The 144,179-nt window shown below is 36.5% G+C and overlaps 1 long non-coding RNA gene across 2 annotated transcripts; it reads right to left on the bottom strand.

Moving 5' to 3' along the window:
• Window positions 1-40,314: 40,314 nt before the first annotated feature.
• On the bottom strand, window positions 40,315-110,808 carry LOC127492951 (uncharacterized). 2 transcript variants are annotated; one of them, XR_011388950.1, is made up of 3 exons: window positions 110,700-110,808; window positions 66,126-66,168; window positions 40,315-45,055 (listed from the first exon to the last, which is right to left on the bottom strand). It is a non-coding gene; the product is annotated as an uncharacterized lncRNA (long non-coding RNA). The 2 variants fall into 2 exon arrangements; XR_007922795.2 differs by lacking the exon at window positions 110,700-110,808 and adding an exon at window positions 75,601-75,667.
• Between the last annotated feature and the right edge of the window lie 33,371 nt (window positions 110,809-144,179).

Below are 144,179 nucleotides of genomic sequence, written 5' to 3'. Positions count from 1 at the left end.
AGAGATTTCATCATTCGTCCACCCAGTCTTCACCATCAATTTGATATTTATATTTATACTTGCTTTAATTTTGGTAAATTTCATGTTGCTTTGTTGGAGGCTCTTTTCAAACTGATGTCTTACTTTGTCCAACCAGATCCTGTTCAGACATATAACTAGTATATTTATTTTGATCCAAAATATTTCAAAGATAACTATTATGATAGATATTTTTATACATTCATTGTTGAAATCTCTGGTTTAATTTCCTAAGATGATCTTAAAGTTGCACAATAGCTTGGTGGAAGGGAATATATATTCAATAATTTTAATAGACTCTAATGTGATTTAAACATGTAAACTCCCAATACACCCTCACCTGCCAGTGAGCAATAGACATGATTGTTCTTGTTTCTAAATCTTTGTCACTTTAATAGCTATCTATCTAAGGGATGTTCCTGTTTTTTCTTATAAATTGGTGTTTATATTAGAGATAGAAATTTTGAGTCATCAGCTGTATCATGAATACTCTTTTTCAAATTTAAATTTTAAGTTAAATTTTGTTATAAAAATTTAAAAATTATTACTGACATTAAATTATTTGTCTCTAAGACACAAAATTATAATTTAAAAAAAACCAGTTTCTAAGACAATATTCTGAATCGCTCATCTTAGTTAAAATATAATAGCTAGGACCGGCGCGATGGCACAGTAGGTTAATCCTCCACCTGTGGTGCTGGCATCCCATATGGGCGCCAGTTCTATTCCCTGCTGCTGTTCTTCCAATCAAGCTCTTTGCTATGGCCTGGGAAAGCAGTAGAAGATGGCTCAAGTCCTTGGGCCCCTGAACCCGCATGGGAGACTCGGAGGAAGCTCCTGGCTCCTGGCTTTGGATCGGCTCATCTCTGGCACTTGCGGCCATTTGGGAAGTGAACCAACGGAAGGAAGGCCTTTCTCTCTGTCTCTCTCCCTTTCTCACTGTCTGTAAATCTCTCTCTCAAATAAATACATAAAATCTTAAAAAAAATATATAAACCTTTATGTAGCTTGTCCTTTTTTCTCATAAAATAGCTTTTTTTTAAAGATTAATTTATTTATTTGAAAGGCAGAGTTACTGAGAGGCAGACGGAAAGAGGAAGAGAGAGCCAGTTCTTCCATCCAATGGCTCGAAGAGATGGCTGCAATGGCTGGGGCTGTGCCGATCCAAAGCTAAGAGCTAGGAGCTTCCTCTGGGTCTCTTACACTGGTACGGGGACCCAAGGACTTGAGCCATTCTCCACCGCTTTCGCAGGCCATAACATAGAGCTGGTTTGGAAGTGGGCAGCCAGGACTCGAACTGGTGCCCTTAGGAGATACTGGCACTGCAAGTGGTGTCTTCACCAGCTAGGCCAAAGCACTAGTCCCCCAAATAGCTTTTTTTTTTTTTTGGTAAAATAATTGGTTTTTAAGGTTGTTTCCTAAATTTTCCTTATTAAAATAGGATATAAATATGAATTTAGGCTCATATTCATAATTGTTAATGATAAATAGCTCATTGTCATTTTAAAAATCAACTTATAAATATTATATCTAAATACATGTTAGACTGTAAATTTTGCTGTATAAATGCCATTTTAAATATAGCAATAAGAAAATGAAGAATCGTTTTAATAACAAATCTTCAAAAAGTTTAAAAATTTTTTCACTTTAAAATCATGAAATTATTGTATAATATCAGAGAACATTTTTATTTCCTGATAAATCTTCTGATCAATATGGATACTTCTGCCTAAGGACTTACGTTTGGCTTGAGTTGTTATGAAGTTGTATCTTTAAAACCTAGTTCATTTTGCATGAATGTATGATCTCATTTAAAAATATGCAAGGCCGCTTCAATGTTCTCCAGTAGTGGTGAATTTCATGCGCTAATGATACACTGGCTGAAGAAGAATTTCCTGTTTTCTGCTTTGGGTGCTGTGCTGTTTTCCCAATATGTCTCTAATTTTCTGTGCAAGTTGCTTGGGAAAAAATGTGGCAGTGTGAGGCTATGCACCAAAATACCTTTAGAATAAACTGTCTTGTAAATAATTAAAACAGATTTTCTCCTGGAAGCAAATATTTAAGAAGAGAGGCCAGCAAAGGTTTGTTTGAATTAATAAATAAAGATCAATGCCTTTAGTCACAAAACCAGAAATACCCCATTACTGCTCAGAGTTCACTTCTTTGATGTTTTCTTCCCAACTGATCAAAATCAGAAAAAGAAATCTGTAAAATCGGCCTTATTGTGAAAATTAGCCTAATCTGATCTTTCTTGGAAGGATAGCTACAATTTGGTCTCAATCTACTCAATCTTATGCTACAGCACTTTCTCCTGCCTGCTGTTTCCAGAGAACAAATGACGTGGCGGACTCTAAGAGCCCTAACACTCATACAGGCCATCTCATTGGCCTGGTATTCCCTTTCCTGTCCATCTTTGCTTGAAGATGCCTAAGACTGTATCCTGCAGATCCTTTAGGCAGTGTCAGCTTCAGATGTCTTCAACAGTTTCCTGCTGTTCACCATGATCCGTTCCTCTCTCCTCTCTGCTGCTTTGCCTATGTTATAGCCTTTAGCTATATCTGGTGAAAAATGAATTTTTAGTTTTAAGAAGTAAAGTCTGCGCAGGCTATATTTCTTTTCCATGAGTGAGCTTTGTACAGAAGAACAGACACATATGGTACTAGATAATAACAGGTAAATCTGAATTTTCTTTCTTTTCTTGTTTTTCTTAATGCAAACCAGTAGGATTAAATTAGGAAACTTTCAAGATAAGGACAAAGATTAAGAATTCAACTCCCAACTAATTTATGCACAGGAGGGAGGCAGTGACAGGTGACCAAGGGGAAAATGCACTGTCCTTTTGGTACAGGAGAAATAATCTTTTCTTTAAAACAGACAAGCATGGGAACAGTAGGTCTCAGAGTGCACACATAGTAGTAACATTGGCCAACAGTGAGACCTTTTGCTGGAGACCATGCAAGAAAATGAATTCACTAACTTTCCCTCTTCTCTCCTCGTAGAGTCTGAATTTCTGAGACTGTTCATGCAGACAAAGGCCTGGCCATCTGCTGGTTAAGGGTAGCCAAATAGGTAGCCAGATGTGTACATGTTGAGACTGTGCGAGTGAATACAATTCTTTTAACAATCACAGTTAAGATTGAACATGTGAGAGATTTTTTTAAAAAGTTCATGGCAAATATGTACCATGAAAAAAAAATCTGCATGAATTCCAAATTGTTTTCCCTCCAAAATAAACTTATTTTCTCCATTTTCTTTAAATATTTTGATGTACTCTCATTTTTACATTTCAAACCATCAGCAAAGAGATCTCCCTCCAAATTAAAGTAATTCAAGTGAGTGCCATGATGAGCTGCTGAGATTTTACCAATTTTAGAAGACATTCTGGTCACTAAAAATAATAGAAATAATTTTTGAGTGATATTTTCTTGGAATTATGAGGGTCTCAGAGGAAGATGATCCTCCAAGGGACATTACAGTGAGACACCTTCTTGAGCTGTATTTTAAAAACATTTATTTGGTTGCACATTTCCTCCTCTAAACGAGGAGCTCCTTGAGGTCAGTGGAATGGAATGAAAAACACATGGACTTTGGTCTGACTTGGCCATGTGTTTAACTACTGGCTATGTGACCTTGGGCAAGTTACTGAACTTTACGAGCTTTGTTTTGTTTAATCTGCAAAAACCTCCTGGAAATTATTCAGCATGGGCCTGTGCCAGATGAGACATATGGTTCATATTTCTGAAGCCGATTAACGGAATAATTAATTTATTAATGGTTCTTTGTGTGAAAGGATTTACAATGTCATTTATTGATATTGGTATTGACGATGAGTAAAAAATGGATTACATTAACATGGTAAATGTGCTTTATAGACTTATATGATAAAGGAGCTGTAAGTATAGAAATAACTCCAGCCCAGTTAATCTCAATGGTGAAGGAAGGAAGCCACTTAAGAAACATCTGGTTCTATGTACAAGCTGGGTTGTCTCACAAGGACCTCCTGTGGGATTTTGGTCTTTCATTATAGCCACATTATTATATCTGTTTCTCTCATTATATTGTGTTGCAAAACTGCTAATTGTTTCTCTCTAGTCTCTATATCCAAATTAAGAGCCTATTTGTCAGCCAAATAACTCCAGTTACAAAGGATGAAGCTGTCACTGGAGGCAGAATGACTTTTAGGGCCATAAGAGTATAACACCAGGCCTTTGAGACACAGTGCTTTTCCACTAAACTTTGCAGCTTGGAAAATGCCACGGTCAGAAAGATGAGGCAAGGTCACCGAAGAAATTAAAGTGGAATTGAGAAACACAATGAAAGTATTTCATCACCTTTGGAAGTAAATTTTGTCTCATTTGAAATTAATGTCTGTGATTATGCAGTGTTTGTGAGTTAATGAGTCACAGGATCAAGGAGTCCAGATTCCTAGGGCAACTCTGAGTATTTTATAGTTAGGTAGTGTCTGTAGGGTGGTTAATTTAAAAAAAAAAAAAAGAAGTAGACCTAACTTCAAGCCTTGAAGATATGTTTGCCTACAGAAGCTTGGGGAAAGAGACTGACTTAAAAGAAGCTACTTGTTTGAAGCTAGGAAAAGAAGCTATGAAGACAAATATTGTCAAGAGTGTGAAGCCTGTGGTTAAGTTCAGATGAATGAACACATCACTTCTGCAATCATGGAAGAGAGAAAACTAAGCAGTTTTGTTTAAGAAGTAACGAAAAAATCATTTGTAGGTTTATGAAATAGAGTGAGAAATTTTTACTACGAAGATGGGTTTAACTTTCCATTCTAAAAATACAGAAAGTGTCCCTTTCTGGCAGTTCCATTTTGTCGCATCTGTGGACCTGGAGAAGCATGCATCGTAGCTACAGAGAATACTCGAGACTTCCTGTGAATCGCATTATTTGCATGAATAGTATTATATTTTATTTCCGATGTAACACTGCCATAAATTTTTCTATGTTTAGCTTGTGGTCTGTACTGTCTCAGGCCAGAGAAAAGCACACAAGAACACAGGTAGTGCACACACAGACTCATGCAACCAAAAAACTGTGTATTCTCAAAAATGCCAACTCTGAACCCTTCTTTCTATTTTAAATCGAAGCCATACTCATTTTGATATATGAAAATTTGCCAGGGTAATTAACTGAAACCATTTTGATTTTTAAATTTTCATATCTGACATTACGCAAGAAGAGCTGCCTTATTATTAAACATAAAACTTCATTATTTCTTTACAACTGATGATAAATGATATACCACTGAAGGAAAGTGTCATAATTTTCTTTTACATTATAAAATTGGATGAAATTTGAACTTTTATTCCTAAAAATAAAATGATTACATTACAATAATTGTCTCATAAATTTTAAGTAGCATACTCAAATGGCAAATCTGTCATAGTCTCAAGCACATCGCCCCAGTCCTCCTATGGAACAATTAGGAAGTTAGAACTCTATTTTTTTCCGTTATGTCATCTTGCATGGCATGAAAATTGTTGGAAAGAGTGCTGAATATAGTACTCTACGTTGGAAACAGTGCTGAAGTGGAAATTAGGAGAGTCATGTTCTATTCCTTTCTGAATCAGACAAACAGCACAAATTCTTTTATTTTTATCACTTGTAAAATAAAGTGTGGAGCAAATGACCGACTCTCCACATAAAATCAAGTCCTTTTCTATTGCCTTGGCCATATGCTTAGACATTTAGCTGAGGAAACTGGGGGTCATCATGCCCAAGATAAGGAGGTTTCAAAAATTTCATGGAAAAATAGAATTAAAAGACAATTCACATTTCCTCTGAACTTTTTGAAGCTCCATTCATAGACTATATTGCTATTATCTGATGCTTCTCCTGTTAGTGATTTCCTATGCATAATCATCTCTCAGTTTCTACAATTAATAGAAATGGACTTGTATCACTCACTTGCTCTACTGCGTTGGTCCCTTATCTACATTTTTTTCTGATTTCTTAGGATTGCTAATCTCCATTACCCGTGTTGCAGTATATCTGAAAAATTCTGTAAAACAGAAAGCTAATGATGACAAGCACTCTGGAAGAATGGTATGTTTCTGCCTGAATATTTAGCATGTTGTTCCAGACCCTTCTGTATTAATTTTACTGCAGCTCCTATCACCATAATCAATTCTCACCACCATGTTAGCACACTGATCATCTTGACCTCCTTTCTCCAGAATGCACAACTTCACACTTTCATAAAGGCATAGGAGGCTAAATCTTAACATCTGTGTTCAAGTTGCTTTCTTCTCTAGGATACTCTGCTTCCTTTGCAAATCTTAGTGGACAATCTTCCTTCAATTATCACAAGCATCATTCTATTCAACAAAAATTTTGTAACGATGCTCTTTTTCCGTATTACTTCTTCAGTGTGGAATCCATTATTTTATCGTTCCACTGTTTTGCTCTTATACCACAGTAGCTATTTGATTTTAATGCCATAAAATAGTTGAGTGTATCTGAATATTATTTTATTAAAGTTTTATATTTATTCTCAACTCCTTGGGTATTACAACTGACTGGTGTTTTGCATTTGTATTAAAACTCACAGAAATTGCCTTTGACTATGACCTTGTCTAAACAAGATAAGAGTCGGAGAACTCAAGGGGCTTCCATAGCCTTGGAAACTCATGACTGGTGCATAGGGAGATTACTGATGCCATAAACAGGAGTGTCAATTTGTAAAGTCAACAACAGGAGTCACTGTGCACTTACTCCTCATGTAGGATCTCTGTCCTTAATGTGCTGTACACTGAGGCTTAATGCTATAACGAGTACTCAAACAGTATATTTCACTTTGTGTTTCTATGGGGGTGCAAACTGTTGAAATCTTTACTTAATGTACACTAAACTGATCTTCTGTTAAAAAAAAAAAAAAAAAAAAAAGAAACTATCAATTCCCAACTTGACTCTCACTGGGATTAAACATGACAATAGGTCTGATCTGATTTCATCATCATTTAAAAAAAAATCATCTATTATTTTTCACTTTATGTTTCTGTGTGGGAACAAACTGTTGAAATCCTTACTTAAGGTATACTAAGCTGATCTTCTGTATACTAAGATAATCGAAAATGAATCTTGATGTGAATGGAAGGGGAGAGGGAGTGGGAAAGGGGAGGGTGGTGGGTGGGAGGGACGGTATGGGGGGGAAAGCCATTGTAACCCATGAGACGTACTTTGGAAATTTATATTCATTAAATAAAAGATAAAAAAAAATAAAAAAAAAATAAAAAAAAAAAAAAGAAATTGCCTTTGTAAAATATAAAACACTCTTTCATCTATAAGCAGCCATTGAAGGTGCCATAAATTTGTTAATATTTTATCAACTGCATTTTTCCTATATGGGAGTATTTTAAAAGATTCATAGAAAAGTGTAATTAAGAGATAATGTATATTCTTCAGTTTGTTAATATGATATATCACATTTCTTGATTTGGGAATGTTGAACTATCCTTGCATACCAGGAATAAAATTCAGTTGGTCCAGGTGAATGATCTTTATGATTTGTTATTGAATTCAATTTGTTGGTATTTTGTTGAGGATTTTTGCATTATGTTCATCAGAGATATTGGTCTATAGTGCTCTTTTTCTGTTGTATCTCTTTCTGGCTTAGGAATCAAGCTGATGCAAGCTTTATAGAAGAAGTTTGGCAGGATTCCCTCCCTTTCAACTGTTTGAATAACTTGAGAAGAATTGGAATTAGTTATTTAAACATCTGCTAGAATTCAGCAGTGAGGTTGTCAAGTCCTGGGCTTATCTTTGTTGGTAGGTTCTTTATTACTTATTCAGTTCCCATCTTGGTTGTTAGTCTACTTAATTTTTCTATGTCCTCATGACTCAATATTAGTAGACTGTATGTGTCCAGGAATCTATTCATTTCTTCTAGGATTCCCAATTTATTGGCATACAGCTCTTTGTAGTAATTCCTGATGATTCTTTTTATTTCTGTAGTACCTGTTGTCACAATCCCTATTTCATCTCTGATTTTATAGATTTGGATCTTCTACCTCTTTTTTTTTTTTCTTGATTCATTGGGCTGTTTGTATGTCAATTTTGTTTATTTTTTTTTAAAGCAGCATTCTTCATGTCACTGACCTTTTGTATTTTTTTGGTTTCATTTTTGTTTATTTCTTCTCTAATTTCTTTCCACCTACTAATTTTGAGCTTGGTTTGTTGTTTTTCTAGGGCATTGAGATGTATTTGATAGCTCATTTAGTTGGTGTATTTCCAATTTCTTCATGTAGGCACAGATTGCTGTACACTTCATTCTTAACATTGCTTTTGCTGTATCCCTTAAGTTTCAATATGATGTGTTGTCTTCATTTGTTTTCAGATTTTTTTAAATTTCTATTTGACTTTTTCTATGACCCACTGTTCATTCATGAGCATGTTGTTCAGTCTCCATGTGTTTGCAAATGATCTAGAGATTCTTGAGTTTTTGATTTCCAGCTTCAGTCCATTGTCATCAGAGAAGATGCATGGTATGATTTCAATATTTTTTTTTTATTTGCTGAGACTTGCTTTATGACTTATCATATGGTCTATCCTGGAGAAAGTTCCATGTATGTTCATCTCAATAAATGCAGAGAAAGCATTTGATAAAATACAACATCCTTTCATGATGAAAACTTTAAACAAATTCATTATAGAAGGGATATTCCTCAATACAATATGGTAATTTATGACCAATCCATGGCCAGCGTTTTATTGAATGGGAAAACCTGGAAGCATCCCCTCTAAGATCTGGAACCAGACATGGATGCCTATCACCATTATTATTTAATTTAGCCCTGAAAATTTTAGCTGGAGACATTAGGCAAGAAAAAAAAATCAAAGTAATACAAATTGGAAAAGAGGAAGTCAAAATATCCCTATTTGCAGATGACATGATTCTATGTATAAGGGATCCAAAAGGCTCCACCGAGAGACTATTGGAACTCATAAAAGAGTTTGGTAACATTGTAGGATATAAGATCAACACAGAAATTTCAATAGCCTTTGTATATGTAGAAAATTCATGACTGAGAATGAATTGTTAAGATCAGTCCCATTACCAATAGCTCCTAAAAGAAATAAATATCTTTGAATAAATTTAACCAATGATGTCAAAGATCTCTACAATGAAAATTACAAAACACTAAAGAAAGAAATGGAAGAAGACATTAAAAAAAAACATAAATATCTTCCATGTTCATGGATTGGAAGCATCAACATCATCAAAATGTTCATATTACAAAAAGCAATTTACAGATTCAATACAATTCCAATACAAATGCCAATAACATTCTTAGCAGATCTAGAAAAAATTATGCTAAAATTCATATGGAAGCACAAAAGAAACTGCCATATGATACACCCAGTTCCACTCCTGGGAATTTACCCAAACCAAAAGAAATCAGCATATGAAAGAGTTATCTGACCCCTTTGTTCATTGCAGCATAATTCACAATAGTTAAGGTATGGAATCATCCCAGATGTCCATCAACAGTTGACTGGATAAATAAAGTATGGTATATATACATTATGGAGTATTACTCAATTGTAAAAAAAAAAAAAATAAATAAAATCCTGTCCTTTGCAACAAAATGGACACACTGAAAACTATTATACTTCATGAAATAAGGCAGTTCCCAAAAGACAGGTATCGTTTGTTTTCCCTGATCTGAGGTAACTAATAGAGTAACCTAAAATGTAATGTGTTGGAATGAAATGAACGTTTTGAAAGTTGATGATTGTTTATAGCCCTTGTCTCTTCCATTGAGAAACAATGTTTTTTTTTTCTTCATACTCTTTGTTAAACTTTTTTAACAAAGTATGAGGTTAACTTTACTACCATTAAATAAACTGAAAATAGATATTTATTAAAATTCAGAGTGGGATTTGGAAAGAGACAAGGAAGAAGGGTTGGAGTGTAGATTAGGGGGGAAGTGTCACTATGTTCCTAAATTTGTACATACGAAATACAAGAAATTTGAATAAAATTAAAAAAAGAAAATGAAAAAAAAAAACAGATAATGTATGAACTATGTGAAAGCTCGTCACATACACTGAAGAAACAGCATGTGATTTTTAACATCAGAATCTGAAAAACACTTGTTAAAATGTGCCTGAGTTTTGTTTCAAATAATTTGAAGAACTAGCAATTCTACTTTGTTGATCTCAATTGTCTTAGTCCATTTTCTGTCATTATGACAACATATTTTGGGCCTGGTAATATATAAAAAATACCTATTTATTTATCAGAGTTTTAGAGGCTGACACTCTAAGATGAGGTGTCCCCATCTGGTCTCTGGTGAGGGCCTTGTGGTAGATTGTAGCACAGTGACAGGAACACATGTAGAAGAGATCACATATTGAGACAGGAAGCCAGAGACTTGCAGGGACTAGGATTGCTCTTTTTATAACAACTCACACTCAAGAGAACTCACAGGGGTCCTTTAAGAACCATATTAATGGCTTCCTTAAGGAAATACCACCAAAGATCTAATCACCTTCTACAAGTCTCCCCATACTAAAAGTTTCACCATGTCTCAACATTGCAACACTGGGGACCAAAATTCTAGCACATAATCTTTGAATGACATGATCAAACCATATCCCTTCAATAGCACTAATGATGGTCTTGTAATATTTGAGATAAATTTTGTGTTGTCCTAGAGCAAAAGGCCTGATTTTCCATGTGAAACCTTTTTCACATATTCCTGCATTAGATGTTAAGAAAGAAAGAGATCTAATATTTTCCTGATTGCTACAATGTACATAAAAATATTGCATATGTGAGGAGTTTACAATAAAACCGATTTATCCAAGCATTTGCTGGGGATCCTAGACTCAAACTGTCTTTATTTTCTGCAACATTTTATTTTTCTCTTAAGCACATTTGCATTGTATTAGCAGAACTATATATTTTTGTAACTATTGAAAATTTTTTTAAGTTGAAAAGTATTATGCATTATGACTTCACACACTGAATTCCAAGATCAATACATCAATAAATGAAAAATGCAAATGAATAAATTTTAATTACATGATATCTTAAAGTAATACAATCTTGAACATATGCTTTTCTGTAAATACTTGTTGGGTAACAACTCTGCCACACACAGCATTAGGAATATAATAATCAAGCATAATACAAACACACATGTCCTAAAGTTCCAGGGATTTCTATTACAAAAAGAAGAAAAGATATATTACAATGCAGTTAACTATTAGAATAACAAAGGAAATGCAGAAATTTTCTCTTTATGGTGATATTTTTGTAGGTACTTTCCTTTTAAGTTTTATTAATATAATTTTATTTATTTGTCAGGGAGAGTGGGGGGGGGGAGAGAGAGAGAGAATCTCTTCCATCCACTGGTTTACTCCTGAAATGCTCACAATAGGTGCAGTTGGGCCAGATTGAAGAGAGGAGTCAGAAACTTAACTACTTAAGCCATAAATTGCTGGTATGCGAAGGGCAATTAGCAAGAAGTAGAATTTGGAGTAGAACCAGAGCTTGAACCCAGGCACACAGATAGGGGATGCAGGTGCCTAAGTGGTATATTAACCATTAGGACAAACATCCACCCATGTGAGATTTTTAAGTCCTTCATAATTCACCAAGCAGACAAAGGGGAAACAGGTAGTTCTAGCACAGGCGAGAGTAGATACAAAAACTCTATTGTAAGGGAAAACTACCCTCAAATTTTCCAACTTGTGGAATTTGTTTTGGTAGAACATTAAAGCTGAACTGGTCATAGGTGAATTTAAAAGACCCTTGGTGCTATGCTAAAAAGATTTAGAACTTGAGCAGATTATAGAAAATGGCATTATTGAAAACATTAATAGAGAAGAAATATGGTGAAAGTACCATTTAACACGGTTATAAGTTAAAGTGGTCACAGTCATAGCACTGAATGGAAGCTGAAGAAATGAAGGGCTGTTAAGGGGTTCCTGCAGTTATTCATGTGAGTGTGATAGAGGTTAAGACTGTGCTGACAGAAAAGAAAGATCATGAAGACCTAAAGGGATAAGAGGTAAAAATCAGATCTAGTGACTCATGATGGGCAGGAAACTGAAGAGTAGAAGACAATATTCTAGCTTCAGGCTAAGCAAATTCTGTGTATGTATGTGTCTATAAGGAAGCAATGAGAGAGAGAGAGAGAGAGAGGGAGAGAAATAGGGAGAGAGAGAGAGGGAGAGAGAGGGAGAGGAGATATTTTAAGAGGAGAAGAATTTGGAAGAAATTTTGGATAACTTTACAGAGTGTAAGTCATTTTCCAACAATATTAGGAGCATGAGACTGTATGCATTAATGCCTTGCTTGTGTTAGCTTAACAGAAAACCCACAATTGATGGCTTAACCACATGGTGGTTTATTTTGTTATTTCTAACTGTAACCCAGAGATGGGCACTGCTAATAGTGCTTCCTTGTCTCTTTCATTATATTGGTCTTGGTCTCATTCTGACTGTGCAATGGTCCCAAAACAGCTGCTGCCATCTCTATCCTACACTCACATTTGAAGTAAGATGAAGAAATATGAAAATAAAGTGACAAAATAGGAAACAATATATAATATAATATAATAATATAATATGATATGTAAATGCATATTTCTAACTGTCCAATTCATCATGATGGAAGCTCCACTCTGGGTGGAGACCAAAAGATAAGGCTGCCTATTCTCCCAGCTCCAATCGAGGGTTGCAGGAAGCTCAGACCATCCTTTCCAGAGATATGTTACAGAAATTAATTTCAGGCAACTGCATGAGGTCCTTCACCCACTCAATCTCATTGTGCAGAGGAGGCGCTGCCTCAGGGGTGGCGGACCAAGAACAATGGGGTTTCGTTCATCGTTGCTCCAATTCATGTGCAAGGTTCTATGCTTGGAAATACAATCTCAGGATCCCAGAGACTGCTGTGCCAGCCCAGAAGCCTAGCCTTGCAACAGTTATCTCTTGAATGCCCACTTTCAATGAAATCACTCGGATTTTTCTCAGGGAGAGAAATAAGCCACATGAACAGGGAGGTACAAAGCTCTCTACATGGTAACTGATTTTATTTGGAGCAGAGAGTCGAGCAGTTCAAGTCTTCGTTTGCTCTTGAAAACAAGGAGTATTTTGATGGTAAACAAGTAAGAAGAGGTCAGTAGCTCTGTGAAAATAGGTTAAAGTAAAAGACAAATTTTAAACAGACAGAACAGGGGGTATTATCCTGCAGTTATAACAAACCTCAAAAATTGGCATCAAAAATACCATGTAAAGGGGCTTAGATTTAATTATATCTGACCATCAAGCAGTGTATGCTTTAAGGTACAGGACAATAGCTGGCATTTGGTAGATGCTAACAGTTATGTGTCACGGCTAAAAGAAGAAGAAACAGATATATTACACAGATAGAATGGAATGAGATAACTGAAGTGGGCTCTGCTAAAACTGTTGTTTACCCAGCTTGGCGCATGTGTGCCCTAGGATATACACTCTGAAGAAAGGTATTAGAGAGTTCCCATTTTGGAAAAATGGGCTTTACAAAAGCTCTCTATCTTCATCACTGAATAAATACACAGATGACAAGACGCTCCAGAGAAAGCATGACCTACAGCACAAAGTGCCCCCTGGAAGTAGGCCTGGATGATACAGGTACCAGATGAAGGCTTCAAATAAATGTCATAAACATATTCAAAGGAAAACATGCTTAAATAAAGGAAGGTATGATGATAATGTATCATCCAACCAAGAATGTAAATAAAGATGTAGAAATTATAGAAAATAATCCAATGTAGGTCGGCGCCGCGGCTCACTAGGCTAATCCTCCGCCTAGCGGCGCCGGCACACCTGGTTCTAGTCCCAGTCGGGGCGCCGGATTCTGTCCTGGTTGCCCCTATTCCAGGCCAGCTCTCTGCTGTGGCCAGGGAGTGCAGTGGAGGATGGCCCAAGTGCTTGGGCCCTGCACCCCATGGGAGACCAGGAGAAGTACCTGGCTCCTGCCATCGGATCAGCGCGGTGTGCCGGCCTCAGCGGGCTGGCCGCGGTGGCCGTTGGAGGGTGAACCAATGTCAAAAGGAAGACCTTTCTCTCTGTCTCTCTCTCTCACTGTCAACTGTGCCTGTCAAAAAAAAAAAAAAAAAAAAAAAAAAAGAAAAGAAAATAATCCAATGTAAATTCAGTCCATAATGCACTCAGGAGAAAATATAGAAGTGAATCATGACCTAAAGTTCGGAAAAGACTTCTCAGATAAAACACCAAAAGCGTAAGTGAGAAAATTTTAAACATGGACGGCATCAAAAATATCTTTTTCTATAAAAAAGCATCATCAAACAAGTGAAAAGACAACTTACATAATAGAAGAAAGTATTTGCAACATATATATCTGCTAAGGGACTTGTATCTAAAATAAGCAAAATATCTCTTACAATTCTTTAACATTAAGACACATGATTCAAATGTGAACAGAGGATATTTTTAGGGGTCCTGAAGACCACCACCATACTCCATGGTTCACCAGAAGAACCCTCAGATCCAGAAAAACTCTTATATTCACAGTTATAATTTATGACAAGAAAGAAATTCAGGTAAAAATAGTGAAAAAAATTAAAAGGAGGATATAGAAAGCAATGTCCATAAATTAAGGGACATATGCTTCCAATTGTCCTCTACAATTGTCACCATATGGACAATGCTCAATTATCCCGGCAATGATGTGTGACAACAGAAAAAGTATTGCCATCTAGGGAAGCGCAGCTAAGCTTAGATATCCAGAGTTTTGTTGAGGGTCAGCCACAAAGGCATCAAATGCACATTTGATTGATCATATTTAGTCAGAATCCAGACTCTGCAAAGGTCAAACTGATAATACGTGGGCCCAGTTACTCATTAAAAACTACATCATTTGTACAAACCACATGGAACACACAGAAACTTGGGTGTAAATATTCATAGTAGCACTTATGATAACCAAAAGCACATGATTTGCATGCCTATTAAGTGATGAGTGGATAAATAAAAATAGTTTATTTATAGACTGCTATATTTTCAGCAGTAAGACACAATAATGCAATAATATCAATGCCTTGGAAACATCACATAAATGAAAAAAACCATGTCAGATATATTTCCATGTACATTAAAAGTTCAAAATACAAACTAGTCATTTTCATAGAGGAAGAAACTAATGCTTGTCTAGGGTATAGAACATTTAAGAGACAAAGAGAATAGTTTCTTTCTAGGTTGATGAAAGTAACCCACAGTTAATTGTGTGGATAGTTGTGCAACCTTATAAATACATTGGATGAGATTTAATTTCACAGGTTAAAAATGTGAAATATGGGATGTGTAGAATATGTCTCAATAAAGTTTATATTAAAAAATCTTTCCAGAAGACATTGAATTATGTCTTATTGGTTGAAATTGATGTCACATGGCCATTTGCTTTATATAAGGAAGTCATCCTTCTTCAGTGGTGTGTGAAGAGTAAGACACTTTTAGTTTCTCTTTTTATTTCTTAGTTTACCAAAAAATGTTATTAATTTTGTTTTCTTCCCTAAAATCTACCTCCTGTTGATCTCTTTTATTGTTTTCCTAGAATCATTTTCATTATTTCTGCCCTGATATTTATCATTTATTTCCTCTACTGACTTTGGGCTTAGTTTGTTCTTTTTTATTCTTTGAGGTAAAACCTTGGGTTAATTGTGCTCTTTTTTCTTTTTTGATGTGTTTATTGCTATAACTTCTCTCTTACAACTGCTTTTGAAGAATGTATATCCTATTGGTATTGGATGGAATGTTCTATATATGTCTTCTAGGTCCATTTAGTCTAAAGTATAATTCAAGTTTATTTTAAGGTCTTATTGATTTTCTGTCTTGATTATCTGTTGATTGTTGAAAATAGGATATTTAAGTCCCCTACTATCATTTTATCACAGTCTATCCCTCTCTTCACATCTTTAATTCTTGCTTTATATATTTAAGTGTTTCATTATTGGATGCATATATATTTAAAATTACTATATCCTCTTGATGAATTGATCCTTGGAACACATGATAGTAAGTAAAGGAGAGAGAGGATGTTGTGTGGGTAAGTGGTATTATCTCCAGCAATGTCTAAACTTTGGAGTTAGCATGAGGTCTGAAAATCATCAGGGGGAATGATAGAATTGCTCCCTACCACAAAACGTTAAAATATATTACTTTCTCGGTATGAGCAATAAAGATCATTTTTAGAAGACTGACTCTGTCTTCACATGATATTTATCAATGGAGGTAATTATCTCCTTATTGAAATAATATTGATATCTAGTACACAATCCACATATATGTATTAATACATTTATTAGCTCTCATTCTCTATTATCTATCTATCTATCTATCTATCTATCTATCTATCTATACAATAGCTTTCACTTTCATTCTCATAGATATGTAGTGAGGAAAATATGTCTCCTGAAAAAGCAAAAAGCCCAGAAATCTGCTAATAAGTATCAGTTGTTATTGTAGTTAGTATATAATTAATGTTACTTGCTCAGCACTGTCATGTAACTAGTTAGTGATATAGTCTCATACTGGTGACTCTTCATGGTTCTTTAAGTTAGGATGGTTTTAAGAACTAGGCTCTCAAGGAAAATAAAGAGGAGTTTTATATCTCATATCTATTCCTGTTAATCTTTTATTTTAAATTATATCACTGTATATGTTAATCTTGTATGTCAAATTGCATGACCTAACCGTATTCCATATGTTATCATATTAGACCTTCCATATATTTATTTATTTATTTATTTGAGAGAGAGTGAGAGAGTTAGAGAGTGCTTCCATGTACTGATTCAGTCCCCAAAGGCCCACAATGGCTGGGTTGAGCCCTGACAAAGCCAGGACCTAGGAACTCAATCTATGTCTCCTATAGGTGTTGCATGCTGCAGAAACCCTATTATCAGAGCCATGATTTCTATCCCCCAGAATCTACATTAGTAGGAAGCTGGAGTCAGGAGTCGGAGTCAAGTATTGAACCCAGGTACTGAGATGTACTCAGATGTAGGACAACAGTATCTTAATCGATATCATAGCCATCAGGATAAATGCCCACCAAAGCGCTTTCCTTATAAATTTTCATTTAAACTTAAGTGATTTCTGGTTATTCTGAATAATAATTAATTCTATAGCCAGCAATTTTTCTGTTGTGGCATTGTTCTGAATTCCATCTCAAGCCTGCTTTCTGCTACCTGCTATATCTCAAAATTATATTACTTTTACTGCCTTAAATAGAACTCTGCTGAAATCCTGTGCCTTTTGTTCATGTTCTCTCTACCTGGAATAACCTCTCTGACCTTCAACTTTTACAGTCAAAATCAGCTCATTCTTTGTGGTGCATGATTGATTATATATCTGCCATACTGTGCTTTCTTAACCCCTCAACATTCTGCTTTATTCCCATATTCAAACATTGCTTTATTTGTATTTTTAGCATTTATGTTCATTTGCCTCAAGGTCTGAATATTTTAATAACTGTCTGTAAATAACGGAAGGCTGCCAACCCTTTGATAGAGGCCACTACTCTTGTTTATATTTCCAATATTTAAGCATGCAAAAGGAGAGGTCTAAGTTTTTAAATCGTGTGTCTTAGTGACCTATGAATAGGAGATATTACATATATATGTATTTTTTAAACATAATTATGCACTAACACCTTGTGCTAAAGCAATACTCAGTTACAAAATGTGTTTTAACACAACGGAAAACAGAGCATGTAGGAGACGACTGTGGCAACATATGAGTACCAGGGGGCCAGATGGACACCAAGAAAGTAAACAGAATTCAGTGGCCTGGTAAAACATATAAACACAATCTCTTGAGAAATGAATTTAAAGTCTGATTACCCTATTTGAACTCTTGAGGTTTTTTAGAGCTCTGTTCATTTTCAAAATGAAAGACTTCCAGACATGGGCTGCTGCCACCTTTAGGGAGTAAAATATTCATCCCAGTGAGAGGATAGAGCAGCTTTGAAAAAAGTCAACCACTGTGGTTAGTAGAGAGGATGCTGAGGTCTTCATCTTGTTTGCACTGGGTGCCTTCTTCAGCTTTCAAAAAATAAAAAATAGAAAAATTATCAGTTTTATATATATATAAGAAATTAATTGATGTCTGCCTCCTGAGAACAAATATTACATATAGTTTTTTTCAATTATTCATTTTTTCCAAAGAATTATCAAAAATCTACAATGGACTGAGTACTTATCCTTGCTCAATGCCACATTAGAATGCACAACTAGAGAGTGACAAAGAAATCATTAGAGAACAGAGGGTTTTTTAATGCAGGTATGATACTTAGGGCAATACATTTCTCTTCTGAAACATGAAAAAAGAAAAACTGTTTAAAGCCATATGAAAGGTTATTATTGTAGTTGATGTGAAATGTTAATCTGACAGGCTTATTGAGCCTGATTTGTGCATATAACTCTGAAGCAAATCTACACTTTATCTGATGTCCCTTCCCCCAGCAAACTGACAGCTACGGATGTGCCATCTGAAAAAACAAAGCAAAGCAAAACAAAACAAAACAAAAACACCTGGAGTATTAAAATGATTTAACTAGTATGATTTATGCTAATGGTGCAGAAGAGAATTTTTTTTGGTTCTCAAAAACATAACAGGCAATTGATGTGCCATATTGCAGTATGGTTTTAGCTATCAACATGCCAAGATTTAGTTTTGCTGTTAACATTTTACGATTTAGAAGGCTATAAGAATATGTGCAGTGTAGCTACAATGCAGGTTTCATTCCCTCAGCTATATTTATTGGACTTTCACTTTTCCCTCCTTTAGAGAAGAAATTGGAAAGGGAAAAAGAGTAGGAGAGACAGGCATCTGCTCAATATATTTCATTTTCTTTATTATGTCAAGTAATGAGAAATAAAGAGACAGAAAACTGGATTTTTAATAGCTTATGCTCAGACCAAAGGTTTATTATCTCTGGTAGATAACTTAACCATGTCAGAGAAAGTACCACTTGATCCCAGACCTGCATCAATTACAAGAGTCCCAAGGTTAAGGAGGTATTGTGAATGCTACTGGATTGGGAGTTCCTAGTGATGCTACCACACATAAAAGCAACACAATGAGGGAGAGGCAATGGAAAACACCCAGAAGTTTCCACATTATACTTCACATTTAATCCTACTAGATTATTATATAAAAAGGATTTCACTTCTAACACCCAGGACAAGGTTCACCTTTGATTGGACATCATTTTCTGGCTCTATGCAGATAACTTGCATCCAATATTAGTACTCTTCAGAACACTATTAGTATCAATTTCATGTAACTATGAAATCACAAGCTCAATACCCAGACAGACTCGAAGACTTAAGTTAATAGAATATATGAGTGTATGCACACATATTTATTTCACGACCAGATAAAAAACTTTAGAGTCAGCATACATTTTTAAATGACATTCTACCATGAGCCAGATGGAGCTATTTTTAAAATGATTTTATTTTACAGCTTTTTGAAAGAAAGGATTTTCCTTTTAAAATGGACTCGACTATTCATTGAAAAGAGAGAATATTATGTTCTTGGCTTGGTTTTCTTTAAAAGAACTCAATAAAAACAGAAGAAAGAAATTCTAGAATGTGTGTTTTATTTCCCATGCAGGCAGAATTGTAGTCATATAGACTTAAGAAAGAATATTTTTCCTCCAAAAAATGTGTGTATGTGTATCTGTATAATGGTACTATTAACTGTATTCTCAAAAATGAAAGTAATATCTTTCCTATACGGCAAATAACTATCCTTCTGTTTATTTACATTATTCATTTTAAGTCTTTCCCTCCATTTATATCTATCTATCTATCTATCTATCTATCTATCTAAAATATTATTGACTGGTTCACTTCCCAAATGCCCACAGCTGTCAAGGCTGGTGGATTGGACTGAATTCAGGAGCCAAACTGAGAACTCAACTCAATCCAGGTCTCCCCGATGTGTGGCAGAAACCCAATGACTTGAGCCATTATTCTTACCTCCCAGGGTCTGTATTAGCAAGATACAGTCAAGAGCTGAAGCCACTACACAAATATTTCGCTTCTAAATCTTAATGAGAACAAATTAGCTATCAATCAATTAAAAAAAAAGCACTGATGCCACATTTTGGGCACCAATTAAGATGATGCCAAAATGATGCACAATGTCTGAAGAGTGTCTGAAGAGTACAAGAATATAGACAGCTATAAGGCAAACTGTCTTTCAAGTCAGAGATTAAATAAATAGCTAAACACATCTTATATATTTTGCATTGTCCCCTACAATAGTACATAAAACAGGTACTGTTAAATTATTTACAAATTATAATCCATTAGAAAAACCAATGTGATTTAAGAAAATATTATTCCAATATAAAATAAAATTCTTCAAAATGCTTATAATGAAAGGCCTAGCGATATCCATTTCATAAAATGAATTCTGAAAGCATAGTGGCCCATAAAATGAAATTATGGTCTGTCTGTATATGTCAGCATTGATGATATCTAATCAATAACTCTATTGTCAATCTTATGCTGAATGTGTGTGGAAGAAATGAATGTTCTATAGTTCATCTGTACAATTTCATATAGAAAAATTTGTTTATTTCAACTAAAATACCCTTTCTTAAAGTTGAATTGAGTAATTATATTTTAGGTTATTTGTATTCTTAATGACATAATATTTCTAATATATCTTGATTCAGGTTGAATAGAGAATTGAAATATTTGTATTTCTATCTCAAAAATTTGACATATTTTTGTTTATTTATTGTGTTTACAAAATAAGAAAAGAAGAAATATTTTTATTAAAGATTTAGCCATTATAGTCAATTCAAAATATCAATTCTAGTGGTTTTTTGAAATTTGAGATCACAGTTTTTTAAAAATGTATGATATTTTATTAGAACCAAGTATTTTTAATATGTTAATAACAATAATATAGTTGTTGTTGTTTATTAAGAATTTTACAGACTGTGGTGATATTTATATGGTTATAATTATGACTCATTCAGTGCCTGCTATGCACCATGTATAAGATATGTATTATTATTCTGCAAGTACACTAGATACTGATTCTAAGACTAAAAAAACTCAAATCTTAAAAAATAGAGAGGAAATCATATCATATACCTGTCTATTTCATTTCATATCCCACAATCACACCCCAATGGTATGTTTCATAACTATTATTTTATTAATTGTGATGACAATGATTCTCTGTCAGATAAACACATGTCATAGCTCCTGGTCTTCATGCACTTGTTGACTACTTCCCACTGACCACAACATGTTACCCATCATGTTACCCCTCATTGAAGTCCAAAAAAAGAAATCTTTCTCTTTAAGAGTATAACATGGAATATCAAGATAATAGCCTCTGACTTTTGTATCATAACATTTTAACTTACTTTGAGAATCTCTTCTTCAGAAACTCATTTTTCGCTTAATTTGAAGATATTTTTTCCATATATCACAAGAAGGGAACATAAGAATCATAATATTTTAGACATTCAAGGGTTTCATCATTTGCTAAAAATAATATTTAGCATCGTGCTCATTTGAAGATTTCAACAGATACACTCAAAAAACTCAAGATAAAAAGACACTAATCCTGAATTTCTCTTGAATATTCTCTTTAATCATTCCTTATTGCTGCTTTAATTCTGCAAAATCCATTAACTCTTTTTTTTTTTTTTTTTTGCTGCTGAAACATTGCAAACAGAGACTACTTCTAGTCTAGTCTCATTTCATTTTCCAACATATAGCCCAAATTAATACCAGACTTCCCATTGGAAATGATCACCACCTGGCTACAAATATTCAGCAACTCTGCACCAGGCTTGCAAAATTCCAAGACCTCTAATGATATGTGAAGCTTTCCCTAACCTGGCTCCGGTGTTGCTTATCATCATCTATCCCATTTCTCTCTGTTCCTTTCCTATTCTGCTCACAGGATAGATCAAGTCTATTTGTGGCGGTGGAAAGTGAGTAGTCATTTTCCAGAAGGGCAGAGGGATTAGGCATTGCAATCAGAAGCTTCAAGAATAAAAGGAGTGGTTTGAATTAGCACACTATGAATACATAATTAATAGTTGACATTGGTTTGTAAAATATTAAAATTGCTATTGCACTGAGTCTCTCCTGGATAAAATTAAGTATCACTTCCCTTCTAACATTAAGTGTGTCATATAGGGTTATATTCTTGTGTTTGTCTACCAAAAACATACTGTTAGGGTTAGATTTTATACTTACCATTGCAAAACTAGAGGGAAGCAAAGGGTCTGACTCATAGTAGGCATTTACATGTTTGCTACATTATTTGAACTTTTGATAAATGCTCAAATTTCTGATCATCACAATTTTCAAAAGTCTTAATGAAATGTTAAATATCACAAGGTGGTGTATCCTGGTATTTCAGCAATAGTGATGTGCTGTGAACTTCATTATTCTAGCGGCTACAGAGACAAGTATTTCACTAGACATTAAGCAGATTAAAGAGATATTAAATAGAAGCATCAATTGGCAAGTTACTCTAGAAACTAGACTCATTGACTGGGCAACCACAGAATAAGGTGGCTTAAATCCTGTTCAATATCATATTTGTTTTTCTTATTATATATATTATTATGGGGAGCACATTTTAATACCAAATGGGATGATTTTTTTCTTCTCTAGAACTTCTCTGCTTTTAGCTTATTTTATTTGGATGAAATTTGAACCTGGGTAGTAGTCAAATGGAAAAAATACAGGATGTTAAAAGACAAAACAATATCACTAAAAAAAGTGAAAAAAAAAAAAACATACAGGCAAAGAACAACAAAACTATGAGCACAGTAGTGCCTCCTGGGAAAGTTCAGATAAAGGGTGGTCCAGCATAAGCAGGCAGATAATGAAAACCAAGAAACAGGCAGGAGTGGGAGCTGGGACAGTGCAGGTAGAGGGGACCTTATAATGTTAGTGTAATCAAAAGTCACATTGTGAAAGTTTCTAGTAATCACGTTTTGCCCTTAAAAATGATAACAAAATCAGAAGTCACAGGATTAAAACTGAATGAAGTAGAATAACATGCACTTACAGAAAATATACAGAAACTGTATTATTAAGTAAAAAAATGTCCATTTGTGGAGTAAGATCTATTCAAAATTGATTATGTTAATAATGGCTTAATTTCCTTAGAATCCACACAAATATGTCAAATTATAAACCTTATAGTCTGAAGCACAATTCTCTCCTACCAAGTGTCAAATTATACCTCATAATCATGAAAATAATATTGGATCACCACTCTTCTTCCTAACCACACAGAATGATCCATTCAGATATATCTATTTTTTTCATGTTTTGTATCATGTTTTTAGCACAGTGACTGGGAAACAAACTTTTTGTTCAATATTTGCTAAATAAATGAAACATAAATATGTATAAAATAAGTCAGTACATACCAACTTGCTCAGCAAAATACTACTAAAATTAATGATAACTTTACTGGGGACTCATTTTCTGTTAGGTGTACTTCATTATTGTGAAATTCTAACATTCATACATGTATGTTTTATAGTAACCTATTTTATTAATAAAATAGCTATCATATTATGTATATTGTTCATGGATAACAGAAAAAATGCTGCTTATGACTGGAGTTCCTTTTTCATTGGTAATAAATCCTTATAAAATATTGCAACCATTTGAAATAAAAATATTGCAGGAGAACAACATTGGCTTATTTTAGAATTTTGACAAATTTATAGAATATTTACCTTTGAATAGTTAAGTCATATAAAATCAAACCTAGAGTTGAGCTCTTTCTATATTCATGAATATTACTTATACAAACGAAGATAGAATCCGTCAAGATCAAAAAGTGAACTTATGCATGATCAAGTGGGAATTATCCCTGGGATGCAAGGATGATTTAACATATACAAATCTATAAATGTGATGCAGCACATTTACAGAATGAAGTACAAGATCTATAAAAACACTCAATTGATGCAGAAAAACATTTCATGAAATCCAGCATTTTTTTTTTACGATAAAAAGAACGTTCTGTAGATGAGGCATAGAATTAATGTATCCCAACACAATAAAGGCTATGTGTAACATGGTGAAAAGCTGAAAACTTTTGCTCCAAATCAGGAACGAGACTCATGATTTCTTTCCAACAAGGGTGTGCAAACTCATAACTTCTTTTCAACATGGTACATTGGTATATGGTACATTGTTCTAGCCAGAACAATCAAGTAAGTGAAAAAAAAAAAAAGGTATTCCACTAAGAAAGGAAGAAGTGAAGTTATTTATATTTTTCTGAGGATGCAACCTTACATAGAAAATTCTAAAGACTCCACTTAAGTATTGTTAGAATTTATACAAATTCTAAAAGTTTCAGGATACAAAAATCAATATAAAAACCAATAGTGTTTCTTTACAAATAAAGAACTATACAAAAAAAGTTAATGAAACAATCATTTTTAATGGTAACAACAAAAAATGAAATATTTAGGTTTGAATTTAACCATAAAAATAAGAGATTTGTCACAAAAACTATAAAACATTGATGGAAAAAAAGTTGAAGAAAACGCAAACAATAGAGTGTTATTTTATGTTAATGGTTGAAAAAATAGTGGCCAGCGCCACTTGGCTAATCTTACAACTATTACCCTGTTGACAAATATATCTCAAAAAGGGTTGATGGCCGGCTCCGCGGCTCACTTGATTAATCCTCCACCTGCAGTGCCAGCACCCCAGATTCTAGTCCCATTTGGGGCGCCGGGTTCTGTCCTTGTTGCTCTTCTTCAGTACAGCTCTCTGCTGTGGCCCGGAAGGCAGTGGAGGATGGCCCAAGTGCTTGGGCCCTGCACCCGCATGGGAGACCAGGAGGAAGCACCTGGCTCCTGGCTTTGGATCAGCGCAGCGCACCGGCCATAGGCCATTTTGGGGGTGAACCAACGGAAAAGGAAGACCTTTCTCTCTTTTTTCTCTCTCATTCTCTAACTCTGCCTGTCAAAACAAAAAAAGTTAAAAATCCATAGTAAAGTAATTTGTATATATAATGCAATTTCTATCAAAATCCCAATGCCATTTTTTTCCAAAAATAACAAACACAATTCTGAAATTCATATAAAACTATTATAGACTTCAAATAGCCAAAAGAATCTTCAGCAGAAACAAAACAAAATAGAGCAAAAGAAAACCAAAATTGAAGGCATCATGCTTTCTGACTACAGAGCTAATGTCATCAAAACACCATGGTATTGGCATAAAAACAGATACATCAAACAATGGAACAAGATAGAAAGTCCAGAAAAAATTTCATACAGTTGTTACAACTGATTTTTAATAAAAGATAAGAATAAAAAAGTGGGAAATGGACAATCTCTTCTATTGAAATATTGGGAAAAATTAATATCCACATGTAAAAACTAAAATTGAATTCTTATATCACACCACATACAAAACTTAATCCAAAATGGACTGAAGACCTAAAAATAATAACTAAATCTATAAAACTACTAGAAAAAAACAGGGCAAATACTTCATTATATTGGTCTGGAAATAATTTTTGGAAAATAGTATTGAAAACACAGGAAACAAAAGCAAAAGCAAATAAATAGGATTGTCATAAATATATAATCTTCTGCACAGCAAAGAAAACAAGCCCATAGAGTGGGAAAATATTTGTAAACCATTCATACAATAAAGGGTTAATATCTAAAGTATTTCATAGACTCTATAGTAACAAAACAAACAACTTGATTAAAAATTAACAGATATTTCTAAAAAGAAGATATAAAAACAACCAACAGTTTTTGAAAAAAATGCTCAATTTCAGTAATCATTAAGTAAATGCAAATTGAAACCACAATGAGATATCACCTCAGGTGTTAGATTGGCTGTTATCAAAAAAGCTAATCCTAAGCGCTGGTGAAGATGGAAAGAAATCAAAGTTATGATACTGTTGATAGGAATGCAAATTAGTATAGCCATTAGTGCAGCATGGAGTTTCCTCCAAAAACTAAAAATAGAACTACCATGTGATCCAGCAGTTCCACTCATGTGTGTGTGTGTGTGTGTGTGTGTATGGAAATCGAAATCAAAATGTTGAAGAGATCTATTTTGGATATGCTAATATGAACAACCCCTATTCATTGCAGCATGATTCACAATAGCCAATCAACCTAACGTGTTCATCAATAAATGAAAGAAGAAAATGTAGTATATAATTCAGCCTTTAAAAGGAAGAAAATTCTGTCATTTGTGAAAGCACGGACAGATCTGCAGGATGTTATAAATAAAATAATCCAGGCACGGAATGAAAATATTACATGACTTCAGCTTTATGTAGGCTCTAAAGTAAGTTAAACTCAGAGAATAGTGACTTAACTGTTGGGCTGAATGCCTTTCTCAATTAACTTTGTCATTTTAAATTGAATATATACTTCAAGATGTAATATTACATCCCATGCATATATAAAATGATGACTTGTCACTAAAAGTCATGGCAAGGGTGGGTATTTAGACTAGCACTTCGGATATAAGTTAAGATGTCTGTGGCCTATGCCAAAGTATCTGGATTTGATACCTGGTCTGTCTCCCGACTCCAACTTCCTACTAATGCATACCCTGGATAATATTGATAATGGCCCAGATAAAGGTGTTCCTGTCATCAATACAGCACCCAGACTGCATTTCTGACCCTCAGCTTCATCTTAGCCTTAGCCATTGCTGGTATTTGGGGAGCAGATCAAAGATTTCTCTATTTGTCACTTTCTGTTTTTCCCTGCTTTCTGCCTCTCAAATAAATGAATAACATTTCTAAATAATAAAAATAATCTTATTATTTAATCAATTGTAAGTAAAAATATTTTGTCTAATCCTTTTTTGACGCCATTATTTTATGTATCTAATTCCACAAAGGTAGTAATATTTGTAATTCGGTTTGTACTCTTGAGGAACAGTGGTTTTGTACTTACTACTTGTAGCAATCTTTGTTTAGTGGAGAATCAGACCGTCTATTATCCAAAAAAAACAAAAAAAAAACAAAAAAAAAACAAAAAACTAAACAGAAAGTAAGAAGTGCTGGCTAGGATGTGGAGAAAGGGGAACTCTTATACATTGCTGGTGGTAATGTAAATTAGTACAGCCACTGTGGGAGATAGTATTGATTTCTTTAAAAACTAGATATAGACTTGTCATGAATCCAGAAACCTCACTACTGTGTATATATCCAAAAACACATGGATACATTGTTTCAAAGTGTTACTTGTACCACCGTGTTTATAGTAGCACTGTTCATGGTAGCCAAAATATCGAATAAACAAAGGTGTCCATCATAAGGTGCGTGGATAAAGAGAATGTGATGTGTATATAATGATACATTATTCAGCTTTGAAAGAAATGAAATTTTGTTATTAGCATCAAAATGTTTAAAATCTTAGTGTGCTGTACATTGAGATTTAATGCTATAAGTAGTACTCAAACAGTATTTTTCACTTTATCTTTCTGTGTGGGAGCAAACTGTTGAAATCTTTACTTAATGTATGCTAAACTGATCTTCTGTATATAAAGAAAATAGAAAATGAATCTTGATGTGAATGGAAGGGGAGAGGGAGTTGGAAAGGAGAGGGTTGCGGGTGGGAGGGACGTTATGGGGGGGAAGCCATTGTAATCAATATTCTGTACTTTGGAAATTTATATTCATTAAATAAAAGTTAAAAATGAAAAAATAATAAAATCTTAAAATAAATAACTAAAATGTTTTACTAAAAACATATTGTGAACAGTTCTTGTGTAATTTAAGCAAACCAACTAATTTTTCCTTTATCTCTTTTTGTCATCAATTCTGTCCCTTTGAAGATTTTTAACTGATTAAAATAGTTTTATTTTGCTTACTTATTTCAATTTTGCCAATATAATATGATGTATACATATTTCAGTTTTTACAGTTATCTCTACTTCCTATTTTTTAATGTTTATTTTATTTAGAGAGAGAGAATGGGGGGGGGGAGGAAAGAGAGAGAACACAAAAGACAGAGATTGTCTCATCTGCCGGTTCACACCCCAGTTCCTGCCATAACTGTGGCTGAGACAGCATAAAACCAAGAGTCCGGAACTTGATCTAGGTCTCCCACTTGGGTTGCCAGGACCCTGTACTGGAGCCGTCCCCTGCTAATTCCCAGGGTGCACAGAAGCAGGGAGTTGAAATCAGGAGCAGAGCTGAGCCTTGAACTCAGGCACTCCAGCAGAAAACAGCTATTCAAGCAGTGGCTTAACCCTATGCTGAATATCTGTTGCTATACTTTCTAATTTCATACTTGGGAATACAATGTTCTTCACCCTCAACCCAATTATTAAAAAAAATTTTTCAATCTTTTTCTAGAGAGCTTATCATGAACACTGCTCTTCTAAGTACTGTATACAAATCAGGCACTATTAGCCCGTGCAACCCATTGAGGTACAGGGACATCAATGAACTGCTGAATATCAACAGCCAGAAAATTGTGGGGTTGGGAATGTTTACTGGAGGACTCTCTTCTTACCCTCATCTCTTTCTCATCTATAAGGTTTCTTAAATTCATACTTTGTAAATGAAAATGTTTACCCATACTACAAATATCCACCTCCACATTTAACATTTATCTCACAATGCTCTGAAAGATCACATCCAGAGTCCTTACTATGTTAGATGCTATTCTAGCAAGGGAAGGAAGATAACGTTACTAAGGGACCAAGAGCATTGAGGGGAATGATAGTAGAGACGAACTGAGCAACTACATTTAAAAAGTCTCTCTAAAGACTAACCGTGTACTCAGATCCCTGGAGAGGGACAGGAGAAAAAAATCTCTCAGGCAGAGATGAAGTAGTGCTTGGTCTGGAGAGCAAAAAGCAGCTGACATGTTTACAAAGAGAATAAGTCAGGGTGACAGAGAAAGAAGAGACATGAAAAAAATGAAGTTGAAGAGTCAGTGAGATGTCAGCTTGTGCAGATCTTTGTAAGTGATGTGTAGCACACAACAGCAAATGTTACACTCTCTGCGCTCTCGTGTCTCCTACCCATGCACAATGCCTGACACCTATCATTCCTCTCTGCAGAGAGACTTTTCCCTGGAGAGCTGAGAAGACTAGGAAAACCTGAAGATAAGCTTTGGCTAAAAACTGATAAAAATATATATACACATATGTATAATTCATAGATATGCATATATATGTATATTCCAATTAATGATGAAAAACTATACACATATATAGTCTACAAAAAACTAATGGAAATGGGTATTATGAACAACTATGCATGAATTTCAAATTTTTTGAAAGAGAATAAACTTATCTTTTAATTCCCTTTTCCCCATGAACTTTGAAGTTTCCTCATATTACACACACACACACACACACACACACACACCTCCCTTATTCATGGAAAGAAAATCTGAGGAGTGTTCTAAATCATCTTCCAGAAGTTTTGGGATCTGTTTCTGGGAAAATCCACTCTAAGGAGGGTTATTAAATCCAAATAAACTCGGATTTCATTCTAACTTTGTTAGGAAGCAATGGGAGACTTTTAAGCAAGGAAGTAGCAGGTCTGAGTTAGGTTTTAATTAAAATGTAACTTCGCTACTTTTTAGGGAATTGAATTGAAAGAAGGAAGTAAGTACTGCTAGAAGAATATCCCAGTAGCACAGGCCAAATATGAGTGTATATTGAACTACTTCTATTGATGTGAAGGAAAAAAAAAATAAGTAACTAATATATGTCTTGAGATTTGGATTTAAGGCTTGAAATGAGTAAGTGTGAAGGGTGGGGAAGGGAGAGATTCCCTCTACCTCTGTTAGTTCTTGAATGGGATCTTCGGCTGAGTCAAGAAAGCAAATTAATACCATCACAATTAACATGGGAAGGGTCGATTTCCAAATGCCCACAACAATCACAGCCAGGTCCAGTCAAAGCCAGGAAACAGCAGCTGCATTCATGCCTCCTAAGTGGTTGGCAGCGATCCCGATACATGAGCCATCATCTGCTGCTCCTAATGTGCAGCATTACCAGGAAACTGGATTGGAAGAGGAGGAAGGATTGGAACTCTAGCACTCTGCTTTGGGTCCAGGCAAACCAAGTGATGTTTTAACCTGTTGTGCCACAATGCTTATCAGTATTTTCTTTTTTTTTTTTTTTTTTTTTTGATAGTAGCCATCCTAATGGGTATGAGGTGGTATTTCACTGTAGTTTTATTTGCATTGCCTTAATGGTTAGTGATGTTGAGTGCTGTTTTGTATATATTCTTGAAATAATCAATATACTAACTTGGCGTATGTTCCCTTCATTTCTTCAGAGAGGGAAAAATAGAAATAAAATAGATATCTAAGATAATGTTTATGTTTTAGCCTATTGGATGCTTCTGACATTGAAGCATAATGAGGAAAACTGGGAGAGGAACAGATTTGGGGGTATAATCAATAGCTTTTGTTCTTTTTTATTTTTTGCTATGTTAACATTAGAGATTTCAGGACACATGTGGGGCTCAAACAAGTTGCTACAAGAGAAGCAGATTTGAGTGTTCCTGTGCCACAGCAGGTATTCAAAACCAGGGGTTGATTGAGATCACCTCGGGACGTCACATGGGAGGAGAGAGGGTAACCAGGGTGGAATGCTGCATCTTTAGAGGACAACATGCCTTCAAAGGAGTCTGGGAGGAAGGACTCCCGTGATAAAAGCAAAACCAAGAAGGTGCCAAGGTTGAAAACTACCTTTCAGCAACCAGGGGGTGTTTAAGTCCTTTGAGTAGACACTGGTATGTACTAGCTATATAATTAGTTGTCTTTTCAAGTTCAGTTGCAACTCAGTTTGGGAAGAGAAGCCTTACTGAAGAGATTGAAAAATCAAGGACAACAATACAAGGTGAGAATGGAAGTAGATTTTTAATATCTCTTTTAAAAGCAGTTTGTTGTGAAGCAGAGGTTTGAAAAGGTGGCGAGGGTGATTGCTTTTTCTTCCTTTTCATTTTATAAATATGTAATTGTAAGATGGCTTTTTGCTTACAGAACACATTCAATATTTTAGAAGTCCTCCTAACCTGTCCATTCAGTTCACCTTACTGTTTACATGACTTATTTTCACTTTCACACTGAGTTAACCACATTCACCTTGTTCTAGAACCATTATTAAGTCTTCAATGCTTGATTCTCAGATTAAATTTCTTTTGTTCTCTTTTTCAAGTATTTTATCATGCTAAAATACCGATAACATAAAATTTAACAACATAATTTTAAGTGTACAGTTCAGTGGTGTTAAATACACTCAAAATGTACAATCATCACCGTCAGCCCCAGAACTCTCTTTTTATCTAGCAAAAAATGAAACACTTTACTCATTACACAATAACTCTCTGCCCCCTCTACCTCCTAGCCACTGGGAAACCAACTCCCATACTCTTGTCCATATTTATAGATCTGAGTATAATAAGTACATCATGTAAGTGGAATCACATAGTAATTGTTGTTGTTGTTGGTATATTTTAGCTGATATAACCGATCACCGATGTTGTAGCAAATGTAAAAATTCGCATCATTTTTAATACTGAACAATATTCTGTAGTGTATACACTACATTTCACTTTTTCAATTATATGCCAATGGGCATTTAGGTTATTTCTACATCATGGCCATTGTAAATAGTGTTGCATGAACATGCGAGTGCAGCTATTATGTCTTCCATATCTCGATCTCAATTCTTTTTGATAGATACCTGGAAGCAGAATTTCAGGTCATATAATAATCCTATTTTCCATTTTTTTTAGTAACTGCCATACAGTTTTTCTTAATGGTTGTATCATTTTACATTCCCATCAACAGTACACAACACTCCAACTTCTTCACATCCTCACTAATCAACTTTAATTTTTAACTTCCTCCCTCCCTCCCTTCCTCCCTTCTTCTCTCTCTCTCCCTCTTTCTCTCCCTCCCTACTTCTCTCCTCCCCTCCCTCCCTTCCTTTCTTCCTTCCTTCCTCTTTCCCTTTCATCTTGTCATCAGATTTTGTAAAGGTATAATATCAATTCACTGTATATTCACAGGCTTAATTTGCCACTAATCATAATATTCAACAAGTAAAAAGTAGGAAGACCACAGTTCCACAGAAAGCACATATAAGGGCTAAAAATGATGATCATATTCCAAAATACCCATTTAATTCATATTCATTTTTAGAAAGCTTTTATTTAATAAATATAAATTTCATAGGTACAGCTTTTGGATTATAATGGCTCATCCCCCCTGCCCTCTCACCTGCAAGCCATCTATCTTCTACACCCTCTCCCATCCCATTCTTTATTGAGATTCATTTTTAATTATTTTTATATATAGATCAACTCTATACTAAGTAAAGATTTCAACAGTTTGCACCCACAGGGACATCCAAAGTATAAAGCACTTTATAAAGACTAGTTTTACCATTAATTCTTATAGTACAACTCATTAAGGACAGAGATCCTACATGGAGAGCAAGTGCACAGTGACTCCTGTTGTTGATTTAACAATTGACATTCTTATTAATGATATCAGTGATCACCCGATGCTCTTGACATGAGCTGCCAAGGCTATGGAAGCCTCTTGAGTACACAAAACTTTGACATTATATAGACATGGCCATAATCAAAGTGGAAGTTCTCTCCTCCCTTTGGAGAAAGGTACCTCTTTCTTTGATGGCCCCTTCTTTCCACCAGGATCTCACTCACAGGGATTTTTCATGTACATCATTTTTTGCCACAGTGCCTTGGATTTCCAATGCCTGCGAAACTCTCATGGGCTTTTTAACCAGATCCGAATGCCTTAAGGGCTGATTCTGAGGCCAGAGTGCTGTTTAGGGCATTTGTCATTCTATGAGTCTGCTGTGTATCCTGCTTCCCATATTGGATCATTCTCTCCTTTTTAATTGTATGCCTTATTATTAGAAGACACTTGGTCTTATTTATGTGATCCGTTTGACACTTATTAGTTTCTTTATGATCAGTTATGAACATACATTAATCATTTTTACTAGTAAGATGGCATTGGTACCTGACTACTTAATGGGATTTGGAGTCCCAGTGCAAGTTTTTAGCTTTATCCTAAGGGGTAAGTCCGAGGGAATGTTTGCTGAACTGTACAACTCCTCCCTTTCTTATTCCCACTCTTATTTTTAGCAGGGATAAATTTTCAATTGGATTTAAATACCTAAGAGTAATTCTATGTTAAGTAAAGAGTTCGACCATTAATATTAAGCAGAAAAAGAAAATACTAAAAAGAATAAAATAGTAAGCTGTTCCTCGACAGTCAGGACAAGGGCTGATCAAGTCATTGCTTCTCATAGTGTCAGTTTCACTTCTACAGGTTTCCTTTTCAGTGCTCAGTTTTCACAGAGCAGAGAGAACATATGATATCTGCCCCTTTGGAACTGGCTTATTTCATTTTTGTATTCTATATTAACTGCCACATATCATAGAAAATTTATAATTGCCTTTTTGAGACTGGCATATTTCATTAAGTGTAATGCTTTTCAGTTGCATCTATTTTGTTGCAGAAGACAGGATTTCATTCTTTTTTATGGCTGAGTAGTATTCCATAGTGTCTATGTACATTTTCTTTATGCAGTCATCAGTTGATGGACATCTGGATTGATTCCATATCTTAGCTATTATGAATTGAGATGCAAAAATATGACGGTACAGATAACTCTTTCATATGATGGTTTCATTTCTTTTGAAGAAATTCCCAGGAGTGGGATGGCTGGGTCATACAGTAGATCTACTTTTGTAATTCTGAGGAATCACCATAGTCTTCCATAATGGTTGTAATAGTTTGCATTTCCACACAACAGAAAAGGATACCCCTTTCTCTACATCCTTGCCAGAATTTATTGCATACAAAGTTATTGATATTTGTGTGTTAATTTTATATCCTCCAACTTTACCCATTTTCATGATATTCAATTTATCATTTTTTGTTAGTTGACTTTATTTTCATATCCAAGAATTTATTGACAAAATCAGTGTCATAAGCTTTTGTCCTTTCTTCTAAAAGTTTCACAGCTTTAATTTTTTACATTTAGCTCTATTTGAGTTAATTTGTTGTACATAATGTTAGATAAGAGTTTAATTTCTTTTTTTTTTGCATGTGGATATCCTGTCTCTCAGCATAATTTTGGTAAAGTTTTTTCTTTCTCCGTTGAAAGCTCTTGAACCCTTGTCAGAAATGTTTTGGCCAATATATGAGACTATGGTTCTGGGCCTTTTCATCTATTCCAATGTTCAGTATGTCCTTTGTGCCAATTACTGTAGCTATGTAAAAATTAAGAATAGGAATGTGTAATCCTCCAGATTTTCTCTTTTCTTCCAAAAAATATTGTGTCCAAGATTCCTTAAATTCCATATAAATTATTAAATGGGGATTTCTGCTTATTAAAATAACATTAGATTTTAAAGAGATTGCAATGAATTTGTAAATTGCATTAGATATTGTTGAAAAATTCACAAATAATACATGAACCTGGAATATGTATCCTTTTATATATGTCTTCTTTTTTTTGGTTTTAATATGATTTTATTTTATAGGTTTTAATTTTTTAAGTTTTTTTTAACTTTTATTTAATGAATATAAATTTCCAAAGTACAGAATATTGATTACAATGGCTTCCCCCCCATAATGTCCCTCCCACCCGCAACCCTCCCCTTTCTCACTCCCTCTCCCCTTCCATTCACATCAAGATTCATTTTCAATTCTCTTTATATACAGAAGATCAGTTTAGCATACATTAAGTAAAGATTTCAACAGTTTGCTCCCACACAGAAAGATAAAGTGAAAAATACTGTTTGAGTACTAGTTAGAGCATTAAATCACAATGTACAGCACACTAAGGACAAAGATCCTACATGAGGAGTAAGTGCAAAGTGACTCCTGTTGTTGACTTAACAAATTGACACTCTTATTTATGGCCTCAGTAATCACCCTAGGCTCTTGTCATCAGCTGCCAAGGCTATGGAAGCCCCCTGAGTTCACTGACTCTGATCATATTTAGACAAGGCCATGGTCAAAGTGGAAGTTCTCTCCTCCCTTCAGAGAAAGGTACCTCCTTCTTTGATGACCCATTCTTTCCACTGGGATCTCACTCACAGAGATCTTTCATTTAGGTTTTTTTTTTTTTTTTTCCCCCAGAGTGTCTTGGCTTTCCATGCCTGAAATACTCTCATGGGCATTTCAGCTGGATCCGTATGCCTTAAGGGCTGATTATGAGGCCAGAGTGCTATTAGGACATTTGCCATTCTATGGGTCTGCTGTGTATCTCACTTCCCTTGTTGGACCATTCTCTCCCTTTTTTATTCTATCAGCTAGTATTTGCAGACACTATTCTTGTTTATGTGATCCCTTTGGTTCTTAGTCCTATCATTATGATCAATTGTGAACAGAAATTGATCACTGGGACTAGTGAGATGGCATTGGTACATGCCACCTAGATGGGATTGAATTGGAATCCCCTGGTATGTTTCTAACTCTACCGTTTGAGGTAAGTCAGCTTGAGCATGTCCCGAATTGCACATCTCTTCCCTCTCTTATTCCCACTCTTATATTTGACAGTGATCACTTTTCAGTTAAGTTTCAGCACTTAAAAATAATTGTGTATTGATTACAGTATTCATCCAAAAGTATTAAGTAGAACAAACAAAAAAAAATACTAAGAGGGATAACATATTAAGCTGCTCATCAACAGTCAGGGTGAGGGCTGATCAAGTCACCATTTCTCATAGTGTTCATTTCACTTTAACAGGTTTCCCTTTTGGTGCTCAGTTAGTTGTCACCTATCAAGGAGAACAAGTGGTATTTGTCCCTTTGGGATTGGCTTATTTCACTCAACATGATGTTTTCCAAATTCCTAACAGGTATCACTTCTCAGTTAAAATTTAATCACCTAAGAATAATTGTGTGTTAATTACAGAGTTCAACCAATGGTACTAGAACAAAAAAAAATACTAAAATGGATAAAGTATTACATTGTACATCAACTGTCAGGACAAGAGCTGATCATGTCACTGTTTCTCACAGTGTCCATTTCACTTCAACAAGTTTGCCCGTTGGTGCTCAGTTAGTTGTCGCCAATCAGGGAGAACATATGATATTTGTCCCTTTGGGACTGGCTTAATTCACTCAGCATTATGTTTTCCAAATTCCTCCATCTTGTTGCAAATGACGGGGTTTCGTTGTTTTTGACTGCTGTATAGTATTCTCTAGAGTACATGTCCCATAATTTCTTTATCCAGTCTACTGTTGATGGGCATTTGGGTTGGTTCCAGGTCTTAGCTATTGTGAATTGAGCTGCAATAAACATTAATGTGCAGACAGCTTTTTTGTTTGCCAATTTCATTTCCTTTGGGTAAATTCCAAGGAGTGGGATGGCAGGGTTGAATGGTAGGGTTATCTTCAGGTTTCTGATTGGAAGAATCAATATCATCAAAATGTCCATTCAATGCAATACCAATCAAGATACCGAAGACCTTCTTCTCAGATCTAGAAAAAATGATGCTGAAATTTATATGGAGACACAGGAGACCTCGAATAGCTAAAGCAATCTTGTACAACAAAAACAAAGCTGGAGGCATCACAATACCAGATTTCAGGACATACTACAGGGCAGTTGTAATCAAAACAGCATGGTACTGGTACAGAAACAGATGGATAGACCAATGGAACAGAATTGAAACACCAGAAATCAATCCAAACATCTACAGCCAACTCATATTTGATCAAGGGTCCAAAGCCAATCCCTGGAGTAAGGACAGTCTATTCAATAAATGGTGCTGGGAAAATTGGATTTCCACGTGCAGAATCATGAAGCAAGACCCCTACCTTTTACCTTACACAAAAATCCACTCAACATGGATTAAAGACTTAAATCTACGACCTGACACCATCAAATTATTATATATGTCTTCTTTAACTTCTTTTTTTTAGATTTGAATACATTGTCCTTTTTATTTTTTAAATATTTATTTATTTATTTTAAAGGCAGAGTTTCAGAGAGGCAGAGGCAGAGAGATAGAGAGAGAGGTCTTCCATCTGCTAGTTCACTCCCCAAATGGGTATAACTGCCAGAGCTGCGTAGATCCAAAGCCAGGAGCCAGGAGCTTCTTCCAGGTCTCCTACATGAGTATAGGGGCAAGGACTTGGATTGTCATTGACTGCTTTCCCAAGCCATATCAGAGAGATGGATTGGAAGAGGAGCAGCTGGGACTCGAATTGATATCTATATGGATGCCAGCACTGTGGCAGCTTTACCTGCTATTACTACAGCACTGGCCCCTGCGATCATTTTCATTTCAAAATGAATTTTTGTATATATCCAGGCCTTCATTCTCAGATAAGAGGATCTTGACTCCTTGAAAAATGAAAAATAAGCATGTCCATTATTCATCAAAAAAGAAAAAGCATTCACTTCTTACTGATCCATAAGCTGTTCCTAAATATTCCTTTTATTCTACGATATTTAACAATTGTTCTTCTTGAAATTTCAATTTAATGCCCTAATTCTTCCCAGCAACACTGTTTTAAAAATACCTCTGGACAAGTCATTGCCTGAAATTTGATTGTACACTATGTGTAAAATTGTGCTTCTCATGAACCTGTGGCCTTGGGATAGTGTTCTGGATGATTCAGGAATTAGATGCAACGTGAAAAATATGGCTTAATTAGAGGGAATACAAAAGTAACATTTTTAAACTCAGTATATTCTAAAAGACCATTCAATATTTTTTCTTCTGAATGAAATTTGATATTCATCTGTTTTTCCATTTTCCATACAAGCTTTCCATAGGCTCTTACTGTGTGGAATGTTGCAATAATCATGTACTCCTTTTCGAATTTCTACTATGCACTCCATAGCCAAAGCTGAGGCTCTGAAATACTGTTCTTCCTTTTTGGTAAAAACTTGAAGTTATTTTGTTGAAAGTAAAGAGGTGCAGTAGTTAAATTAGAATAAAAGGCAATAGTACTGGGATTTACACTACCATTTTGGTTACACTATGAAATCTCCATGTTGGTTTCATTGGCTGTGTTAATGTAGGCAGACTGCTGTTGAGGAGAACAGAAGCAGTTAATACATTTACTGTTTCCCAGAGATAAGCAGGAGCATGAGATGCCAAATATTCACCATCACATTTTGTCCAGCCACTTCCAGTCTGTAAGAAAGAGAACTACTAATTTGATTCTCCAAGTTCAATTAGGTACACTTGCTTGTCTCCAAAAGTGCTTATAGAGGTTCAAGTTCAGAATTGGGTTTCCCCATTGGTTGATTATCTAGTAAGGTCAGAGGATGACTATGGTGGAGTATGTGTGGAGGCAGGATCACATGGCAAGCCAGGAACAGAGCAATTTTGACAGATTTGTTGTTTTCATTTTACAAGTTTTTTATCTTCTTGGTTAAGTTAATTCTCAAGTATTTTATTCTTTTGGTTGTTATTGTAAATAAAATAGTTTGCACAATTTCCTGTTCATTGTTCATTGTTGGTATATAAAAAGGCAAATGATTTTGTGTTTTATTTCTCTATTCTTTATAATGTTTTGTACCTCATTTCCTGCATTATTGGCTTCTTTCATCTTTAGTTGATTTTTTTTGTAGTGAGATGTGTGAAATTCCTTTCTCATTTCCTTTTGTGTATGTTCTATAGATGTGTTCTTTGTGGTTATCATGGGAATTACATTTAACACCCTAGAGTTAAAATATTCTGAATTTATACCAGCTTCACTTAAGTGCCTTGCAAAATCTCTGCTATTTTATAGTCCCATCCCCATCTTCTTGGTTGTTTACGTCACATGATTACATCTTTACAATCTGTATGCTCAAAACATAAACTGCATTTAGCCTCTTAAATTTTGCAGAAACCATAATGTGGAGGTACAAAGTAAAATGACAATAATACTGATATCTATAATTGCCATGTATTAACATTTATTGATATCTTTAATGTATATTTTCACAGTATCAGGTTATTTTCTAGCTTCTGTTCATTTCACCGTGTAGGACTTTTCATCATTTCCTTTTGGTAAGATCAAGTGTGAACTAATCTCATGAGTGTTTGTCTAGTGTTGTCTTAATTTTTCCCTCATTTTTGAAGGAGAGTTTTGTTGATTAAAGAATTCTTGGGGACTGATGCTGTGGCATAGCGGGTAAAGCTTCAGCCTGCAGTGTCAGCATCCCATATGGGCACTACTCCCAATCCCGGCTGTTCCACTTCCGATGCAGCTCTCTGCTATGGCCTGGGAAAGCGGTACAAAAAGGCCCAAGTCCTTGGGTCCCTGTACCCATCTGGGAGACCCAGAAAAAGCTCCTGTCTCCTGGTTCCAGATTGGGCAGCTCCAGCCATTGCGGCCAATTGGGGAATGAACCAGTGAATGGAAGACCTCTCTCTCTGTGTAACTCTATCTTTCAAATAAATAAATAAAAATTGAATTCTTGTTTGACAGTGTTTATTTTTTATATGTCTATTTGACAGGTAGGTGGGGAAGAGATAGAGTACAAAAGTGAGAGAGAGAGTCCATCTACTGCTCCTCTCAGTGGCCAGGAATCGACCATGACTGAAGCCAGAATCTAGGAATACTTTCCAGGTCTCTTATATTTCTTTGGAGTTTATTGAACTTCTTGACTGTTTATGTTCATGTCTATTCAAATTCACTGATTCTGGTGCCCACTCAAATTTTCTTTTCAATCTCTAGTTACTTTTGTTATTTTAGCTATTAGGATTTTCAACTCAGAAATTTATTCATATTTCTTTTTATATTTTCTATCTCTTTTTGATATTTCCATGTTTTGATACAATATTTTCTTAACCTTTCTTCACCTTCCTCTTTGCACCTCTCTGGCAGAATCAGCAATGAGCAAACAGTTCCTGATGTTTAAAGGATGGGATCCTTTTTGCTCTTCATTATTCCTACGAGCTGTTCCAGGAAAAAAATATGCAGCTGTCTTCCATGTGATTGAGGGGTGGGGAATGATTGATGTGACTTTGTGAAATACTGTTTTTTTTTTTTTTTGGAAGGTTTTTTATGTAATGAACACAAATTTTCAGGTGTATAGCTTTTAGGGATATAGTGTTTCTTCCCCCCCCCCCCGATACCCACCCTCCCACCTGCACTCCCATCCCACCTCCCACTCCCTCTCTCATTCCATTTTCCATTAAGTTTCATTTTCAATTGACTTTATATACGGAAGACCAACTTTTTACTAAGGAGATATTTCAACTACTTGCACCCACACAGACACACAAAGTATAAAGTACAGTTTGAAGACAATTTTTACTATTAATTCTCATAGTACAACTCATTAAGGACAGAGGTCCAGCACGGGGAGCAAGTACACAATGATTCCTGTTGTTGATTTAACAGTTGACAATCTTATTTATGACATCAGTGATAACCAGAGGCTCCATGAGTCGCCAAGGCTATGGAAGCCTTTTGTGTTTACAAACTACGTCAGTTTTTAGACAGGGCCGTATGCAAAGTGGAAGTTATCTTCTCCCTTCAGAAGAAAGTACATCCTTTGATGGCTCCTTCTTTCCACTGGGGTCTCACTCACAGAGATCCTTCATGTAGAACCATTTTTGCCACTATGTCTTGGCTTTCCATGCCTGAAATGCTCTCATGGTGTTTTCAGTCAGGCCTTAGGGGTTGATTCTGAGGTTAGAGTGCTGTTTAGGATGTTTGTCATTCTATGAGTCTGCTGTGTGGACTGCTTCCCATGTTAGAACTTTCTCTCCTTTGTAATTCTATCTATTGTTATTACCAGGCACTTGGTCTTATTTATGTGATCCCTTTGACTGATGGTCCTATGTATATGATGAATCCCATGCTTAAATGATCACTTTATCACATAAAATGGGATTAGTATCACCCAGGTAAATGGGATTTGGAGACCTATGGCAGATTTTTAGCTTCATCCTTAGGGGTAGGTCTGTGGGAATGTGTACTGATCTGTACATCTCCTCCCTTTCTCATTCCCACTCTTATTATTTTAACTGGGATCTATTTTCAATTGACTTTATACATCTATAATTAATTCTATGTTAAGTAAGGAATTCAGCAAGTGGTATTAAGAAAAAAAAGAATAAAAAATATATAAAGTGAAATAATAAAGTGTTCCTCAACAGTCAAGACAATGGCTGTTCAAGTGAAATGCTGCATTTGATAAGAAGTAACCCCAAATTATTATTCAAGTCTTTCTATGGAAGTTGCAAGTCTTTCTAGACTCCAGATTCCAAAATGGTTACATTAGACATATTCAATTTACTAGATGGGGGAATAAACTCCTGGTGCTTCCTAATCTTAATTCTTCCCGAGGTTGATTTTTAAAACTAAAGAAATGACAAACAACTGCTAATTATACAATGACTGTATATTATTATTATTTTACAATCAAATTCCCCTCAAGTATCTATCATTTATAAACTTAGGCATTTGGTTTCACTGAATTTAAAGTAGCATTTCCTTTTTTCTTACTCAACTTAGCTTCATTATTTACTCAATTTTTCCCAATTTCCCTGTCTAATTGTGTTTATTCCTGTCTCCATGACTCTCATCCTATGCTGTTTTATGAGATCACTTCATTATGGTTCTGCCATACCACGGAGAGCCTAGAACCTCCTCACTATTTTGGTTAAGTTCTGTATCTTGTAGAAGTACTTCTATGGACAACCATAACCAGGAAGCCTACAAGGCGGGCAATTCAGGGGAAACATAGTTGTAGCTTAGCTAAACTAAAACCCTACAAAATGACAATAACTGGTAGTAATGAAAGTTTGCAAAATCAAAGAATACATATATTGTCCCCTGTTTATGCAGTTCCTATACTGAGCAATAGCTTGGTAATTAAAATTTCACCATCAAAGGTGCCATTATTAGAACCCTGTTGGTGCTCTCAGGTGTTAAATCAAGCATGAGACTTTGCCCCAGAGTGTCCTGTGAATTCTTGCATCTTATCAGCTGCTCGTGATTCTTTTGATGGCATTATGATAAAAATAAACATTTTATATCTAGAAATGAAGAATACAGTTGTATCTATACACACTAATAAGTCCTCCCTCCTTCTCTCCAGTCTTTCTCTACTGCATTTGTGTGCACATGCGTACGCACACACACACAGCATATACCCTGCAGTGACACCATAAATTACCCCAATATAAAAAAGAAAAACGGTTCTGAGTGTATTTAAGAAAAGCTCTGTGAATGTGCACAGAAATGACACATGTGCAAATAAAATGAAAGGAATTTGGTTTTGATCTAATGACTTCATCGATTTTTCCTAAGCAGAATTGTAATTACCTGCACAGGAGCTTAAAGAAATGTAGGCAGCAAGTTTCAGGAGTTATCTTATTAAATGAATATGTTATTTGTATTCTATATGGAAATTAGTTTGTGTGTTTTGACTTTATGTATGAGGCTTAGACCCCCTGGGCATCCCAGGAGGGACTGGGCACAGCTGATTTCTTCATCGGCTAGGCAGAAGCCTGACAGCCACAGATGTGAGCTGCTCCAGCTTTAGGTGTGAAAGCTGCTTTGTGAAGCCAGGATTCAGGCAATTAAGCCAGTTCCCCTCCTGGTAAGCTGGTAGTGAGCCAGGGCACTGTCAGGGCTGCCCACATTGCTCCAGGCAGAGGGTTTGGTGAGATGGAACACCTGAAGCCACTTGCTGGAAGAGAACAAAGACTGAACAACTAAAATGTTAAGTGTTTCGATTGTACAATCCATTAGCCTTTTGCTGACAGATTAAATTCAAATAAACTATAATCTACCCAAGACAATATCATTGCCAATCCCATATAGCTCCTTAGTTTTGTTAAGCACAGTCATTACTAATTGCCTATGGTTTGTTATATATTAATCATGTGCTTTATCTTACTTTTTACAAAAACAGCCAAGTGAAGTCTATTATCACTATTGCTATTTAGAGATTAGAAAACAAGCTGTGAGCAGATCAGTACCTTATTGCAGATTATACAACTCAGAAGTGGCCAAGCTAGGACTGAAGCCCAAATTTTCCTACTTTGACATTAGAATTGACTTTAAATATTTTGGCAATAGACAGGACACAAAGCCAGTTTTACTGTTCTCTCAAGTACAGTCTTGGATTATTGCCATGGTTTTAGTGTATTGCTTATGGAACTAGTACTATTTTGTCATGGCCTATTCATTAGTTTGAGAACACCCAATAATTGTGAACCTCATACTTTGTCATATTTTCTAAGTAAAAGTTAAAATTGTGACTAGTCCTCAAAATCAAAGGACAGTTTGCATTTCATATGAATAGAGGTTATAAAGAATAAATCTAAAGTGGTCACACTATCAGGAATGTTGCTAGGTACATGTACATTTTGTCAATAAATTATTCCGCCAATGAGATATAGGTAGTATATTATTCCCTTCCAAAAGGGAATACAAAATTCAATGTTAAGGAACTTCCATTGAGAACAAGAATACTATGATCCAGATGGAATGTGAACCCCATCCTATGTGATTCTCAAGATGAAGAGAGAAAACCAAAATATACACTAGTATTAAATCTATATTCTTCACCATGTACTCCACTCAATATTTTTTCTCTTTTTCAGAAGAAAAATATATATTTTAGAAAGATATCAAAATTATTTACATGACATTTAGAATATTGTGTGAGATTTAAATACTTCCTAAAGCTAACTCCTTTCTCTCTTTATAAAAATATTTTAATTAAGCTACAATATAGTAACTATTCAAGTCATTTCCTTCTTTTTTTAAGATTGTGCATATAAGTGACATTATGCAATAGTTTTCTTCCTGTGTCTGGCTTATTTGCTTAGTAGCCTAGTGATGTCTTCCATGTTTATCCATGTGATGGTAAATAGCAGGATCTCCTTTTTTGAAGCCAAATAAGATTCCACTGTCTGCAGAATTTTATTATCCATTCATCTTCCAAAGAGAACTTGCACTGCTTCCTTATCTTTGCTTGTTATTCATTGTGTTGCAAAGAAGGTGAGTGCAGATGTCTTCATAATGTGGTGAGCATTTCCTTTGAACATGTACAAAGAAGGATTGCTAGGTCATATAATATGTATATACATATATATATATATGTATATATATATAGAGAGAGATGTATATGTTTAATAAAATAAAATAATATAATGATAAAATAAAAAATAGATTAGTGGGGGGTGTGCGGCTTCCAGCTGTGATTCAATCTCCAAAAGCCTTCAGTGACCAGGGTTGGGCTGAGGCTAAAACTGGAACTGGGAACTCAATAATCCAGGTTTCCTAGGTATATTGCAGGAACCCAATTACTTGAGCCATCATCACTGCTTCACAGGATCTGCATTGGAAGGAAGCTGGAATCAGGAGCCAGAACCGGGAATCAAATCTAGACACTGCAATACTGCAGTTTATAGTTATATAGCTCCTAGGCTATATACATGCCCCTGGTAGTTCCATTTTTAATTTCTTTAGCAATTTCCATGCATTTTCCATGATGGCTGCAGCAATCTACATTCCCACCAGTAGTGGAAAGGATTCCCTTCTTTCCACACCCTTGCCAACATTTGTCATCACTTAACTTTTTATTGAATCATATTGCAAATGAGAAAAAGGATACAAGTTATCATGAGTTGCCTAATATCCCAAAGGGCAGAAAAGAATTCTGACTTTAATGGCTGTGGTTGTTCCACAAACAGATGCCTCGGATTTCTGAGGGTACAGAAGGATTTTTAACACATAGGAAATAACTTTTCTCGACAATAGATTAAAAGCACTTCGTTGAGCCTAGAAGATTGCAGAGTCCTTCAATACTGGCTACTAAAGAAAGATAGAGTTCTGTGAATTCTCTTTTGGCTAAGCTTCAAATAGCACTTCACTTAGAGTTTTCATCCATTTTTTGCCAATATTCTTGTAAACATAAGCTTGCATGAAATGCTCATCAGGAAGATAAATTATTTCTTGCAAACAGGAAATGTAGCTAGATAAAGTCTATTGTGAATTGCTTGCTGGTCTCCTCTAAATGGAAGAAAAAAAAAAAAACTCATGGAGAATCAAATTAAATATACACATCAGTACAAACAAAAATAAATGAAAAAATAACAGGTTTGCTTATAAATATGCTTAATACAAAACATTTTTACAGTTATTAGAATCAGTGCTTTATACCTCGGATTATCACAGTTAATGTCTAACAATTTGCCACTTCAGTTGTTCTATGAGGACTAAAAGATGGATAAATAATGTTAATTAAAACCCTAACTCTGTTGATGATAACAAAGTCTAATTAATGGAAAAAATATTCAATGCTACCTTATGGTAACACCATTGTTTTAATTTTAATTGTCTCTAAAGAGGAATTATGTGCCTTTGAATATGCAAATACGCATCACTCCAGGAGGTGGAATTTAATTCTCTGTTGGACATGCCTCCAAGCCCTACTCCAAGCCTTGATGGAGGACTAGTTGTTTTGACCTCTCATTACCAAAGAACAGGGTAGGGGAAAAGGAAAATGAGAAACTCTACAGTGGAGGAATTTACCAAATACTGTCCAGATCAAAGGGTGAGTCAACTGCGTGAGTCAGCGAGATACCATCACAGTGCCCTGTGATCCCACTTGAGAAGAAGAGCGCTTCACTTCCAAAAGTTCATAATCCTGCTTGAGCCCAAGAAAAACATCATCAGACAGACCCAGACTTCAGGGCAATGCAGAGGGTAACTGTGGGTCCCTGCTGTGGTTGGCAAGGTCTTGAAAACAAAGGCAAGACTAAAACAGTCTTTGTTGTTTCCATGAAAATTTTCATCTTCATTCAAAGTACATGTATCTTGTCAAATAGTTTATATCATTTATTACTTCTATATTTATCAAATCATTTATTGCATTTAATTGAGAGAGAAATAGAGAGAAAGGGGAAGGTGAGAAAGAGCACACTCCATCTGTTGATTCATTTCCGAAATGCCTGCAGTAGCTGGGGCTGGGCAGGGCCCAAGCAGGAACTGGAAACTTGATAGAGTTCTCCTATGTGGGTGGCAATTACCCAACTACTTCAGCCTTCACTATTACCTCCCAGGAAATAACTTAGCAGAAAGCTGGAATCAGGACTCAAATTTAGGCACTCTGGCATGGGATGTGGGCTATCCACCACTCCAAATTCCTTCTCTTTAAATACATTAAAATAGTAAACTATTTTTACAGTTTTATTTTGCACAGTGTACAGTGTTTTAAATTATTCTACATTTATATGTGAAGCTTTGTAGTTTGTAGCCCAGAACACCTATGTGTATTCCTATTTTAATGTATTTAGGGATGACAGCTTCTCTGGAATGATGATCAACAACTGTTTTCTTAAGGGGCCAGATACTAAATGGTATAGGATTCCCTTTGTACATCATTTAAGTACTTGAATAATGATGGAAAATGCAACTATTTAAAAATATATCTATCCTTAGATCACAAACCATAAACAGACAACTGGTCACTTTTGACCTTAGTGCCATAGTTTATCTACTTTGTTTCTCAAATATAGTGAGTACAGAATTGTAGGATTATAGATTATGTACATATTCAACTACACAAGATATTGCCCCAAACTTCTAAAGGGGATAAACCAATCATTATACGTATTATAATATATTATAATTGCAGGTCATACAGTCTCTTCACCTGGTATAAGATTTGTGTCATTGTGGTGGATAAAAAGTTATTGGGGTTTTAGTTAGCATTTCCCTTATCACTTTTGAGATTCAGCACTTTTATGTGTTTATTTATCATTAAGATTTTCTTCATATAAGGTTAGATCTTTTTCCAATATGAAGTATTATCTCTTATTGATATTTTGTTCCATTTATTAATCATTCTTAAATTACGGCTATGTGAATGCTAAGTACCTTTTTCTCTTATTATCTTCTTTTTACATTTTATGGTAACTTTTAAATAGATATTTTTGATTTTCATGTAGTTTAACTTAGTAATACTTCCTATTCAAGAATATAAAATTATTATTTTCTCTTCAACATTTTTCAAGATTTGCTTTCACCTTTAGGTAATTCATCTATCCTAAATGGCTGAGTATCATAGTATGCAAAGTTAATTAGCTCCTCCTCTCAGCTGTGTCTTCTCACCACTCCTCACCCTCATCCCACCCAGGACAATCTTTGGCTCTTAGATACATTATACTCTTGTGTTAACAATCACAGTTTACAGCATCATCTCAGAGTTGACCCCTGCCTTGCTGATCATTCTGCCTCTCAGGATGTGGGTGAGCACAGTCTGAGAGCATCATGATTTGGAAGGATGTATTCTTCCTATCTGTTGTCTTCAGAGGAATCATCCTTCATGTTTTAGAAGTGCTAGGGTGCCAGAGCATTTTGTGGGTGGGAGGAGAGCCCAAAAATCACAAACAAAGGCTACAATAAAACTCCAATCCTGCAGTTGAGGCTGTGGACTCAGGTGGAGAAACCTGTTATCTGATACCACGCTCATGACACTATCACGTTGCAGCCATTTGATGAACAGCATCTGCTGTAAGACGCCTAAAACCCCTGACAGGGTCAGTCTCTGGAGTTGAGTCAGAGAGCACTCCCTCTTCAGGGCATACATTGTGGGGAGCTAGAAACTCTGGAAGAGCTCGGGGAGTAAGAGAGTTAATAAATGTTATCTCAGTATTTGTGCTTGGAACCTCTGAGTGCAGCCACAATCAGGCCGAATCAGATTTAACTGGAGCGCTTCCCAGTGTCAGCTGGGGGAAAGCCCAGGGTTGAGCACTGGCTTTATAGCACAGTGGACATCAGAGAGAAGCTGGGAGGTAAAGGAAAGAAAGTTATGGGAACAACACCATAACCTCACTGCTGGCAGGCACAGCGATCTCAGGTAAGGAGAGAAGAGGTGGAGCCTGAGACCATTCTGGACCATTCAGGTAAAGCCAACCACTCCTGTATCCACGATTCTAAAATCAGAGCTCTGAATCTTAGAAAATGCACCCTCACTAGGCAGAGCTTGTTAGGCGGTGCTAAAGATATGGCAGGAGCCCCACTGATTCATGCACCATCAAACAGGAGAATATAGTGCATTGAAAAGTTACAATAGCACTAAGATGTGAGATGTGTATATCATATAGCAGAACATCATCAAAACATGTGCATCCTCTTTATGAAAATCTGAAAGTGCTTATCTCCAGCCAGTTTGTTTTTTATCTTTCAGGAATTACGAATCTATGAATCTAGAACTGTGTCCCTCGCCTTGCTTTTTCTGACTCAAATTTTAAAGCCAAAAATCAAGCTTTTTTTTTTTTTTTTTTTTTTTTTTTTTTTTTTTTTTGACAGGCAGAATTAGACAGTGAGAGAGAGAGACACACACAGAAAGGTCTTCCTTTTCCGTTGGTTCACCCCCCAATTGGCCACTACGGCTGTGCTGTGCAGATCCAAAGCCAGGAGCCAAGTGCTTCCTCCTGGTCTCCCATGGGGTGCAGGGCCCAAGCACTTGGGCCATGCTCCACTGCCCTCCTAGGCCACAGCAGAGAGCTGGCCTGGAAGAGGGGCAACAGGGACAGAATCCGGTGCCCTGACCGGGACTAGAATCTGGGGTGCCGGCACTGCAGGTGGAGGATTAACCAAGTGAGCCACAGAGCCAGCCATCATGCCTTTTTGAGATATATTTGTCAATACGATTATAGTTATATGTGCAAAAATTTTTTTCTGGTATTATTATTCTTGTGCTTATATATTCCACTAAAATTTTTCTTCATTTTCCAATCATATTACACAGAAATGGTCTTTTGTAAAGATACATTTAGAAAAGACTAAGATGCCTTTGATCTGAATCTCTAAAAACAAAATCTGAAATTGCTTCTCTCATATTTTTAAAGATTTATTTTATTTTGATTTGAAAGACAGGGTTACAGTGAGAGGCAGAGGCAGCAGGGGGAGGGTCTTCCAGCTACTGGTTCAATCTGCAAATGGCAGCAATAGCCGAAGCTAAGCTAATCTGAAGCCAAGAGCCAGGAGTTTCTTCCGGGTGTCCCATGTGGTTGCAGGGGCCCAAGGACTTGAACCATCCTTCATTGCTTTCCCAGGAACATTAGCAGGGAGCTGGATCAGAAGAGAAGTAGCAGGGACTCGAACTGGCACCTACAGGGTAGGTGGGGGCTTTAACCCACTGTGCCACAGCATTGGCCCCAATGCTCCTCTCAATTTAACTTTCAGCATAATTTCAAATTTGAAGAAGGTATATCAGTTATAAATTAGTTCAATCCAATGTAGCTATGTATGTTTATAAATGTGACTTTAAAATATCGGCAGGATCAGACCAAATGATTTTGGAGTTCTTATGTGAAACGTGGGCCAGATGTTCTCCAGCTTTACATGAAGGTAGAGAAATCTGGAGTCCAAATATTTGGTGTTAACCGAAGTCTGGTTTTAATTTTCCCATTTGGTAAGCCAAGTTGCCTCATAGGATTTGTTAACAATCTACTTTCTTTATTGAAATAACAAAGAATCAGTATTTTTTAAAGATTTTTTAATTTATTTTGTTTAAGAGGTAGAGTTACAGACAGTGAGAGAAAGAAACAGAGAGAAAGGTCTTCTGTCTGCTGGTTCACTCCCCAAATGGCCACAATGACTGGAGTTGCGCCAATCCGAAGCCAGGAGCCAAGAGCTCCTTCCAAGTCTCCCTGGTGCAGGCGCCCAAGGACTTGAGCCATCTTCTACTGCTTTCCCAGGCCATAGCAGAGGGCTGGATTGGAAGAGGAGCAGCCGGGACTAGAACCGGCATCCATTTGGGATGCTGGCACCGCAGGCGGAGGATTAATCTACTGCGCCACTGTGCCAGCCTCAAGAATCAATATTTTAAAAGGAGATTAGAAGTTTAATGAAAATTCCCTATTGTGGAGTATGGTTATCATCTTAGAACTGTACCTATGGAATACATGAAATCTGTTTTCTTTATATTAATGAATGTTTTAACAGTGCTCAATTGTAAGTTTTCTATATTGTAATAATAAACTCATTGTTAGCTTAAGTAGAAACCTAAAGGAAACTTCAAAATCATTAAAATGCTCATAATCACACACTATGGTTTAGGATAAAATATCTAAGAGAATATCACACTTGAATTCAAAAAGTACTATCTTAAATAGCATGGTTGATCCATTGTGCTATTTGTAAGGTGACTTAATAGATGGTTTGCTTTCTGTGATGATGGTGAATTCATACATAGCAATTTAAAAATATATTTCTTTTGAAATGTGAACAGCACATAATATACATATGAATTGCTAGATTATCTTGCACAGGATGTATAAACTAATGCACATAAATAAAATATCAGAATATATAAGTAGAATATATAAACTTTCCACAAATTATTGCTTATTAATTATCACATTGGAATAATAGTGAATATGATAGATTCACATATTTGGGACGTATCATTGATTTATTTTGGTATTGTATGCTTCTATGTTCTACTTAAATTGAGAAATCTAATAAATAAAGACATCAAATGAAACTTAAAATTTAACAGTTCACAGACACTAAAACTGGAGATGTTTTCATAATGATTACTTGCAGTCCAATTTAAGGATGCAAATTATTTAAATTTGTAATGTGCAAATGTATTGTTGCTGAATAGTAATTTTGGTAACGTTTATATAAATAATGCCATGTTCCATGAATACCAATATTAAGTTCAAGGGCCACATATATGTTTTCAATAAATAGACCATTATTTTGATCCACAATAATTGTATTACACAGAGATATGGCCTGCATTGGAGGATTGGTCTCTGATATACGTGCATGTATGTATGAAGAAGTTTTAAGTAACATAAAAATAAAATGTCTTATGTATTATACATTGATGTCTAAATGTCCTGTAATTTTTTAGAGTCATTTTTATAGTCAGGATCATTATTTCTTTTTATTCCCCTCCATGTCCTCCCCTCCCTTTCTTCCATCCTCCCATTCTTTTTGCCTTTCTTTCCCTTTTTTTCTTTTGAACTTTCATGCTCTCATTTTCAGTAGTGTTTCTACGACCTTATTTCCAATGGTTCAATTGTTAAATCTGTTTCATTTTATTCTTTGCAGCAGCTATATCAGGTCAGGGTAAATAAAATGTTACAGTTGACAGTGTTTAATATTATTTATCCCTATCACTCTTAACACTCCATATTATCAACACGTTTAGATCTGCACTGTCAGTTCTAAAGGGCTTGCTGACATACCAAGGAAAACTGACACACAATTCTCCTGTCTTTTCCATAAGTTTTTTTATAGTCCTTGTTAGAAAATCTTCCTTCTTTCTCAAGATATTTATTTGGAGAGAGAGAGAGAGAGAGAGAGAGAGAGAGAGAGAAATCCTGCTTCTTATTTTCCACTTGAGGTTTTAATCCTCTGTTTTGAGCCTCACAATTGGTTACTGTGGAAGTGATTAAGATGTCATAAATATAGGATTATTGTAATTCAGGGAAGAGAATAAACCAGAGATGATTTTCTGAAGAACAAAGACGTCCTTTTCATGGAAATACACCTACTATTTCAAAGTGAGGAAAGCGAATGAAAGACATAAATATGAGGTCTAATAGTTCTGATTATAAAAGAAATAGCTAAAGATCAAAATTTCACATGAGAAATTAATAGCTCTGTAAATTTTTACATATACGTTTTAAGCTTGTTAGAATTTTATCATTCTTTGAATGGATGTGTGTGGATCTGCAAGCTGAAAGCATGTGTACATCAGAATACCTTCTCAAGTACAGAAACCCAATTGACCGAGAGGTGTGACCTCGAATAAAGAAGACTAATTTCTCATTTGATTTTTTGAAAGCAGGGTTATTTTATAATATAACTTTTCACCCTCCATTGCATTTGAAATAATGGCATTTCAAAACGTTCAGTTATTGTGAAGTTGCATATCTTACACCAATTTCTTATTATATGGCAGAATCTACATGGATTCCCTATTTTAAGTGATTTAAGTCTGGCAAATTACTGAGTAATCACTGTGAACCTCCCTCTTCCTTGTACACTGAGTGCGGAAAGGAATTTCTCAGCACAATGCATAGAGCAGGATTTTGGTTAAGATGTGACAACTTAGAGTGGAGGACTCTCACCCCGGAGGAAAAAATGATGCCTTGACAAGACTGTTGAATATTCAGAGTGAGAGAAAAATTTTCCAACCCAGCCCCATGCCATGCCACTTTATCGCTGTACTAGGGAGCATAGAGCTGCATCTGGGGCAAGCCCAGAAGGAAAACTGAGATTCACGTGGTCTTTGGGTCACACAGCTGTCAACTTTGTGCACCAATCAGGCTGCTTCCTGGGTCAGCAGCACTGGGTTGCTTGTGAAGAAACTTTAGTGGCTCACCATGACAATATATGCAGCTGTACACTCCAGGGCTTCCTTAAGGTCACTGGTGACATCATCATGGCCAGTTCCAGAGGCCAGTCTTCAAGAACCCTAGAGCTCCGCATGAGTATCTCAGATGTTTCTGCTCCTCTTCTTTTTTTCTAACTTGACTTTCCTTGCAGATGTAATTTTCCGAAAATTTTGTTAGCTATTTTCCAAATGTTCTGTATTTAATTATTTTCTCTTTTCATTCTTCATGTTTGGTTATAAACTGTTTATATACTCATATAATCGAATACCTGCTCCACCCTGATGACTACTGGATCTGCACCAGAGCTACCTTTTCCTGGCATTCACTCTACTCTCTAATTGTGTCTTGCTGAGTTTTGCTTGGGTATCTTGTAAGTTATTCAAAGGTAATAGGTCCAAAATTCTTTGTCTGTTCCTACTAAATTACGTATGTCTATTTTTAGACTTTTGTATGTAAATACTATTCTTTTTGTGAATACCTTAACATTAGTTAACTCTCAATCAACCAAAAAATATTGCCAATTCTAGTCCCAAAAGAAACTCAGGCCCATCCTATATTTCCTTATTCATGTTGTACTAATTCTAAGAATAGTAATATTTTTAGGTTTGGCTACCAGGAACACTACAAGAGGTTTCAATAAACTACTTCTCAATATTCCATGCATTCTTTCAACCTCAGTCATTGTTCTGAGTACACAAGTCAATTATGTTATTTTTCTGATTAAAATATTTAAAGTCTTCCCCATATTTATCAGTGTCAGTCTGATTGAATGCTTAATGTTATAGAGACAGGTTAGCTTCAAATACTGGCTTCTCCACTTAGAAGTTAGTGAATTTGGCCAGTTTATTTACCCTCTTCTCTTATATGTTAATATTGGAATTACAGACTAAGAATGAGAAATAAATTAAGTCCTGTAAATCTGTGGTATAATTTCCTCACAATGATCTCAGTTGCTATGGACCGAATGTACTTCCCCAAACAGGTATGTTGATGGTTAATTATCAATGTGATAGCAGTAAGAGCTTAGTCTTTCAGAGGTGCTTCAGACATGAAGACGTCCTTGTGGAAGAGGTTGAAGGGGATGCCCTCTTGCCCTTTCCCCTTCTGCCACATGATGACAAGTAGTACCACCTTGGAAGCTGACAGCGGATCACCAGTCACTCAATATGCCAGCATCTTGATCTGGAAGTTGTAAGCTTCCAAAACTCAGAGAAAATCAATTTATATTCATCTTTTATAATTCATGCAGCCTCAGGTGTTTTGTTATAACATTCATAATAAACTGAGATAATAGGAAAACTGACAAGGACGTGGAATTCAGAAATTTTCATATCACCCCTGTTTCACCTTTCAGCTTCACATTGTGGTATTCCCCTCTATCTAGAAATGCCCCATATTCATACTTACTCCTTCTTGCTTATGAAAGCATTATGTTGTTCAACTGGGATGCCTACTTTTCCTCCTACTCCACTGTTACACCCTTCCTGTTATCTTCCTATAAAGGCTACAATTTATCCTCCAAGTAATCATCCAGTTTCATCTCTAGAAAAATGTTCTTCATACACATAGCAGTCAAGCAGTCTCTTTCACACTCCTGCATTGCCATATGCCTATTTTTAACATTGCTTTTACACATCATTTTGTTCTTATTTCTTTATTCCTATCCTAGAGGGATCCAGAGGTTGGAGGAAAGGAATGAATATTATTCGTTTCTCTGGTGCGTTTACAGCATTTTGGGTATTATAGTCACTTAAAATGATTTTAAATAGTTTACATTCATTAGTTTTAGCTTCTGTGTTGAATGATTGAAGTAAGCATATTTTAAAGCAGGGGATCCATGTGGGCATTGTAGGCAGTCTTGATTTAATTTTTACTTTCCACAATTCCCTCTTTTTTTCTGTGATAGCTATACTCTTCTCATTCTTTTTTTTTTTAATGACACATTTTTTTTTTCAGTTATCAGTTTGGATTCCGTCTCAAAAATGCTGTGGGAATCTTGCTGTTTTTCTCCATCAAGAATAATCAGTTCTTGACTTGATGTTAATTATGCTCCTGAAAGAAATCTGACAATTCCCTTCTCTGCTTAAAGATTCTTTAGCACAGGTAAAAATATACATTCCCTAGTTCTAAATGCAAATATCTTTGTAATCTGTCTTAAAACATCTTCACACTTATTTTGAATCATTAAACTTTACTCAACTTGTATGTTGAACCACTTGATAGAAACAGGGAAAAACTGAGCCGGCGCCGTGGCTCAATAGGCTAATCCTCCACCTTGCGGCGCCGGCACACCGGGTTCTAGTCCCGGTTGGGGCGCCGGATTCTGTACCGGTTGCCCCTCTTCCAGGCCAGCTCTCTGCTATGGCCAGGGAGTGCAGTGGAGGATGGCCCAGGTGCTTGGGCCCTGCACCCCATGGGAGACCAGGAAAAGCACCTGGATCCTGGCTCCTGCCATCGGATCAGCGCGGTGCGCTGGCTGCAGCAGTGGCCACTGGAGGGTGAACCAACGGCGAAGGAAGACCTTTCTCTCTTTCTCTCTCTCTCACTGTTCACTCTGCCTGTCAAAAGTTAAAAAAAAAAAAAAAAAAAAAAAAAAAAAAAAAAAAAAAAAACAGGGAAAAACTTGCATCATTGCGTATATTTGTAATCATTCTGACATTAGCCTAAAATTTCCTTTATCCATTTACCTGGAACACTCATTTTTCACAAATTCCCTGTTCAAGTAGTACTTTACTCCTTCTTTCATTCATTCACTCATTAAATTTGTTCACCAAAAAAGACTTATCTTCAATTCCTCGTGTTGTTGTAACTTTACATTTCCCCATCTCTTTATCAGGTCCATTTCATCACAACACCATATCTATAGCTAAGCCTAAGGACCCAGGGAACTACAATCTCACACCTATTTTCTATATGATTTTCCTTCCAATAACGTGTTCTTTTGGAATTATTTTCTCCTGTTTCATAATGTTTCTATCTCCATTAGCTATATACTTTTTTCTATCTTGTATTTTGAGGTATGCTCTTTCCTACTGGATATTTCCAGGCAACATAACAATATACTTATCCAGGGGTACACATTGAGATGCAGCAGGTTAAGCAGCCTCTTGGGATACCTGCATCCTATATTTGAGTGATTGTTTGATCCCAGCTCCTTGGCTTCTGATCCTGGTTAATACACCTGGGAATGTAATGAAAGATGGCCGAAGTACTTGGGTTCCTATCACCCAGATGGTGGCTCAGATACAGTTCCTGGCTCCTGGCTTTGGCCTAGCCTAGTTTGTAGATTCTGAATAAGTTTATGGAAGATCTCTCTCTCTCTCTCTCTCTCTTTCATACACATGCACACACATTTTGCCCTTCAAATATTATATATATATGTGTATATATATGTATATATATATGTATATATGTATATATACACACACATATATGTATATATAGATTTAAACTTATAACCAATATAACCAATATAACCATATATATGTGTATATATATATATATATGTATATATATGTATATATATACACACACACATATATGTATATATAGATTTTAAACTTATAACCAAATAAAATTCAATACCAAAATGTTTTCTGTACCATACTCTCAACCTACCATAGTCCATGTTGTTCCTTATCACTGTTTTTTTAAAAATTATTCTTCTATTTATTAGAGAATGAGTGAGTGAAGGAATGAATTTTCTACATTCCCAGAATGCACTGCGGTCAGAACACAGTCTAGATCTCTCACATGGGTGGAAGGAACCCAACTCTTTGAATCATCACAATTTCCTCCGAGGGTCTACATTGGCATAAAGCTGGAGTCAGGAGCTGGAGTCAGGAATTGAACCCAGGTACTTTGATGAGGGACACAGGCATCTTAAATTCCAGGATAATTACTTGGTTTTGCCAGATTTCTTGAATCTTAAAGATTTCAGAATTCTGAAATTTAGTCTCCATTTTCTTCATAACCTCTATATTTCCAAACTAGTGAAAAAATATGAAACATATTTCACTAAAACACCTTCTATCAAGATTACTAAATATATCTTTATGTCCAATAAAATGATTTTTATTTATCCTTTATGAAGAAAACACAGAGTAATAGAATCCATTATTCCTCTCTTGAATCCTTTTCTTTTACCCTTGACATCTAAGACTAAATGTTTTTGTTTGGTTCTCTGACTTTATTTCCTATCTCATTCCTGGAGTCTCATTCCTATCTTCTCTCATACACACCTCATATTTATTCATCTTCATACATTGCTAGGTATGGATTATTTTTAAAAAATAATTCAAAATCTCATCTCAGGCCAAAAGCTTTTAAATTACCTATTGAGTCTCTCTACTTGTATAAATTGAAGCACTTAAAGTTTAACATGACTGAAACAGAACTCAATATCTTTTTCACCCAAGCTTGCTCCTTTTCTTGTATTTCCTATTTTGGTGAGATTGATCTCATTATTCATTCTCCCTCTCAAGAGACAACCTGGAAATCAGCCTGTATTCCCATCATTCTTGGTCTCCACAGCCTGTGTACTCTACTGCACAGTATTTTTCATCTCATCTCTTCTCTCTTCTCGTCTTTTCCCTCCCTTTCTTATCTTATTGTTTCTTTCTTTCTCTCTTTCCCTCCCCTTTCTCCCTCCCTGTCCCTACCCCTTCCCTTCCCTTCCCTCTCCTTCTGTTCCCTCCTCTTCCCTTCTCTTTTTTGACCTGAGTTGGCCCTCATCTTTATTTCCTGGATGCTATTCACAATACTTTTGCTTCATTTATCTGCCTACAATTTTTTTTCACCTCATTCATTCCATAGGCAAAGGGGCAATTGTTTATCAAAAATCACTTTGTTACTCACCTCCTCAAAATAATCATGCACTACAACCTTGATTGTAACCTCTAAATCTATTTTTTAATAATAATTATGGGGGAAGTGTTCCTCTTATGCACTGCCCTGAGTTGCCCATCATCTATCTACACCTTTGCTTTGTCAATTGCTTCTCTTGTGTTGCTCTTGTATATGTCCTGGTCCACTCTCCTTGATTCTACTTTACTCCATTTTACCTTCAGTGACAAACCTCAGTGTTGTGGCAGGGTGGCTTCCAGAAGCTCATATACTCTTTTTAGTAACATCTGTGAACATCTTGGGAGCCACCCTATGTGAATTCATTTTGTTCCTATGTCCATCTCTAAATCAATGAGTGTGCTAGGCTTCTGGTATTATAGGTTTGGATTACATATCAAACATTTAAGTGTCACTGTAGCAAGGATGACTCAGCACAGTGTTTGGCCTGGTTTAAGGCACTATATCACCTGTGGACTACAGAATAGGATGTTACTTGGAACATGGATTGATAGAGTAGAAGAATAATCTACAAGATAATTTTGTGGTCGTTATGAGAGGAAGGAGAAAGCCTTAAACATTGTCCTACATTTGACTTGTCAGAAACAAATAATACAAGCCTGCGGCACCTTCCCTCTGATCTCTGACTCCTAGCTTGGATTATAGGTGATCCAGGGCTCCACAACAACTTGCTCTTCAATGTGTAACCTGCTATTATTGGCTGCAGAGCATAAATTCCTAGTGGCATGGGTCTGTTCATAGTCCTTTTTGTATCCCTTGTGCATGTTCTAATGCCTGTCCTAAAGTTGACATTCAATAAATACTTTTTTTACTTACATTATTAAGAAATGAATATAATATTCTAGTTCCCATATTAAGCCTTAAAGTAGAAGTCTTCTCTACTTCACATTTTCCATTCTTTATATGGTTTTTGTTTAATGCAACTTATCTATTTGCATATGTGTCACTGGATAGTTCTTATTAATCCTATTAATCTTTGAGCAAATATACATTGTTCAATAATGTTTGATGAACAAATGAATGAAATTGTGAATGAGTGAATAAATGAATGATGAATGGAAAGTAATTTACTTGCTTAGCTCTCCTGTGCCTCATTAAACCCTGTGGAGTCAGACAGGAAAGCTTAAGCAAAAATTCCATCACTGTGTAATTGAGAAACTAGAAGCCCTGGAAAGCCAAATTACATTTGCTATGGAACTTTCTTTGTGACCTTGAGGATGACAGGATAGAATTTAGATCTCTGAATCTCACATGCAAAATACTTTTTGCTGAAATGCATAGTTTGAATTCATATTTAGGTGTTTCAGTTTTCACTCATAGATACTGGAATATTTTGACTCCTTTATGTAAGAGAATTAGAAGGTACAGTTGATTTCTTTAAGGATGTAGCTTTTAGTAACTGATAAAATTTCCTCTAACTTCTTTTTATGAACCTTTACTTCAAAAGTAGAAAGAGTTCTGTTTGCTAGACTTGAAATGGGGCACATTTAATTTTTAATTCTTAGCTTGGAAGTTATATAAACACTATTCTTTACATATTCTTTATTAAAGAGAGACAAAACCAAGTACAAAATTTCTCCCGATGTTTACAGAAATAGAAAGCATATAGAAAAAATATTCACATAAAGCATTTGTTGTTAGTGAAATATCAATGCCAAAACAATTCCTTTCCCCAAGTTTCACATGATGGAAAATCATGACTGTTTCTTATACTTCACTGGTGCCTGCAACTTACCGTTTCTAATACTAATTTCAAAGGTGCAGGTAACAAACATTGACTTACACATAATAAATATTAAATGTCTATTCTCGCTGTATGTTTTCTTTCACATTCATTTAAAATTTATTTCAGTGACATGAAAGGCAGAGAGACAAAGAAATATACAAAGAGACAGAGAGATTTCCATCAATTTGTTAACTCTCCAGATGCCTTCAACAGCTGGGGTTCAAGCTAAAGACAAGAGACAGAAACTAAATCTGGGTCTTCCATGTGCAAGGCAGTAACCCAAGTACTCAAAGCATTATCTCCTGTTGGCTCCCAAGGTGCATATTAGCAGGAAACTGGAATTGAGAGCAGAGATTGGTTTGAAACTCTGAAATGGGATGTGGGCATGCTAACCAGTACCTCAACTGCCAAATTTCACTCCATAACCTCATTTTTAATAATTTCTTTTTAACTTCTTCTGCTATTTACTGGTGTCTGTCCTTGATCAAGATATCCTTTAAAAACTTCAGATTCTCATCTGTTAAGTAGTTTATTCCACAAATTTTAAATATGCTTTATGTGTATTTCAGCATATGCAATTCAGTGTTATGAGTCAAGAGTTATCAATTTCATGAAGCAGATATATATCCCAATACACATTAAGTAATAAATAAATAGGTAGAGATATGGTTATTTTTCTTTCTCAAGGAACATATAGCCCATTGCGAAAAATAGCCTTTAAATGTGCTTCCAAGATTTTAATAAAGTTTAAACGGAGTGTGACACTTTATGGGAGTATTTAACAGGGATGAACAATCTGATCTGCGGATCAGGTCTCCCTGAAATGCTGGTGAAGCATTTCCTCTGAACAACATTCCCAAGCAAAACATTATATTAAATTTTCTATGAAGACTGGAAATTTGCAGACTCTAATTCTGTAAATTTGTCAGAATTTGACCAGAAAGAACCATTCCCTTTTTGTTTTTAATTTGGACTTCAGAGATATTTTGGTGTGTTTCCTGAAGGTACACCTTCCTTCAGTGATTTTTATTTAGACGTTTTAAACAATATTTATATCTGTTTATTTAAGGCAGATAGTTACATTTTAGTGTGCGTTATCTATATCTGCTATTTTGCCATTCAGCTTCCTGTAAATGTATAATAATATTGTTGAGAATACAAAGAAACATTTATTGCCTCCCACCTCTCTTGCAGAGGAAGCATAAATGTTTTATCTATGTATTTTATATCTATCTTTAATTCTAGAGGCTTTTGGAATATTATACTTTTACCAATTTGTTGATATTTTTGTAAATATTTCTTTGAAATATTAAGGATGCCAACCTTTTGTGATAATTTTTATACTCTAAAATGAGCTTTCTCTGAATTTATGATTTATGATTTCTTTATTTATTTATTGTACAGGTAGAGTTAGACAGTGAAAGAGAAAGACAGAGAGAAAGTCTTCCTTCCATTGGTTCACCCCCAAAATGGCCGCGATGGCCGGCACTGCGCTGCTCCGAAGTCAGGAGCCAGGTGCTTCCTCCTGGTCTCCCATGCGGGTGCAGGCTCCCAAGCACTTGGGCCATCCTCCACTGCACTCCTGGGCCACAGCGTAGAGCGGGACTGGAAGAGGAGCAACTGGGACTAGAACCCGGCGCCCATATGGGATGCCGGCGCTTCTGGTGGAGGATTAGCCCAGTGAGCCAGGGTGCTGGCCCAATTTATGATTTCTTTAAAAAACTTTTTCCTTTTAAAAAATTATAGATTTACAAGAGATTATAAAATGTAGTCACAAAAAGGGTTGTTTGTACCTTTGATCCAATATCACCAATGGTTACATATAATAATAAAATATCAAAACCCAGAAATTGCCATTGGCATAACAAATATGTATACTTGTATGCAAGGTCATTTTACTACATGTGTGTAGTTATGCAGCAATCACCATAGTCAAACTAGAGAACTATTCCATGACACAAAGTTCTGACATGTGTCCGGCGCCGTGGCTCACTAGGCTAATCCTCCGCCTTCCTCGCCAGCACCCCGGGTTCTAGTCCTGGTTGGGGCACCAGATTCTATCCCAGTTGCTCCTCTTCCAGTCCAGCTCTCTGCTGTGTCCCAGGAAGGCAGTGGAGGATGGCCCAAGTGCTTGGGCCCCGCACCTGCATGGAGGCCAGGGGGAAGCACCTGGCTCCTGGCTTCAGATTGGCATAGTGTGCCGGCCATAGCGGCCATTTGGGGGGTGAACCAACGGAAGGAAAACCTTTCTCTCTGTCTCTCTCTCACTGTCTATAACTCTCTCTCTCACTGTCTAACTCTGCCAGACCCAAAAAAAAAAAAAAAAAAAAAATTCTGACATGCTACCCTTCTCTGTTCCCTGTTTCCATCTGTCCGTCTGTAGTGGGAGTCTGCAGTTGTTATGGTTCTTTTTCTCTCCCAGGTTCATGTGTCACATCCATGGATAATAAAGAGTGTGTGAAGGAAGGAAGACAAGGAAGAGTGTGTGAAGCAGAGTGGTTTATTGAAAGACAGTAGAGAAAGCAAGACTGAAAACGTAAGCCCCCTGAAGAAGGGAGCCATTGAGGGCTGATTGTCTAGAGATTTTTATAGACTGTAAAAGGGGAAGTTTCATGATTGTTCCAACAGAGGGGCAGTTCTGGTTGGTTAGTTGTGTAACAACAGCACAAGAAAAACATGAGTTCAAGGACTAGCACATAACATTGGCATCCTTCACAGAAGCTTGTTGCTTGGCTTGTTCATGTCTACTGAGACTCATCTCCAAATCGTGGGAGAAGGACTAACTGGTCCTTGTCTACCTAGCTAGGAGTGTATCGCTCTATCAATCCTCCGTCTGAAGCGATAACCCCAAGTGACACTAGAGAGAAAGTTCAACTATCAGTCTGGCTACTTTGAGCTAGAAAGGGCAGCATTGGCACAGGGTTCTTCCTCCAGAGGTTTGTCCACGTGTTGTCAGTGTGGTTCCAACTGCAGAACCATCTAGAGTTGGAGGGATGTGAAGAGACAAGCCATTCAAGATTAGATTGGGTTGCTATGGGCATATCCCCTGAAATAAAGGAGATGTTTGTAAACCATAATTGTGTTGTATACAGTCAACATGGATAAAGCCAAGTAAAGTTTTGCCATGGCACTGTACAGTGAATTGAGGTCAGCAGGTGAACAATAAAATAAAAAGAACTAGCATCCTGAGTAGCAAGGCCATTTCCAAAATCACTGCAGTTTGATGATGAAATTGAGGGATAATGGAATTGAGAGATGAAGCCTGTGAGGAGTGTGCATGACAGATTTACTCACCTCCTTTTTAAAAAAAATTAAATTATTTATTTATTTATTGAAAGGCAGTATTATAGGAAGTAAGAGACAGAGAGAAGGAGATCTTTCATCTGCTGCTTCATTTTCCAAATGGCCACAATGACTGAGGCTGGGCCAGGCTAAACCCAGGACTCAAGATATTCATCCAGGTATCCCACATGGATAGCAGGGACCCTAATACTTGGGCCATATGCTACTTCTTTCCCAGGCAACATTAGCAAGGAGCTGAATTGGAAGTGGAGAATCTTGGATGCAAACCAGCACCCATATAGGATGCCAACATTGCAGGTGGCAGCTTAGCCTTCTATGCCACAATTTCTGGTCATTATTTACCATTTTAAAGGATTTTGAGTCCTTTAGTATCCTGGCAAGAGTATTCATTTACCTCAGGGGTATCCAAGTCATCCTCTGGAATATATTCTGAAGTTTTTTGGAAACCTAGCCCTTCCTGTGGAAGGATGGACCCAGGAATCCACCATGTACACTTTTGTTGTAGTGGTAGTAAAAAGGATCATAGTGTAAGCTCTTTTCCAATGAGCCTCTAATGAGAGAGTTGGTAGGGCTTTGACTATCATTGAGTCTCCTGAGGTATACTTAGGTCTTCCTGATCTCCTGGGTAATATCTCTGGGAGATCTTGGATTGCTTGTTGGAATTTGGCAAGTGATGTGATGAATCTGATCATGTAGGGAGTCTAAATATCTGTTAGAAGATCATTCATAAAGAAAGGACAAGTGTTCAGTATTTTAAAAGTGCTCAAATCTTACCTGTGGGGGGTTTTCTGATGCACATTAAGGCTTTGGGTAGACCTAGGGAAGGTGTTTCCTGAGTTAGCTTCTTGAGTTGTCTCTTGAGGATGCCATTAGTCTTTTCTACCTTCCTTGACAACTGGGGCTTCCAAGTACAATTGAGATGATATTGTATACTTAGAAACCATGTAAATATTTATCCTTTTATCCTTGTTCAGCTTGAGGGCTCTTGTCAGAACTACCAGCTCTGCCAGTTGAGTGCTTGTGCCAGGAGGAACATGAAAGCTCCCCATTGTCTTATGTAATGTTATGACAGCATATCTAGCCCAACATGGATTCTTATTCAACAATGGAACTCCCATCTATAAAGAGAACCCATTCCAGGTCCTCTAAGTGGTCTTCTTGAGGGCCACTCAGGCTGCATATGTCTCTAGATCTGCATGCTTATGTTCAGTTTTGGGCTTCTTCATCTCCTCTTGGAGACAAGTAGCGGGATTACCAGAGGAGCAAGTCTCAGATGGATTCCAGGTTACTCCATCAGTAATGCCTGAGATTTTAAAAGGTGATTATCTGTTAACTAGTGACTTCCTTTAGAAGCTAGCAGCCTTCTCACATTACAAAGGGTTTACATTATTAGGTTTTTGTCCAAGGATCAGTGTAATGGCTTTGGGGATTAGGAAGGCAATGGCTGCCATCACTGCTTGCAGGAAATCTGGCCAACCTTTAGTCACCAGGTCAGGTTCTCTGCTAGGACATCCACCAGACTGGTGAGCTCGTCCCTTATGCTCAGGAAACATCCTAAAGAAATCTCCTTTATTTCCTTTATGTTACAGATTGAAGACTTTGTTTATTTGGAGGCTCAAAGTTTAGGTCTTGAGTAAGGCCTGTGTAAGTTAGATAAAGGCCTGTTGGGCCTCTGGATCCCATGTCAAAATATAGGTTCCTGCTGTCTGAATATCTTTTATTGGTTGGTGCAAAAGATGAGCTACTTCCCAGTTGCTGGGAATTCAGTAAACAGAACCCTGTGACTTGCAGGAAGACTGTAAGCTGTTTAAGGATTTTAAGAAGTAGAAAGGTGAAAATGGACTTAATTCTATCTTCTCCCAGTGCTTGAATTCCTTCAGATAACATTAAGCTTAGATGCTTTATAAAAAGATCCAGGGACTAGCATTAGATTTTTAGACATAATAGCCATTCTGCCAGAAAATTGAAAAGGAATTTACTCCTTTCTTGGGAACCCTCATTATTCTGAGCATATACGATAATATCATCTACATACTATAGAGCAGTGGCCTATGGGTGAAAAAACTCCTAAAGATCTTTGGACAAGTTCTGTCTGAACAGATGGAGATTGTTCTGGAATCCTTGTGGCATCACAGTACCAGTTAGATAGTGGACTTTGTTGACAGGTGTTCAAATGCAAATATTGGGAGTCAGGGTGCAGGGGTATACAAAAAAGTCATCCATTAAGTCTAAAGCTTTGTTATGCATTTAGCCTCTTCTGGAGTTGGGGACAGTAAATTATACAGGTTAGGGACCAGCAGGTGAATGGGGATCACAGTCTCATTAATGAGATAGAGATCTTGTTCTAGCCTCCATTCTCTATCAAGTTTTTGGACTCCAAGAATCAGAGTGTCCCAGGGTTTATTGCATGATTTTAAAAGTCTTTAATTTCCTATAATGACTTTTAATCCTTGTTGGTTCTTTAGCTTTAAGGGTTTTTTTTTTTTTTTTTTTTTTTTTTTTGGTGGGGAAAAGAAGAGGGATCCTTAAGATGAATCTGTACTTGCTTGGGCGGTTATTGCTCAGCCAATCTTTTTCTGGGTTGCTCAAACCTTGGGAATAATATCAATTAGGGGAAGGCAGGATTGTCCTGAAGCCATGAGTATGGTGGTTACCATCCAGGCAATGAAATCTCTCCCTAAAATGTGGTTTTGGGCTCTCCAGTAAGATTAGGAAGTCATGTGTAAAAAAAAAAAAAAAAAAAAAAAAAGCAAGCTATCCAAATTACAGTTTAGGCACTCAGTGAAATATTTATAGGCATTCCTGGCAAGTGTCACATGGTCATACTAAGTGACGAGGGACATCTTAATTGAGGAAAAGGACAGAAAAGGTGGCTCCAGTATCTTGAAGGAAGTCAACGCCCTTCCCTTCAACAGTTAGGACCACCCAGTGCTTCTGAGTTCTGATACTCTGTGTGGAAGAAGCCTATAGGAAAAGTCCTGGGGCCTTTCATTCCTGTTGGGTCATCCAAAGAAAGAGGCCCAACCCCAGATACCTTGGTCACTGAGACCAGTCAAACCTCCAATGATGCAATGATCCCCGTTATAAATAGAACAGGGCTGTGGATGTTTTTCTGATGAAGGGAATATGGGCATTCCTTCTTGAAGTGCCACACCTGACCAGATAACAGTGAAGAATCCTGGGGCCTCCAGGTTGGCATCGCAATAAGGCTGCAACCAGAGTTGTGGCTTTTTTTCTTATGCCTCTGTCTTATTGTTGGGTCTCCTGGTGCTGATTGTAAAAGACAGAAATGATGACCTTCAGCAGGTTTTCTAAGGTACTCTCAAGTCCAGTAACCAGTTTTTGAAGCTTTCTCCTCATATATGAAACTGAGTAATGAATTATGCTCAAGATTGCTGCTCTTTTTTTGAGTCAGGAGTTTGGGAGGTATGCCTAACTAATGCCTTCCTCAATCTTTCTATGAAGGCAGAGGAATTTCCCCCTAGACCCTGGTGTATCAAGGAGAACTTGGAGTAGCATGCAAGTAGGCTGTTTTTGACTAGTTTTTTTTTTTTTTCTAAAACGGCATTTTTAAGTGGGTAAAACATTTTTAAGGCCTGAGGATCAAAAGAATCCCAGTTAATAATGATGCATTCCAAAGGAGTGTATGCTAAAGATGGTTTTACTTATGTGAAATAAGAGGACAAAAAAAAAAAAAAAAAGGAATCCCCAAGTTTCTGCCTTTGTGCAATTTAGGCATCCCTCAAGTTCCTGGATGGTGGGAGCATAGCATCCTGGATCCCACACCAGGGAGATGTTGGAGAACAAGAGTAGACACTCTTACCTGCGGCTCCATTTCTTCCTGTCTGTCCCTGGGATCCTTGAACCTGCAAATCAAAGGGAACACACAAAACATTTCCCCAAGATGCATAAAATTCTCTTTACGTAAATCAGTTACAACGGTATGGAAAAATCATGAACAGAAACCCTAGCCCTTGATACCAACACACATCACAGATGACAGTTCCTTGCCTTTCTCAGGTCCTCTGAGACTCATACCCCTGGTCCCTGTCTACTTAGCTCAGAGTACACCTCTCTGTCAACTCCACTGTGGCTTACCCCTGATAATCATGAATCTGTTTTCCAGCTTTATAATTTATCACTTAAATAATGCTATATAAGTGGAACCACACATTATCTGATCTTTTGAGTTTGATTTTCTCCTCTCAGCATAATGCCCTTGAGATTTGCCTTGGTGTGAAAGTTTCTGTTTTATATATTGATGTCCTAACCACCTTGGTGATGATATTAGGTAGTGAGAGCTTTTGGAAAAGATTAATTTATGGGCGCCACTATGATATGAGTGCCCTGGCAAAGGGTTCCTTTTCTTAGTCCATGGGTTGGTGTTATTGGAAGATGGTAAGGATTTATGACACATTGTAATCAAACTCACCACAGTGAAACATAAAGAAAAGATTCTAAAATGTGCAAGGGAGAAATGTCAGATTATCCTCAGAGGATCTACAATTCAATTCACAGCAGACTTCTCATCAGAAACCCTACAGGCTAGGAGGGAATGGCGAGATATAGCAAAGTGCTCAGTTTCAGTTCATAATTGATCATAATGATAGGATTAGGAGTCAAAGGGATCACATAAACAAGAGTAGTGTCGTGTCTGTTAATATTAACTGATATAATTAAAAAGGAGAGAATGATCCAACATGAGAAGCAGGATACACAGCAGACTCATAGAATGGCAGATGTCCTAAACAGCACTCTGGCCTCAGAATCAACCCTTAAGGCATTCAGATCTGGCTAAAAAGCCCATGAGAGTATTGCAGGCATGGAAAGCCAAGACACTCTGCCAAAAAAAAAAAAAAAAAAAAAAATGACCTAAATGAAAGATCTCTGTGAGTGAGATCCCAGTGGAAAGAACGGGCCATCAAAGAAGGAGGTACCTTTTTCTGAAGGGAGGAGAGAACTTCCACTTTGACTATGACCTTGTCTAAATAAGATCGGAGTTGGCGAACTCAAAATGCTTCCATAGCCTTGGTAGCTCATGACAAGAGCCTCAGGTGATTACTGACATTATAAATAAGAGTTTCAATTGTTAAATCAACAACAGGAGTCACTGTGCACCTGCTCCCTAGGTAGGATCTCTGTCCTTAATCTGTTGTACTATGTGAATTAACGGTATAACTAGTATTCAAACAGTACTTTACACTTCGTGTTTCTGTGTGGATGCAAACTGTTGAAATCTTTACTTAGTATGTACTAAATTGATCTTCTGTATCTAAAGATAATTGAAAATGAATCTTGATGTGAATAGGATGGGAGAGGGAGTGGGAGATGGGATGGTTGAGGGTGAGAGGGATGTTACGGGGGGAGAAAGCCACTGTAATCCAAAAGCTGTACTTTGGAAATTTATACTTATTAAATAAAAGTTAAAAAATTAAAAAATAAATAAATCTTTAAAAAAGAGAGAATTACTGTACACCTAAAACAAAAAAAGATGGTAGGAATCTGTAAGAGCTGGGGCCTACTGGGTCATCTTGGAGTCAATTGAGATATGTCCTCAATAGGGATTTTGGGACCCTAGTGTTTCTCTTTACTCCTGTTGGGCATGTGGCCACTCACTCCCATATGTTCTTTTGCTATTGCCACCTACCTTCACTGTGAGATGATGCCCATAATGGGTGGCCACTGAGCCTTCTCTATATTGTCTGGATTTAGAGTCTGCAAAGCAGTGATCTGAGCAAATTTATTATTATAAAGTTAGTTTCCTCAGGCATTTACTTTTGTTGTAGTAATACAAAGCTAAACTAATCCAATGGCAGAACTCTCGCTATTAAGATTAGTGACCTTCCTTGTAAGTGATACCTCCTCTTGGGTCCATAGGAGGACAAAATGAGAAGACATGTCTATGAACCAGGACAGAGGCTCTCACCAGACACTCAAACTTCTAGCTCCTTAATTATATATACTTAAGCCTCCCCCACACACCTCTCCACACACAGAGGTGTGAGAAATAAATTTTGTTGTTTAAAAGCCACACAGTTTCTGGTATTTTGTTATAGCAACCTGAATAGATGAGGACAAAATGGATCCGTGAGAATTATTGCATGTATCAATATTGTACTCGTTTTTGTTGCTGACTAGCACTCTACTAGCATTTACCAGTTTGTTTAACCTTCTATCAACTAAAGGCCCTTTTGGTATTTCTACTTTTGGGGGTTTTAAAAATAAAGGAGCTACAAACATCTTTACCCAGATTTCAATGAAGTCACATAATTTCATTCCAATAGATAAATACAAAGGGCAGCATTCATTGCTTCATATGATAAGTGAAGAAATCACCAAACTATTTTCAAGAGTGACTATATCATTTTACCTTCCATCAGCAATGTAGTAGAGATCCAATTTCTCTACATTCTCACCAACATTTGCTTCTGTTACAAGTGTTTTTTTTCTTTCACTATTTAAATAGATGTTTACTGATTATATTCTTCTGACTTTTATTTACACTTCTTTATTGCTAGTGATGAGGAACATTGTTTTCTATCCTTGTTAGCTAACACTATCTTCGTCAGCGAAATGTCTCTTCGAACATTTTCCTATTATATATTTTCATTGTTTATTTTTTCTATTGTGTTTTAGAGTAGTTTATGTGTTAGATAGTTTTTCTTTGTTGGGCATATTTCAGAAACACTTTCTCCCATTATGTAGATTTTATTTCCATCATATAAACAGGATGTTTCAGGCAAAAATACTTTTAATTTTGTTAAAGTTTAATAAAAAATGTTTTCTGTTGTGGCTCATTCTTTCGTCATCCTGTCTAAAATATCTTCAGCCAGGCTTAGGTTTCAAAGATCGTCTCATGCTTTTTCCCTCAAAAATTATAGTTTTAAGTTTTCATTTTAATTGATGACCTATTTAATTGATTTATTAAAAAAACTCATTATTTTGGCAATGGACATTGAAAAATTTGGCACTATTTTTGAAAATACTGCCTTTTTTCCGTTTAGTTATTTTTATCCTGGTTAAAAATTGATCAGTTCTGTTTATGTGGGGAATGATTTTTCTGTTTTCTATTCTGTTCCAGTAATCTATGTGTCTATTTTCTGCTAATACCATGCAATATTGGCTATCACAACCATATACTAAATCTTGAATTTGCTTACAGTAATTCTTTTTCTTTAGTATTCTCTTTCAAAATTGTTTTAGCCATTCTTAGTCCTATGCTTTTCCATATATATTTTATAATAAACATATCTATCTGTATAAAACAAAACAAAATAAAAACCTTGCTGGAATTTTGATAGTGATTGCCTTAAACAAATTTATCAATGTGGTAAACTAACATTTTACCTGGCTGAGTTTTCCAATGCATGAGCTCAGTATATCTGTCCATTGATTCAGATATTCTGTTTTATGTCATCAGTTCTTTTTAGTTTCCAGCATCAAAATACTATATATTTTGTTATTTGTTGCTGTATTAATACATATACATCACATGTATGTGTCATTAGTAGTTTAAATTTTGATTTCTGAATCCTTATTGCTAGAAAATAGACCAATAATTGATTTCTGGAAATTTTCTCCTGTACTGGTTAGCATGCTAAACTGCTAAGTGCTAACAGTTTCTTTGTAGCTTTCTTATAAAATGGTATGTAGATAAGCATAGTATCCGCCCAACTTCTTCTTTTCCTACATGTGTGGTTTTCTTTTTCTTTTCTTTTCTTGCTTTATTACACTGGCTAGAACTTCCATTACTATAATGCATAGCATCCTTGCCTGGTATGTTCTTTTATAGAAAAAAACCTTCCATTTTGAATCTCTAAATATGATTTCCCTGAAGTTTTCTTATTTTTTATCAAGTTGGGAAATCTGTCCATATATTCCCAGTTTATTAATAATTTTATCATGAATAGTCTTCAGTTTTTAATATGATTTTCCGGCGACAGTTGAAAAGATCATTTCAATTTTGTTAGCTTTTATATGATTAACTGTATCCACTAAATTTTGAATATTGAAACAATTTTCTTTCCTTATATAAAAGCCACTTTGGAACACAGCATAATTTCAATACTTTTTGACATAATTGCTTATTGTTTTAGATAACATTTTATTTACATTATAGTCAAATGTTAATGGCTTTACTAAATAAAGAACTCAACAAATAAGTAGAAAAGCCTTAGTCCAGCAGGAAAATACACAAGGGCTATAAACAAGAATGAGATGAAAAGATGTTCAATTTCACTCAACTAAAGTATATTTTAAAATAGTCACAATATAATTAATACTATTCTTGAACTCAAATTAATGGATTTTATTTGTTGATGCTGTGTTAAATATATTTGAATCTATGTTCATGTGATATATATATATATATACAAACATTTATTATATCTCTTTGTGGTTTTGGTATCAGAATACTATTGACTTAATAAAAAGAATAATTCAGTAGTGTTCATTGTTTCTTTTTAGGAATTTGAAGATATAGAGCAGAATTGGCATTAACATTTCTGTAACATTTTGTTGAATTCCTCATGAAAATTATTTTAGGGCGGTTTTCAAATTATGAATTCTATTTCCTTAATTCTTATATTAATATTTAAATGAGGTATTAAATACTGAGTTACCTGTAACAGTATGTTCTTTATGATATTGATCCATACCACTTAAGTTGTCAATTTGTAAAAATGTTTATAGTATTGTTACTTGCCTTATGTAATTTGTAGAGTTGGTAGTTGTCTCTATTGTATCTGTCCTAATATTTTAAAATTTGTGTCATTTGTTATCCTAGTCAGACTTCTTAGAGGTTGGTCAATTTTATTAATCTGTTCAGAGACAACTTTTTATTTCATTAGTTTTCTCCATTAGTTTTCTCTTTTCAGTTCTCTGATTTCCACTTCTATCATTATTATTTCCTTCTTTCTGCTGGCTTTGGATTCATATTCCTCTTCATTTCCTAGGTTTTTGAAGTAGAATTCTATATTATAGATGTTAAACATTATTTTCCTTTTTTACTATTGTAAACAGTAGGTGCTATAAATTACCCCCACAGCAGCTTCACTCATTATGATATGCTGTGTTTGAATTTTCCTTCATTTCAATGTATTTTTAAATTTCATTTGAGATTTTCTATTTTGCCTCATGATTTATTTAGAGATGAATTACTTAGTTAAGTTTTTACTCAATTCATTTTTCTTCCTTCCTTGTGAAACAATATCATTTATTTGATAATTGCTTCCAATTTACAGAACTTCTTTTTCCTATCTATTTGAGTTGTATCTACTAGCATTAAGTTCTCTTAGTTTTCTTTCACCTGAGAATGTTTTTTCCTCTTTTATTCTTGATGAATATATTAAGTAACTATCGAGTTCTACACCAATATTTATTTTCTTGACACTTGATACATGTTCTGTTACTTGTGATCTCTGTTATTTCTGATGTGAAATATACTGTTGCTTCTCTCTCACTGCTTTTAGGATTTTTTTCTTTCTGATTAGTTTCAACAGATTTGACTAGGTTGAGCCTTAGCATGTATTTCTCCTGGATTGCCTTGTATAAGGGTTTCAATTTCTTTCTTTTTTTTTTTTTTTTTGGACAGGCAGAGTGGACAGTGAGAGAGAGAGAGACAGAGAGAAAGGTCTTCCTTTGCCATTGGTTTACCCTCCAATGGCCGCCGTGGCCGGTGCACCATGCTGATCCAAAGCCAGCAGCCAGGTGCTTCTCCTGGTCTCCCATGGGGTGCAGGGCCCAAGCACTTGGGCCGTCCTCCACTGCACTCCCGGGTCACAGCAGAGAGCTGGCCTGGAAGAGGAGCAACCGGGACAGAATCTGGCACCCCGACCGGGACTAGAACCCCGTGTGCGGGCGCCGCAAGGCGGAGGATTAGCCTAGTGATCCACGGCGCCGGCCAGGGTTTCAATTTCTTGAGTCTAACTATATGTTATTTTTCAAATACAAGAGTAATTGAGTCATTATTTCTTCAAATACTTTTATATCTTTCCTGCTCCTCTTCTCTATCTGGTTGTCTAATTGTACAAATCATAGATGTTGCATCATAGTCACATCTATCCCCAAAGACTTTTATTTGAACATTTTTTTTTCTTTTTTGTCCATATTGGATATTTTTTATTAGTCAATATCCTAATTCCTTCTTTTGTCTCTTTCCTTAATTCTTCTTTCGACTCCATCCCGTTAGTTTCTTATTTTGGTTATTGCATTTATTATTTATTTTCCATTTGCTTTTTATATCTTCTGTTTAATGACTATGTTTCCTTGCTGAGATTTTATTCTTTTTTACATCAGTTTCAAGTATATTTATAATTACTTTTTGAGGAACTTGTATGATAGCTGCTTAAAATCCTTGTCAGATAACATTAAAGCATCTGTAATCTTGGTGTTCAATGCATTTTTTCATTCAAGCTGGGATTTTTCACTTCTTGGTATGATGAGTGGTTTTATTTTAATTTTAACTTTGGCATTTGGGGTATATTTTATTATAAAATTTTGGTCTTTATTGTTATTATTAGTGCATTACTTATATCTTTTAAATCTAGTTTTTCTCTGAGGATGAGGGAAAGTTCTTTGTTCTTGCCAGGATGGTATAGGAGCTCATGATTTCCTCATTCAGCCTCCACGGGCATCTGAATAGGAAGATCTAGTTACTGCCAGGAGGGGAAGTATAGGAATTCCAGATTTTGTAAGGTCTCCATTGATTTCATTACCCCTGCCTACATATCATCAATGATTGGCAGGTAAGCTTTCCTGCTGCTTAGTAGTAAATATTCCGATACTTTGCGAAGACTCCTTAGCAGCACTCTAGTGAAGACAGGGAGAGTGCCCCATTACTTTGCAATGGGGCTTCTTAGATTCTTTCCAGTGTCACTGTGAGGAAGAGTGACTCAGGGATTAGCAAAGAAAAAAATCTTTTTTTTAAAGTATGCTAAGCGAAAGGAATTTATTTTTTTCCTGGTTTTAGATGCTAGAATCCCATGATCAAGGCATCTAAGGGTTTTTTTTCCCCTGAGGCTTCTGTCATGGACTTGTAGCTTGCTATCTTCTCTCTCTGTCTTCCCATGGCTGTCACTCTTTTGCATACATACATAATCTTGCTATGTGTGTCCTGACTTCTTCCTATAAGGACAGGACAACAGTCACACTGCATCAGTGCCACCTTTAATGATGCCATTTTAATCACATCAACCCTTTAAAGGCCCTATTTCCGAATACCATCACTTTCTAAGATATTAGGTTTTTATACTTCCAACATATGAACCTTGGGTGATGCAATTCAACCTTTAACCACCCTAGTGTCTCTGTTAGCTTTCCCTGATGCCACCTTGTTCTGAGGGTGAGGATGCCTTGTTAGAGGCTGGGCAGGATTAGAGTTCAGGCTGTCTACTTAGTCTTTGCTAATGCCACTGGGATTGGAGCCAGAGTTTTTTTCTGTGGTATTTCACTAGAGCAGAACATTTATTATCTAACATGTTTCTGTTTTCTATGCTGGCTTTTTTCAGGTCTTTTGCTCAAGAGAGAAGACTTTCATGGGAACATTTATTCTTTTCTCTACCTCTTGTTTTATAGTCACTGACTTTGTATTTTCAACTGAACAACTTGCTTATATAATATTTTATATTGGAAAATAACTTTAATTTTTATATGTAGATCAACTTCCTAATTCTATAGTCTATTTAATTGTGTAAAATCATTTAATTAATTTTAGTATATTATTTATTTCTATAATCATGTTTTTAAATGTAACTGATTTAATAACTATAAATAATCTGAAGCAGTAGTAATGGGATATTTAAAATATTATTTATTTTTATTATGCATTGTAATGAATTCTTCATTTACAATTCTCAGTACAGTTAATGTTATCTTAAGTATAAGACATAAATTTCCTTTGAGAAATACTATTTAGTGTTATGAGGAAAAGTTATGAATAATGTTTTGCTATATTCTCCTACTATAATTATGTGTAAGTTATGCTTAAAATGTTTGACTCTAATCAACATCTGTCAGATCTCAAGTTTAGATAGTTGAAGTGCCTTTTACATGTAGTTGTTCTTTAATTATTTCCTCTGATTCTTCCTTATACACACATGGCATCAGATACACATAGCTTTGTATTCCACCATTGATGGAACTAATGAAATACTAACCACCGAACAAGGAATAAATCAGGATGACTCTCACAACCTCAGTGGAACCCACAAATTACTACAGGAGGAGAATAAAACAGTCTTGCTGGTACTAGGCATTTTACATATTTCATTGTATTAAATACTCACACATCTATAAAGTTTTCTAAGATTATGTTAGAAACTTAGAGCATTTTTGTGGCCTAACTCTGTGTTTTTAGTATTAAGAATACTAAGCTGAGGTCAGCTGTTTTCTATGCCTCTTCTATTTGCTCTTCTATATTCTGTCTTCATTTGTTTCCATTTGCCTCTCTGCTCTGAGAAGAAGTGATCTTAAGAGTTTAACATCAATGTGTTCTCTTGTCCCTGAGAAGCCCTGGCAAAAGATTTTCTGATAGGTAGAGAATAATGTTGGTATATTATTTTATGGTCCCCTCTTGGCAAGTACCTGCATAGTATTTGTATTTCTGAACCTAATAAAACAGCTCTGATTGTTGGGTTTGGTGAACTTTCACTAGAGTTACTTTTGTAGGTTTTTAAGAATTATTCCTTCTATTTAATCTTCAGATCAACACTGTTAAGACCTTCCCTTTGTTCCTAGCTCAAAATCTTGTTTCTCTTAAACACATCCTAATTTTTACACAGCTTTGTCAATTATCTCATTTGAATGGATTTTTTATTTCTAGTTTTGATAAATACAGATATACTTATTCATACTTTAAATTTCACTTTTGATCTGTTGTTTCCAAAGTAACTTTTGATAACTTCAAAGTAGTTTACTTATTATATAAATTCCTGTAACATACCTAAGCACTGCTCTCAAAATACTCGAGAAACCGTTCCACTTAAAAATTGCATTATTAATAATATAATTTCTGAGCGGTTCATAACTCAAACAGATTCCTTGGCATAATCAGACAATAGTATCGACTTCAGAAATCTAGAATCTCACATTTCTGATGATATTTACACTATTGAAGCCAATTTAGCATGTTCGATGTAACAGAGGCTGATAACTAAATAAAAACAAACAAAACAAAGAATCTTGGCTATTACAATGTGCCTTCCCTCTATTATGGTTGTCAGCTTTACTGTTTCATTTCTAAAAAAACAGCCTTATCTGTTTTTTACTCTTTGACTAAAAAGTTAATCTAACTTACTCACCTGTGTGAGGAGTATGTTGAATTACTGTCAGGTTTCCTTGGTTAAGCATAAATCGTACATCACTTTTGTAAGTTAATAATGTCCTGTGTTTGATATTTAGCTGTGTGTAACTTGGCTCCCACGGACTTCTTTGTGATTATTGTTCCAAAAATTAATTTGTTTTGCTCTTTCTGTTTTCCAGAAACCCAGAGCTGGGTTGCAAATTGTGCTTCTGGGTGTTCTTAAGGCAGATCTTCTGTTTTTTGACCAGCTTCATTTCAGTTTCCTACATGGCCAGCTGCTCAATTGTACTGCCATCATCCATCAACTCCACATGTCCGAACTAACAAAAGTGAATTGCTCTCGGCATTGCTTCCAAACTGGTAGCTGGATGACATCCAGCTGCTCTATGTTGGTGATTTTGTATGCTAATATCCCATAGGTAAATGCTGTTGGAACTGGTTAAGAAAATAGTCTTGTAGTTTTTCTCCCCATGTCTTATGGCTTAAGGGAAGGTTGGAAAATTTAGAATTCCAATATAGTTGGTTCAGAAATAAAATACAAACATTGTTGTTGCTACTGAGGAGCAAGGTCTTGCAAAGAGCCTGGCTTCATAACTTCTGAACATGAATGAGTAACAAAAGTAATTACTAGTGAGTTTCCAATTCCATTATCATGTTTGCATGAAGTAAACATCATTTCCAGCCTTCTCTAACCCAACAAATATAACTTTTGACCCAGGGAGAGGAGGTGGGCTGTTCCCTAGAGGAGACTGACATTACAGCATCTCATTTCTTCAACATTCCTCTTTTCAGTCAAAATTATTGACCAAAACAGAAATAATGATGGAAACATAAGTGATGGAGAGTGAAGGAGATGTGAAGTCCTAAGGCAATGTGATGGCAATGGCAGGCATTGTTTGTGGATTTATATTTCTGCTAAGCATTTGAAATATATCCCATGGCGTCCTGTTTTTTGTTAATTCTTATTAACATGAATAAAGCATACTTTATTATGTGATTATCATTTCAACAAGAACAGTAACTTTCTTTATTCATCTTTGAATGCACTCTGCCATTTTGCCATAATAGTAGTAGGTTCGTAGCCAGTTAGTCCTGATTGTCAGTGTAAAGATGTATTAGATGGATAATTGTGAAATAAATAAATAATAGATAAATAAATAATAGATAAACAAATAATAGATATGTATTGCTGTGTGAGAGTGTTTTGTTGTGTGTTTGTTTGGTGTGAAATCGTCATCATTGTTTTTGTTTTTTAATCCTTTGTTATAGTGAAATCACCCAATCCTAGAAATTATATAAAATTGTGGATGTAAATCCTAGAATTTTTTTTTCTCCAAGGTTAACTGGCTTGCCCCCAATTACTCATGATTTGGAGAGTAATTGTGGCTATCTTTCCTAGTGATTAATAAATAAGGTTCCATAAGGTATTTTGTATAACAGAATCCTAAGGTTAATAAATTCATAAAACTAAATTAGAAAACTATGATAATACAGTTTCACAGACTAGAATTATACAGTGCCAGAGCAAGAGGTTCTCCCTCTCCTGGATACCTGTCTTAGTAGGCTTGATGCCAGCCATGACTATTGAGTAAGCAGTGTAAATAAAAGCATGGAGGAGGCCCAAATCTCAGAGGCTTTACTTTTCAGATTTGAAGAGGAACATATTAAAATACATATAATTTTATTAAAGACTATGTTTCTCTTTTGGTTTTGTAGCAGATGTATGAGTTATTACAGATAAAGAAATCTGACTGACAGCTGAGGGATATGGAAAACTGGTAAATTAATTATTTCATAGGTGGTCAGAGATCAGAACAGAAAAGCCAGTGGAAGTCAGTGATAGATGCATGGTGTTGGTTTTCCAATGATTTTGAAACATAAAATATGCAGCAAATTCATCGATCATTTTCTAGCTCTTCAGTGCATTGGCCCGAGTAGTCATATGGGTAAATGCTAATCATGCACAGAATAGGCTCATGAGAACAAATGGATTGAGGTTCATATCCCATGATGTCTACCGAAGTGTACTTTCTCAGATGTCTATACTATAGTTGGGGATGCTCCTACTACATACTGCTTGGTGTGATGGGAGAAAATGCCTCTTTCCTCATGTAATTTGCATAATATTTACCAAGCTAGACAATAAATGAATAAGCAAAGTGATGTAGATATGCTATCAGTTAGTGCTGAGTTTGCAAAAAACTAAACAAAGACAAAGAAATGAGATGAAATGTTTTTTTAGACAGGAAAGAGAGGAAACATTTCTCTAGGAATGAGCCATGTAAGTATCTGGGAAAATAATGCATCATGCAAAAGGACTAACCAGTTCATAGCCTCTGATTGTGATCGGTGGCTCGTAGGACAACAAAGAGTCCCATATGCAGAGTAGTCAACAAGAGCTGAAGAGGTAGGGCATTTCTGTGCAGTGGGATCTAGGTCATTTACCGTCTTCATAGGTCCATGGGAGGACTTCAGTCAAAATGTATGAGTAATCGAGTGATTGCTCATGGGAGGTTTTAAAAAGGTGAGGGACACTAATGTAATTGATGCACAGTTATTCTTAAGTGTTGAAAATTAACTGAAATGTGATCCCTGTTGAACATGGTGGTGGGAATGGGAGAGGGAAGAGATGTATAATTTGGGACATGCTCAGGCTGACTTGCCCCAAGTGGTGGAGTTGGAAGCATACCAGGGGATTCCAATTCAATCCCATTGAGGTGGCATGTACCAATGCCATCTCACTGTTCCAGGTGATCAGTTTCAGTTCACAGTTGGTCATGGTGAAGGGACTGGGAGTCAAAGGGAGCACATAGACAAGTCTAGTACCTGCTAACGCTAACTGATGGAGTAAATAAAGGGGAGAGTGATCCAACATGGGAAGTGAGATACTCAGCAGACTCATAGAATGGCAGATGTCCTAAATAGCACTCTGGCCTCAGAATCAGCCCTAAAGGCATTCAGAGCTGGCTGAAAAGCTCATGAGAGTATTTCAGGCATGGAAAGCCAAGACACTCTGGCAAAAGATCTCTGCGAGTGAGATCCCAGTGGAAAGAACAGGTCATCAAAGAAGGAGGTACCTTTCTCTGAAGGGAGGAGAGAACCTCCACTTTGACTATGACCTTGTCTAAACAAGATAAGAGTCGGAGAACTCAGAGGGCTTCCATAGCCTTGGAAACTTTTACTGATGCCATAGACAGGAGTGTCAATTGGTAAAGTCAACAACAGGAGTCACTGTGCACTTACTCCTCATGTAGGATCTCTATCCTTAATGTGCTGTACATTGAGATTTAATGCTATAACGAGTACTCAAACAATATATTTCACTTTGTGTTTCTATGGGGGTGCAAACTGTTGAAATCCTTACTTAATGCATACTAAACTGATCCTCTGTAAAAAAAAAAAAAAAAAAAAAAAATTATCAATTCCCAACTTGACTCTCACTGGGATTAAACATGACAATAGGTCTGCTCTGATTTCATCATCATTTTAAAAAATCATCTATTATTTTTCACTTTTTGTTTCTGTGTGGGAGCAAACTGTTGAAATCCATACTTAATGTATACTAAGCTGATCTTCTGTATATTAAGATAATCGAAAATGAATCTTGATGTGAATGGAAGGGGAGAGGGAGTGGGAAAGGGGAGGGTTGTGGGTGGGAGGGACGGTATGGGGGGAAAGCCATTGTAATCCATAAGTCGTACTTTGGAAATTTATATGCATTAAATAAAAGTTTAAAAAAAAAACAAAACAAAACAAAAAAAAAAAAGGTGAGGGACAAATCTTCAGGGTCATTTGTTGCTAGATGGACAATAGGCTGTAGAAAGGCAGGGATGAAGCAAAGGTACAGTAATAAAGAAATAGCAATAGTTTAAGCAAGAGTCTGTCAGGCACTGGGTTAGACAATTTCTCCAGATTGTTGGCCACATTGGTGGCAGGTTGTGGCAACCCTCAGTTAGAAAGGTGAGCACATTAGATACAGTTTATGCATGCAGTTTTGGAAATATGTGGGGAAGCTTTGTGTCAGTTTGCCACCAAATATTAATGTTCCTTACAGCAGAAAATTTAAATTCCTGTAATGCAATTTCCATTTCAACTCTCAGAGTATGAACTAAATTATAACCACAGTAATTTCCATCTCTGACTGTGTTTCACAGTAGACAAGTGTAACAGATACAGAACAAGGTAGATGTCCTAACATCGGATGTCAGCTGAGAACTGGAATGTCACATGCCAACTTCTTACTAATACAAGAAAAAATATTAAAAATCTATTCTTATGCTATGGAGTAAAAAAGTTAGGAGATATTTTTGATGTTTTTTTTAACAATGAATAATAAATGTGCAAAATAATTAAAAAAAAATCTCTTCCTGGGAGCTTTTGCTTGATTTTTGTTTGTTTGTCATTATGCAATCCAAAGTCTCCAACCGAATTAAACATCATGACTCAGACAAGAAAGGAAAAATTTCAGAGTTTAAAATTCTTTTTAATATGATGACTCTTGAGAATTTTATTGAACTTGCTAGGCTGTTTGGAATTTGAGTTCATTTATAATCAAACTAGAAAAAAATGTTTTGAAATGCTATTTAGATGCTCAATAGAATTATTGGACCCTGAATAACTTTCATTACATGACATTTTGATAAGGTCATTGTAAATGAGTCAGAATCATGGATTGCATTTCTTTTAAAAATACACATCACTTCACAACAGATTTAGTCCAAATTCATTTTGGCTTTTACTGAATCCCAAGTGTTTTCCCTTATATTTTTTCTCTTTAAATTCTCCAGTAAAATTGCTAGATCCATAATCTAGGTGAGTTCGCCTGCCTCTTCCACTCACTTCCCTGTTGAGTTTAGCCTCAGGCTTTTCTTTAATGGCATGTATCCTTAGAGCAGAGAGTCTTATGCCCACAATCAGGGGAAGCACAAAGTCTAATAAAAGCCTGAGATTTTTTTTTCCCTTTTACAAAGGAGAGCTCTAAGGGAGTGATACTGTTCCAGAGTACTGACTCAAATCTGTTCTGTATTTGAACTCTGTGATTATGAAATTTCAATTAAAGCTATAAAAAGCAAAGCTAACAGACACCAGAGCATGCCAAAGAAAAACAGGATGTTCTTTTTTGATTGGGAAATAATTATCTAAGTTCAATGGCTGGGTCCAGGTAGCTGAGTTTATATTTGCTTCCTCTCATTATAGAAACAGTTGAATTATGGTAAATTTTCCCCAAGCAGCAAAGCTGTCATTCAAAAGGGTAATTTTATTGGGGTGCAAATCCCTTTAGTTATTGCTTCAGTCCATTTTCAAAATGGATTTGAAGCCTGAGGGGAAAGTACAAATTAAGACAGACTTTTCTCTTTATGCTGTGAACCAGCCTGTCCTGCTCGCTGCAGCCCACTGTAGTACCTCCAGGGCGCTTGTCTCCCAGGAAGGTGCTCTGTTATCTCATTCTGAACAGCAGTGACTTGTAAACACAGCCAGCTCCTTCTCTCTAAAAAAATCATCACACTGATTGGATTATGTCTTTAGCACCGGAATGAGCCTCTCCACATGTTTATTACTTAGCTACGGAAACATGACGTTCACTTTTGAGGTAAAGTACAAGGCATTGAAACACTTTAGACGAGCAAATAAGTAAAGATATTGATAAAGTCTTTCCTTACCCTCACTTTGGGAGTGAAGGGAACAGAGAGTATAGAACTTTAGAATAAAACACAGGAAAGTGGCACTTCAAGCAGCTTCTGTTAGAATTTAAGTAACTTCCACAACATCATTTTATGGCGAATGATTCTCTTGAATATATCTTAAGGACTCTGCAAAAACTAAAGAATTGCATGATAATTAAGTTCTCAAATGATTCACAAAGATTGTAACAATTAAAATATTTATATGTTACAGGTACCACGTAAACTAACATTAAAGTGGAATGGAAGAGCATATCCAGACCCAGCTGCTCTGTTCTAGAGTGTCAGACAATGGACACAGTCTCCTCAAGAGAAATAAGGGGGCAGGCGTTTTGGCACACAGTGGGTTAAGCTGCCGCCTGGGACATCAGCATCCCATAGGGGTTCTGGGTCCAGTCCAAGCAGCTCCACTTTGGATCCAGCCCCCTGCTAATGCTCCTGGAAAGCAGCAGAAGATGGCCCAGGTAATTGGGCCCCTTCATCCACTTGAGAAACCCAGATGAAACTCCTGGCTTTGGTCTGGCCCAACCTTGGCTGTTGTGGCCATTTGAGAAGTGAACCGATGCATGGAAGATATTCTCTCTCTCTCTTTTCTGTCTCTCTAACTCTGCCTTTCAAATAAACATATAAATCATTTCTTTTAAACTTTTATTTAATGCATATAAATTTCCAAAGTACGACTTATGGATTACAATGGCTTCCCCACCATACCGTCCCTCCCACCCACAACCCTCCCCTTTCCCACTCCCTCTCCCCTTCCATTCACATCAAGATTCATTTTTGATTATCTTAATATACAGAAGATCAGCTTAGTATACATTAAGTAAGGATTTCAACAGTTTGCTCCCACACAGAAACATAAAGTGAAAAATAATAGATGATTTTTTTTAAATGATGATGAAATCAGATCAGACCTATTGTCATGTTTAATCCCAGTGAGAGTCAAGTTGGGAATTGATAATTTCTTTTTTTTTTTTTTTACAGAGGATCAGTTTAGTATGCATTAAGTAAGGATTTCAACAGTTTGCACCCCCATAGAAACACAAAGTGAAATATATTGTTTGAGTACTCGTTATAGCATTAAATCTCAATGTACAGCACATTAAGGATAGAGATCCTACATGAGGAGTAAGTGCACAGTGACTCCTGTTGTTGACTTTACCAATTGACACTCCTGTCTATGGCATCAGTAATCTCCCTATGCTCCAGTCATGAGTTTCCAAGGCTATGGAAGCCCTCTGAGTTCTCCGACTCTTGTCTTGTTTAGACAAGGTCATAGTCAAAGTGGAGGTTCTCTCCTCCCTTCAGAGAAAGGTACCTCCTTCTTTGATGACCTGTTCTTTCCACTGGGATCTCACTCACAGAGATCTTTTGCCAGAGTGTCTTGGCTTTCCATGCCTGAAATACTCTCATGAGCTTTTCAGCCAGCTCTGAATGCCTTTAGGGCTGATTCTGAGGCCAGAGTGCTATTTAGGACATCTGCCATTCTATGAGTCTGCTGAGTATCTCACTTCCCATGTTGGATCACTCTCCCCTTTATTTACTCCATCAGTTAGCGTTAGCAGGTACTAGACTTGTCTATGTGCTCCCTTTGACTCCCAGTCCCTCCACCATGACCAACTGTGAACTGAAACTGATCACCTGGAACAGTGAGATGGCATTGGTACATGCCACCTCAATGGGATTGAATTGGAATCCCCTGGTATGCTTCCAACTCCACCACTTGGGGCAAGTCAGCCTGAGCATGTCCCAAATTATACATCTCTTCCCTCTCCCACTCCCACCACCATGTTCAACAGGGATCACATTTCAGTTAATTTTCAACACTTAAGAATAACTGTGCATCAATTACAGATCTAAACCAGTCATATTAAGTAGAACAGATAAAAAAACTACTAAGAGGGATAATGTATTAAGTTGTTCATTAACAGTCAGGGCTATGCTGATCAAGCCACCGTTTCCCATAGTGTCCACCTCACTCCAACAGGTTTCCCTCTTGGTGTTCAGTCAGTCGTCACCGATCAGGGAGAACATATGGTATTCGTCCCTTTGAGACTGGCTTATTTCACTCAGCATGATGTGTTCCAGATTCCTCCATTTTGTTGCAAATGACTGGATTTCATTGTTTCTTACTGTGGTATAGTATTCTAAAGAGTACATATCCCATAATTTCTTTATCCAGTCTATCGTTGATGGGCATTTAGGTTGGTTCCAGGTCTTAGCTATTGTGAATTGAGCTGCAATAAACATTAGGGTGCAGACCTCATTTGTTTGCCAATTTAAATTCCTTTGGGTAAATTCCAAGGAGTGGGATGGCTGGGTCGAACGGTAGGGTTATCTTCAGGTTTCTGAGGAATCTCCAGACTGACTTCCATAGTGGCTTGACCAGTTTGCATTCCCACCAACAGTGGGTTAGTGTCCCTTTTTCCCCACATCCTCGCCAGCATCTGTTGTTGGTAGATTTCTGCATGTGAGCCATTCTAACCGGGGTGAGGTGAAACCTCATTGTGGTTTTGATTTGCATTTCCCTGATTGCTAATGACCTTGAACATTTTTTCATGTGCCTGTTGGCCATTTGGATGTCCTCTTTTGAAAAATGTCTATTGAGGTCCTTGGCCCATCTCTTAAGTGGGTTGTTGGTTTTGTTTTTGTGGAGTTTCTTGATCTCTTTGTAGATCCTGGTTATTAACCCTTTATCTGTTGCATAGTTTGCAAATATTTTTTCCCATTCTGTCGGTTGTCTTTTCACTCTCCTGACTGTTTCTTTTGCAGTACAGAAACTTCTCAATTTGATGCAATCCCAATAGTTGATTTTGGCTTTGACTGCCTGTGCCTCCCGGGTCTTTTCCAGAAATTCTTTGCCTGTGCCAATATCTTGAAGGGTTTCTCCAATGTTCTCTAGTAAATTGATGCTGTCAGGTCGTAGATTTAGGTCTTTAATCCATGTTGAGTGGATTTTTGTGTAAGGTGTAAGGTAGGGGTCTTGCTTCATGCTTCTGCACGTGGAAATCCAATTTTCCCAGCACCATTTATTGAATAGACTGTCCTTGCTCCAGGAATTAGTTTTAGATCCTTGATCAAATATAAGTTGGCTGTAGATGTTTGGGTTGATTTCTGGTGTTTCAATTCTGTTCCATTGGTCTATCCATCTGTTTCTGTACCAGTACCATGCTGTTTTGATTACAACTGCCCTGTAGTATGTCCTGAAATCTGGTATTGTGATGCCTCCGGCTTTGTTTTTGTTGTACAAGATTGTTTTAGCTATTCGAGGTCTCTTGTGCCTCCATATAAATTTCAGCACCATTTTTTCCAGATCTGACAAGAAGGTCTTCAGTATCTTGGTTGGTATTGCATTGAATCTGTAAATGGCTTTTGGGAGAATGGACATTTTGATGATATTGATTCTTCCAATCCATGAGCATGGAAGATTTTTCCATTTCTTGGTATCCTCTTCTATTTCTTTCTTTAAGGTTTTGTAATTTTCATCGTAGCGATCTTTAACGTCTTTGGTTAAGTTTATTCCAAGGTATTTGATTGTTTTTGTAGCTATTGTGAATGGGATTGATCTTAGAAGTTCTTCCTCAGCCATGGCATTGTCTGTGTATACAAAGGCTGTTGATTTTTGTGCATTGATTTTATACCCTGCTACTTTGCCAAACTCTTCTATGAGTTCCAATAGTCTCTTAGTAGAGTTCTTTGGGTCCCCTAAATACAGAATCATGTCATCTGCAAAGAGGGATAGTTTGAGTTCTTCCTTCTCAATTTGTATCCCTTTAATTTCTTTTCCTTGCCTAATACCTCTGGCTAGAACCTCCAGAACTATATTGAATAGCAGTGGTGAGAGTGGGCATCCCTGTCTGGTTCCAGATCTCAGTGGAAATGCTTCCAACTTTTCCCCATTCAATCGGATGTTGGCTGTGGGTTTTTCATAGATTGCTTTGATTGTATTGAGGAATGTTCCTTCCAAACCCAGTTTGCTTAGAGTTTTCATCATGAACGGGTGTTGTATTTTATCAAATGCTTTCTCAGCATCTATTGAGATAATCATATGGTTTTTCTTCTGCAGTCTGTTAATGTGGTGTATCACATTGATTGTCTTGCGCACATTAAACCATCCCTGCATACCAGGGATAAATCCCACTTGGTCTGGGTGGATGATCTTTCTGATGTGTTGTTGCATTCTATTGGCGAGAATTTTATTGAGGATTTTTGCATCTATGTTCATCAGGGATATTGGTCTGTAATTCTCTTTCAGTGCTGCATCTTTCTCTGGCTTAGGAATTAAGGTGATGCTGGCTTCATAGAAAGAATTTGGGAGGACTCCCTCTTCTTCGATTGTTCTGAATAGTTTGAGAAGAATTGGAGTTAGTTCTTCTTTAAATGTCTGGTAGAATTCAGCAGTGAATCCATCTGGTACTGGGCTTTTCTTTGTTGGGAGGGCCTTTATTACTGTTTCAATTTCTGTCTCAGTTATGGGTCTGTTTAGGTTTTCGATGTCTTCCTGGTTCAATTTAGGCAAGTTACATGTGTCCAGGAATCTATCCATTTCTGATAGGTTTCCCTGTTTGCTGGCATACAAGTCCTTGTAGTAATTTCTGATGATTCTTTTTATTTCTGTGGTGTCTGTTGTTACATTTCCTTTTTCATCTATGATTTTATTGATTTGGGTCTTTTCTCTTCTTTTTTTAGTTAGTTGGGCCAATGGGGTGTCAATTTTGTTTATTTTTTTCAAAAAACCAGCTCTTCGTTTGGCTGATTTTTTGTAATGTTTTTCTTGATTCAATCCTGTTGATTTCTTCTCTGATTTTAATTATTTCTCTTCTCCTACTAGATTTGGGTCTGATTTGCTGTAGGTTTTCTAGATCCTTGAGGTGAATTGAAAGCTCTTCTATTTGGTGTCTTTCCAATTTCTTGATGTAGGCACCTATTGATATAAACTTTCCTCTTAACACTGCTTTTGCTGCGTCCCATAAGTTTTGGTATGTTGTGCTGTTATCCTCATTTACTTCCAGAAAGTTTTTGATTTCTCTTTTGATTTCTTCTATGACCCATTGTTCATTCAGGAGCATGTTGTTCAATCTCCATGTGTTTGCGTATGCTCTAGGGATTCCTGAGTTGCTAATTTCCAACTTCATTCCTTTATGGTCTGAGAAGCTGCATGGTATGATTCTAATTCTTTTGAATTTGCTGAGACTTGCTTTATGGCCTAGTATGTGGTCAATCCTAGAGAAGGTTCCATGTACTGCTGAGAAGAATGTAAAATCTTTAGCTGTAGGATTGAAAGTTCTGTATATATCTGTTAGATCCATTTGGGCTATAGTGTCATTTAAATCTACTGTATCCTTGTTGATCTTCTGACCGGATGATCTGTCTATTTCTGAGAGTGGAGTATTGAAGTCCCCCAGTACTATTGTATTGGGGTCTAAGTCTCCCTTTAAGTCTGTTAATAAATCTTTTAGATAAAGTGGTGCCCTGTAGTTAGGTGCATATACATTGATAATTGTTATATCTTCCTGTTGAATTGATCCCTTAATCATGATATAGTGTCCCTCTTTGTCTCTCTTAACAGTTTTTTTGGTAAAGTTTATGTTGTCCGATATTAAGATGGCTACGCCCGCTCTTTTTTCATTTCTGTTGGCATGGTATATCTTTTTCCAGCCTTTCACTTTCAGTCTGTATGGATCTTTGTTGGAAAGATGTGTTTCTTGTAAGCAGCAAATAGATGGGTTTTGTTCCTTAACCCAATCAGCCAATCGGTGTCTTTTAACTGGACAGTTCAGGCCATTCACGTTCAAAGTGACTAATGATAAGTGGTAACTTTGCCCTGCCATTTGCCAAAGATAAGTTCTAATATATGCTTTGAATTCCCTGTGATCTTTTGCTGTGAGGTTTCCTTCCTTGGTTTCCTTCCTTTACCTTCTTTCATATTGATGACCGTGTTTCTGTGTTTCTGTGTGTAACACATCTTTAAGCATCTTTTGCAGGGCTGGACGAGTGGCAACAAATTCTTTCAATTTCTGTTTGCAATGAAAAGTCTTTATTTCACCTTCATTCACAAATGATAGCTTTGCAGGATATAATATTCTGGGCTGGCAGTTTTTCTCTCTTAGTACCTGGGCTATATAAATCATTTTTAAAAAAATAGAAATAAAGAATAACATTTTTCTTTCTATTTGATCCTTAAGAAAATAACATGTTAAAAGCAGGTTTGAAAAATTGATATCCTTGTGCTTCCATAAGAATGTTAATGTCATTTTTTCTAGATCTCTAAAGAATGTCACTGGTATTTTGATTGGGATCACATTGAATCTGTAAATTGTTTTTGGTATGGACATTTAGTATGGACATTTTGATGATGTTGATTCTTCCAATCCATGAGCATGGACGATTTTTCCATTTGTTAATGTCTTCTTTTATTTCTTTCTTTACTGTTTTATAATTTCCATCATAGAGATCTTTGACATCCTTGGTTAAATTTATTCCAAGGTATTTAATTCTTTATGGAGCTATTGTGAATTGGATTGATCTTAAAAGTTGTTTCTCAGCCATGGTGTTTTCTGTGTATACAAATGTTATTGATTTTTTGTGTTGATTTTATAACCTGCCTATTCACGAAACTCTTTATGAGTTCCAATAGTCTCTCAGTGAGGTCTATTGGATCCCTGATATATAGACTCATGTAAGCTGCAAATAGGGATAGTTTGATTTTCTCTTTTCCAATTTGTAATCCTTTGATTTCTTTTTCTTGCCTAATGGCCCTGACTAAAACTTCCAGGAATATATTAAACAGCAATGATCAAAGTGTGCATCCTTGTCTTATTCTGGGTCTTAGGGACAATGCTCCCAACTTTTCCCCATTCAATAGGATGCTGGCCATGGGTTTGTCATAAATTTCCGTGATTGTTGAGGAATGTTCCTTCTATATCCAATTTGCTTAAGAACTCAAATAGCTAAAGCAATTTAATACCACAAAAACAGCTGGAGGCACCACAATACCTGATTTCATGATATATTGCATGGCAGCTATAATCAAAACAGCCTGGTATTGGTGCAAAAAGAGACTTGTAGACTAATGGAACAGAACAAAAACACCCAATATCAACTCACACATTTACAATCAACGTATCTTTGACAAAGGGGCCAAAATAAATCCCTGGAGCAAGCACAACCTCTTCAACAAATTGTTCTGGGGAAACTGGATCTCTACATGCAGAAGTATGAAACTGGACCACAGACTTACACCTTATACAAAAATCCACTCAAAATGGATCAAAGCCCTAAATCTATGACCCGATACCATCAAATTACTAAAGAACATTGGGGAAACGCTGTAAGACTTTGGCATAGGCAAAGACTTCTTTGAAAAGACGTCAGAAGCACAGGCAATGAAAGCCAAAATTGACAAATGGGATTGCATTAAGCTGAGAAGCTTCTGCACTACAAAAGAAATGCTCAGCAAAGTGAAGAAGCAACCAACAGAATGGGAGACAATATTTGCAAACTCCACAAGTGATTAAGGATTAAATCCAGAATCTATAAAGACTTTAAGAAAGTCAACATCAACAAAACAAACAATCCAGTTAAGCAATGGGCAAAGGACCCGAACAAGCATTTTTCAAGAGAGGAACTTCAAATGACCAAGAAACACTTGAAAAAATGCTCAGGCTCATAGACCATCAGGGAAATGCAAATCAAAACCACAATGAAGTTTTACCTCACCCTATAAGAATGGCTCTCACACAGAAATAAACAAACAAATGTTGGTGAAGATGTGGATAAAAAGGTACCCTCATCTAGTGTTGGTTGAAATGTAAACTGCTACAGCCACTGTGGAAGACAGTATGTAGCAATCTGAATATAGATCTACTATGTGATCCAGCCATCCTACGCCTGGGAATTTACCCAAACCAAAAGAAATCAGCATTTGAAAGAGTGATCTGTATCACTATGCTCATTGTAGCACAATTCAGCAACAAGATGGATGCAACTGGAAATCATTATACTTAGTGAAATAAAACAATCTACAAAAGACAGATATCATATATTTTCTCTGACCTGAAGCAACTAACAGTTTACTTAAAATGTAATGTATTGGGGTGAAATGTACATTTTGAGCTTTAATGATTAGTTTACAGCACTGTCTGTTCTATTGATCAAAATGCCCTTTTTTTTTTTTTTTTTTTTTTTTTTTTTTTTTTTTTCATTGAGGGGCCAGTGCTGTGGCCTGCAGATAAAGCTGCTGCCTGCAGTGTAGGCATCCCATATGGGCGCCAGTTTGAGACCTGGCTGCTCCACTTCTGATCCAGTGCTCTTCTATGGTCTGGGAAAGCAGTAGAAGAAGGCCCAAGTTCTTGGGCCCCCGTTCCCACGTGGGAGACCTGGAGAAAGTTTCTGGCTCCTAGCTTCAGATCAGCGCAGCTCCAGCTTCACAGTCAATTGGAGAATGAACCACTGGATGGAAGACCTCTCTTTCTCTTTCTCTTTCTCTTTCTCTTTCTCTTTCTCTTTCTCTTTCTCTTTCTCTTTCTCTTTCTCTTTCTCTTTCTCTTTCTCTCTCTCTCTCTCTCTCTCTCTTCTTTTTTTCTCTTTCTACTTCTGCATCATTGTAACTCTACCTTTCAAATAAATAAATAAATCCTGTAATCTAGGCTTTGTCAGTCTCACTGTTTTCTGGATATTTACCTGTGATTTATATATCTCTGACAGAGAAGGACACTGTTAGCTAATAGTTCAAAGTTTTTGCATAGTGAGAGGATCACATTGGATCCTTTCTGGGCACACGTTATTCATTCCTAAATTTGACTATAGACAAAATGGTGAAATATTCATGAATGAATAACATTCAAATTTTATCCTGTTCTGAACTCAGAACCTTCTTTCTATTAAATGTAACATGGAATAATTACTTAAAATCTAACACATGTGCAGTACTTCTCTTTAAATTCTTATTATATTTGCTTTTCTCCCATATTGATCAACTTGCTTATTTAATTTTTTTAAGTTTTATTTGAGAGAGAAAGAGAGTAAGAGAGACAGAGAGAGTGAACAGAGCTCCCACCCACTGGTTCACTCCCAAATGCCCTCAATGGCCTCAGACAGAGACGAAGGACATGAACCCAATTACCTGAGCCATCTCTGTTGCATTCCAGGGTACTCCCTGACAGGAAGCTGGAGGTAGAACCAAGCACTTGAACCCAGGTGTCTCAATATAGGAAGGATGCTGTTGTCCCACCCAGCAGCATACTATGAGGCCTGAAAATTCAGCTGTATTCCTTGATTTTAAAGAAAGATTTTTAAATATTTGTAAGAGAAACCATTTATTACATGTGATCTGTTTAAAAAAAGGCTTGATGATTTAAATATTTGGAGAAAAGATCACAAATTATGCTCTATCATTTGGAGTATTTAGATCATTTATATTTAATATGTTAATATTATATTTTTGGCATTAAATTTAATATCTTTTGGTTTGTGTTCTATTTGCTCATTATATTATTTGATCCAAATTTCTTTTTTCTATCTGCTTTTGCATTTACTGAATCTTAAAATTAGAATTTATATTTTGTGTTACATCATTAATATGTCTACATATGTTTAATGGTTGTTCTGGGTTTATATATAAATTTTTAATTTATCACACTGTATCTCTAAATATACATCTTCACATCATATAAGAAATATTGTAAGTATTGTCTGTTTTTTCTTCTCATCATTAGTTTTTTTATTTACATATGTTAAATTCCATATATGTTTGAACTTCAATTTTGCATTGAACACAGTTTTATTTTGAGAATAAAAAGGCTAAAGAAGGCCGGTGCCACGGCTCACTAGGCTAATCCTCCGCCTGCGGTGCTGACACACCGGGTTCTAGTCCCGGTTGGGGCGCCGGATTCTGTCCCGGTTGCCCCTCTTCCAGGCCAGCTCTCTGCTGTGGCCCGGAGTGCAGTGGAGGATGGCCCAAGTGCTTGGGCCCTGCACCCGCATGGGAGACCAGGAGAAGCACCTGGCTCTTGGCTTCGGATCAGCGTAGTGCGCCTTCCGCGGCGGCCATTGGAGGGTGAACCAACGGCAAAGGAAGACTTTTCTCTCTGTCTGTCTCCCTCACTGTCCACTCTGCCTGAAAAAAAAAAAAAAAAGGAAAATAAAATTTACAAAAAAAAAAAAAGGCTCAAGAAATCTTTTATATACATCAAGACAGTTAGAATTATAACATCCTTTATTTCTTTGTTTGGATCAAAAATTCCATCTGGTACCATTTTCTTTTGCCTGAAGGGCTTGTATAAATGTTTTTCCAAGGCAAGTATGCTTTTAATAAGTAATATATTTTGTAGTTTTACTGGAAAAATTGCCCTGATTTTAAATATATTGTTCATTTGGGTATATTTTTGTAATATGAAAGGTTTTTTTTTTGTGTGTGTTTTGTTTTCTTCATCAAATAGTATAAAATACTGCTCTATTTTCTGATGGATACAAAGTTCAGAGAAGAATTCTATCACTCTTTCTGTTTTTTTTTTTTCTTTTTTATGACTATAGGATATGTCTTGTCTTTTTTGTCACAACACAACCTATACTTGTGCTGTGAGTTTTCAATTTTTTCTCAGTAATTATATTATAATTCACTTTGAATTTTCTGTAATCTTAAACTTGAAGGTTCACAGAATTCAACACATTGAAAAATATATTATCATAATTTCTTCAAAAATTTTTTCTCCTCCTCTTCTATCCTTGTTAATCAAAGTATACATGTCTAGGGCTCCTATGTACTGTTTCACATATCAGTGAGGGCTTTTTAGTTTCTTTTAGAGTTTCTTTTATATCTTTTTTTATTCTGGACAGTTTATTTCTATGTGCTCAAGTACTAATCTTTTCTATTGTAGGATGTAATTTACAGTTAATCACATTCAACTTATTTTTATTTAATATATTCATATTTTCAATTCTAGGAATTTTATTGAGGCATTTTTAATATCTCAATTCCTTTCCTTAGCATAAGTGCCTCTATCTTTTCACTAGAATGAGCACATTTTTAATTACTATTGACATATTATTTCATATTAAATATTTTATTTTAGAGAACAGCTTTTCTTTCACACATTCAACAAACAATTTGGATGTCATTGTCTACCAAAGAACATACCATAGATTAGTGATTCAGAAACTGTGGGGATGGACTCTTTTAAAAATTGAATTATTTGTTGTCATGTCCAATTCATTATTACACAAAATTATGTAGATGATCAGAAAATAAAATCTTAAAAACATTAAGTGCAATATAAAAAAATTCATTTTAAAAGATACTGACTGTTGGTTGAGGCAGGTATTTGCACTAAACATGCTTAAGGTCCCATTAAGATGCTTGTCTCTGAAGTACCTGGTTTGATTCCCACCCTGGGTCCTGATTCTAGCTCCTTGTTAATGCAGTGCTTGGGTTGTAGCAATGAAGGCTCAAGGAACAGGGTCCCTACCATGCAACTGGGAGACCTGGGTGAATTCCTGGCTTCTGACTCTGGTCTACGATAGCCCTTGCTGTTGTGAGCATTTCAGGAGTAACTATCAGGTGTTCTCTCTCTCTCTCTTGCTCGCTCACTCTCTCACTCTCCTGCTTCCTGTCTCTCAAATAGATACTATTGGCTTAATTGATTATAGAATATTTTAAGTCAGCTTCCAAAAGATGCATTCTTAACTTCCATACACTTCGCATGAAATGTCCTAGACTGACTCAGGTCCTCTGCTCATGTCCTACAAATCCTTTAAGTCCACAATGGTAGTGAGAGGAGGGAGATTATTTTGTGTGAGGAAGTATGTTCTTTTTTTAAAAAAAAAAAGATTTATTTTATTTATTTGAAAGACAGATAAACAGAAAAAGGTAGGGAGAGAGAGAGAGGTCTTCCCTATGCTGGTTAACTCCCCAGATGGCTGCAACAGCTGGAACTGTGCCGATCTGAAGCCAGGAGCCATGAGCCTCTTCCAGGTCTCCCACGTGGGTGCAGGGACTAAGGACTTGGTCCATCTTCTACCATTTTCCCAGGCCACAGCAGAGAGCTGTATTGGAAAATGAGCAGCTGGGACTAGAACTGGCGCCCATATGGGTTGCTGGCGCTTCAGGCCAGGGCTTTAATCCACTGTGCCCCAGTGCTAGTCCTGGAAATATGTTCTTAATCCAGATGCCATAGTAACAGAGTAATCAATTCTGAAGGAAAGTAACTGAACCACTTCAAGGTGATCTGGCAGATAGATTCATCTATGGGCCTTGACTCCATCCCATTGATTAATGAGTCAAGTTTTCTACAGAGCTTCAGTCATTGCCTGGTAAGTACTTAAAGAAAACAATACCAATTTTCTCTTTGGCTACTGTGGTTTTTGTGAAATAGAACCAAAACCACTTGAAAAGTATTATATTGCTATGATATGATTGCTCTTACACATTAAACTGTTATATCTCATAAAAGATGGAAATTTCACTTGTTAAAATAGGTAGTTCTTCAATTAGAATTTGAGAGTTTCTTCTTAAGTCACATTATTATAAAAAACTAACATTTAAATCACAAGCAATATTCACTCTTGTCTTCTCAATTTGCAAATTGGAAGATAATTTATTAGAGCAATATGATTTATTGCTTATAGCTTAAGAAACTCAAAGCAAGGCTTAATTAAAAAATATTAGAAAAGATTACACTGGAATGTGATATATTTTTCTTTTTCCTCCTATATTATTGCAATAAGAAAGCATGAAAAATTGCATCACGATTCACATTATTGAGTTCTTTTGTAAGGCTTTTAGATTAAATCCAAAATGTCATCTAATTTGAATTTAAGAAAGATTTAAAATTCATATATTAATGTCCCATGCAGTTACTATATTATTTGCTAAACTGGCAAATAAACATTTTAACATTATTAATTTTTAGACTTGATGACTATGTAAAAACTAATTTCTTTAAGATCTATGTCCTTGTGAAGACAGATCACTAAATTTCCCACCAAATAAAGAAGTACTATCATTTTTTTTGACAGGTAGAGTTATAGACAGTGAGAGAGAGAGACAGAGAGAAAGGTCTTCCTTCCATTGGTTCACTCCCCAATTGGCCACTATGGCCGGCGCTGCGCCGATCCAAAGCCAGGAGCCGGTGCTTCTTCCTGGTCTCCCACGCAGGTGCAGGGGCCCAAGCACTTGTCCATCCTCCACTGCCCTCCTGGGCCACAGCAGAGAGCTGGACTGGAAGAGGAGCAACAGGGACTAGAATCCCGAACCTATATGGGATGCAGGTGCCGCAGGCAGTGGATTATCAAGTGAACTACGGCGTTGGCCCAAGAGGTACTGTTATTTTGATAAGGCAACCTTGTCACTGAGTTTCTGATACTATGGGGACAGCTGTCCTATGAAGGTTCTAAACCCAGAGTGAGCTTTCATTAAGGAATAAGTTTCATTTTATTAAGGTCCTGAGATTTGATTGTTTTTACCATACCACAACTTATCCTACACTGGTTGATATCAAAATTATTACTACTAAAATGAAATGCTCAATACTTTGTGATTACTCAAGATCAAGAAGTATTACTTTTAGGTTAAAGACTTAAAGTATATTATGAAAATTCTCTCATGCTTTTATAAGAATTTAAATCCAGGCTTTTGCCATTTTTTGATGTTTCTCTAATCCTATAGGTAATGCTATCATGAGAATTAGAGAAAAAATTAAGTGAATATTCTTCTCATGTGTTCTCACAGCAGTGACCAAATTACTGAGTGTGTGCATTCTATTGCCTTAAATTATGAGAAGGAAAAATTTTGACTTCTTTACAGTGGTTTAGTCTCATCACATGTCAGATCTTTGAAAGAAAGCAACTTGGAGTCGCCGTAGAACACCCACATGGATACATGGATTGGAAATCAAGGGTTTTACAATGAAAGAAAGAGTTGTCATCATTATTTTTCATTAGAAATATTTCTATGGTTATCAACCTTTTTTCATTTGGTCAAAAATAAAGAAGCTGATCTTTAGAATAAAGAAATAATCTGAGCGTATCTGTATTTAACTTTACCAAAAGGAATGCATTTATTCTACAAGTCATAAATTACTATTATAATAAGTGACAGATTTGCAGAAAATTTAGTGGTAGACTCAACAAGATGTGACTACAGATGAGAGTGCAGTTTGTAAGATTTGTATACTTTTGCAACACTGGTATAAATGTCCTAATAATTCCCCTATAGTTTCATTTGTTATAAATTAACAAAGATTGCAACATGGCATTGTTATGGTGGAATTCTCAATACTGCTTGTATGTAGGTACCTTATCTAGACAGCATGCTTCTTATTTTCCTTCTTTCCTTCCTTCCTCCCTCCCTCCTTCCTTTTTCCCCTATCTTTCCTACCTTTTCTTCCTCCTCCCATCTCTCTCTCTCTCTCCCCCCATCTCTCTCTCTTTCCATTTTCCTTTTTTTTTTTTTAATAAAAGCATCCCAACTCTTCACACAGAAATTCTAATTCAGTAGACCTGGTGAGCACCAGAGTTTTTAAAGGCTTCACTAGTGATTTTTATAAACACATTAGTCTTGCTGTAAATTTTTCATGGTTTGTTTGAAAATATCACATGACATATTCTTGGTGTCTAGAATTGGAATATTATAAGCATGTGCTTTGATAAAAATATTTAGCAAAGTAAGTGGATTTTCTTTTATCGAGGCCTGGTTTTATTTGTAAGACATACTCAGTAGGCAAACTGTTAATGAACAACTTAATACATTATCCCTCTTAGTAGTTTTTTTGTCTGTTCTACTTAATATGACTGGTTTAATTCTGTAATTAATACACAGTTATTCTTAAGTGTTGAAATTTAACTGAAATGTGATCCCTCTTAAACATAAGAGTAGGAATAAGAGAGGGAAGAGATATATAATTTGGGACATGCTCAAGCTGACTTGCCCCAAATGGTAGAGTTAGAAACATACCAGGGGACTCCAATTTAATCCCATCAAGGTGGCATGTACCAATGCCATCTCACTAGTCCAAGTGATCAATTTCAGTTCGCAATTGATCATAATGAAAGGACTAAGAGTCAAAGGGAGCACATAAACAAGTCTAGTACCTGCTAACACTAACCGATAGAATAAATAAAGGGGAGAGTGATCCAACATGGGAAGTGAGATACTCAGCAGACTCATAGAATGGCAGATGTCCTAAATAGCACTCTGGCCTCAGAATCAGCCCTAAAGGCATTCAGATCTGGCTGAAAAGCCCATGAGAGTATTTCAGGCATGGAAAGCCAAGACACTCTGGCAAAAGATCTCTGTGAGTGAGATCTCAGTGGAAAGAACAGGTCTTCAAAGAAGGAGGTACCTTTCTCTGAAGGGAGGAGAGAACCTCCACTTTGACTATGACCTTGTCTAAACAAGATAAGAGTCGGAGAACTCAGAGGGCTTCCATAGCCTTGGAAACTCATGACTGGAGCATAGGGAGATTACTGATGCCATAGACAGGAGTGTCAATTGGTAAAGTCAACAACAGGAGTCACTGTGCACTTACTCCTCATGTAGGATCTCTGTCCTTAATGTGCTGTACATTGAGATTTAATGCTATAACGAGTACTCAAATAATATATTTCACTTTGTGTTTCTATGGGGGTGCAAACTGTTGAAATCTTTACTTAATGCATACTAAACTGATCCTCTGTAAAAAAAAAAAAAAAAAAAAAAAAAGAAAAGAAAAGAAAAGAAACTATCAACTCCCAACTTGACTCTCACTGGGATTAAACATGACAATAGGTCTGATCTGATTTCATCATCATTAAAAAAAAAATCATCTATTATTTTTCACTTTATGTTTCTGTGTGGGAGCAAACTGTTGAAATCCTTACTTAATGTATACTAAGCTGATCTTCTGTATATTAAGATAATCGAAAATGAATCTTGATGTGAATGGAAGGGGAGAGGGAGTGGGAAAGGGGAGGGTTGTGGGTGGGAGGGACGGTATGGGGGGGAAGCCATAGTAATCCATTATTCGTACTTTGGAAACGTATATTCATTAAATAAAAGTTAAAAAAAAAATTCAAAAAAAAATAAAAAAAAAATAAAAGCAACCAAAATGAAATAAATAAAAATCTAATAAAAAAAATAAAAAAAAAAAAACACGGAAACACATTTTAAATAGTTAAAAACAAGATTTCAATAATTCTGGACATGTAATTTCTGGAAGGCTGCAGGACTAATGTCATTCTCTTACGCATATGACATTATTTATTTGAAAGAGAAAGGGACAAAGAGATTTAGAGAGACAAAGAGAGAGAGAGAGAGAGATCTTTCTTCATCCACTTGTTCATTCCCCAAATGACCACAATAGCTGTGGCTGATCAAGGACAAATCCAGGAACCTGGAACTCCATCTGTGTCTCCCTTGTGGGTGACAGTGGCAAAGGTACTTGGCCCATCATCTGCTGATTTCTCAGGCAAGTTAGCAAGGATCTGGATCAGAACCAAAGTAGCCAGGCACTAAAACTAGCACTATAGTCTTTTTAAAAATTAATGTATTTATTTGAAAGGCAGAGAGAGAGAGAGAGAGAGAGGACTTCCATCTGCTGATTCACTCCCCAGATTGCTGCAACCAAAAGATCTGCACTGATCTGAAGCCAGGAGCCAGGAGCTTGCTTCTTCCATATATCTCACACGGGTGCAGGTGCCCAAGGATTTGAGGCATCTTCTACTGCTTTCCCAGGCCATAGCAGAGAGCTGGATCAGAAGTGGAACAGCCAGGACTCGAACCAGTGCCCATTTGGGATGCGGGCACTGCAGGTGGCATCATTACCCGCTACTCCACAGCACTGACCCCTCATATAGTCTTTACCTTTGCATTATTTAGAATTAATGGAAAGGGTATTCATGAAGGCATTAATAGGCATAAAATATTAAATATTATCTTGATAACTTCTCAACTTTCTAAGAAATATGAACATGGATTATTTTCTACTAATGACAATCCACATAAATCAAAATTCACGCACAATATATATTTTTATTTGTTTTGTTTTTTAATACTTTGAAAAGTGGACAGAGAGGTGCCGTGGCTCACTTGGCTAATCGTCCACCTGCGGTGCTGGCACTCCAGGTTCTAGTCCCGGTTGGGGTGCCAGATTCTGTCCTGGTTGCTCCTCTTCCAGGCCAGCTCTCTGCTGTGGCCCGAGAGGTCAGTGGAGGATGGCCCAAGTACTTGGCCCTGCACCCGCATGGGAGACCAGGAGGAAGCACCTGGCTCCTGGCTTCAGATCGGCGCAATGCACCGTCTGTAGCAGCCATTTGTGGGGTGAACCAACAGAAGGAAGACCTTTCTCTCTGTCTCTCTCTCTCTCTCCCTGTCTAACTCTGCCTGTCAAAAAATTTAGAAAAGTAAATATTAAAAAAGTGGGGGATGTCCATCATGGCTCATTTCCCAAAATCCTGCAACAGTGAGGCTGAGTCAGGATGAGGATAAGGGGCTGGAACTCAATCCCTGTCTCCACCATGGGTGATAAAAACTCACTTGTTGGATCATCACCTGCTGCTTTGCAGGATATGTGTCAGCAGGAATTTGGAATTGGATGGGGAGCTGAGATTGCAATCCAGGAATTGTGTCCCAAACAGTGTCTCAACTTCTGTGTCAATCACCTGCCTCCAACCACAATATTTTAATAAGGAATCACTTTCACTTTTTAAAAAAAGATTTATTTATTTACTTGAAAGAGTTACACACAGAGAGAAGGTAAGGCAGAGAGAGAGAGAGAGAGAGAGAGAGAGAGAGAGAGGTCTTCGATCCTCTGGTTCACTGCCCAATTGGCCTCAATAGCTGAAGCTGCGATGAACCGAAACCAAGAGTCAGGAGCTTCTTCTGGTTCTCCCACATGGATGCAGGTGCCCAAGGACTTGGGCCATCTTCTACTGCTTTCCCAGGTCATAGCAGAGAGCTGGATCAGAAGTGGAGCATCTGGTACTCAAACTGTGGTCCATATGGGATGTGGGCACTGCAGGTGGTGGCTTTACCCCTATGCCATAATGCAAGTCCCTCACATTCACTTTTAATTCTAGCTTCTTCTGTATGCTGTGTACCCAGCTGTACAAAGTGATGACTTGTTTATTATTTTTCTCAAATGGATTCAATAATATCGCTTATATTCTGATTTTAAAAACTTTTCTAAACTTTTCTGTCAGAATTGTTCTAATTTCAAACACAAAAATCTCCTACATGCTACTATAATCACATAAGTATTTCAGTAAAATTTGAACTTGAAAATATAACATGTAATCTGTAATACTTAAGATAAATTGGTTCTTTGAAATACAAGCTTGATGATTTAGGATCCATTTTTATGAATTAAATTGAATATTTCCCATAAAAGCAGGTATTTTGTATCTCAATTACAAAACCATAGAATGTTCTAAATTGATCGGGCATATCTATGATAAATCCTTTCACTCTCTAGATGTAAAGAGGATGATGCAATTTCAGCATCTGCTGCTGAGCTACGTATTCTTGTACTACCACTGTGTCTATCCAAGCAGAGTCGGCTATCCTATCAGTACAAGAAGAAAGCGTGTATGAACTACTCTTTGTATATTTGTCATGATATTTCATTTTTCACAAGCTTGACTGTGTGTGGATCAAAGTGAATAGAAAACAAAATTTATTGGGATTCTCAGAGTTTATTTTGATGTCAGTTTATTAAATAGATTTTATTTTTAAAGCTGTGGACAATATTCAACACTTTCCATTTTCAGATTTTTCTTAGTGATTCTTCAAAGTATTAGCGGATATTAGTGAAACGTTCACAGAAATATTCTAGTCTTCTTATGGGCTATTCAAAAAGAACTGCCTCTGAGGGATTGAAAACCTTCACAACTTATTTTTACTTCCCTTTTTTCTTGGTTATAGCATGTGGATAATCTCCTTAGAAGTATCAGCACTTAAACTTAATATCAAGCACACTTTGCTAACAGACTGTATTTTTTACACATTATTTTTTTTTGTATTCTAAGATAACATATGTGCTTTAAAACATATTCATTCATAGGTAGTTTACTAGATATGAAATGTGTGTACATTTGTAAGCTAAATGTAGTAAATGGATTTAATAGGGATATGAAAATCCAATAAAATAAATTGTGATCTGCAAAAGAGCTTTTACCTAATATATATTTCAACCATTCAAGTTTCAATTTGTTAAATTTTTCATATGCACATTCCAATATTACATTTAATATTAGAAGCTATGATTAGAAACAAGCCTGGGGGACCAGATGAATCATGGGGTTGCTAATAGGGTATTAAGTCTTTTACATCTACATAGTCATTTGGTTGAAATCTAGCCAGCATTAATAGGGTACCATATTATAATCTGCCAAATGAAATGACTATGTTATGAGACCCAGTTCTATTGAATAGAGAGCTACCGAGTTCCTTATACTGACCGGTGCAATCACCATAAGATTAAAGGTAGTTCACTTAAACCACTCCTGGATATCCATAATTGCTCTCTGAAATATCAATAAAGGTCCTTAATTAGTATCTATGTGGGAGAGTTTTGTGTGATGTAAATATCAGAGTAAATGGAATTAGACATTCAAATAACCTGGTTCATAAGGATATTTTCAGAGATACACATTTTTGTGTATTCTAGCTATAAAATGATACAAAGAGTTAAAGCTCTAGCTGTAGGAAATAAAAAGACACTAAAGAGAGCAGTGAAGTTATGTATCGAATTACATGTCTCTGTAACACATTTTATGGCCTTAAATATAAAGAGTGACAAAATAATGGTCATTAGATCTGAGGCTAGGCCTATGACACGAGGCAAGTAATTTAGGTGAAGTAAAAATTGTAAATGTATGTAGAAACTTACAGCCACAATTTAGACGTTTGGCCTAGTAGGACATAAAGTATGATTAGAAAATTATTATTTTAATTTCATTACAGATTTTTAAGTTTGTTTCCACCCATCCAGTCTTATAATTTATGTGAGTAGTTTATTTATGCTGACATATGTTGAATTATAAAATATACTGCAATATAAGACTTTTAGATGTACTTCTAGGCATTAAGAACAATAATTGGTCTGTAAGTCATTAATTTCCTAGTCATTCTCTTCGGATGAAGAAATTTGCCAGTGGCTGTGATCTAGGATCATAATCAAAGTAATGCTATGGATTTTAGCCTTATTACTTCATCAGGACTGTTTTCAGGTTTGATTTACACTCCAAAATACCTAAATACCTATGGAATTTTAAACCTCCCATCGGCAAAAGTTTTTCACTAGGTAGGAGTTTTCAGATGGGGGTGGGGGAGCAGAATGTAGCACATTTTGAAAGCTCTTAGAGGGGAAGAGGGGTTGCCTCACTTGTATTTAAATTGTGTCTGATTATCTTAATTAGAGGATTCTTGAAGCTGTAAGTCCATAGCTCTGTGAGATTTCTGCTTAATATGGACCTCCAATTTATTCATTATTTTTTCAATATGTAGTCCCCTATGTTTCACGCAAAATAGTTTCGGACACAAATACCAATTAAAGGCAAGATGTACTTTTGTATCTGTAGAAAAAAGATACCTGTGAATAAAAACTTGTCTTGAAAAGGAAAGTAATTCCTTTTCCTCCACCCTTCTGGGATTTTAGGTGGGATAACTTCTATAACATAAGGATTAACTAGAGAAAAGCATGTTTTTTAAGGCACATATTTTAAATACACCTGGGAAATATACAAGGCATGAGGAATTCTCAATGAGGTCGTTACAACCCAACCTACCCAGCACCTTCAGCAAAGCAAATCACATAGAGAGGCATCATGAAAAAGGAAAAAAAGTTTTTGAGTCACCATGGACATCAAATTGTGGGAAAGCAAATATAGCGGTGTTTGTTTTGCAGATTCTTCTGGCGTTGTATCCAGGATGACAAGGTCCACAAATGTCTTCAGTGACCAACCTTTGTCGTTCCTGGTACAAAGGGAAGATGGGACCTTTTGTCTCCAAAAATTTATGTCTTGCTTTTTTTTGGCAAATAGTGGGGATGGGGGGCAGAGAGACTCTCTTATATCTGCTTCTTCTCATTGGCATTTACCTCAAAATAACCCTCGTGTTACAATGACACATCTGCACATCTGGGGTGGTATATCCTGGTCTCCTACATAATATTTTGTGGAGTAGCAGTCAAAATGCCTAGTAGTTGAGGAATTCTTTCAAAGAAATGTAACTTTAAGCTGACATTGGAATGATGAATATCATAACCAGGCAAAAATTGGGTGATAGAATTCCAAAGAGATGGGGAGAAAAAAAGGACAAACCACAAAAACAAGGAGGCAGAGTGACAACTGTAGATAATTCTGTGCAACTAAAGTTCCAGCAGATATGAGTATTAGAATGTAAGTTTAGGGGTCGGCACTGTGACATAGCAGGTAAAGCCACCCCTTGTCATTCCAGCATCCCATATGGGCACTAGTTTGAGACCCGGCTGTTCCATTTCTTATCCAGCTCTCTGATATGGCCTGGGATAGCAGTAGAAGATGGCCAAACTCCTTTTGCCCCTGCATCCATGTGGGAGACCTAGAAGAAGCTCCTGGCTTTGGATCAGCCCAGCTCCAGCTGTTGTGGCCATTTGGGGTGTGAACCAGCAGACGGAAGATCTCTTTCTTTCTGTCTCTATATCTCTGCCTTTGAAATAAATAACTACATCTTTACAAAAAAGAATATAAGGCTAACAAATTTAGGTTGCTCCAGAGCATATCTAGCCTCCCACATTAGAATATAGTAAATCTGGATTGGGTTCAGGGTTTACATGATTCTGATGTAGTTTGGAGTGTAAAGATCACTTCAAACTCAGAACTTAAGGATCACTCTGATAGATTATGGGAGCCTAATAGATTACATCAATTTAAAGAGAGGCATGGGTTAACAGAAAAAGCATAGACTTTGCACATGAGTTTTATATGGAAAACAATCAAAATAAAATAGAAAATTGTTTATCCAATTACCATGGAAAAGGAAGTGCCGGACTTTCATTTATTCTCATTTATGATGGAGGTGACAGAAGGCTTCTGAGAGTGACACATGATGTGAGTCCAGATGATGAGAGAGATTCAGTGAGACAAACGCAGACAGGATGGAGAGTCATTGCGAATAGAAGCAGCAATTCAGGAAAAGGTACAGAGACATTTTGTAAAAGAGGTGGCATCAGTAGTTTTGTATTTCTCATAACAATTTCCTACAAATAAGTGACACAAAGCAGCACCCATTTACTATCTCAGAGTTTCTGTGCCCCAGGAGTCCAGGCAGAGTTTAACTGGGACCTCCGCTCAGGAGGTCACAAGACTTCAGGGTAAGCATTGACTGTGCTACATTCTTTTCTGGAGTTCTCTTTCAAGCTGACATGATTGTGGAAAGAATTTCCTTGTAGTTACAGGAGTGGAGTAGCTGCTTTTAACTGAGAGCTGGAGCTCTTGACTTTCTGGTGCTTCCCATTCCTTAAAATGTGACCCTCACACAGCTGCTGTCTGTCTTCATGGCTGCTTTTTTCTTCAGAGCCTAAGGGAGATGACTTGCTCCAGACTGATATCCACAAGAATAGCTATCCCATCATCTTTGCAATAAAATATAACTTCATTAAGAGAATGGCATCCCATCACCTTGATCACAGGTTGCTGCCTAAAAGCAAGTGATAGGCTCTGCTCATAACCAAGGGAAGCAAATTATATAAGGATATGGTTCATTTGGGTTCATCTTAAAATCCTGCCTACCACAGAACATTGGTAGATATTTAACAAGGTTGCTGTAGGTTTGAGAATAAAAGCTATTTGAAGGATGAATACTCGATAGAGAGACAAATACAAAACATACACAGCTGGAAAGGTTCCTTCCTTTGATACACAAAGGAAGGGGCTGATATTAAGTTATCATGATATTTAGGGATAGAATATAGCCTAAAGTACTTACTGGCATTTGAATTAAGAAGCTAGATTTTGTCATATTACTCTACTCCCATGCAACATGAAGACTGGCCATTTGGATGTTTTTGTAACTGCAAGATATATACATATCATAAATGTTCTTTTTCTTTGGAATACTCAAATCATTAAAAATAAATAATACCACTCATTAATTAAATATGGATATCCCATACCATGCTTAGCACAGTACTTAATCTAAGCTTATTATATTGACATTTTTCATATAGATGCACTATTAGCATTTACATTTGCTGAGGGAATGTGCAATGTTGTTTGCAGCAAAATCATTAGTGCAATGCAATGTAGATCAAAGGGGAGTGTTCGACAAAATGGATGTAAATAATTCAAAATGAAGTTAATTAGGAAGAACTACATTTTTCCAACAAGTGTTTTTCATCAATGTGTTAATAAAGTGATTAAGAGAAAAATCTTCAGGTAATCAGAATCTGAAGGAATTTTATTAGGAAATACCACTTGGGCAATGGCCAAAACTTGATATGTAAATCTAGCATATACTAAGTGGAAATGGGAGTAAAGGTAAAAGTGAATTACTGAAATGTCTCACTACAGCCAGATGATGTTCCACTATTTCATTATGTATATACAAAATAAAACTTGAACTTCTAGTGTCTAGAAATTTTTCTTAATTATATTACAGAATTACTAATCTTATACCAAGGTTTAGTTATTTTATTTTATTTTTTATTTATTATTAATTTTATTTATTTGAAAGAGTTACAGGGAGACAAGGACACACACACACACACACACACACACAGAGACAGAGAGAGAGAGAATCTTCTATCTGATTCGCTCCCAAATGGCCTTGACATCCAGGGTTGCACCAGGCCAAGTTCAGAGCTTCTTCTGGGTCTTTTACAAGAGTGCAGAGGCCCAAGCACTTGAAGCATTTTCTGCTGCTTTTCCAAGAACATTAGAAGGGAGCTGGATCAGACATGGAGCAGCAGGGTCTCAAACCGGTACCCATATGGGATACCAGTGTTGCAAGAGGTGGCTTAACCTTGTATTCCACAAAGCCAGCCTGCAAGGGGTTTATTTTGAAAAAGTTTCCCTGAATAATTTAAAAATAAGAGAATGTAGAATCTGTATTTTCTGTATATGAATCCCTGGACACTGTTGTAATTCTTAATATTCTTCGTTGAGAATATATTTACCTAAATCAATCATACAAATTGGTGGCTTTTTTAGGGACTACTAGCTTGAACATTAATCACTACATTCAAGTTCTGTCAAGTTCTTCACCCTACTTTGTGAAAAGAGAAAGAAAACATTGTTTATTCTCCTTTCATTAAATAAAAATTATTTGGTGTTGGATATAAGAAGCAACATTTTTAAAATCTTCTTCCAAAGATTCTCCCAACCTCTTGTGATATAAAGCACTTACTTTACTTCATCTAATCCTCACAGCCCTTATGTGTTTTTTTAACTTTTATTTAATAAATATAAATTTCCATAAATATAAATTTTGATTTATAGTGGCTTTTCCCCCCATAACCTCCCTCCCATCCTCAACCATCCCAATTCCCACCCCCTCCTCCCATCCAGCCTTCAACATGATTCATTTTCAATTATCTTTATATACAGAAGATCAACTTAGTATACAAAAGTAAAGATTTCAGCAGACTGCACCCACACAGACACATAAAGCATAGAGTACTGTTTGGGTAGTAGTTTTACCATTAATTTGCATAGTACAACACATTAAGGACAGAGATCCTACATGGGGAGCAGGTGCACAGTGACACCTGTTGCTAATTTAACAAATGACATTCTTATTTATAATGTCAGTAATCACCTGAGGCTCTTGTCATGAGCTGCCAAGGCTATGGAAGCTTTTTGAGTTCGCCAACTCCGATCTAGTTTAGATAAGGCCATATTTAAAGTGGAAGTTCTCTCCTCCCTTCAGAGAAAGGTACTGCCTTCTTTGATGGCCCAGTCATTCTTTCCACTGGAATTTCATTCACAGAGATCTTTCATTTAGGTCATTTTTTTTTTTTTTGGCAGAGTGTCTTGGCTTTCCATGCCTGAAATACTCTCATGGGCTTTTTAACCAGATCCAGATCCAAATGCCTTAAGGGCTGATTCTGAGGCCAGAGTACTGTTTAGGGCATTTGCCATTCTATGAGCCTGCTGTGTATCCTGCTTCCCATGTAGGATCATTCTCTCCTTTTTAATTATATCAATTATTATTTGCAGACACTGGTCTTATTTATGTATTCCCTTTGAAACTTAATACTAACTTTTTGATCAATTATGAACTGAAACTGATCACTTTGACTAGTGAGATGACATTGGTACATGCCACTTTGATGGGATTGAATTGGAATCCCCTGGCACATTTCTAGCTCTATCATTAGGGGTAAGTGTGAGTGAGCACGTGCCGAACTGTACATATCCTCCCTCTCGTATTCCCACTCTTATATTTATTTATTTTATTTTTTTTTTTTGACAGGCAGAGTGGACAGAGAGAGAGAGAGACAGAGAGAAAGGTCTTCCTTTTGCCGTTGGTTCACCCTCCAATGGCCGCCGCGGCCGGCGCGCTGCGGCCGGCGCACCGCGCTGATCCCATGGCAGGAGCCAGGAGCCAGGTGCTTCTCCTGGTCTCCCATGGGGTGCAGGGCCCAAGCACTTGGGCCATCCTCCACTGCACTCCCTGGCCACAGCAGAGGGCTGGCTTGGAAGAGGGGCAACCGGGACAGAATCCGGCGCCCCGACCGGGACTAGAACCCGGTGTGCCGGCGCCGCTAGGCGGAGGATTAGCCTAGTGAGCCGCGGCGCCGGCCCCACTCTTATATTTAACAGGGATCACTTTTCAGTTAAATTTAAATGACTAAGGATAATTGTGTGTTAATTAAAGAGTTCAACCAAAGGTATTAAGTAGAACAAAAAATACTAAAAGGAGTAAAATAGTAAGTTGCTCCTTGACAGTCAGGACAAGGGCTGATCAAACCATTGTTTCTCATGGTGTCCATTTCACTTCAACAGGTTTTCTTTTAGGTGTTTTAAATATGTTATGTGTTTTGGATACTTTTATTACTCTCTTACTGATCAAGACCATGCACCCATGAGCTGTCATTTTGTATACTGCAAAATAGGAACTTCAGTCCAGGTCCAATTGATTTGAGAGCCTATGTTAGTTTCTCACCAATCCCATTCTTTGGCTGAATTATATCTCCGAATGAATTTGAAAAGTGTCAAGAGATTGACACCTAAGCCTTGTGGCCAGCCAGAATTGTCTTCCCTGAAACCCTTAAGTTTGTCACTCCTGGGATAACCCCAAACATATGGCAAAAATCTTCTCATTTTTTAATAAATACAGACTGTTTCAAGCCCATGCCTAGTTGAGAGAATACTATAGTGAGTTGAACAGAAAAGATGGTGGGTAACATGGAATATAAATTTTATTAAGGAGATACAGTTTTTAAAAACAGATCATAAATATACTAAAAAGTAGATTGAAAATACACAATTGAATAGCTTTAAGCATTAAGAAGGAAATACAATAAGAGTATGACATATGGTGTTGAGTAGGCCCATGTCTACTTTACAGAGACTGGCCAGAGAAATTGTTTTTGAGAAGGTACTATTTGAATTGATGGAGTAATATTAAAGAATTAATCATTTGAAAATCTGGGGAAAGAATTGTGAACCAAGAAAAAAGCAAGGGATCAACAAGCATGGCTCTATGTGGCCTGAGAAGTAAGCTAATTATCCTTAAAATGTGCCCTCAAAGTGGAAACTAGTGATTGAACCCATGAAAAACAAATAGGTCCTATTATTATAAAGTAATGAATAATTTTGATGGTTATTCATGGTTACATGGAGGTATTGAAGTATTCCATCTTCTGATTTAAATATTCTTAATTTGTCTCTCTCGGTGCAAGTTATAATGGATGCAGTTAATCAGTAATTCCTGGATAGATATAAATCACCTCATTTAAATTGGTTGATTGATAATAACAGGTGATCTTGACATCACTGAAACTTTTCAGACAATGAACTGTATTGTTTTGGCTAAATGCATTCACTACTATCAAATTCCCTCTACCTTGTGGCACCAAGATACTAGTACCTCTGACGGGTTCATTATGCTTTTGCTGACTTTTTCTGGTTCTGTGCATGTGAACTCTTATAGCCAGAAGTTGAAATTGTACTGAGGTGCCAGAAAAACTTTAGAGTGAATTTTAGTTTTAGATAAACAAAGAATAATAGATTAATAAAGTTGTGTCTCAAGCACTGCATTTGACACAGTCACGTTAAATAATTATAGAATGTTATTTTGGTCTTTTACCACATACCAACAGAAATAAAATTATTTATACATTTTAATCTCAGAAATCTACATGATAAAAGGATAGAGGGTCATGGTCTGTTAAAATCATACTGGAATATGTTGTTTTTGGAAAGACATCGCTGCTGCATGTCATACACCAAGTATGACCTAAATTTAGATAATTACATTTGTAATTGCCCTGTTGCCAAAGAAAGTAAAATTTTGAGAATTTGGGGGTAAGACTTTAGCATATTAATGGGAGGGAGGTAGTGGTATACATTCAACCTGTAGTAACATGGCAGAAAGAAACTGACAAAAATTTCTTTATTTGTTTTAAGATTTGATTAATCAGTGTATTCATTGTCTTTAGAAAAATCCCTTAATTTCTTGGTTTTAGTTGTATAATCTTCAAAGTGAAGCTAACAATTGATAGGTATTTTGTGAGATTCAAAAGATGTGACTTTTTTAATTTGTTATTAAGTAAAATATGAACTAATCCTTTAAAATAAATTTTGTGCTAAATAATCTATGTAGAAATATAAATGTTGAAAGAATAGCATTCATTTTTATATCTGAAAATAGTATCTGGAAAATAACTCTGGTATGATTTTTAAAATTTTATTTATTTATTTATTTTTTGACAGGCAGAGTGGACAGTGAGAGAGAGAGACAGAGAGAAAGGTCTTCCTTTGAGGTGGTTCACCCTCCAATGGCCGCCGCGGCTGGTGCACTGCGGCCGGCGCACCATGCTGACCCAAAGCCAGGAGCCAGATGCTTTTCCTGGTCTCCCATGTGGGTGCAGGGCCCAAGGACTTGGGCCATCCTCCACTGCACTCCCGGGCCATAGCAGAGGGCTGGCCTGGAAGAGGAGCAACCGGGACAGAAGCCTGTGCCCCAACTGGGACTAGAACCCGGTGTGCTGGTGCCGCAGGCGGAGGATTAGACTATTGAGCCGCAGTGCCGACCCTGGTATGATTTTTAAGAATTTCTTCCCATAGTATTGATCCAGCCAACACAGGGACCTGAGTATGGCCCATTTATTCTATTGTCTTTGTCAGTATAGATATCCAGTTGCATTATTCCTAATTTGTTAACAAGTCTTTCAGTATCCATCCTGGATCCAGTGCTATAGTGCAGTGGATTAAGCTACGCCAATTGTAATGATGTCAGGTCACATCCAAGTGCTACTTCAAGACCCAACTACTCAATCTCTGTTCTAGTTTCCTGCTAATGAGCCTGGGATGGCAGCATAAGAGAGTTCAGGTACTTGCACCTTTGTCACCCATGTGGAGACCAGGATGCGGTTCCTGGCTCCTGGCTTTAGCCTGGCCCACATTTACTGTTGAGGCCATTTAAGGGAGTTAAACAGCAAAAGGAAGATTTTCTCTCTCTCTCTCTCTCTCTCTCTCTCTCTCTCCCCCTGCAACTCTGCCTTCCAAATATACAGATATATATTTAGAAAAACACTCCTCCATGATTTATACCTGTTCTTATACATTTTAAACATAAATTTATTTTAAAAATAAATTTATTATTAATGTTACAAAAAAGAATGGAGAATAGCCATTGTTATTAGTGTGCTATGATCAATTGATAGACACAGCAGAAAAATAGAAAAGAGATTATAGAAAGTATATTGCTAAACTCTATTAACTAATCATACTCTGATTTTAAACAATGATAAGATATAGGGAGAAAAAGTAAAGTTATATGCAAATAAGAGCCAGCAGAAAAATGCAATAGCAAATCAATCCAACAGATTAGTCTCCCAGGGACAAGATTAATTTATTTCAATAATTCAATAATGTTTTACAATTAGAAAAGTTATTCGTGGATTTGATTGCATTAACTGTTTAAAAATCACTTGAATTATTATGATGAGGATACCAAGTATTAGCAAATTCAGCATCATTTCTTGTAAAAAATCTACCAAATTAGACTTTCTCCATTTTAATTTTTGTTGCTATTATGGTTTATGATATTCATATTTTTAAACAAATGAGATGAGTTGTTCTTGGGCATGTCTTCCCATTTTGATTTGTCTTGTTATTATTTTTCCCCATATAGAATGATGTTTATTTTTTGGAAGGCTACTACTTAGGACAAACTGTCTGTTAAATTGTTTTTCCCAATATATTTATCTGCTTTTGATTAGTTTAAATAAAATACCTGTGAGGTGTTTCTTTGAGAAAGAGAAGGCTTATTTCAGTTGACAGCAGTTACAGGATCAGGCAGCTCCACAATCCAGTGTCTGCTGAATACTGCTGATGGCAGTGTGAACGCACAGTCACAATCACAGCCAAGCAGGAAGAGAGAGAACAACCTGAACTCAAGTAATCAACCCTCCCATGAGAACTACTACACCCTGAGGGACATCTTCAGGGAGCTCAAGTCCTCCCACCAGACCCACTTCTCAGATGAAATGTAGATCAAGTCCCTTAATCCATCAATCAGTAATATTATGACATCAAAGTTTAAAGAGCTGCATGAGTTTTAGGGAGATAAATCTTACTCAAATCATTTCAGTCAGGAATTCAGACTTGAACACATGGAATGTCTGTCCCATTTTGGTAACATATTGAATCAGTATATTAATTTTCCACTGCTGATCAACAAATAAGCAAGAATTTGGCAGCTAAAAATGTATATTTATAATCTCAGAGTTTCTGAAGGTCTGAAGTCTGACACAGATCAGCAGAATTCTCTACTGAGGAGCTCACATTGCTAAATCCAAGGTGTCAGTCAGCTGTCTCTGAAGACTTGACTGAGAGAAGATTTGATTCCAAGATTTCACAACTTGTTGGCAGAATAACTCTTGAAACTCTATGATAAACTATTGGCCAGCGATCATTCCGAGCTCCTTGACAGTGCCCACAGTTCCTTGCCACTTGGCTTCCACGGGTAACTCGGAAGATGGTAGTGGCTGCTTCTTCTCCAGGGGAACAGAATCATGCTTTTTTTCTTCTTCCTTTACAATAAGTCAGAAAAAACTCTCCACTTTTAAAGATCTCACTTGATTAAATCAGACCTGTCAGATCTGTCTTTTGCTATGGAACAACAACCATTCCCTCATATTCATAGGTCCTCTCACACACAAGGGGAATTCATCTTACAGGATTTTTTACCCCAAAATATGAATCTTGGTGACCATCTTAGAATTCTTCATATCATGATCAAATTTTGCAATGTTTAAAAAAATACTGGTTGGTGGCCATTGGAAATATTTTTATCTTTGGAGTTTTTAAGAATGTACATGTAAAATTACTGTGGTAGTCGTCTTTTGATGTATTTCTCTACTTCCCTGGAAATTTATCTTTAAACATTCAATCTTTATTAATATCAATTTTCATAAACATTTTATAGAAAATTATATATTATGTATAGGCTTTAAAGGTGTCAGAAAATTTAGATAATATACTTTATGGTTTTAATAATCTCCTTCCATTATTTCTTTTTTTTTTAAATAAAAGTGTGAGGCTGGTATTTTTGTGCAGCTGGTTAAGCCTCTGCCTGAGATGTTGGAGTCCTATATAGACGTGGTTCAAGACCCAACTTTTCCACTTCCAATCCAGTTCCCTGTTTATGTGTTTGGGAAAGCATCAGAAGCAGGCCAAAGGGACTGTTCCCCCTGCAATCATCTGGGAGACCTGGAAAAATCACCTGCCTCCTGGATTCGACCTGGCCAAGCCCTGGCTGATGTTGACATTTGGGGAGTGAACCAATAGATGGAAGATTTCTCTCTGTCTCTCCCTCTTTGTGTAACACTGACTTTCAAAAAAATAAATAACATCTTTAAGAGATAAAGATTAATTTTAATTGAAAGGCAGAGTGACACATGGAGAGAGAGGGAGAGAGAGATTGACCTTCCATCCACTGGTTCACTTCCTGGTCTTCCACTTGGAAGACAGAGGTCGAAGCACATAAGCCATCATCTACTGCCTTCCCAGCTGTGTTATCAGGGGGCTTAATAGGAAGCAGAGCCGCCAGGACTTGAACTGACCATCCAATATGTGATGCCAGTCTCTAATATGTGATGCCAGTACAGCAAGTAGCAGGTTAACCTGCCGTGCCATAACACCTGATTTTCATTTTGTTCTTTCTGGCTTTTGCATTTAGCTTCAGTATTTAATTTTTTTTTTACCTAGATTATATTAATTTGATTGTTTCCAACCCATTTGATTACTGATTTTATCTTTACAATTTCTTTCCTGGTGTTTAATGTGGGCTTATTTTATTATTTGTTTTCTCTTTACATGAGTTGGAAATCTAATTAATCCTTCATGCTCATTGATATAAATAATATATAAAATTAAAAAAAAATTAAAAAAAAATAAAAATAAAAAATAAGGCTGTCAATTTTCCCCTGATCATTTCTTTAGAAATACACCCCTTGGTAATCCATAGATAATGATGTGTAGTGTTTTCATCATTTGTGTTTTTAAAATGTGTGATTTTGGATTTCATGTTTGTATTTGCCCTTCCTTAGATATGGTTTTAGAGAACTTTAAAAAATGAATATTATTATTACACAATGTATGTTTGTTAATAAGGATCCCTCCTTCCCTTACCTCTTTCCTCCCTCCCTCTCTCCCTCCCTCCCTTTCTCCCTCCCTCCCTCTCTTCCTTCCACCTTCTTTTCTGAATAACTGAGTCAAAAGTTCCTTAGTGCCAATCAAGGTAGCATATATATCTGGGACAATGCAGGGAGGCATACTAGCAGCAGATTGAGTGGAGAAAAAAAGTGTTCATCAAAGACAATGGCAGCTGGATGCAGATGTGGCATATTGAAGCCTCATTGGAGTGAGGAGGGTGATGATGACAACATAAGAATCATTACAAGTGCAATGATTGATCCAATAATAAACTCAGAATTACGGAGGTCAGGATACTTACTATGAGAGAATGGAGTTAAAAATATGGATGGGGAAAACTAGAAGGAAATCTAATACTGGATTGGAACTGGAGACATCAATGTGAACAAAACATTTTTAACAGATGCGGCTAAATAAATAAATGTAGATGTCTTGGTATACTTTTGCTTTCCAGGGCTCTGAACAGTGTCTTTGAAATTTACTTTCAAAGAGCTTACAGTCCATGCCAAATACTTGACATGTGTATCAAGATCATTGCCTGAAATGTAAGTTAAGGACTGTCATAAAACATTAGAGACTGAGTACTGGAATGGCAGAGAATGAGGAAAATGTTTGGGGGAACAGTCATCTGATCTTAGAAGGTAAAACCTGTAGATTTAATATAGAACAAATCTGAAAGCATAAATGTGGATTCCGAATCATAAATGTAAATGCTGATTCCAGATCCCCTAGATGTAAGATTTCAAGAAAGGGGCATAACCTTTCTGACTCAGGTCCACATCTTACAATAACAGCATCAATCCAAGGATTAAATGAGGAAGCACATTCCAAGTTCCCAGAACAGTGTGTTACATGTAGTAAAATGTCATATAAATAACAATATTATCACTTAAGACGATTGGTTTTAGAAATACTGAGGTGTAGAGAAATGAATTGGTGAACAAGAGAGACATAAGTCACAGAAAGAGACAGGAAAATAGGGGCAGGATATAAGAAAGACTAAGTATGTCCCCTTCTCAGGAGGGCATGGCCTGTGTGGGAGATATATTAGGGAGAGGTTATTGAAGGTCTTGAATGGTTAGAAGATGAGGCCATGACTTAATAACTGTGCTGTTAAATGGCCCTTGCAGGATTTTTTTCCTCCTGGTTTTAAGATAAAATAATTGTTTCAATGTTTTATTGTGTTTTTTTTTGGAAAAATATTTATGTATTTAGAATGAAAGAGCGAGGCAGAGGGAAATCTTTCATTTTCTGGTTCACCCTTCAAATGGCCACAACACCTGGGGCTGGGCTGGGCCAAATCCAGAAGCCAGGAGTGACATCCTGGTCTCCCACATGGTTGGCAGCGACTCGGCTAGTTGAGCCATCCATTGGCTCTCAGGGATGAAGCTGGAATTGGGTGCTGAGGAGAGGCTTGGACCCACCCACTCTAATATGAGAGACAAGTATCTCAAGCAGTGGGATGCCAAAACCCTGGTCTGTGTATTTTTTTTAAAAGATTTTATTTATTTACTTGAAAGTCAGAGTTACACAGAGAGCGAAGGAGAGGGAGAGAGAGAGAGAGAGAGAGAGAGAGAGAGAGACAGGTCTTCTATCTTCTGGTTCACTCTCCAGTTGGCTGCAACGGCCGATGCTATGCTTATCCGAAGCTGGGAACCAGGAGCTTCTTTCTGGTCTCCCATATGGGTGCAGGGGCCCAAGCATTTGGAGCATCTTCTAATGCTTTCCCAGGCCATAGCAGAGAGCTGGATCGGAAGAGGAATAGCCAAGACTCAAACTGGTGCCCATATGGGATGCCAGCACTGCAGACAGCAGCTTTACCTGCTGTGCCACAGCACCGGCCCCTCTATGTATTCTTTGAACAAAGAGTTCTTCTTGATCATATCAAATAAGTCTCCACCTACTTCATATTGCCATTATCTTTAAGATGAATATTAACTTTTTAAACATTCTTTTAAAATTATACTGGTTATATGTCATCTGACTATATCATCTGATTTGATACTTGCAATTGTATGGTCTCACATGTTTGTAGATTGTTATGGTATGTATAAGTGAATTACATGTGTATTTCTCAGTTCTTATTCTTGGAATGGACCCTACTATTCAAAAAATGATATTTCTTAGTAGTAGATTCACAAACTTTTTTTTAGAGTCGTTCTCTATTCTCACAGATAAGTGGAAGTGGCTTACCTTTTTGTTAACATTGCCTTGGTCATGTTTTAAACTCAAGGCCAATTTACCTTATGAAATGAATTGAGTATAATACCATTCTTCCACCGTGTATAAAGATATTTTCTTTAATCTACTGATTGTATTTGCATAAGTTTAAAGGAATGACATAAAATCTTTAGATGTTATTTACTTTCTTGATATTGTAATTTTAACAATTTCATTCAAAATGATTATTTGGTTTTCTCATATTAATATATTAAATTTTGTAATTATTTCTTTTTATAAATATGTATTCCAAATATTGTTTTAGAAGTCATCACAATGTATTTTTTTTTTCATTTTGCTATGGGATTGGCATTGTGGTACAGTGGGTTAAGCCTCTTCCTTGAATTTTTGCATCTTATATGAGTTCTGGCTGCTCCACTTCTGCTCCAGGCCCTGTTAATGCACCTGGGAAAGCCATGCAGGATGGCTCAAGAACTTGGGCTTCTGCATCCATGTGGGAGACCTGGATGGAATTCCTGTCTCCTGGCTTTGGCCAAGCCTGGGATGTTGTAGCCACCTCTCTCTGTGATTATCTTTCAAGTAATTGAATAAATGTTTTTAAAAAAATTCCACTAGAGAGATTCCAATATGGCCAAATAGAGAAAAGACATGCTGATTCTGATCAGGGGAAGATGGCAGAAAAAAACAAATCAGTGAAAGTGTATTTATTCCCAGAGAAGACTCAGAGAGAAGTCCGTAGTGGAAATTCTACAGAAGGAAGAGGAACTCTGTGGAGCAGCATGGAAAATGAATACACACAACAGCAAGTAGAGACAACGTCCTGGACTCCCACAGCTGGAGACTGTAGGAGATGCCAGGTTCTGAACATTAGGTGACAGCACACTGTGGTAGCTGGTGCCCCTGGTGATATTGTCTGAGACAGAGCCTTATAGACTACATAGTCTGAGCCCAGACTGGAGCCCAAGAAGGGAGCACAGTACCCCATAATCCAATAGAGAAAAAGTACAGTTCTTTCTCTCCATCCCCTCACGATGGTGCCTATAACTACAGGGGAGAAAATACCATCTTGACATAAGTAGAGGATGTGGAGGCTAAGTGTGTGCAACCATGGAATTTTAGGAGATGGAGAAATCTGCATTTCCCACTGCCTTTGAGTCTGGCTGGGAGAGCTGATAGAAGGCTGGGCATCAATTTAGGATTGTGATGTGTCCCCATCTGCTCAATCGATCACATGCTCTGGGACGCAAACTGCCAAGGTGGAACACCCATAGGCAGCCAGCTGTGGAAATAACTGCCCTTGACATAGACGAACAGTCTCGCAAGGCAGAGAGGGGATCCTCTGCACCCTCTGGCTGTTGGAGCGTTATGCACTGTAACTGTGGGAATCCTATGACTGCACAATAAGGCTTGAAGTGTAGTTGGGTCTCAGGACAATCACTGTGTCTGGTGTCAGAGACTCAGAGCTCCCTGACTGCTTGGGGTGGGTCACAGATGAAGGTTCTATGCTTACAATGAGGAGTGCACAGATCCTTTGTGTGGTTCATGCACTAGTGTGGGTGAAGGTTCTGCCCACTCTGGGCTAAACCTGGGCTTTGATCACCTTGAAGGAGAGGAGCTGAGGTTGTGACTATGCTAATTTCTGTGATCATACTCTCACCCTTGCTCAAAATAGAGATCTGCCATACCCAACTTGGGTTCACCTTGGATTCTTGCCCCACCCTTCAGTACTGACAGAGATTCTAATCCTCACCCAGCACACACCTCTAGAATTTCACTGAAGGAATGGAAACTCCACTAAACCATGGAGACATAGCTCAAAAATAAAACCAATTAGTGGATCAAATCAAGTGTTTCCACAGATGCCTAAAAGTAAATGAAGAAATTCAGGAAACAAGAACAAGAAAGACAATATGACTACCCTAAAGGAACACAAAAGCAATTCAATATTAGAACATGAAGATAAAGAGGTTGATGAAATGCCTGAAGAGGAGTTCAAAAGCATGATCATAGGATTACGAGAAGCAACAAGAAGAAGCAAATTCATGTGTTAAAGAAATCCGTACATGACATTCATGAAAATTTTTCCTGTGAGACTGGCATTTTGAAGAGAAATATAACCAAATTACTAGAAATGAAGAGTTTAATATGTCAAATAAAAAATACAGTGAAAATCCTTAACAATAGAATTGGTGAGGCAGAAGAAGAATATCCAAGCTAGAAGACAAATCTATGACGATATCTCAGTCAGACAAAAAAAAGTTAGAAAAATTAAAAAGTGTTGGAAATTTGTGGGATACAATCAAATGATCAACATATTATTCTTAGGAGTTCCTGAAGATGTTGAAAGAAAGAATGAGTTAGGAGGCCAATTCAGTGAAATAATAACAGAAAACTTCCATGATTTGGAGGAAAGGGACATCAAAGTACAGGAAGCACATGGAATTCCTAATAGATAGGATCAGAAAAGATCTTCACCATGACACATTGTAGCCAAACTTCCAAGAGTAAAAAATAGATTCTAAAATCTGCAAAAAGAAAAATGCCAGATTACCTTCAGAGGATCTCCAATTAGATTCACAGCTGATTTCTCATTAGAAACTCTACAAGCTAGGAGAGAATGGAGAGATATAGTCCAAGTCTTAAAAGAAAAGAACTGTCAATACAGAATACTATACCCTGTAAAGCTCTCATTTACGAATGAAGGTAAAATAAAGACATTCTATAACTAACAGTAATTCAAAGAATTTGTCACCATTCACCCAACCATACAATGCTTAAGAGTGTGCTACACATATAAACACAGAAAAACAGTCATCGTTATGAAAGAATGTGAAAGCAGATAATCTCTTAGTAAAGGTACAGAGGAAATCCAAATCAATATAACTATTTATGGAAAAATGCCAGTACCATGTCTTTACTTGTCAATAGTAGACTGGAATGCAGATGGCTTAAATTTTGAAATTAAAAGACATAGTATGGCTGAATGGATTAACAAGCAAGACCTATCTATTTACTGCCTAAATGAAGCACATTTCACCAACAAAGATACACAAAGACTTAAAGTGAAAGAATGGAAAAAATATTCCATGCTAACAGAAAGCAAAACAAATGGGTGTAGGCATCCTGGAATCAGACAAAATAGACTGTATCACCAAAAACTGTTAAAAGAGACAAAGAAGTTCATAATTTAATGATTAAGGGAATAATTCATCAGGAAGTTGTGACTATAATAAATGTATATACACTTAATGACAGGCACCTGGCTACATAAAACAAATGTTAATGAATATAAAGGGATATATGAACTCCACTACAATAGTATAATGGGGGACTTCAACACTTCACATTTATCAATGGGCAAATCTACTAGATTGAAATCCAGCAAAGAAAGAACAGAGCAAAAGACACTATGGACCAAATGGAGCTAACTGAAATCTATAGATCATTTCACCCTCCAATTGAAGAATACTCATTCTGTTCATCAGCATATGAAACCTTATCTGTGATAGACCATATATTAGGACATAGAGCAAGTCATGCCATGTATCTATTATCACAATGGAGTGAATCTGGAAACTGACAACTCAAGAATCTCTAGAATATATGCAAATGCATGGAGACTTAACAATATGCCCCTGCATGAACAGTGGGTCGTAGAAGAAAACAAAACAAAAATAAAATAAAAAAAAATTCCTAGAAATGAATGAAGACAATAATGTAGCAAAAACAGTGTTAAGATAAAAATTTATAGCAATTAGTGCCTACATCAAGAAATTGGAAAGGAACCAAACGAACGAGCTATCAAAGCACCTCAAGGACCTAGGACTGCAGCAACAAACTAAACCCCAAGTTATTAGGATGAAAGAAATAATTAAAATCAGAGCAGAAATAAACAATGTTGAAACCAAAAGGGAAAAAAAGAGATCAGAACATAAAGAGCTGCTTTAAAAAAAAATCAGAGATGAAAAGTGACAAATATCAATGGATAACACAGAAATAAAAAGACTTATCATGAATTACTATAACTAACTATATTCCAGCAAATTAGAAAATCTAGAAGAAATAGATATATTCCTGGACACATACATATGACAAAAATTGAGATATGAAGACACTGAAAACCTAAAAAGACTAATAACTAAGATGGATATTGCATCAGTAGTAAAAAGCCTCCCAAGAAAGAAAAGTCAAGAACCTCATGGCTCCATGGCTGGATTCTACAAGAAATTAAAAGAAAAACTAATTCCAATTCTTCTCAAGATATTCAAAACAATTGAAAACAATTGAAATCCTCCTAACTCCTATTAAGCCAACATCACCTTAATTCCTCAACCTGAAACAGATACAACAGAGATTGATAACTTTAGACCTATATCTCTGATGAACAAACATGCAAAAATCTTCAGCAAAATATTAGCTAATTGAATCCAACAGCACATCAGAAAATCATTCACATGGATGAAGTGAGACTTATCCCTGATGTACAGGGATAGTTTAACATTTAAAATTCAATTAATGTGATACATCACATTAATAAACAGAAGAATAAAAAACATATGATTATCTCAATAGATTCAGAGAAAGCACTTGATGAAATAGAACATCCATTAATGAAAATCCTTGAGTAAACTGGGTATAGAAGGAACATTCTTCAACACAATCAAAGAAGGCAATATATGAGGAATCCACAGGTAGCATCTTATTGAATGGGGAAAATTTGGAAGCATTTCCAATAAGGACTGAAACCAGAAAAGGATGTCCTCTCTTACAATTGCGATTTAATATATTGCTAGAAGCTTTAGTCATAGCGAATTAGGTAAAGAATAATGATCAAAGAGACACAAATTGGAAAGGAGGAACTAAATTATCCATATTTGGCTGGCGCCGCGGCTCACTAGGCTAATCCTCCGCCTTGCGGCGCCGGCACACCGGGTTCTAGTCCCAGTCGGGGCGCCGGATTCTGTCCCGGTTGCCCCTCTTCCAGGCCAGCTCTCTGCTGTGGCCAGGGAGTGCAGTGGAGGATGGCCCAAGTGCTTGGGCCCTGCACCCCATGGGAGACCAGGATAAGTACCTGGCTCCTGCCATTGGATCAGCGTGGTGCGCCGGCCACAGGGCACCTTCTGCGGCGGCCATTGGAGGGTGAACCAACGGCAAAAGGAAGACCTTTCTCTCTGTCTCTCTCTCTCACTGTCCACTCTGCCTGTCAAAAAAAAAATTAAAAAAATAAATTATCCATATTTGCAGATGATATGATTCTATATATAGGAAAACCAAAAGATTCCACTAAGTTATTTTGGATCTCATAAAAGAGTATGTTAAAGTTGCAGGATATAAAATTAAAACAGAAAAAACAATAGCCTTTTTATGCACAGACAATGCCATGACTGAGAAAGAACTGGAAAATCATTGTGATTCACAATAGCTACAAAAATTTAAATACTTTGGAATGAATTTAACCAATGAGATCAAAGATTTCAACAGTGAAAATTGCAAAACATAAAAGAAACAAAAAATGGGAAAACACCTCCCATGTTTGTGGATTGGAAGAATTAATTTCCTCGAAATGTTCATACTACTGAAAGCAGTTTGCAGATTTAATATGATCCCAACCAAAATAGCATTGATATTCATCTCAGATATATTAATATGATGCTGAAATACATATGGAAAGACAACCGATCCATATAGCTAAAATAATCTCAATACACCACAATCAAACCAGTGACATACATATACTAGATCAAAGACAAATAAGACAAGAGGGATTACATCAAGCTAAGAAGTTTCTGCACTACAAATGAAACACTTAACAAATTCAAGAGGCAGCAGACAGAATGAGTGAAAATATTTACAAACAATGCAACTGATAAAGGTATAAAGGGTGCAAGAAATTCAACAACAATAAAACAAAAAATCCGGTTAAGAAATGGGCAAAGAAATTGAACAGGCATTTTTCAAAAGAGGAAATTCAAAATGCCAGTACTAGCCATCAGGGAAATGCAAGTCAAACCACATGGGATTTCACACCACCCCAGTTAAAATGGCTGCCATATAGAAACCAAAAAAAAAAAAAAAAAAAAAAAAAAACAACCAATAAATGCTGGTGAGGATGTGGAGGAAAAGGTACTCTAATCCACTGTTGGTGGGCAGACTTAGTGGAAGATAGTGTGGAAATTTCTCAGAAAACTGAAAATAGACCATATGAACTAGCCATATCACTCCTAGGAATTTGCCCAAAGGAAATGAAATCAGAATATGAAAAACTTATCTGTACCCCCATGTTTATTGCAACTCAATTCATAATGCGTAACATGTGAATCAACCCAGAAGCCCATCAGTTGATGACTAGATTAAGAAAATGTGGTATAAATACTCTATGGAATACTACTCATTAAAAAAAGAAAGAAATTTTGTCTTTTGAAACAAATAGGATGCAAGTGCAAATTGTTATACTTAGTCAAATAAGCCAGTCCCCAAAAGACAAATATCTTATGTTTTCCCTGATCTGTGATAACTAACAGAGTACAAAAAATAAGGTACAATTATTTACATTGCAATCCGCATAACATTATTCCTGTTCATAAACTGTTGAGAGGAAATGGCTTGTAATTAAATGAACTTATTTATTATAGCTACACAGAAAATATTTAGATGTTACATTGTCATTGGTTGTATGTCATTGAAGGAAATTATGAATAAATAATTTACCAAAATCCTACTAGTATTATTTAATTTGCAGTTTTCAGTTAGTATTGAATACAGTAAAGCTAACACTAGATTTTTAAAAATCAGCTAAATTTTGTATTGGTCTTAGTTTTAACTCCTTCTGAATTATTGTTTTGTTAATTTGTTAATTGGTTATTATATGACAAACAATCTTTATATTGATTTTCCCTTCATTCTTTATTCATAAAATATTTGAAGGCAGAAATATCTTATCTGCATTCCCCCAAATTTTTAAACCATATCATTTGTGTTTGAAAATTTTAATATTATTTTCATTTTTAGGAGTAAAAAAGTCTTTTTCATGAAGAACTGTTTTCAAGTCTTCTAAGTTTGGTTTATTTATTTATTTTTTGACAGGCAGAGTGGACAATGAGAGAGAGAAACAGAGAGAAAGGTCTTCCTTTGCCGTTGGTTCACCCTCCAGTGGCTGCCGCGGCTGGTGCCACACTGATCTGAAGCCAGGAGCCAGGTGCTTCTCCTGGTCTCCCATGTGGGTGCAGGGCCAAGGACTTGGGCCATCCTCCACTGCACTCCCGGGCCACAGCAGAGGGCTGGACTGAAAGAGGGGCAAGTGGGACAGAATCCGGCTCCCCGACAGGGACTAGAACCCGGTGTGCTGGCGCTGCAGGCAGAGGATTAGCCTATTGAGCCGTGGTGCCAGCTTGGTTTCTTTCTTTTTAAAAATTTTATTTAATGTATACAAATTTCATGTATTTCATATATACAGATTTAGGAACACAGTGATACCTTAAACCCTACCCTCCCTCTTGCCCATGCTCCCACGCTTCTTACTCATTCCACTCCTATTCCCTCTCTTAATTTTTACAAAGATCTATTTTCAGTTTGCTTCTTTACTCATAAGATTAACACAACACTAAGTAAAAGTTCAACAAACAGTGTGATGAATAAAATACTCTTTCTCAATGGTAGAGATAAGGGCTGTAAACAATCATAAGATCTCAAAATGTCAATTTCACTCCTACACATTATATTTTTGGAACTTTTTTGTTACCACAGATCAGGGAAAACATACGGTATTTGTCTCTCTGTAACTGGCTTATTTCACTGAGTGTAATAACACAGTTGCATACATTTTGTTGCAAAAGAAAACACTTAATTTTTTTCTACTGCTGAGTAGTAATCCATAGTGTGTATTTAGCATAATTTCTTTTCCTGTCATCCATCGATGGACATCAGGGTTGATCCCATATTTTAGTTTTTTTTTTTTTTTAAGGAATTTATTTATTTATTTCACAGGTAGGGTTACAGACAGTGAGAGAGACAGACAGAGAGTAAGTTCTTCTTTCTTTGGTTCACTCCCCAGATGACTGCAACAGACGGAGCTGCTCCAATCTGAAGCCAGGAGCCAGGTGCTTCTTCCTGGTCTCCCATGTGGGTGCAGGGGCCCAAGCACTTGGGCCATCCTCCACTGCTTTCCCAGGCCAAAGAAGAGAGCTGGATTAGAAGAGGAGCAGCCGGTACTAGAACTGGCACCCATGTGGGTTGCTGGCACCACAGGTGGAGGAAAAACTAGTGCGAAAAGGGACCGGCCCCACATATTTTAGCTTTTGTGAATTGAGCTCTAATGAATATAAGAGTATAGATAACTCTCTCATATTTCATTTTGTTTAGATAAATTTCCAGGAGAGAGATTGGTGCATAATATGGTAAATCTATTTTCAGCTTTCTGAGACATTTCCAATCTGTTTTCCACATAGCTATACCAGTTTACATTCAGATCAACAGTGGATGAGAATAACTTTTCCCCTACATCCTTGCCAGCAATTTTTGTTTGTTGATTTCTGTATGAGAGCCATTCTTCCCAGGGGAGTTGAAATCTCGTTGTGGTTTTGATTTGCATCTCCCTGATGGCTAGTGAATCAGAGTATTTTTTCATGTGTCTATGGGCCATTTGAATTTCCTCTTTTGAAGAATGCTTGTTCAAACCCTTTGCCCATTTCATAACTGGACTTTTTTTATTGTTGAGTTTCTTGAGCTCATTATAGATTCTGGGTATTAATCCTCTCTCATTTTCATAGTTTGCAAATATTTTCTCCCATCTGCCAGTTGGGTACTTATTTTGCAAGTGTTTCCTTGGTAGTGCGGAAGCTTCTCAGCTTGATAGAATCCCATTTGTCAGTTTTGGCTCTGATTTCCCATGCTTCAGGGGTCTTCTCCAAGAAGTGTTTGCCAATGCTATTGCTTTGCAGAGTTTCTCTGAAGTTCTCCTCTAATAATTTGAAGGTGTTGGATCAGAGATTTGGGTCTGTGATCCATTTTTAGTTGATTTTTATATAAGGTGTAAGGTAGGGGTCTTGTTCATATTTCTGCATGTGAAAAACCAGTTTTCCCAGTATCATTTTTTGAAAAGTCTTTCCTTTCTCCAGGGATTGCTGTTTTATCCATTGTGAAAGATTAGTTGATTTTAGGTGCTTAGATTTCTGTGGATTCTATTCTGGTCCATTGGTCTGCAAGTCTATTTCTATGCCACAGTCTGGCTGTTTTGATTAAAACTGCAATCTAGAATGTCTTGAAATCTAATATTGTGATGCCACCAGCTTTGTTTTTGTTGTTTAAGATTGCTTTAGATATTTGGGGTCTCTAGTGATTCTATACAAGTTTTAGCATCTTTTTACTAGGTCTGAGAATAATGTCTTCAGTATTTTATTGATATTGCATTAAGTCTGTAAATTGCTTTCAGTATTATGGACATTTTGATGATACTAATTCTTCAATCCACAAACATAGATTTTTCCATTTTTTTGTCTTATATTTTTTATTTTGATTTTTTATAATTTTCATCATTGAGATCTTTGTCCTTCTTGGTAAAATTTGTTTCAAGGTATTAATTTTTTGTTACAATTGTGAATGGATTTGATCTTAGAAGTTCTTTCTGGCCAGCGCCGCTGCTCAATAGGCTAATTTCCACCTTCGGCACCGGCACACCGGGTTCTAGTCCCCGTCGGGGCGCCGGATTCTGTCCTGGTTGCTCCTCTTCCAGTCCAGCTCTCTGTTGTGGCCCGGGAGTGCAGTGGAGGATGGCCCAAGTGCTAGGGCCCTGCACCCCATGGGAGACCAGGAGAAGCAACTGGCTCCTGCCTTCGGATCAGCGAGGTGCGTCGGCCGCAGCGTGATGGCCACGACGGCCATTGGAGGGTGAACCAACGGCAAAAGGAAGACCTTTCTCTCTGTCTCTCTCTCTCACTATCCACTCTGTCTGTCAAAAAAAAAAAAAAAGTTCTTTCTCAATCATGATTTTTTTTGGGTATACATAGGCTATTGATTTTTGTATGTGAATTTTATATCCTGCAATTTTATCAAAGTCTTTTAAGGGTTCCAAAAGTTACTTAGTGGAGTCTTTTGGTTCCCCTATATATAGAATCATGCTATCTGAAAATAGGGATGATTTGACTCCCTCTGTTCCAATTTATATCCCTTTGATTACTTTTTCTTGTCTGTTAGCTCTGGCTGAATGTCCAGGACTATACTGAAAAATAATGGTGAGAGTTGGCATAATTGTCTAGTTCTGAACATGGTGGAAATTATTCTAAATTTTCCACATTCAGTAAGATGCTGGCTGTGTATCTGTTGTATATTGCCTTGATTGTGTTGAGGAATGTTCCTTCTATACCCCATTTACTCAAGGTTTTTATTATGAAAGGAAGTTCTATTTCATCAAGTGCTTTCTCTGAATCTATTGAGATAATAATATGCTTTTTATTCTTCAGTTTGTTAATGTGATGTATCACATTTACTGAATGTGAAAGTTGTACCATCCCTGCATAACAGGGATAAATCCCACTTCATCCAGGTGAATGATCCTTCTGATGTGCTGTAGGATTTGATTAGCTAGCAGTTTTTAGAGGATTTTTTGCATCATTGATATTGTCATATATGCTCATTCTCTATTGTATCTTTTCTGGTTGAGGAATTAGGGTGATGCTGGTTTCATAGACAGAGTTTGGGAGGATCTCATACCTTCCAATTGTTTAAAATATCTTGAGAAGAAATGGAATTAGTTCTTCTTTAAATGTCTGGTAAAAGTGAAGGCATCCAGTCCCAGACTTTTCTTTGTTGGGAGGATGCTCATTACTGATTCAATCTCCATCTAGGTTATTGTTCTGTTTAGGTTTTCTATGTTTTCTTGAATCAATTTTGGTAGATAGTATGTGTCCAGGAATCTTTCCATTCCTTCTATATATTTCAATATGTTGGCAAGCAGCTCTTTGTAGTAACTCCTGATGATTCTATTGATTTGGGTCTTCTCCCTCCTGTTTTTGGTTATTTGGTCAAATGGTGTATCAATTTCATTTTATTTTTTCAAAAATCAGCTCTTCATTGCTCTGCTCTTTTGTATTTTCTATTCCAACTTTTAAAATTTATTTCTCCTATAATTTTTGATCCTTTCTTTCCTCCTACTAATTTTTGGTATATTTGTGGTTCTTTTTCTAACTCCATGAGATGCATCGATAACAAATTTTTTGGTACTTTTCCAATTTCTTCATGTAGGCATCAAATGATATAAACTTTTTTTTTAACAATGCTTTTGATGTCTCCTATAAATTTTGCTATGATGTATTGTTGCCTTCATTTATTTCCAGAATCGTTTTTACTTCTCTGTTGATTTCTTCTATAACCTACAGTTCATTTAAGAGTATGTTGTTCAGTCTCTATGTGTTTGCATATATTTTAGAAATTCTTTAGTTGTTGATTTCCAACTTTAATCCAGTATAGTCTGAGAAGATGCATGATATGATTTCATTTTTTTTAATTTGCTGAGACTTGTTTTATGGCCTAGCATATGGTCTATGCTAGAGAAAATTCCATGCACTTCTGAGAAGAATGGGTATTATGCAACTGTGGGATAAAAGGTTCTGTATATATCAAATAGGTCCATTTGGTCCATAGTGTTGAATAGCTCTATTGTTTCTTTGTTGATATTCTGTCATGACAACCTCTCCATTGTTGAAAGTGGTGTTTTGAAGTCCTCCATTACTTATTGAATTGGAGTCTGTCTCCCTTTAGATCCATTAACATTTGTTTTAAACAGCAAGGTGACCTGACGTTGGGTACAGATGCATTTATTATAGTAATATCTTCTTGTCAAATTAATCCTTGAATTATTACATAGTTAATGCCCTCCTTTGTCTCTTTTAACAGTTTTTGTGTTAGGGTCTATTTTGAATAATATTAGGATGCCTACACCTGCTTGTTTTAACTCTCCATTACCATGGAATATTTTCCCCGACCTTTCGGTTTCAGATTGCTTGTATCTTTATTGGCGAGGTGTTTCATTGTAGGGAGCAAATAGATGGGTCTTATTTTTAAATCCATTCAGCCAACTACTATCTGTTAATTGGAGAATTTAGGCCATTTAATTCAAGGTTACTAATAACAAGCAAATATTCCTACTGATTCTTTTGAATTTCCTTTTTACTTTTAATGGGAGCTTGTCTGCTTTCACATTCTTCCATAACAATGTCTATCATTTTGTGCTTCTGTTTGCTGCACATTCTTCAGTAGTGTTTGTAAGCCTAGATGAGTTTTGAAAAATTATTTGAATTTCTGTTAGTTATGGAAGGTCTTCATTCCACCTTAATTCATAAATAAAAGCTTTGTAGCTTTGCAGGGTGCAATATTCTGGGTTGAAGTTTTTTTTTTTTTTTTTTTTTTTTTTTTCCTCTCCTTAGACTTCAACTATGTCTCTCCATTCTTTCCTAGATTGTAGGGTTTTCAATTCGAAATCAGCTGTTAGTCTAATTGGAGGTCATCTGAAAGTAAACAGGTATTTCTCTCATGCATATTTTAGAATCTTTTCTTTATATATTTATATTTGAGAGGTAGAGTCATAGACAGTGAGAGGGAGAGACAGAGAGAAAGGTCTCCTTATGTTGGTTCACTCCTCAAATGGCCACTACGGCCGGAGCTGTGCTGATCTGAAGCCAGGAGCTAGGTGTTTCTTCCTGGTCTCCCATGCAGGTGCAGGGGCCCAAGCACTTGAGCCATCCTCCACTGCCCTCCTGGGCCACAGCAGATATTTGGACTGGTAGAGGAGCAACCGGGACTAGAACTGGCACCCATATGGGATGCCAGCGCTGCAGGTGGAGGATTATCCAAGTGAGCCACAGTGCCAGCCCTCTTTATATTTTAATGTTTAAAGTCTGACTACAATGTGTCCAGGTGAAGATCTTTTTTGGTCATATCTATAAGGAGTTCTATGTGCTTCCTGTACTCAGACATCCCTTATTTTTCCTAATTAGGGATGTTTTCTGTAATTATTTCATGGAATATGCCATCTAATTCCTTATTCCTTCTTTCTTTCCACAATTTCAGGAACTCTTGAGACTCTTATGTTACATCATTTCATAGCATCACATAATATTCCAAAATCGTTTTTATTTTTTCAAATTTTTACTTTTTTTATCCTATTGAAATATTTCCAAAGATTTTATGTAACTTAGATATTCTTTCATCTCCCTCACTAAATCTTTTGTTAAGTATTTCCGATATCTTTTTTGGCATATTGAACTCTTCATTTCTAATATTTCACTTTGATATCTCTTCAGAATCTCAATTTCATGGGAAAATTTTCATCCATGTCATGTATGGATTCCTTTAACTCATGAATTTGCTTCTCATTGCTTCTTGGTAATCCTAATTATTCTTTTTAACTCATTTCAGGCATTTCATTAATCTCTTCATCTTTACATTCTTATATGAAAATTGTGTTGTGTTCCTTTGTGAGTGTTTTGTTGTCTTCCTTATTCTTGTTTCTAGAAATTTGCATTTATTTTTAGGTATTCAGGGAAATACCTGTTAGTTTTCTCCTCTGATGGCTCTTGTCTTTGTACTTTGCCTCTGTGGCTTAGTGGGGTGTTTTCTCTTTCAGTGAATGCCCAGGGACATGTGCTGGAAGTGACCAGGGAGCTCGAGTCATTGCTCCGATGCGGGGTGAGTATCCAGTGTGAAACCAAGTTGTGCACGCTAGATTTCTTCTTGTTAGCAGGAAGGAAGGTAGGATCACCCCATTGGCATAATCACACCCTCACCTCCTCTCTTCCCAGGTGATCAAAAACCCAACTGTTGGCCTGCAGTGGATACAATACTCACGCATGCTGCTGTATGAATTGCACAAAGCATGTACAGTCCTCAATGTGAGCACAGATCCACACTGCAATGACCAACCCCAGGCAATCAGGGAGTGTGTGGAGCCACACCCTGTGATTGCCCAGAGACCCAGTTACAGCCTGCAATCTCTCATGTAGTCACAGAGTTCCCGTGGTCTCAGCATTCAGGACTCCCACAGTCATGGGGTACATATGTTCCTCTCCACCCTGCTAGCTTGTCTCATCCACGGAGAGGCAGCGGCTTTTTCTGGACTACACATTTGCACAACAGCCTCTAGCCACGTTCCGTAATCATTTCACAGCTGTGCCTTCTCCCTGCCCTTTACTGTGTGTGCCCGCCCGAGCTGCTATTGGTGCTACTGCTGTCAAGAGGGCTTCTTGTCTCTGCCAGTTGCTCGACATGCGCACAAGAGCTTTCCCAGCTGCTACTTATATCCAAATGCCTCCCACCCTCTGTCAACCGTTCCCTGGCCTCCATTGTTGGGGGTATGGGGAGAGAGAAATGTTCCCCTTTGTTGTGCCTGGTTTGCAGGTACTGTGTCCCCCTTAGGGCTCCAGGCCAGACTCAGTGACAGTGTAGCGTGCAAGTCTCTCCATCCAGCAGTATCACCAGTGGCATGGGATGCTGCAGTCTGATCTCCCCTCACTCTCCAACTGGCACTTCCTCCAGCTCTTGGCTGCTGGGGTTGTATGTTGTATCCTTGCTTAAAGCTGCACTTCCACACCTTCCACGTTGTCCCAAGGCATCCTTCTTCCTCCCATAGAATTTCCATTGCAGTTCGCTCTTCTACTCTCTCCTGAGAATGTACTTTCTCCTTTTTCCCCACCGCTTTCTTCTAGCTTTAAGCAATACTCCCTTTCCCTATTCTGCCATGTCGGAATCCACTAATTTTTTTAAGGTTATTTCTATTGTTAATATACCTCAGTCTGAAAACGTGCCTTTATTGTTTAAATTTAAGTATCAATGATTTGTTTTAAAGATTTTATTTATTTGAGAAATAGATTTACAATGAGATGTAGAGACAGAGAGAGAAACAGGTCTTCCTAAAGATGGTTCACACCCCAAATGGCCGCAATGGCCCGAGCTGTGCCAATCTGAAGCCAGGAGCCAAGGGCTTCTTCTGGGTCTCCCACATGAGTGCAGGGGCCCAAGGATTTGGGCCATCTTCTACTGCTTTCCCAGGCCGCAGCAGAGAGCTGGATTGGAAGAGGAGAAGCTGAGACTGGAACCAGCACCTATATGGGATGCCGGCGCCACAGGTGAAGGATTAACCTACTGTGCCACAGTGCCGGCCCCTAATGATTGGTTTTTAATATATATATATATATATGTGTGTGTGTGTGTATATATTATATATATATAAACAGATATTTTTCTCATTGTTATAAATCTGATAAGTATTTAATATTCATTATATTGTTTTATTGATGCTTTGGATTATTTGCCTATTAAGTATGAAGTTGGTTTAAAAAAGTTTCTTTCTTTAAGTGTTCCCATTTCTTGAATTCTTATTCTTTGCTCAATGTACTTTGTATTTGTGCTATGTTTCTAGATACAGTCTCTAACAGACAAGACTACTGATAAGTTGTATAAGGACAAAAACCATAATATGATAGTAGTAGTGACAGTACCAGGGGAGTCCCACCATAGACATTGTATATGAGATGTGATGTGATGGGGAAGCAAGCGGAAAGCATGAGGCAGGTTAGGAGCTGCAGGGAAGATGGAAAAGGCAGCCAGAAGAGTATGGGAAAGATTACTTCTGACACAAGTCATGTTCTGACATGTGTGAATTACATAATAATATTTCTCATGGGAGTCCAAGATATGGCAAAAATCTAAATGTGATCTGCTGTTCAGTATCTGTCAGTGTCTGTATCTACATATCATTTTTTTTAATTTTTATGTTGTGAAAGCCATAAAGGAAGCTTACAAAAAATAGACAACAAAGAAGAAAATATGAATCATTATTGATAATGCTATCTGGGGAACACAATACTAAAACAATTAGCTCATATTCTTTTCAGTATTTGTTCACATACATTCTGATTTGATTGAGAACAATATAGTTAAACTGACTCTTTAATTTTGCTTCCTTTTTTCCAACACTTAATATATTATAAAACTTTGCTAACATTTTAAAATGGCCTTATATTACATTATATAAGTTGTTCTAGAATGACCCCAAAGGGCAAAGGCACATGGGAAAGTAAATTTTCTAGCCTAAAATCTGTGCCTAATTTTAAAATACTACATATTTCATTAGAATCTATTTGAGTATTCAAAGATAGCAAGATGAATCAGAAAATGATCCAAAAGGAGCAGTAAACAGATTGAATAAAATCCTATCTGAATCATGTTTGAAAACTGACACATTCTGACTTGTCATTTTATGAATTTAACTAAGAAACAGACCAGCACTTCAACCCTGTGGCCTGTGAACAAGCATTTCTTTTAATATAAGCACCTTTGGGAGACAGCAGATTTACAAGGGTTACAGGTACTGCCGTCCAGATTGTTAGTCTTCTTGTGCTCAGTCTGAACCTAGCCATTCAGGCACCACCATGTTCACAACTGATAGTACAGAAATATCCCTGATAGATAGATAGAGTCACGCACAACTCCAATCCATTGGATGGAACAAAAGAGAGAACGCCCCACACACTCACTGTTTTCAAGACAAATATAAGTCCGTTCATCGGACACACTTTTCCTAAAAGATCCTTCAACTGAAAAGCCAAAAATCTTGCAACTTATCACCTCTTGTGCTTTAGAGAATGACCTGTGTAACCTTTTCATTTTCTTTCCTCCTGCTTCCCTCTGACTCTGGTTTCCAACCATGATTTTTTTTAAACTTGGCATTCTGTGCAGACCAATGTGGTTACTTTCAGTTATGATTTTGTATTTCAACCTTATTTCCTCCTTGACATTTACCTTTCCAACCATGATCTGTTTTTCCCCAACAGCGGGACCTTCCTGTCACATAATAATGAGATCAAAAGGATCGATGTGGGATGCTCACAGCCTGGTCTCCTCAACTGCAGATCCAACTGCAAGGTTAGAGCTATCATTATTTGATGTTTACCATCTTTGGAATTGTGCCTGTGGTACAAATAATGAATGTTTTCTGCACTGTTGTGTTTCCCTTCTACCTTACCTCTCTACTCTTCGGCAGCATTAATGGCCAGATAAACAAATATTGTTTTGACAGCAGGTTCCCAGTAATACACACAGACTTGGTTTTGTATATAACCATCATTCTTGAGTTAGTCAGTTTCAAAGAATAGTTAATACAGAAAATCACATAGATGAGAAGAATGGTGTAGCTAAATCTTTTGTTCTTCTGCTCGCTCCTCTTGCTGTAAGCAGACACTTACTATAAATGTCAGAGAAAGAAAATGTCCTGAGAGATTCCTTTTCCTTTCAGTTTGAATGTGGTGGCTGCTCTTGTGAGGAATCCTGCTGTGATATTTTATATTCAGAATTAAATATGAATTTTGTTTCACCTTTAATTCCAAAGCTTGCATGTTTCACCTCAGAGAAATAACTACATGCAGATAAGACAGCTGTTAACTCACTTTAACAAATGTAACTTTCTCCCTCTTCGGGTGACCTGTTTACAATTTAGTGTACTGTTTATCTACTCAACAGATATTCAAAGTTCTAACTTCCACTTATACTAACTAGGACACCGTGTGGGCAGCTATGTTAGTCAGCAGAATTACCACTGCTTGTTGATGAGTAATACCTCTTAACATTTTCCAAAGCCTAAATACACACGAATTGCCTTTTAATTCTCCCAGATAGATACTTTTAAAAAAATTGTAGAAATTTGAAAATATGGAGGATATTTCAATAAGTGTGCATGCCAAACAGTTGGCTTTTTAAATTTTATTTTTAGTTTAACTGTTATATGAAAATATGTATTTGTACAGTAACTATTTTGTACTATTTTAAACATGTGTTTGTTGTGTAATATTCAAATAAGGATAAGCTTATCTCTCTCACTCAGTATGTATAATTTCTTTATGGTGAAAGCATTAAAAAATCCTTTCTTTTTTATTTTCCCTAGAAAAATCTTCCCTACATCACTGTTATATACTCATATAATCATCCCACTACTGGGAATATATCCAAAAGAAATGAAATTACTCTGCTAAGAAACATCTGCGCAACCTAAGTGTCTATTTACTAATAAATGGATAAAGAAAATGTGATAAATATACACAATGGAATACTATTCAGCCATGGAAAAGGTTGAGATTTTATCATTTTAAACCACATAGATTTAACTAGAGGTCATTATGTTAAATGAAATAAGCCAGTCATGAGAAAACAGTTATGCATATTCTCACTCATGTACAGAATCTAAGAAAAGTTGATATTGTGGCTAGCATTGTGGTGTAGCAGGTTGAACATTCCATATGGGCACTGGTTTGAGTTCCAACTGCTCCACTTCTGTTCCATCTCCAGACTAACGAGCCTAGGAAAGCTGCAGAAGATTGGTTCAAGTGCTGGGGCCCCTGTACCCATATGGGAGACTGAACTGAAGCTTCTGTCTCCTGGCTTTGGCCTGATGCAGACCCAGCCATTGCAGCTGGGGAGTAAACCACTGAATGCTGGATCTCTCTCCCTATCAAACCTTTTTTCTGTAACTCTGCTTTTAAATGAATTACTAAGTAAGTCTTTAAAAAATGGAAGTTGATTTCATAGAAGTTGAGAGTAGAATTATGTTTACCATGGCCTGGGGCTAGTAGAAGGGAGAGGTAGGGGGAATTGTTGGTTAATAAGTGCAAAGTTAAAAAGGTGTAAGAAGTTCTTGTTATTATTTCAAAAATAATAGGTTCCAGTGTTTTAAAGATAATACAATGTGATAGGTGAGGAATTTGTTTTGGAAAAGATGTAATGGTGGAGGAGTTTTTATATCTCATCGTCTTAGCAGTTTTCCATTTCAGCAGTAATAGATGAGAACCTATCTGAGATGAGTGTAGAGTTAACTGAGGTGTTTAGGAGGATGTGCTTCTATTTTTGTCTTTCCTATAAACAGGAATTTATTTTAAAACAATATTCTCAGGGATTATTTTTGTTAGAATTTGAAAAAAAAAAAAAACAGTCCTTGAAGTACATCAAATGCTGTTTAGTATTGAAGCCTCATGGTTAGGGTTAATGTATTAAATTTAAGAAAATGAGAGCTTGTAGTATAATGAAATCAAACAGCAATTTGATTACTTATTTCTTTAAAATACTTTTAAAAATGCATTCGTTCTTTTAAACAAAATACTATATATCTTTTTGATTGCCTTATTAGCCCAATACTTGAGTTATTCCTATAACCAGAGTTTAAATTGCGTTCTAATGAGTGGAGCATATTTCCTACCCTTGACTTTGGAAGTGACTATGTGACTTGCCTTGATGAACAAGAAGATTTAAGAGTGATTGTGTGTGGGGCCAGTGCTGTGGCATAGTGGGTTAATCCTCTGCCTGTGGCGCCAGCATCCCATATGCACTCTGGTTCTAGTTCCGGCTGCTCCACATCCAATCTAGCTCTCTGCTATGGCCTGAGAAAGCAGTGGAAGATGGCCCAAGCAATTGGGTCCCTGAACCCGCATAGGAGACCTGGAAGAAGCTCCTGGCTCCTAGCTTCGGATGGGTGCAGCTCCGGCCATTGCAGCCAGTTAGGGAGTGAACCAGTGGATGGAAGACCTCTCTCTCTCTCTCTCCGTCTCTTCTCTCTTTGTGTAACTCTGACTTTCAAATAAATAAATAATAAATATTTTTTTTAAAAAGAGTGATTGTATGTTCCAGTCCAGCTCCATGCTAATATGGCTGAAAAAGCAGTAGAAAATATCCCAAGTGCTTGGGCCCCTGCATCCCATTGGGAGACCCAGAAGAAGCTCCAGCTCCTGGTTTTGGATTGCCCCCACTCTGGCTGCTGATGCCTTTCGGGAAGTGAACCGGAGGATGGAAGACTTCTCTCTCTGTCTCTCCCTGCCTCTGTGTGGAGCTCTACTTCTCAAATAAATGAATAAATCTTTTTTTTTTTTTTAAGAGTGATTGTGTGTTATTTACGAGTCAATGATTTCAAGCCTTTCTCATATCTGCTTACCCCTTTTTACATCTGCCATTTTCATGGGAAAAAAAAAAAAAACAAAAAAACAAAGACAAAAACAACAAAACTCACGCTGCTTAACCTGCTAGTAAAATGTAGGTGAGATATACTTGAAGCAGAGCCACTCAATGTTGCTATCGACTTTCCTCCAGAAGCCTATTAGCTCTAGCCTCTGCATGTGAAATAATTCCACCCATTTCATTCTAGTTTAAGTCAGTTGACTCTCACAAAGTTGTGTGCCTATGAGAATTACTATTTTATTAAAGTACTAGACTTGGAGTTAAGAACATTCATGATGTTGACTAGGAGTAAACAGAACAAATGCTAAATTAGGCAATTTAGTGAATTTTGCTGAGTGTATGCACCTGTGAAATCACAAAGTCACTATCACAAAGTCACTATCACATGATAAAGAACATAAAAATCATTCCCCAAATTCCAAAAATCGTTGAAGCTATTTTGTTCTTCCTGCCACTCAAACAACAGGTAAACACAGATTTACTTTGTGGAATATAGTTTATTTTGTGTGAATGTTGTCTAGAATTGTATATGAATCAGTGCATATTGTAGTAACTTTTTTTCTGCTTTTTGTCTTCAAAATAATTTGAGTATCATCCATGTGGAATTATGTAGCAATACTTCATGGCTTTTTATCTCTGAATAGTTTTCCAAGTTTACAAGCATCATAATTGTCTTACTTATTATATTTTTGATTGCTTTGGAGTATAGTAATGCATCCTTGAAATTTTAATTTAATTTCCCTAATGAATATTGATATGGAGTATCTTTTTGTCCTTATTTGCTAACCATATATTTTCTTTGGTGAGGTGTCCAATGTTTTTTTCTTTTTTCTTATTAGTGGGTTCTGTGACTTCTTTATATATTTTGGTTAAAAGTGTCTTATCAGGTGTGAAATTTGCACATATTTTCTATCATTCTATGACTTGTTTTTCATTCTTTTTGTGATGTTTTTCAAAGAGTAGACATCTTTAATTTTGAAGTTCAATTTGTCAATTTTTTTTCTATGAATTGTGATTTTTTTTTTCCTTTTTGGTCTAGGAAATTGTTGAAAATTAAAGGTTACATGTATTCTAGCATCTTTTCTTTTTTCAAAAATTATTTATTTATTTGTTTATTTATTTATTTATTTGAAAAAATGACGGAATAAGGCAGAGACGGAGAGAGGAATCCTCCATCTTCTGGTTGACTCCCCAAATGCCTACAACAGCCAGGGTTAGGCAGACTGAAGCCTAATCCAGGAAGTCAATCTGAGCTTCTATTTGGTGGCAGGAACCCAAGGCCATCATCTACTGCCTCCCAGATGCATTAGGAGAAAGCTGGATTATAAGCACAGAGTAGCCTGGACACTCACATGGGATGCGAAGGTCACAAGTGGTGGCAGAATCCGCCGCACCACGATGCCCTCCCCTCCCCCTAGACTTTCTAATGGAGGTTGTGGTTTTAGGCTTTACATTTTGGGGTGTGATTCATTTTTTACATACATGTTCTGTGTGTAAGGGCAAAGTTTTCCTTTTTTTGTTTTGCATATAATTATTCAATATTCTAGCACCATCTATTTAAATATTACTCTTTTCCAAGAGAATTGCCATGTGATAAATTTGGTGATAAGTGATAAATTTGGACTTTACACAGTTTCATTATTCATATGTCTGTCAGTGATGACCACATTGTGATGCTTACTGTTGCTTTATGACATATTCTGAAATCTGGAATTTTAGAGATGTCATTTGGTTCTTCAATGTCTTTATTTGTCACACCTTCTATTTCATTGTATTTATATATATCTTGGCATCATCCTGCAGATTGCTACCAAAAAGCCTACTGACATTTTGACTAATATGACATTATTTCCAAAGAACAATTTGGGGAAAATTAACCACTTAAACACTACTGAGTCTTCTGGTTTATAAACCTTGTATATCTCTCCATTTATCTAGCTCTTCTCTAAGCCTTCTCACTTCTGCTTTCATTCACTTCCACTTCTCTTAGCCATGTTGTAGTCTTTATTATATGGTTACCACATGTCTCTGGATCACATGGCCTGGGCGGCAGAACAGCTTGCAGAGCTGCAGGAGCTGAGTAGAGCCTGCTCATGTTTTTGATCCCACTCAAAGCTAGCATGTTCTTTGCTTATTTGGAACCTGGGCTGCAACAACCCACCCAAGAGGGTCTCCCAGATCCAAAGTCCATTAGGCACTGAGACTCTGTTTCAGTAGTAGGACAGTCTAGATGTAACAATTTATGCTATATCTTACAAAGGATGTGCACCACCACTGAAGTCCTAGATATTACACTGAGACAAAATTAACTCTATTACATTTTCTGTGTGTTTTGTATTTTCTTCTTTTTTGTCCTACAATATTTGAAAATAAGATACAAGATTTCCCCATCATGGTGTTTTGTATAAGTGAAGAATTTTAAGATTACATGAAACTTATCTACAATAAAATTTTACTTTCTAAAAATTTGCCTTCTAAAGAGTGAAAGCACAGTACTTTGCAGGAGAAGTAAAATTATAATCTTAATTAAATATCATTTAAGAATTATTTTAATTTCTAACTCTTGTATTAACAGGATATGATGTTCAAAATAGATGTTCAATACAAATAAAATGTGGGTTCTAATGTACTAGTTTATTTCATGAAGTGTTTGCTTTTTCTCACAAACTCATCTGGTACAGAACCATGACTAATGTATCTATTGAGTCTCATCATATGAGGGGGAGTGTTAAGAACATGAAGGAAAGTCAGCAAATTTATACTAATTGAATTGCACATTCTACACATTGTAGATATGACTACAATAGGTATTATTTTGCTAAGACAATGATTCACACAGTTACAAGTTAAGCTTTTGTTATTGCTTATTTCACTCAGATTTCTGTTGTTTATATATTATTGATCTTAGCAGTCATCACTATGAGTATATTCTGTGGTAATTTATGGCTTATGTAATGCAAGGCTATTTGCACCATTCATTGTGAATATCAGATCCTTTTTAAATTCAAGTCAATGTTACTCTGAATAATATAGTTTATTAATATGTCTTTGCCATTCACAAATATGCTGAAGCCATAGGTAAATGCATTTCTGTTACATAAATCATAATGTAACAGGCTTAGAAATGTTACAGGATTAGAAATCTACTATAATAATAAACACTCTAATTATGACTATAATTAAGCTAGATTGGAAATATTTCAGATTATCAGACTGTCAAAGAGATGATATGTGGAGTGCAGTGAAATACACAGATTGGTGAAACCTAGAAGTTTAATATTCTGTTACTTAACCAGAACAGAATATAACAGGTTTATATAGTGGGGTCTGAATTCTGTATCCTCAATGGTGGTTACTCGTGGCTGACTATATTATCAGTATGAATAGTGCTCTGTTACTTGACCATTATCTTTAGGTGCTTTCTTCTTGTCTCAAGTCAGTCAATTCTGTTCTATCTATACATCGAGGGAACTACATCACAAAAAGTTTACATAAAGCAGATATTGGCAAGTGAACTCATCGGTATATGCTATTGTTTCTCTGGGGAAAAATTGATGAATATTTTTCTGAATGGTAAATGAGATTTCAAAACAATACACTGGAAAGGTATACAAATTCTAACTACAGTATTCAGAATTTTCTGGTAGAGAAAATACTTGTAGATACTGAATGAATTTTACTTATAGACAAAAATAGGATGGTTTTGTTTTAGCTAGCTGTCTTGATAATAGCTTTATTCTGCATTTTTCCTCAGTATAACAATACCTTGTAAGACAAGAAAGTGTATCTGTGTATTCAGTCTTTTGATTTCACCTGAAATGAAGTTGCTCTGCCCTTAAATCAATACCTCAGTGTTGAGTTGATTACATGTTTGACGTCTGTAAAGGAATGAAAGAAATCTGAGATATTGCTCTTGTGATAAGTGGGAATGTGCAGGAACAACCCAGGTTATAACTGCACAGCATTTTTTTTTCTCATCAAATCACGATGTACATAGAACTAGCTTGAAAATTTGATTCCTGTTGTACAGTGCAATTAATGAAAACTGCCATTGAATTGAGAGAGTCTGGCTAGGTTAGAAAAAAGTTGCTGTCTCAAGAAAAATAATCAATGTGTCAAAATGAACTGTAAACTTAATTCACTTACATTCTGGGCCCAACCATTCACACAACTGGCAGCCCTTTTCCCTGAAAAAAAAAAAAAAAAAAAGAGTTATTATGCTATTCTAATGCAGGTTTAGAATGGAGAACAACTTTTATAAGGGCAGGGTAAATTTGTGCTAATATTTACAAGTTAGCACTCACTGTGGCTGGCAGCATAGAAAATGCCATGTCTTCCACGAAACTGCAAGGAGAGAAATGAACAGGTCTTACCGAGGTAACTTTCAGAAGAGGAAACCTGTGCTTTCTCATTATTGTACAGTTGAACATGGCACTTTATAGTCTAGGAAGCATGGGGTTGGAGAGGAGAAATGGGAATGTCACCTAAGGCCTCTAAGTTTTAGCTTGTTCCTTTGTGGTTGTTGTAGTTGTACCGTAAGAGCATAGCCATTATGCGGAAGGAGGCTGAACAGGCATTCTCCATAAGTGGTTTAGGAGGATGTCCTCAAAGATTTTGCAATTGGTCTGTCTTTTTGGTCTTCAACACACAGTTTTCAAAAGCCATGAGACCAATTTATCTAACAGGGCACTATTGTCTTTTTGAAAACAGAGATCAAGGCATTTGAGAAGTATTTCTTTTTTATTTTATGTATTTGAAAGGCAGAGTGATGAGGAAGAGAGACAGTTGGCTGAAACAAGGAGTCAGGAACCTCATCCTGGTCTCACTCATGGATCACTGGGGCCTAAGAACTTGAGTCATTTTCTGCTGCTTTCCCAGACATATTAGCATGAAGTTGGTCAGAAATGGAGTAGCCTGGGCTTGAACCAGTGCTCCCATGTGGGATGCTGGTGTTCTGAGTGGTGGCTTACTTATTGTACCAAAACAATAGCCCCTAGGATTTGTTTATAATTGTTCATTCTTTCTGAGATGTATCTGAATACTTTTTTTTAAACTTCTATTTAATGAATATAAATTTCCAAAGTACAGCTTATGGATTACAATGGCTCCCCCCCCCCATAACTTCCCTCCCACCCGCAATCCTCCCCTTTCCCGCTCCCCCTCCCCTTCCATTCACATCAAGATTCATTTTCAATTCTCTTTATATACAGAAGATCAGTTTAGCATATATTAAGTAAAGATTTCAACAGTTTGCACCCACATAGAAACACAAAGTGAAAAATACTGTTTGAGTGCTGGTTATAGCATTAAATCACAATGTACAGCACATTAAGGATGGAGATCCTACATGAGGAGCAAGTGCAAAGTGACTCCTGTTGTTGACTTAACAAATTGACACTCTTGTTTATGGCATCAGTAATCACCCTAGGCTCTTGTCAGGAGTTGCCAAGGCTATGGAAGCCTTTTGAGTTCACCAACTCTGATCATATTTAGACAAATTCGTAGTCAAAGTGGAAGTTCTCTCCTCCCTTCAGAGAAAGGTACCTCCTTCTTTGATGACCTGTTCTTTCCACTGGTATCTCAATCGCGAAGATCTTTGATTTAGGGTTGTTGTTTTTTTTTGTTTGGTTTTTTTTTTTTTTTTTTTTTTTTTTTTTTTTTTTGCCAGAGTGTCTTGGCTTTCCATGCCTGAGATACTCTCATGGGCTTTTCAGCTGGATCCAAATGCCTTAAGGGCTGATTCTGAGGCCACAGTGCTGTTTAGGACATCTGCCATTCTATGGGTCTGCTGTGTATCTCACTCCCCATGTTGGATCGTTCTCTCCTTTTTTTATTCTATCAGTTAGTATTTACAGACACTAGTGTTGTTTATGTGATCCTTTTGGCTCTTAGTCCTATCATTATGATCAATTGTGAACGGAAATTGATCACTGGGACTAGTGAGATGGCATTGGTACATGCCACCTCGATGGGATTGAATTGGAATCCCCTGGTATGTTTCTAACTCTACCGTTTGGGGCATGTCAGCTTGAGCATGTCCCGAATTGCACATCTCATCCCTCTCTTATTCCCACTCTAACATTTAAAAGCGATCACTTTTCAGTTAAGTTTCAACACCTAAGAATAACTGTGTATTGATTACAGTATTCAACCAAAAGTATTTAGTAGAACAAACAAAATAAAATACTAAGAGGGATAACGTATTAAGTTGTTCATCAAATGTCAGGGCAAGGGCTGATCAAGTTACCGTTTCTCATAGTGTTAATTTCACTTCAACAGGTTTCCTTTTTGGTGCTCAGTTAGTTGTCACCGATCAGGGAGAACATATGATATTTGTCCCTTTGGGACTGGCTTATTTCACTCAGCATAATGTTTTCCAGATTCACTTTTCAGTTAAAATTTAAACACCTAAAGGCCCATGACCAGATGGATTCACTGCTGAATTCTACCAGACATTTAAAGAAGAACTAACTCCAATTCTTCTCAAACTATTCAGAACAATCGAAAAAGAGGGAATCCTCCCAAATTCTTTCTATGAAGCCAGCATCACCTTAATTCCTAAGCCGGAAAAAGATGCTGCAGAGAAAGAGAATTACAGACCAATATCCCTGATGAACATAGATGCAAAAATCCTCAATAATATTCTGGCCAATAGAATGCAACAACACATCAGAAAGATCATCCACCTAGACCAAGTGGAATTTATCCCTGGTATGCAGGGATGGTTCAATGTGTGCAAAACAATCAGTGTGATACACCACATTAACAGACTGCAGAAGAAAAACCATATGAGTATCTGAATACTTTTTAAAGACTATTATTTAAAGTGCAATTCTGTTGCAAAACTAGATTGAGAAGAAATTACAGAGATATTTCTTAAAACCTGTTCCCTCAGGCAACCATAGCTTTCCCCACTATCAATATCCTCCACTATAGTGGTGCATTTGTATCATATGAAGAACCTACATTTTTACACAAATTCTGTATTTCCCATAGGGTTTATTTTTGGTTTTGTATAGTATATGGTTCTATACAATTATCTACTGATACATGTAAACTATGATAGATAGAAAAGTTTCACTGTTCCAAAAAATATAGTTTGTCCTCTACCAATTTATCCTTCTGCCCAATTAACCCATCACAAGCAGTGGCCTCTATTTCCTCCATTTTTTTTTATCTTATCCAAAATGGCATATAGTTTTATCATCTGGAATGTAGATTGCTATCTGTCACTTAGTAATACGCATTTAGTATTCCTCCAGGTATTTCATACCTTGATTTCTCATATTTTTAAGATTTTATTTATTTATTTGATAGGCAGAGTTCAGACAGTGAGAGAGAGAGACAGAGAGAAAGGTCTTCCTTCCATTGATTCACTCTCCAAATGGCCACAATGGACAGAGCTGCCAAGAGCCAGGAGCTTCTTCCAGGTCTCCCACGTGGGTGCAGGGGCCCAAGGACTTGGGCCATCTTCTACTGTTTTCCCAGGCCACAGCAAAGAGCTGTACTAGAACTGGCATCCATATGAGATGCTGGCACTGCATGCAGAGGATTAACCCAGTGTGCCACGGCGCTGGCCCCGATTTCTCATTTTCTTTTAGCAGTGAAAAATATTCCACTATCTGGATAACCAGTTTATTAATCCATATAACTACAAAAGTACATCTTGGTTTCTAACAAGTTCTGACTATTGTGAATAAAGCTGCTATAAAAATCTGTGTAAGTTTTTGTGTGGGCATAAGTTAACTCATTAGAAAAACATGTGGGGGCACACTTGCTGGATTTAGTATGTTATAAGTATGTTCATGTGGGCCTGTGTATGGGTGTCTGTTGTTTTCCCAGGCACATTAGCAGGGAGCTGGATTGGAAGTGAAGCAGCTGGGAAAAGAACCAGTGCCCATATGGGATGCGGGCAACAGAGGTGGTGGTTTAACCTACAGCACCACAATGCCAGCCCCACAAGAGTGCTTGTTGAACCGCTAGGGAGTTCTAGAGGAAGCACAGACAGCCACGGTGGGCAAGAGAGAGGCTGCTTGTTGGTCTAGGACTTCTTTTCTGTTTCAACCACTGCTGTTCTATTTTGATCTATTTTGTGTTTTCACACAAAATTTGTTTGAAGAATAGTTCCTGATAAAAATGTGTTTTGAAATAGGTCAGGCATGGAAGAATTATTGAGAATTGGAAGTGATTGCTTCCTCATGCGGTTCCCTACTAAACGTATGTTTGTCACACACCTTAAAGCAGCAAGCCACGAAAAGGGAAGTAGATTTCTCCATTTTGCAATGGAAACAGGGAAAACAGAAACAAGTATGGTAGCTGCCCTGGTGATCTGCATAGGACATCACAAGATACTAAAGCATAGGTGGAGCACTCAAAATTGTTCTGTGATTTTCCTTAAATAGAAGCAAGTGATTGATTTCCTGTACACACAGTTGAGTCATAGAACTGTTTGTGTTTTGAGCTCATTACTGTTATACTACATACCTTTACTACATTTAAGCAAAAACATTTTTGTGATAGCTGAATAACCTCTATCATTAAATATTGAATCATATAATGCTGTTAATAGAAATCAGTGTCAAATGTGAAATATTGTACTTAAGAATTTGACATTCAGTGACTTGTAACAAAAGAAAGTCTCGGGAAAAAGTTCATGATTAAGAATCTACATTAATAACTTATTTGCATGCAATTCCCTAATTATAGGTACTAATCTCTCTATAATAGTGTTTGATACATTTAAATCCTTTATTTTTGGCAAACACACATGGTATGAGTTAAAAAGTCATATTGCATGCTATACAATGATTTTCATGTAGAAGAGGTTATTTGCAATTTCAATAGGTCTTCATTTTTGAAAAATAAACACATTAAATTAGTAAAGATTTTAAGT

Source organism: Oryctolagus cuniculus, chromosome 5, assembly GCF_964237555.1.
Source record: "Oryctolagus cuniculus chromosome 5, mOryCun1.1, whole genome shotgun sequence".
NCBI lineage: Eukaryota > Metazoa > Chordata > Mammalia > Lagomorpha > Leporidae > Oryctolagus > Oryctolagus cuniculus.
This window is presented reverse-complemented; position numbering and strand designations above follow the sequence as displayed.